The sequence below is a fragment of the Gymnodraco acuticeps genome, unplaced genomic scaffold (genome assembly GCF_902827175.1).
Source record: "Gymnodraco acuticeps unplaced genomic scaffold, fGymAcu1.1, whole genome shotgun sequence".
NCBI lineage: Eukaryota > Metazoa > Chordata > Actinopteri > Perciformes > Bathydraconidae > Gymnodraco > Gymnodraco acuticeps.
Window position 1 is genome coordinate 1 of NW_022990364.1, and position 120,000 is coordinate 120,000.

The window sequence follows — 120,000 nt, forward strand, 5'->3', positions numbered from 1 at the left end:
TCTCCTCTTCCTCTCTCTCTCTCTCTCTCTCTCTCTCTCTCTCTCTCTCTCTCTCTCCTCTCTCTGAGCTGCGGGTGCCTGATAAGCCAACACCCCCCACTTTCATCACTTACAGCGCCCATCGTACGGGGTGAAAAGGGTGTTATCTTTACTTAATTATGAATGTTGTTACATCAAGGCTGAAGATTCATTTTTTTTTGGTATTATATTTGTATTTAATCTTGTGGAAGTGCAGATCCCCTGTCCTCCACTAGGGGTTGCTGCAGCACCCTCAGCACCCCTACTTCCCACGGCCCTGAAAGGGGATATGCAAATGGTTAAGGACGAGGGGGTTTTACGGTTAAATGGTGGGGATGTTTAGATGATGCCTAAGGGAATTTAAGGGTGAGACCAGTTGGCTTTTCTCTCTACTATATAGTGTGACTGTAAGCTGTGTTCGGGGTGCAGAACTTCTCCATAGAGAGGCGAAGTCCCTCACTTTCCGAGGGAGCTCCATGGGACCTTATTTCGGAAAAATCATGTATTGAAGTCAATGGGGAGAGAAAGATTATCTTTTGATCCCGTTTGAATTGTGCCACGAATTACACATATGATGTTTGTCAATTCAAAAGATAATTTTGCAAGTCAAAAAAAATAAAATGTGTCGTAAGACACTGTTTTTGTGTGAAACCGCTCAATGAACTACATCTCCCGTCTCGCACCACACACCAAGACGGCCGTCACGTTGGCACTTTTCACTTCTTTCTGTCAGAATGAGGCGGAGGAAAGTATTAAAAAGAGGTGAAAATCCTCCAAGTCTGGGCATGTTGAGAGCTGTACATACACACAAGGGGAGTTAGTCGGTTCCGTAAGAGCCAGCATGCGGGACTGGGATTCTGGGATTTGTAGTCTTTCTAGTTGCGTATTTTTCATAGTCTTATATTTCTACAGTTTTACGGCAAACTGTGACTTTTTTGACATGGAAATTATTTTTAAGATTGACAAACATCATATGTGTAATTCGTGGCACAATTCAAACGGGATCCAAAGATACGTTTTCTCTCCCCGTTGACTTCAATGCATACTTTTTCCGAAATAAGGTCCCATGGGTCGGAAGTAGATGGGCGGGACTTCGCCTCTCTATCCTCTGAGGATGAAGTAGCTCTGTTCCTAGATTTGGGATCGATTTCGACAGACCTGAAAGAGGCGATGAGGCGGCAGGGGGCGGAGGAGGGGGAGCGCTGTTTCAGGATGTGTGTGAGGAAGGAGGAAGTGTCGCAGAGCAGCGCTGACAGATGTGCAGCGCTGCTCTGATTCTCACTGTGGTTTCCCCCCAGGAAGCCCTCCAGTCTGTCCACGATGATGAGAGAGGGGGGGGTGGGAGACGTGTTCTGGGACTCGTGGAGGCCGGCCACCTGCTGCAGCAGATCCCCCAACGTCCTGGGATAGGAAAACTTGATTTTCTGTTCAAAATAAAAACAGACAGAGAAGCTGAATGAATGACTGTAGCTGCTCAGGAATGTGATTGACAGGAAAATTGTGGAATAATTTGACGTAGCTTATTTTTTACACTTTTGTATTATTCCATAAAAACAGAGAAGAAAACAGAAAGAAACAATACACACAAATTATTAAAAATATTCGCTGATTATATTAGTTACAGATTTGTTGGATTAAAAACAAATCTATGAACTATTATCGATTTTAAAAAGATTTAGGGTTAAGCGATATGGGCCAAATCTTCTATCAAGATATTGATCCAGGGTATATGCAGGAATCCTGAAGTCAAATGTAAGACCTTTCAAGACCTTTTTTAAGACCCTTTTCATAAATTTGAAGACCTCATCTCCACTTCTAGTTTTAACCGGTTACCTTGGCGACACACTTTAACTCACATTGACTATATACAGTATTGATTGTCCTTCCTCCGTATCTTCCAACCATTTGGTCGCAGACTTGCATTTCCCCATAACGATGTTGTTTAACAACCGGCGTAAACGGACCTTCGCACGCTATCAAGCAGTGAGCGTGCGATGTCCTGTTCAGATGACGTCAAACCCAACGGGATGCCATCAATAAACTACACAGAATCACACTACACACCTACGCAATGATTACATTCAGGCAGACTGTAGAATACAACCTCTTTGGACCATTTATATACTTATTGAAAACAAGCTACAAAATGTAATCCCTTGGAAAATGCCCTTTAATACTTTTTAATAGCCTTCATTTCCCTAAATTGATTTATCAACTTTTAATACTTTTTAAGACCCCGCGGACCCCCTGTGATCAATTGTATACATCGATAACGATTAAAATCGAATATAGCATGTTTAGGGTAATTCAATATGAAACAAGACGTTTTTAACATACAAGGATCGTTGGTGCATAACATTTATATATAGTAAAAAAAGAAAAAGGAAATAAAATATAAAAGCAAGTGATACAGAAACAATAAAAAAGAAAAATGTTGTAAAACATTCTATAAAATATCTGAATCAACCTAACCGTTAAGTAGATTTTCATGACTGGGATGGGTTATATTTTGTAATAATTTAAAGTAAAAAATAACTTAAAGGTCACCTATCATGCTATTTTTAGGCAATAGCATGGGTCTCAGATATATCAAAAATATATTAAAAAAGTGTTTTGCTCAAAACACCAAACAGATCACCCATTCTAGCCATGCTCTATCCCTCTATTTCACTTCCTGTTTCAAAAGTGCTGATTTGGGGTATACAGTTGATGCAAACAAAAAAAGGAGGGGTCTGAGCTCATGTGGGACCCGGCAGCTACTGTCTAAACTAAATACTGCCGTGATGAAACGCCATATCATGGATTATCAAGGATTATGTCTGAAACAGTATGGAGCTCAAAGGCTTTCTCTCTTGCCGGTTATACCACAAGGTGAGTTCCTTTTTACTTCCTGCTTCTTCACACACATGCTCTCCAGTACAGGTTAGCTCTGAGTGTTAGCGATGCTAATGTAAACACCGACCATATTACGTCCAAAACAGTCGGGCATTGTTTCTGATAGCAACTTTCTGATAGGGCCGTGGGTCCACATTTCCGATATTACGTCATATCGGACGCAAATCTGGATCAGCTCCGTTGTTTCCCCCGTTTTTAGAGATTTGGGTACGGAGGAAAAGAGGGAGGGTTTTATTTTCTGACGCTGCGCGAGTTCCTTGACACACCGGGGACACAATTTATGTATAAAAGACATCAGAAAGTGCATTTTGCATGATAGGTCCCCTTTAAGCTGTCAAATAAATGTAGTGAGTAAAAAGTACAATATTTGAGTATAAAGAAAGGACTTAAACTCCCACTGTACATTTTACATTTATATTCAATTTAATTGGGAATAATCAATTTCTTGCACAATAATATCCTGCATTATATTTTTTACTGGAAATATGTATTTCCACATGTATATTTTCCACATGCAGTGTTTCCCCTATATACAAATAGTGGCAGCGCGGCGTCGCTGCTGAAATATGCGCGCCGCTGCTGAAATATGCGCGCCGCTGCTAGGGGGCGCCAGCCAGGTACCCAAAAAAATAAAAAATGGTAGTATTTGTGTTACTGTATGTTCAATAAAGGTGTATTTTTGCTAAATCTTGAGACATTGCCACTGTATGTACTAGGCAGGGCCGATTTTTGGCATAGGGTGCCAGACCTGGGGGGGCGCTGCGCTCGTAGCTCTGGGAGGGGAAAAAACATTTTTGACCGTTGGCGCTCATCCTAATTTTCGGCCTTGATGTAACAACATTCATAATTAAGTAAATGTAACACCCTTTTTTATATGCTACCACTGGCTGAAATTATTAAAAAGAGCGATCTAAGCTATCACATCTATGCAGACAACACCCAGATTTATTTTAAAATTACACCGGGAGACTACTCTCCGATTAGAACATTGAGCAAGTCCATTGAGCACATCACTGACTGGATGACTCAGAACTTTCTCCAATTAAACAAACAAAAAACTGAGGTCATTGTTTTTGGAGCAAAGAAGGACCGATTAAAAGTAATCACAGAGCTTATCTTCAGTAGGCTCGACTACTGCAATAGTGTCTTCACAGGTCAGCTTATCTTCAGTAGACTCGACTACTGCAATAGTGTCTTCACAGGTCTCACTAAAAAATCTATCAGAAAGCTGCAGCTGATTCAGAACGCTGCTGCTCGAGTCCTCACTAACACTAGAAAAGTGGATCACATCACTCCGGTTCTGAGATCATTACACTGGCTTCCTGTCTGCCAAAGAATTGATTTTAAAATACTACTGCTAGTTTTTAAATCACTAAATGGCTTAGGACCGAGGAATATAGACGACCTACTCCATCACTATGAAGCATCCAGGAGTCTCAGGTCTTCTGGGTCGGGTCTGCTCTCTGTTCCGAGAATAACCACTAAACATGGAAAAGCAGCTTTTAGTTATTATGCCCCAACAATTTGGAACAAACTGCTTAAATCGCGCACGTCCGCCGAAACACTTCCTATTTTTAAATCCCGACTAAAACGCACCTATTTGCCGCTGCTTTTAATTGAGCTGCCCATACTCACACTACAGGATGCCTTTTCAGTCATGTATTCTGTATCTGCTGTGTTTATTTATTTAATTTATTTCATTACCTTGGCTTATTATGCCTGTTTTGAAATGCCTTTTTAATAATGTATTTGTGCTGTATTTGTTCTTAAATGTCGTTTGCTTTTAATCTGTAAAGCACTTTGAATCGCCACGTGCTGAAAAGTGCTATATAAATAAAATTGCCTTGCCTTGATGTTAAAAACTTCCATTTAGGCCCCGCCCACTCGATCGGATCGGCGATCGGTATCGGCCGATACTGATTCCGGCGATCGGCCCCAAAATTGGCGATCGAAGCATCCCTAACTGAATACATTTGAAGTTATTTTGACGTATATATATTACCTATGTCAATACGTTTCTGTTTTTGTAGTGTATTTGTCTTTTGTAGAGACTTTTCATTTATTCTTTACATATAAAATCTCGCCTAGGGCAGCAAATTGGCTAGAACCGGCCCTGGTACTAGGCCTCAAGAGCCTTTCTTGTGCTGACACATAGAAACAAATTGGCACATAACCCTATTGCACATAGTTGGTTGATTTTGGTTGGTTGGTTATGTACATTGCCTTGTTTTTTATGCTGCTGCAACGCAAAAAACAAACAAATTGGGATCAATAAAGTACCTATCTATCATCTATCTATCTAGGAAGAAAGACAACTAATCAGGTAAAGTACAGGTAGCTCAAAATCGTACCAACTACATCCCCCCACTGTGTGTACCTTGAGACTCTCTGGGCTGGGGACACATTTCTGCAGACACACCGGGAGGCTCTGGATCTGAGTCTGGGTGAAGAACACGACCCTCACCCCCAGCTCAGAGGCCGCCATCACCGCAGACAGCAGCAGCAACGAGCGGCTGATGGAGCTGTCTCCTAGCAACAGCACCGAGCTGCTGACGGAGCTGTCTCCTGGCAACAGCACTGAGCGGATGACGGAGCTGTCTCCTGGCAACAGAGCACTACAAGCTGAATGAGGAACCACCGTTACATCCTTGTTAACGTCAGTTTGAGACATAAAAGTCCTAAAAACACTCGTTAATATGTCCGCCATGATGACTAAGACGGTACCGAGGATGTAGGACAGTTATATATTCCTTCTTCTTCGATCTCTACTTTATTTTAATGTTCTTCTTTTCGTTGGTTTTTAGAGGCGTTGCATTGCCACCTACTACTTGGTTATGAATTCACCAAAACCTGCTCATATAACTTAAGAAACATTATTATAAAAAAAAGATACACTTTTCTTGAAGATGTGTAGCGTTTCCCGCGTCTGTCTTCATGTTGCACACTGGTGTTCACGCTGCTCAGGTCCGTGTGGAAAGGCTTCGTTCACCGTAACGTTCCGCTCCATGTACACAAGTATTTCCCTTGTGTTTAAAGTTAACATCATGCCCCAAATTATAAGCCAATTTACAAAGATAGGTCTTTAATTTACTTTTAAAAATTCCAATTGAGGTTGCTGTTCTAAGATCAAATGGGAGCCGTTTGGGGCCATAAAAACAGAAAGCAGCCTCCCCGGTTTTCTCATGGTAAGGGTTTCCGGTTAAATCTGACAACAACCGGGACACCGTAGAATCATAACATCAGCTGCTGTGGCCAAGATGGCGCGTAATCCAGTGGAGTTGGAGGTTGCTCTGGACTCGGATCCGGCCGGGGATCAGGAGGATAACGAGGTTTTGAGACGATGCAGAGGAAGACCCAGACTCACGGACTCAGACCGGGCTCAGAGGCGCCTGGAGTCCCGGAAGAAGTACGATATCCGGCGGGTTTACCTGGGAGAGTCGCACAAGCTGTGGAGCGAAGTGAGGAGGAGAACCAGCCTGAGTGATGCTGGGCTGGCAGAGTATCTGATCCTGCTCAACAACACTTATGGAGAGAAGTACCAGCAGGAGTACTGCGGGTGAGCAGAGACACTGTTTAAATATGCTAATGTTATTTAACCAGACCATGCATGCCTTCATTCATAAAAAGGTTAGTAGAGGATTGTGAGAATTTGATCAAATATCTGGATCAGACACCTGCAGGTCCGCTGCAACTCTCACTACTTTTAAATCCAGGCTGAAGACTTTTCATTTTGCCGCTGCTTTTAATTGAACTATTCACATCTCACACTGCACTGTAACTTTTATTCATGTCCCTGTGTTATTCATGTTTTATTATCTTTGCTTTTTAATCTTTCTAATGTGTTTTATGCTCTTAATATCTTTCATTTTTGTAAAGCACTTTGAATTGCCTTGTGATGAAAAGTGCTATATAAATAAACTTGCCTTGCCTTCATTAATATGGTCTGCTGTAATATTAGTGACTTTTCCTTATTTTCTGTCAGCCTAATATTCTTTGCTTTTTTGTTTATTCTTCAACTTCATAATGTGTTATCCTGCTTGACCCAACCAGATCATGCAAGTCCTTTTTTTTATAGATTAGATCAAAGTCATTATTGTTTGCCATTATGGTTGTGTATCAACTCTATAAGGAAGAACTCTAACTCTGCTTAATCTGACCAGTCACTGTCCATTTCATTGTATTACAGGAAGAAGATTGCTCCAGAAGTCTCAATAAAACAGAAAAAAGGTAAGTTGACAGATGGTGATATTTTGAATCCGTTTCCGTTTTTGAGGGGGTTTCCCGACATATCGTTGCAGTAAATTAAAGGGTGTTTCATGTTGTCGTTGCTGTGGACCTTCTTAATCTACCTTCTTTGGGGGCCCCCTTCTGGTCCGGGGCCCCAAGCAGTTGCCTGTCCGCATGTGGCCCTGCACATACATACATTACCCCTTTCCATCTAAGTCTTGGCAAATTATACATAAATACAGACATTCATTTAAATTCTCTGACCTCTCCCTGGGTAGTCGGTACAGACAGTTATGCTTACAAATCCGAAACAGGCGCTAGTTACAAATTAAATATAAAAGAAAATAATGCAAACAAATATGTGGGAAAAACTTATAATATTAACAATGATCACTTGTTGTTGTTTCCCAGGCAGGAAGGACCGGGTGTCCAGCCTCCAGAGCCTGGTCAGCTGGTACCAGGATCACTGCCGCTCCTGCCCTCACGAGCCCCAGCTCAGAGCCCTGGAGCCTCAGATCAACTTCTCCACCGCCGCTATCTGGCAGTGCGACTCCAACCACTCCTTTGTGCAATACCTGTTCTCCCCACCGAGGGAGGCCAGTGACTCTGAACCTGAGGAGGAGGGAGTGATGGAAGAGGAGGAGGAGGAAGAGAGGGCGGAAAAAACAGACGTGGTGGTGGCTAAAGAAGCTGTGAGCAGGAAGATAAGAAAAGACGCTCACAAACAGTTTAAAGGTGAAGCATGTTCAGTCGATAACGATTCAAATCCAATATAGCATGTTTTGGGTAATTCAATATGATAGACGTTTTTTACATTACATGTTACTTGTTAGACGCTTTTATCCAAAGCGACTTACATACTCAATACTGTGGGCAATCCCCACAGGAGCAACTTGGGGTGAAGTGTCTCAGGGACACAACGACATGCTGACTGCAGTGGGGTTTGAACCCTGATTCGAACACCAACGCACAACCCACTGCGCCACACTCCTATGTTTTTAACATACAAGAATCGTTGGTGCATAACATTTATATATATATATATATATATATATATATATATATATATATATATATAGTAAAAAAAAAAAAGGAAATAAAATATAAAAGCAAGTGATACTGAAATAATAAAATAGAAAAATGTTGAAAAACATTCTATAAAATATCTGAATCAACCTAACCGTTAAGTAGATTTTCATGACTGGGATGGGTTATATTTTGTGATAACTTAAATAACTTAAGCGTAAAAAGTACAATATTTGAGTATAAGGAAAGGAAGTAAGAAAAATAATCAGGTAAAGTACAAGTAGCTCAAAATCATCAACCAAGAAATTAGTTAGCATTTGAGCACTTTTGGTTCCCTCAAAGTCAATGGTATTTTGAACCTGAGAAATCTCATTGGCTTTTCCTCAAGGGAGCCCTTGCCATCATCACTGTACTACTCTATTATTTTGTTAAACCTTTTCTTAATATCGTGAGAATTTATATTTTCATCAATACTTTAACAGACTGTTAAACACCTGAACTTTTGAAAGAACATCCATAACATTCATCTGTTTGCAGCTTATATACATCAATATTCCAATTACTTGTATATAGACTATTCCTACTATATTTTATTTTTATTTTATTTACTTGCACTATTATCTGTGTTATTGTGTTGCTCTGTTGGAGGAGCCTGTGACCTAAGATTTGCATTGTCACAACTACACTGTAGCTATGTACACATGACAATAAAAGCCTTGAACCTTGGAGTAGCTGGGAAATGCTGAACACGTATTATCATGTATCTGTTTTTCTGTAGATGTGAGAGAAAATGTTTCTGAAGGACAACAGACACCCATGAGCCCGAGAGAAGAGGCTGCATCTGTAGACCAGCAGCCCAGAGAAGAGGCCTGCTGTGGGGATGTTCCACTAACAGGACAGCCTGTGTGGGAGATGGAGATGGAGCAACATCCAGGCTCCCCTGCTGAAGAGTTTCCATCGGACGAGGAGGCCGAGGATCTGATGCAAGACGGAGAAGAAGAAGAAGACATTAGGACGGTGCCTCACGGATACGAGTGTGTAGAAGTGACGCAGTCTTTAATGGATAAACTGGAAAAGACGAGAGAAGACTCGTTGCTGTCTCAGAGCGGTTCAGTTGGATCGGAGCTTTCTGTCCCGTCGAACATCCCGGAGCAGAGCGAGATGTTCGACCCTCACTCTCTGCAGACGGTGGTGAGCAGCTGTGAGATCCCCGACCAGACGAACACTTTGGGAGGACCGCAGGTTGGTGAATGAGAACTGTGAAGAGATTTTTAAAGAGCTCTATTATGCCCTTTCCTGTAGTTTCTTATATCGGTTATTGTGCATGTAATAGTTTGCAAAGGCTTTAATTCCCTGTGTTCCCTTGCCTGATACGCCTGCTTTGGACTCCTTTGTTTACTTCCATAACATACTGACATCACTATATAACGCTCGCTCTTCTATTGGCTAGCGCTCCAACACATTGTACGTGATAGGCTAAGGGGCGGGACATCTCTAAGTGGTTGACCAATCACAACAGAGCCGGCCAGCTAACCAATCAGAGCAGACTGGACTCTGCTTTCAGACAGAGGAGACTCTTTAAAATAGAGACACTAAATACTGATATACATCTGAACATCAGCAGGAGAGGACTCTTTAAAGTAGAGACACTACATACTGATATATACCTGAACATCAGCAGGAGAGGACTCTTTAAAGTAGAGACACTACATACTGATATACACCTGAACATCAGCAGGAGAGGACTCTTTAAAGTAGAGACACTACATACTGATATTCACCTGAACATCAGCAGGAGAGGACTCTTTAAAGTAGAGACAACTACATACTGATATACACCTGAACATCAGCAGGAGAGGACTCTTTAAAGTAGAGACACTACATACTGATATTCACCTGAACATCAGCAGGAGAGGACTCTTTAAAGTAGAGACACTTCATACTGATATACACCTGAACATCAGCAGGAGAGGACTCTTTAAAGTAGAGACACTACATACTGATATACACCTGAACATCAGCAGGAGAGGACTCTTTAAAGTAGAGACACAACATACTGATATACACCTGGACATCAGCAGGAGAGGACTCTTTAAAGTAGAGACACTACATACTGACATACACCTGAACATCAGCAGGAGAGGACTCTTTAAAGTAGAGACACTACAGACTGATATACACCTGAACATCAGCAGGAGAGGACTCTTTAAAGTAGAGACACTACATACTGATATACACCTGAACATCAGCAGGAGAGGACTCTTTAAAGTAGAGACACTACATACTGATATACACCTGAACATCAGCAGGAGAGGACTCTTTAAAGTAGAGACACTACATACTGATATACACCTGAACATCAGCAGGAGAGGACTCTTTAAAGTAGAGACACTACATACTGATATACACCTGAACATCAGCAGGAGAGGACTCTTTAAAGTAGAGACACTACATACTGATATACACCTGAACATCAGCAGGAGAGGACTCTTTAAAGTAGAGACACTACATACTGATATACACCTGAACATCAGCAGGAGAGGACTCTTTAAAGTAGAGACACTACATACTGATATACACCTGAACATCAGCAGGAGAGGACTCTTTAAAGTAGAGACACTACATACTGATATACACCTGAACATCAGCAGAATTGACACAACAAGCTGATTATCAGACATCATTTAAAGGAGACCTATCATGCAAAATGCACTTTTTTGTATGTCTTTTATACATGAATATGTGTCCCCGGTGTGTCAGAAAACACAACCTTCTCTCTTTTCCATCCATCCATCCATCCATCTTCTCCCGCTTATCCGTGGTCGGGTCGCGGGGGTAGCAGTTCCAGCAGAGAGCCCCAAACTTTCTTTTCCCTGGCGACATCAACCAGCTCTGACTGGGGGATCCCAAGGCGCTCCCAGGCCAGCAAAGAGATATAATCCCTCCACCTGGTTCTAGGTCTACCCCTTGGTCTCTTCCCAGCTGGACGTGCCTGGAACACCTCCCTAGGGAGGCGCCCAGGTGGCATCCTAACTAGGTGCCCGAACCACCTCAACTGGCTCCTTTCGACGCGAAGGAGGATCGGCTCAACTCTGAGTCCCTCCCGGATGACCAAACTTCTCACCTTATCCCTAAGGGAGACACCAACCACCCTGCGGAGAAAACCCATCTCGGCCGCTTGTATCCGCGATCTCGTTCTTTCGGTCATGACCCATCCTTCATGACCATAGGTGAGGGTAGGAACGAAAATGGCCCGGTAGACAGAGAGCTTTGCCTTCTGGCTCAGCTCCCTTTTCGTCACAACGGTGCGGTAAAGCGGCTGCAGTACCGCTCCCGCTGCTCCGATTCTCCGGCCCATCTCACGCTCCATTGTTCCCTCACTCGAGAACAAGACTCTGTTTTCCTCCATACTAGGGCTGAACGATTAATCGATTTTAAATCGAAATCGCGATTTGAAATGATGTGATTATCAAATCGCAAAGCCTGCGATTTTTTTTTTTAACAATTTTTTTCTTTTTTTTTCTTGTGTGTCAGTCATCCACACCAATCAGAAGTGCTGTGCTCCACATGTACCAGCCATTGTTAATCAATCAGAAGTAGCCCATGATAGAAGGTGATAGACAGATTGATACAATCACCTGCCAAGTGCTTCTGAAAGTGCCTGCCCTTTCCAAATGGCTTCCAATGGAGCTTTAGATGGTTTGGTGAAACAAACCATCTGGGTCAGGTTAGTAATGCTCCATCACATGTTTCTATTACAGGGCTAATCTTAAACTGAAGCTCGACTTTAAAGCAACCCAACGGAAGTTTCATGTAAGTTTAGTTTTTTCACTCGTAGCTCGGGCTGTGGGGGTGCTAGAGACGGGAGCACGTTGATACGACCTTCCTAGCCGGAGTTCTGGCCGCATTTTACAATAAACTTCCGTTGGGTCGCTTAAAAACAAATATCGCAAATCGCAATCGCAATATTTGTCAGAAAAATCGCAATTAGATTTTTTTTTTTCCAAAATCGTGCAGCCCTACTCCATACCCAAATCTCTAAAAACGGGGCTGCAATGGAGCTGATACAGATTTGAATTTCTCTGACGTCAGAAAAGGGGTGCTCCGCCTATATGGGCAACTCTCCACCTGTCAGGGGGATGAGAGGTTTGGCCACGGCCATTGCCCAACCTCTCATTCACATATAGGCTGTCGGAAAGCTAAATCTCCCCCAGTCACATCTGTGTTTTTGCCTGCTCTTGCCAGGATGTCTAAGGGAGTTAAACGTTGTGCTGTTGTTGGCTGCAAGAATCGGGACAAGGGACTGCATGCAATGCCATCCCTGGAAAAAGACAAGAATCTGTGGCAGAAGACTCCGGCAGATTTCTGCTTGTGTGTTCTAAACATTTTACCACGGACATGTTTATGAACTAGATTTTTTTCCGCTGGTCAACATGTCCGTTAAAATTTAAATCTTCCGGACAAAATTAGAAAAGTGCCGGTCAAAGGTCTTCTTGTTATTTATTGAGCTTTAAAACAAATGAATAACAATTCTATATAATAATATAAGAATAATACACGGAGGACGGAGCCTCTCTTTTCCTCCCCTTCTTCTGAGAGCCCAGCAGCTGATCTTTGAGCACGCCCTCCTCTCCTGCAGGGGGGCGTGGTCAGCTGCAGCTCATTTGCACTAAAGCTATGTCACAGAATCAGCCCTTGCAAAAACTGGGCTGGAAAAGAGCAAATAGAGCGAAATGAGGCATGGCTAATCATGATCTGTTTGGTATTTTGAAAAAAAAACTTCACAGACATGTTTTATATAGGTATGGCCCTACAATATATTATTCAAATATAGCATGATAGGTCCACTTTAAGTTAGAAACATTAATGAGTGTCAGCGTTTCCGGGAACATTTGAATGGGTTGTTCTATATCTTTTTTGTCAAAGGCTATCTTTGTTTGTTCCCATCTCTAGTTAATCATCATCACCGGCCCCAGCTACGAGGCCCTGGCTTCAGAGGGCATACAGCTGAATATGGGCGGAGGAAACGTGGAGGAGGTCACCTGCACCGTCATCGGGGGGGTCAGCTACAACCAGGTGTGCTCGTCGGACTCAAATCTCAGGGAGGAGGAGGAGGAAGAGGAGGAGGAGGAAGACTCCATGACAGGTGCGCTGCTTTCAGAACTAACACTGACACTTTAAAAATGTGAACGCAACGACTGAATCCAACTGCTCTTATCGGCAGATGTCGAAAGTAACTCGACTCTTATTCAAGGTACTTCTTTCCCTCTGTTTAAACACACTACCTTTGTGTGTGAATGTAGTTCAGCGATTATCAAAATGCCACCACTTGCAGGGGGCCAAATAAGAATTACATTTTTGTATTTCAAAGCACCTCATTCACACCAACGCAACTCCGGTTCAAGCTCCGTGCTAGAGCTTTTCAGGTTCAGAACCGGTTCTTCGGTTTAGCTCAGGCTCCAGCTTCCTCTGTACTTCTACGGAAGACCAGATTCCCAGTAGGTAGCTGGTCTCTTCAGTGGACCACTGCTGCTTGTTAAGTTTCTCCATCGTTGTGTACAAACTGGATAAAGCGCCGGCTTTTTGTTGTTGTTCAGGAGTTGATCCCGCCCCTGCCCCCGCCTCGACGTAAGTGTGACGTATGCGGTACTTTTGCTCCAGCCGGACAATTTTTGGTGCTTGAAACGAACCGGTGTGAACAGGAAAACCCGGTGCTTTCAAGCTCCGGCCCTGAAACACCGTTGGTGTGAATGAGGTATTAGAGGAGCCTGTGACCTACGTTTTTCATTGACATATCTACAATGTAGTTTATGTACAAATGACAACAAAAGCCTTGAATCTTGAGTCTGAAATATAGCTTTTTAAATGCAAATTCCTTGTTAAGTAAACCCAGTGCTCACTCCCCAACTCCTATATATTTTATTTAAACTACTGGCTCCCACTTCCTCCACAGTGTTGAATAGACAGGTGTTTTTTTTATACTCCATGCAAACATCTTATCATTGTAATCTAAGATTGATAAGACTTATAACAAGTATACAGAGCGTGCATGTGTCTGTATGACTGCACAGTATTGTGTGTGAGCTGCTGGGAATAAAAACAGTTTTGCATATTTTTCTGCAACATTTTGTATTTCTGTATACATCCTGCAGCAGCACATCCTCACTAACATCCTCTATGCATATTTACTATATGGAGTATTATAAAATGGGGTAGAAAATCATTAAAAGAGGGCTTTGATGCAGGTTATATTTTCATGATGCAAAGCTGCTCCACTGTCAAAGATAGTTAGGCCCCATTTACATGGGAACGCAAACGAGCCTCATTCGATATCAAAAAAGTCTTACGTTCACACGGATACGGCTCAATAAACGTGTCCCTTCACACGAGACCGCTCGACCCGCTGGAGACGCTGTAGTACATATGCCGGGCCTGTAAGGGGCGCTGTACTTCCGCCACAAAATACACCAAAAGCAGCGAAGAAGACCCCGAGCATGGTTGCCATGGTTGCCCTTCTGTTTATGCCCCGTGGTGGATTTAGCAACATGTAGTTCTCCATGTCCACTTGTTGCTGATGGTTGTGGTAGAGCAGCTGTATAGTTTGCGCTAACATCTGTAGCATGGTCAGTAGCAGTAGCTACTGACCATGCTACAGCAGTGAGCAGCAGAGGTGTGGAGAGGTGGGGCTATGTCTTCATCGTTATCAGGAAATGATCGTATAGGACGTACACACGGAGCCGTTTGGCCCCCCAGAGCATTCCGTCCGCAGATCTATCCACCTTGGGACCCGTTATGGTTTGCGGGGTCCGTTTCCGCGGTTCCATTACGGCCTCGTGTGAACGAACGGGCTATACGAAAGAGAAAAGTAGCGGATACAACCCGTTTCGTTCCCGTGTAAACAGCACCTTAAATGCTTTATTTATAGCATGCTGTCATATTGTAGGTAATGTAACATGTTTACCCTGTAAAAGGTAGATACAATTATAATAAATATTGTGTCCTATAAGGGAGATACTGTTGTTTTACTGACAATTTCTAAGGGAAAATAATTGATTGGAAGAAAATATATTTTTTTATTGCAAAAATGTGTTTCTAAATTATCGTTTATTGCCAGACAAAAGAAAATGTTTTATCAGAAGTGGATTTATTTATGTTTTGCCTTTCGATTAATAAGTAAAAGATACATTATGAATGTAAAGAATACATCTAAACAAGTCTTCTCAACTGTGAGTAAAACTAATGCAATAAAAACGTTTTAGAAAGGTCTGTTAAAAAGCAGTCGAAGGGTCTTATGGAAACAAAGGAAGGAATCCACGCCAATTCTGTTTGTATAGTCGGTTAATAAAATGTCTCTCTGCAGGTTTGAGTAACAAACAGCTGCTGCAGCCCGCTGAGGACTCTCTGGATCTGAGCGGTGACCGAGAGCTGCAGCGGAGTCTGAGCAGGTCAGTGCTCCACATGCTTTACATGGTGAAACCAGGGCTAATATGGAGTCAGATTTGGGTCAATATTCTAGCGCGCAAAACAAGCTACTCACGAGTGGAAAATGTGCTTTTATACGTGCATGAAATGACCCCCGCGCGCAGATTAAACCCCCAAGAGACAGCCCTCTTGCTCGCTCGCGGGAGTGTCAGCCTCACTTGCTCGCGGAGTCTGTCTACGCGCGCGTGAAAAGTTTCTGACACTTTGGGGCGGAGCCACTAGACTTTGATTGACAGCTGCCAGGAAGCCCGGAGTTGCCAGGTTTGATAAATGCCTGAACTACCAAGAGCCGAGGAGTGACAGCTGCAAGATCAGTTGGACGAGACTGAATGGTAAAGTTGTCCATAAAAAAACTATTATATTCGTAATTTATATTCGTAAAGTGTACAGCTACACAGCTATATATAGCTGTGTATATATATAAATTAATTTGATATAAAAAAAATTACACATTAATTCTAGGAGTGCAATACTTTTACAAACACTATAGTAATAATATGCATTCATTATGACAACATCATACTATTACTATAGGAGTGTTCTATAGTGTGTTCAAAAAAGAACTACAGAAACACTATATATTATACTATAGTTATACTATTTAAAATAATATAGGAATACTACAAAGATCTAGATACATAGTATTACTATTGAAATATTATAGGGCTACTATAGCTAATAAAATGGCACTACATAAAAAACTATAGTAATACAATAGCTGGTGAAAAATACAAACTTACTAAAGGACACTATACAACTCTTATAGTATAATATAGTAATACTATAATTCATTTATAGTTCATTTCGTAAGGGAGGTACAGCAGACAGCAGTTTTCGACAGATACAGCCCACTCAAAAATATATTGTTTTATATAAAATTCATTAAGATATATATATATATATATATATATATATAATAGTTTTTTTTATGGCCAACTTTACCATTCAGTCTCGTCCAACTGATCTTGCTGCTGTCACTCCTCGGCTCTTGGTAGTTCAGGCATTTATCAAACCTGGCAACTCCGGGCTTCCTTGCAGCTGTCAATCAAAGTCCAGTGGCTCCGCCCCAAAGTGCCAGAAACTTTTCACGCGCGTAGACAGACTCCACGAGGCTGACACTCCCGCGAGCGAGCACATAGCCGCTCGCGGGGGTTTAATCTGCGCGCGAGGGTCATTTTATGCGCATGTAAAAGCACATTTTCCGCTCGTGAGTAGCTTGTTTTACGCGCTAGAATATTGACCCAAATCTGACTCCATAGCTAATTTGAATTTTAAAAGACGAGCAGAAATGATAATCCAACTCAAAGTCAACTTTCAGTTTGTGTGTACAGACAGAGAGATCGAAATACCGTTTCCCACAATCCCGAATACAAAAACAAATATATATTAAAAATATGTATGCAAATCTGTATATCATATATATATATATACATACACACAATCAACAGACACATTTATACATATGCACATATTAAGATGTAAATAAAAGCACAACAATCAATATATACAAAATAACAGTCACTTAAACTCCCCTGCACTTCAGTGTTTGCTGGTTTTGTGAATTAAGTCTGCAGTGTGTCTGTTTTCACAGCGTCAGGTCAAAGAGAAACAGGCGAGGCCCGGTCATCGAGGCGGACGGGATGCTGAAGATGTTCCACTGTCCGTACGAAGGCTGCAGTCAAGTCTACGTAGCTATCAGCAGCTTTCAGGTAACAATACAAATCACTGTGAAGGTACAGGAATTTGGGGTCAGGGATATTCAGACTCTGGGAGAAATATTGAGCTTTAAGATTCCCTGTGAGCCCAGGGTTATGTACCTGGGCTTGATTCAGGATAGTATAATTGGAAAGGAGGACTCTTGATACTAGAGGGTAAAAAGGTCACACGGACTGGGTCAATGGCTGGACATTGTTGAAGAAATATTTACTATGGAAAGACTGACCTACTGTCTAAGGACTAAAGCAGAGATCTGTGAACAACGCTGGGAAAAATTGACAGTGTACAAGGAAAAAGAAAGACCGTGAACTTTTTTTTTCTACCTATAGAGTGCCACAGTGACGCGTCCTAAAACCCAGAAGTAAGTTAGCATGTTACCACTTCCGGTTCCTTCGCCAAAAAGCAATGCAATTTCTCCATAGGATTTTGGAAAATAGCTGGAAATAAGGTCTGTGGTTGAGACACATTGAAGAGACGGATCACGTTTTGTTCTACGACATTGAATCCATCAGCAGTGACCCCACTGGTGATTTCTGAAGTTTACGTGTCTGAGAAACGATGGTTGTTACCAAGTGGCTGAATAGGACTACAGAAGTTGTCGAGGCAGTTGTACGTCATTACACCGAACACGTAAACACTCCCGCTAAGTTTGTTTGCCCTGTTCTGCTTGAAAGCAAGTCCCTGCCTCCTGCAAACTGTTCAAACAAACGCTTCAACTTGTACCATTTACAATCTGTATGTTTGAATATGGATCTTAAGTTGGCGTGACGTTGAAGCAGCGATCCTGCTGTAGTTCCTTTATAGCATAACGTTAGCATTTTGCTTCTGGCGATTAGATTTACGATTAGAAAATTATAAAAGTAGGGTAGACATGTGGATAATATCCGGCTGAACAAAACGTGATCCGTCTCTTAAATGTGTCTCAACCACAGACCTTATTTCGAGCTATTTTCCAAAATCCTATGGAGAAATTGCATTGCGTTTTTGTCGAAGGAACCGGAAGGAGTTTACTTCCGGGTTTTAGGATGCGTCACTGTGGCACTCTATGTAGTTGTGTGTGTTATATATTTGTTGAATGAAAAATAAAGAGTTTAATTTAATACATTTCAGTTGTTTGGGCTTTTTAAAATAACCATCTATTTGGTCCACTTCCCTTTTTGTCTGTAGAATCACGTGAACCTAGTCCACAGGAAAGGGAGGACCAAGGTTTGTCCTCATCCAGGCTGCGGGAAAAAGTTTTACCTATCGAATCACCTGCATCGACACATGATTATCCACTCAGGTACATTCACAGAGAAACCCTTGTCATGTAAGAATATCAACTCCATAAACCGTTAACATGTAACTGAATGTTCCTACAGGAGTCAGAGATTTTATCTGCGAGACGTGCGGGAAATCGTTTAAGCGTAAGAATCACCTGGAGGTCCACAGGAGGACTCACACAGGAGAAACACCGCTACAGTAAGTCACTACAGCTGGACCTTTGGACTGCGTTTTAGGGCCATTGTTGGTTAAAATCAATAAGTAAGAACCAACGTAATAACTAAAAAAAAAGATTCAGAATTTCCAAAATAACTTTCGTAATTTAAACCAATAAAAAACAAACTGAAAGCTGAAATGCAAAATAAATCAAACTAAGTAATATAAAACTATTTTTCCTCAAATATCCACTTGAGACTGGCTCAAGTCTCACAGTTACAGTCTGGTACAGAAACTGGTTTTGCTCTCTAAAGCTAATTTCCCTATTCATGGCGGCTGTACCGGGAAATATTTTCATATAACTCACTGGTTTAAATTACATGAAGGCTTAAAGTCATGCATGGTTCAGAGCGTGGCTGCTTGCAAACAAGAAAAATAATTATGTTATTAATTTAAAACTCAAAATCTACCTTATTTAAAAGACTTTAACAGTTTGGTTAATGCTGCTTTTCTGTGTTGAATAAACCCAATGCTCACTCTCTATTCCTGAATTAGACAGGAGTCACCATGCTATAAGGAAGGTTTTTATTTATTGAAACTACTGGCTGCCTCTTTCCCCACTGGGTTGAATAGACAGGTGGATATTTGTATACCATGCAAACATCCTATCATTTCAATCTAAGCTGTGACTCATTATACTGTACTGTGCATGCACGTGTATCATGTATTATATGTCTCATCTTCTTACCTACAATGGCACTATTTGCCTCTGAAGAAAACGGATCTTATTTTAATCCAGTTCTGTAGTGAGCAGGTTTGAATGAAAGACACGTTTGTGACACTAATATTGACCTACAAATCTGGAACCAGGATCATCCAATCACTTTTCTTCTTTCTTACCTGTTCCTTCTTGTCTTCTCACCCACGTCATACGTTAGATGTGAAATCTGTGGGTACCAGTGTCGTCAGCGAGCGTCTCTGAACTGGCACATGAAGAAGCACACTTCAGAGGCTCACTACAACTTCACCTGCGAGTTCTGCGAGAAGAGGTTCGAGAAACTGGACAGTGTTAAATTTCACAAACTAAAGAGCCACCCAGACAAACTGGCAACGTGAAGTGTTCAGAAACCTGATGATGGGACTTAAAAATGTACAGAACGGCCGTCAAAAACCAAAGGAAGACTTCCAGGAAAGAGACTTTGCTTTGCTGGGTTTGTCTGGCCTCTCATGTTCAGGATAATATGAGTATCCACTGTAAAACACACAAGAAGTGGATAAAGTGGGCCTAACAGCTGTGCAGGACACAAGCTAATTCAGAGTAGGCCTATAGGGCCAAAACAGGGGTTCTGAACATGTTTCGTACATTAACAGCTCAATCATACTTTTAAAATCATTTTATAAACCATTACAAGACAAAAATCAAGAGTACAAATGTAATAAATGGCTGATACAGGGTGTTTGAGGGCTCAGACATCAGCTTCCAACTTTAGCATGGTCAGCTAACTAGCTTACTACCTGAAATAGTAATCCATTGTTACTTCTAATAGCAGCTGTATCTACTATTATTGTAAGTTGTTGTTAAAAAAAAAATAGCCTGTTCACAGCTAGCACATCCACAGTGCAGTATTTCCCCACTGTGTGGGAGTCAGTCCAAGATGCTACTGTAGCTAGACTAACGTTAGCTCCTTGACCTTGGTTCTTCTTGGTAGCTAACTTGTTATGCCTGAAAGAGTTTTGTTAACTAAATACATTGGCTACTTCTCATCCTAAAAGCCTTTTATTTCAATGGTCAAAGTAAAATTTAAGAAATATTAGCTTAGCAGCTAACGCTTAATAATCAATGTTCAACAATAATTAAAATACTAGGACTTAAGAATAGAAAAATGCTGTTTCTTTATTTTCTATGTAATATTGCTAAATATTATACTTTAACTGGTTTCTTATTTTCATAACGAGTCAGTTTAAAACATGAAATAGTCGATTGAAGATGGTGTTTCTTTATCTAGCGGATGTCGCTAACGTTAGCCTGATTAGCTAACTAGCTAGCTAGCTATATCTGATCAAATCTTTCAGTGACAGCAATAATTTCCGCCGGTTTAATTTTCTGTTGATGGCTAGAAGTGGCTAGAAGTGGGAATCATCCTTTCTTTTACCTCTGAACGAAATATAGGCCTACAGGCCATTGTTTTGAAAAATGACAATGAGTTGGGATTTGGATATCATTTTATATTTATTAATAAAAAAATTGAAATATTTTTTGAAAGTGCTCTGATTTGAAGATTAATACCTCCAAGAAAGATTATTGATAACATTTCAGTTGAATGGATTTTTTTTTTTAATATTCTTGAAATTAAGGCTGTGAAATTAAATTAATGAGGTTTGAGTGTTGCACTAGCTACTCGTACTGACATGTGTAGGATCTTCCATTTTGGTCAAAAATGTTGTTTTGTGAGCTAAAGGCAAATACTTTGCCTTACATTTTCCCTCTCAATCTGTTTTCATTGTCCCATTGACAGTTCCTCAGGAAAACTCACCTCAGTCCTCTTTTGTCCTGCCTGTACTTTAGTTTCCAAAGCACTTTTTGTTAACTGATGAATCACTAAAATGTGCCAATATGACCCATTTGTGACGTATTTCTTTGGAACATATTTGTTTGACACATGGTTAATAATATGCAGCGTGTTGTTGCCTCTTGCATTACGCTTTCAAGGGTGGGTGTTTGTGTGTGCCAAGTGTGGGTGTGCATAAATATTCAGAAAAGGCATGAAAATCACAAGTGACATGACTTTAGCATGGAGGAACAAGTTGCATGTAACGCCAGAAGAGAACAAACATGAGTCAGGACTAAGAAAGATATATTTATTAATATAAAATGCATTTCAAATAGACATTTTAATATGTGAGGATGCATTTCTATTTATTAATGTACCTTTTATATAGGCCCTTTCCCAAGCTATTCTTCTCAAAACTGTCATGTCTCCTTTTAAAATGCAGTGACTAATCGTCAGTATTCTTCTGCTGTAAATCATCTATCCTCCATTATTTTGCAGTTGAGTTAGTAATTCCCACCTGTCACTCTCTCCATGCTCTTTTATCTCTGCTTATAATGATTATGATGTTCAGATAAAGGAATATGTCAGACTGCACAATGTTTGAAATGTGAGGCCACAGTCTGAGGAGCACTCATGAGGAAAAACCCAGAGCTCGAGAAAATTACATTTTCATTTCATTTAATCGTTTATTTGAACAGGGACAATGCACATTGATAAACACTTTAAAGGTCCCATGTGATGACCATTTCTACTGATCATATTTCCATTGTTGAGGTCTAGAATATATTTAAATGGTGCAATTTCCCAAAATCACATTGGTTTCTCATCCAGCATCTCTGCATAGTATGTGTATTCACCAGGTATTCACTCTCTGTCCTAAACGGCTTGTTGGAGCTCCTGCCCCCACCCCCCTCCCTGTGAGCCCAGTGTGCTCTGATTGGTCGGGACATTGGGAGGCTCGTTGCTGCGAGGAGCGGACAGGTTTCCGATACAGCGAGAACAAGCTAAACTCATCCTGAGCACACACAAACACTCACAGCCGAAGTAAAAAGTGTGGCTTGATATTGAGAAAGAAAAAGGTTTATAACGCTGTGAGAATGGGTCTGCGGAGAACATTTCTCCACCTTCCCAACTCGTCTATTACCAGCGTTCAGGGAGCTCTATGCAAGACAATGGGACTCCCTGTTAGTTAGCCAAGGGGTCCTGGTGTGTGAGGTGCTCCGCGGATTGGTCCATTCCGGTCATTTGTTGTAGATTTGGGTTTTCACACGTCACAGAACCCAGGAAGCAAACAATGGAAAAAGATAAATGTCCAACGAGGCGTTCTGGGGCAGCACAGACAGGTCTTTTCTGTGTTAGAGTTTTACTCCCTACAGGGTGTACTTTGAGGGTTTGAGACTCTGCAGACCGTTCACATGCAGAAAAACCTTCATAACACAAGGAGACGGGTAAGAACCGGAAAAGCATGACATGAGACCTTTAAATTATTAAAATGTGTTTAATTGAGAAAAAAAATCACTGTTAATCCGAAAGCTAATTGTTTACTTTGATTAGTACAACTTTACCTCTCTCTATCCCCTCCCTCTCTCGTGAGACCAGCCTTTCACTCCATGGTGATGTGTGTGTTATTACTCAGCTGCTTTAGTCACACCCACCTGCTCTCCCCCCCCCCCCCCTCCCTTTTTAGTACTTATAACCAGCAGACAGCCTTCCAACAAAAAGCAGAAAAAGTCACTCAGAGGCTGTTTCTTATCTAGCGGAGTCACAGGAAGTAGGGGACACAGAGAGTACACTGTGGGTCATTTTCCTTTTTTTCAGAGGACAGTCGAATAATACACTCCTCAGTTTACTCCCATCAACAGCCTCCATCACCAGAGTGAACGTCCTACGAGTTCTCCTGTGAAAGGTAAGAGAAACTTAACTCAATTTAAAGTTATCTGGTTAATTCTCTGTTGTTTTTCCAATTGCCGTACCAAACGTAGATAGAAATCCATCCAACAAAGATCCTTTGTCTCCTGAGACCTGCCTGCAATTATTCTGCTCAATGGCGTCCTTTGAGATTTGCCTGTCTGTTTTTTTGTTGTTTTTTATATAGTGAGTCAGAGACGAGAGGTTTTGTTGATCTAAGACTGGCAAATACATCTCAAGCACCCATTTCATATGTCACCTGCAAACAAGAGCCTCCACTCCTGTGTTACCAGGTGTTGCAAGCGCACATCCTTTTTTTCCAGAGATTTGCATGTGACTCGAGCTTGTTAATGCATCACCAGTGTCAGAGTGCAATGGCTGACCACGAGGAAGTGAAGCTCAAAAGGTGATGGAGGAAGTTTTAGGGAGTCAAGGCAACCATTCGTTACATTTTGAAGGCATCCTAACCTTCGAATGTATGATTAACTTGATGACAACCAGCTTACTGTAACTTAAAAACCTGACAAGCCACTTCCTTTTGCATCGCCTGGTTGTTTATTTACGAAAAGGGTTCAGAATAACTGTAAAGAGTGAAGTACATATGTTATAAGTGAAAAGAGGCCTTTAGGGATATCCCAATTCCTAGAAAAGCAGCCTGTTGCTATCAACAATAGGGTTCTGCTCTGTCATTGTCATCGGGGATTACAATTTCTCTGTGTTGTCCCCCCAAACAAAGGGCACTGTTTCACACCAACACACACACACCGATTTTTTTAATGTCTCTAGAACAGTAGGGCTTGTAAAAGGGTGTTGTAGGAGATAGGATGTGTGTTTATGGGGTCAGATATATGTTGTATCTCTTGCAAACACACTTGTAAAACACACCAAAGAGAATTTTGTTTTGTGTGTGTCAACAGATAAAGAGCTGTTGTTTTGTACCGCAAATGGCCATTGGTTATAGCCCCATAAAGTCTGATGGGTGCAATGGATCACTAAGTTTTCTATGCAAATACACACACTGGAGTCTCTGTTTATTTAACAAGAAATAGCATTTGTGTGCATTTTACATCCTATAGGCAGGTGGAATTAACTTAGTGCATTTACTCAAATACTGTACTTTAGTATAATTCTGAAGTACTTTATACTTCTACTCCACTTCAGAAGGGAAATAATGCAATTTTACTCCACTTCATTTATTTTACAGCTGTAGCTACTTTTAATACAATGCATCTTTAAAAAATTCAACTAGTAGACTTTTTCTCTGAGTCACAAACGAGTCAAATTACTTAAATATTTTACAAAACGTCAATCAGAACGGTGTTTGTCTACAACAGTAAATACTTGATGCAACATTATTGTCTATAAATGTCACATAAATACAATTATATACACACATAAAGGCAGTTTTTCTGCACAATAATTACTTTTTATACTTTAATTATATGTTGCTGATATAAAGTAGAATTTTGAAATCAGGACTTTTACTTGAAGTGAAGTATTTTAAGACCATAGTATTTATAGTTTTCTTAAAGGTAGGGTAGGTAAGAATGGAGAAACCAGCTCGAGTGCGCTTGCAGCCGGAACAAATCTGCCCCTTCCTTCAGACTTCCTCACAGAGCCCCTCCTCCAACACACACGAACGTGCACATGACCAATGAGGGCACGAGATAAGTTTGTGCACAGATGGAAGGCTGACAGGCAGGTAGGCCATCCAGTTACTTTAGCCGGGCCGGCTCAGATGATTGGTCGTGCTTTTTACAGTACTACGGCTTCCACAGATGAAATGTTTTAAGTATTTATTGTCAAAGAATTTAATGTATTCATTGCTATCGGGATGTTAAGAGCATTCCATGGAATATAACAAAGTGTTTCTGAAGTGAATTACCTACCTCACCTTAGATGCATAAGTGGGTCTTTTTTGATCCGGTGAGGTGGTTTTCTTAGAGTATCTTTGTAATTACATTTTTTTATCATTTCATATTCCAGCTATTCCTCAAAAAACATGTTTTGGATATTATGCCATTCACATTTTAAATTTACATTTGATACATTTTAAGAAATTGTAGTTTTTGTATTACTAGCCCAAGCTTCCTTAAGTGGGTCAAAAATGAGCCGCATGCATTTTCTATGGAATTTCGTATTTTTTTCAAAATGTAAAAACAATTTCTAAAATTATAAATAGTAAAAATTAAATATAAAATATGTCTAGTGTGAACCAAAATATAATACTAAATATTAAGTGATTTTTCTCAACCAAAATGACACAAATTGCATAAAAACACATATTATTCTAATACGGGTCCTTTTTGTCCAGTCACTCGGGCATCTAAGGGTTGAGTAAAGGGTCTGAGCACTTCCTCCAACACGTCTATATTTATATGATTTTGTAGTTTTATACCAAAATGGTCTAAATTTGGACAATAAAGTAGGAAAAGCTAATCATTTCCATATACAGTATGTTGTAGTTTGCATATCACTGGCTTAATGAAAGGTATTTTTGTATTTACTTCCTCAATCGTAACTTCTCTACACCCATTAACTCTAAACTAAACAAAGCCCTCACCCAAGTTCCCTGTGAGGTCATATATGTACTTGAAATGTCCTTAAGAGTGGACGTGAAAGGTGTTTGAGTGTTTGACAAAGATAAGTTATTTAGCTTACAAAGGGCAACAAGGTGACAGGTGGCAGGTGTTTTCCCACTCCCCTGCTCTCTCCAGGAAACCACACAATATATCTGTTAATTTGTCACCTAATTGGCGGTGCATAATGACTTTTTGACACTCGGGACAACATGTCCGAAACTCATGGAGATGACTAACAGCAGCAAACAAATGAGGTGATGTGATTCAAAGTCTGGTTAAAATGGTATTATAATGACTGAATAATAAACAACTTTAAATTGTTGCATACAAATCAGGAGACTTGCTGTTTGACTGTTTTGAGTAAAAATGCATTGATTTTCTTATTTCTTTTCTCCTTATAGGTAGAAAAATCAGCTGCTAAAATGGGATGCTTTGGATTCCTCAAAGCCATGATGGTGGTTTTCAATGGCATTATCTTCGTAAGTTTTTTAAATACTTCAAAAATATGATTTCCTTATCCAAAGTAAACACTGGCGCCATTTCATTTCACTTGCAGGTTGTTGGTTGCAGTGCAACAGATGTAGGAAAATATGCAAATAGAGAGAGAACATTGTATCTTTGTGATACAAATTGAATCAATGGGGCATTTCACCACCTGATTTGGTTTGTAGTATGAACATGATTTGAAACGTCCTCTGTTTAATGCACCTCTCCAAATGTTATTCACTTTTTACTGCAAAATACGTCAGTAGAAGAACATTTTAAACAATTCAGTATACAGTAGAGTGGTGTAAGAAATCCTAAAACAGGAAATTAGTTATTTCCCTTATCTCGAGGGTTAATAACTTAATGGGTTGCCAACTCTCACGCATCTCACGCCAAAACAAGAATACCGAAGACTAGAAACGGTTTTGAAAACTGTTGTCACGTAGTGATCGTCTTCTCAATAGAACATCTTTGATAATGTCTTCTGGCCAATCAGAATCAAGATAACGGCGTGGTGTTCTTGCAGGAAGTCCCGACGGAGAATACTTTTGCTGTAGTACATCTCTATATACATCGATACAATATTACGTGTTGATAGAAATCAACGCGTAATGAAATAAGACCCCACGGTTTGATGATTGATAGGTGTGTGGGCTGTCTTTCATTTTGACACACAGAACAATGGGGGCTATCCACCCTTATCCACAATGTAAAGTAATTCACACAGCCTCTTCCCTCTTCTCTCTGTGAGGAGCAGCAGGCTCAGCTTTCAGAACAAAGTAACAAAAAACTAAAATGGCATTCATTTTTTTTAAATATGTCGTGTAGTAATAGATGTATTTATTTTTCTTCTCAAGAGAGTACCAGAATGTGTATTTTATGTTAGTATTTCAAAAAATCTCCTGGGGGAGAATCCCCCCAGACTCCCCTGCAGGGGTTGGGTTTTCAGCATGTCAACTCTTTTACCTGTGGGGAAATTGCAGGATTAGCTCCAGGTCGCCCTTTTTATTTACTACAAGACAAATGTGCCTTTTTATTTCATACAGTTCAATTTGGATTGAGACGGAAATAATCTAAACCTCACGCGTAGCGTTTCACTGTCAAGGGGAGCGTGTATGTAATTACATTGCACTGATTTGAGCCCCACCACCAGACCCGGCGCCAGAACAAATCTAAAGGGAGGGCATATGATTTTCATGGGAGGGCACACAAAACCGTCACGTGCTGCGGGCCTGCGGCACAATATATATCAAACAGCAAGGCCAACAGGATTGCGTAAAGACGCACACTTATCATAAACATACACAAATAAAGGGCAACATAGAAACCACTTTTGAAACATTGTGTGCGTGGCAGCACAAACACTGGTAAATCACGAGCAAGGCACACTGGTTACGGATGGCAGCTTCCTCATCGCTGCACTCGGAGAGAAATAGTAGAGACGGAGACGATGAACTGTTTAGCCCGCCTTGGGCATGGTTTATGTTCCGATGCACTGCACTCGGACATGCTGTGGAGTGCATCGAGTCACCTCTGATGCGGCTTTCACACCAGCGCTTTTCCCTTTCTAGCTCCGAGCGGGAGCTTTTCTGGTTCAGCTCCGGTTTCCCTTTTCTGCTCCCGCTCTGTTCACACCGCCCAGCACCCGACTGGTGCTGCCGCTGCTGCGTCATGACGTCACCGTTTACATCGCTGATTTGCTCCCCAACGGCATTACGGCGCTCACAACAACGGGGAACTGCGTCGGGTCGATGATCGTGTTGCTTTTAATCACACGAAGCCAGATTAAATTAAATAACGACTTCTCCAACCTTATGCTTTTCTCCAGAGTGCCGTGGTTCATTGTTTATTAATGTGTTTCTGCAGCATTTACCGACCGCTGCAGTGCTGGCTGCTCATCCACGGGAGTTTCTTCTCCCGGTAGCTCCCGGTTAGCTCACACTGCAGCGGCCGCTCTAAAGTATTCACTGTCCAACTCACACAAGCAGCTGATACATATCCCCAGTTCCCCTGAATGTGTGTCAGTCTGAATTGACGCTGTTTGGCATCACAACGCTGTTATGAAAGTTTCTCTGGTATAAAATGGGTGATGTTAGCATAGCAACCGAAGCTAAACTGACTACTTGCTATTGCTATCCTATTGTGGCATAAACCGTTTTCTACAGGCACATTTTACCGGCGTATTTTTATTATGATTCTACTTGTGATAGTCGGACACGACAACCTGTGCAGCCCATGTATTGATTCCATCCGATAGCTGCTATAATACAAAACAAAACGTCTGCCTCTCTCCACAATGATCAATAACAGTGAACGGATGGTCAAAGTAAGATACAAATAAACAGAATCACATGAAGCCTGGTTAGTGTTGCCTGACTTTATAAAGTGTGTTTATAAGCACTACTGCTAGTAGGCAGGCATGACAGTCGACCCATGTTCAGGGGAGGTGGGTTTAGTTTCCTGCACGCCTCGACGTAAGAGAGACGTAAGCGACGCCACCTCTTAGCTCCGAAGCTCTTGCCTCTAGACCGACAATTTTTTGGAGCTGGAAGTGAACCGGATTCCGGAGCTAAGAGCCGGCGCCGCTGCGGTGTGAACAGGAAAACCGGCGCTTTTCAGGCTCCAGCTCCGAGCCGGAGCTGAAAAAGCGCTGGTGTGAAAGGGGCATGAGAGGGAGTAGCTAAAAAATCTATAATATCAACGACAGCTGACACGTAATAACGGCTCCGTGCCAGCTGATCTGCACCAAAGTACTAATTTCCTTATTTGTTTCCTCACGTATCTCTCTCTCTCTCTCCACGAGCTCTCACATGAAATGTGTTCTTTTGATGCGGCATGTCTTAGCAGTCCTTTATCAGTCTGTAATGCGTGTTTCCAGTCGCAAAAACCTTTGACAGTAAAAGCCGCATCAGATGAAGACGTGTTTACTTTAAACTGTCTACAGGGGAAACAAAAGGCTGCGTCTGCTTCTAACGAATATTCAAGCCATGGTCTGTTGTTGTACCATGCAGCAGCAAAAGTGCGCTTCTTTCCTGAAAACAATCTCCCTGGATAACGATCCAGCTTCACCTGCTTGGGTTCATTAACCCCAAGATCATCGCTAACTCAGCCCCGGGGTTTGCCGAGGTCAAGCTTGTGACATTAAGGCGTGCTGCTGCAACGGCAGGTGCAGGGTCGCCAGCTGCACCATCGGCTGCAGTTCTTTCATCGCTATTTCGTTTTAATAAATCCTTAGACCTTTTAAGCCAATTTTTTATGTCCATTTTGTAATTCAAACAGAAATGGGAGTCTACAGAATGCACAATAAACAAATCCAGAATAGGCGGCAGAGTGTGACGCTGTGATTGGTATAAATGGGGACGAATCACAAATCACAACAGACACATGCATTTATTTGACGTAGCCTGCGATTTTTTTTTTGTTCTGACATCACATACATCGTACCATAAAAGTTCACAGTTTATTTATAATTAAAAAAATAAAATATATATATTTTTTTATTTTTATAAATAATAAAAAACGTGTTTATTGGGGGAGGGCAGGAATGTCAAATGGGAGGGCCTGGCCCTCCCTGGCCCTCCCACGGCGCCGGGCATGCCCACCACCACTGTATGGGTTAGCCGGCCCTGCCATAGATTACCCAACACAAATACTCCGTGGCCGCCACTGCCGCCCCGTATTGCGCATGCGCAGATCTAAGATCCAGTAGAAATGAATAGGCCAAAATAGAGTCAGAGTATGAGAGTGAGAGTGTGTTAATTAATATATTTGGCAGTTTGGAGTAAATCTGTAGATTTGTTTGTGTGCGTGTGTTTCATGTATAGCTCTCACGATAATTAATTTTGTTGGATACATTTTCCCGGAAATTATTGCGATAAACGATAATATTGTCGGCACCGTTGTATGACCATTTTAGACCACTGACATAATGATAATATATAATAATAATTAAAGTACATCCTTTCAAACTGCTAGTCACATCCTCATGTAAATGGGAATTTATCGAGTTCATTTTTATTTATCGTACGATAAGTCAATTCATTGCTTATCGCGACAGGCACACAATAAAACAGTGGAAACAAACATGTGTTTGACTTTCATTAGTGAATGAAACTGTGTGCCCTTTATAGTCTGTGTCCAATATTGTGTATTTGTATATATATATCCTATATATATGCTAAGGTCCCGCTACTGACACGATAGCAGTCATTTCGTGCGCATATGTGTAATCAAACCCATGATATCAAAATCTCACTCCAGCCAGGTACCCAAAGTTGGCAACCCTGCTTAATGTGTTTTTGAAAGTATCTTTTGGTTAAATGCCTGAAATAAGGTCTGTGGTTAACATATAAAATATGTCAGTAAATACCCCACTGGTGAATATCTGAAGCTTTTATGTGTCATAAAAATTGAGGTTGCTAACAAGTGGCTAATTACTGAACGTCATATGTGAGCATAATGTACCTTCTTTAGAGCCTAATGCAGGGGTCTGCAACCTTTTTGAGAGCCATTTTGCCCCCCTTTCCACCATTGTTTTTTGTCTGGAGCCGCAAAACATATTTGATAGCTTATAAAGTTGTATACTGTTATATCATAGACACAAACTATAGTTTTTTGGCATTTATTATTTATTACATTATAGAAAACTGTTTGCCTCATTTGACCATTTACCTTAATAAGAAACAAAGAACTCTTATAAGGAGAATTAAAAAAAATACACAGGCCTACTTTAAATTAAATCAACACAGCACTTGGGGAGTCCTCTGCACATTTGAAGAAAATGAATATAATTAAAATGGGCCCACTTATAAATATATAAAACCTATAGCTGCACCCTAAAAAGAGTTAACTGATTGAATTATGACTGAAGGTCGTCAGCTGTCTTCCTCTTCCGTGTTGTTCCTCGATACGTAAAGGCTGCAGCACCTTTGACAACTTCTCTCCACATATCAAATATACCGGTTAGCATAGCCAGCATCGTTTGCTGTGAAAGCAGATAACTCTAACCGCGCAGAATTAAACCCTCTGTGTTCCTCCGGTACTTTTCTTTTCTTTGATTTATCCATAGTTCGCTCATCGAGCCGGGGGTCAGGTTATTCGCCTGCAAGAAAAGGCGCTGGCGGGGGACCGTGACGCATATTTTAGTTGACCTAATTAAAACCGTTTTGATTTGTATTTGCGTCACAGTATCACATCAAAATACAAGATACGAAACATTTTCAACCGTGCAACAAAATATTTTAATTTGATTTCCTTCTTATTTTTGTCTAAGCTCAAGGGAGCCAGAGCGGAGGGCTTAAAGAGCCGCATGCGGCTCGAGAGCCGCGGGTTGCCGACCCCTGGCCTAATGTTAGCTTTTTACTTGGAGATTGCACTTTTGCTTTAAAATCATAAAGTGGTGATGTGGAGATTATCCTGCTGAACCAAACATGTAAGTATCATACACATGTGTTTGCCACAGAACTTATGTTCTGCAATATTCCAAAATGGAAAAATCCCATTGCTTCTTGTCAAGGGATCCGTTGCAATGCTAACATCTGAGTCTTTCTATAAAAATACATCTTCCTTCACTGCTCTTTTCACCTGCATTACATTCTTGGACTTGAGAGAGACTCGTAAAAAGAAAAATGGTCGCAGAGACTTGGCCTCGTCGCTTATACGGGTCAAACTCCAGGATGTGCTTTGTTAAGCAAGTAGGCTAGTGGTGGTCTAATGGATTGTGATGTGGGCTCAAGATCGGAAGGTTGTGAGTTCAAAATCCCGCCAGGGAGAATGTCCCTGTAATCGGTAAATGTATGTCGCTTTGGATAAAAGCGTCAGCTAAATGAAATGTCATATTAATGTCAACATCTGAGCAGTTCATCAAATCTCTCTTTTACAGAACATTTTAAATAGTTTGAATCCTCATTGAATCCCCATTTCTCTGCTCCTGTCTCTTCCTATCCCTTACAAACTCCCTTAGTTGGCGGGTGCTGCCATCCTCGGCGTTGGGATCTGGGTGAAGGTGGACAGCGGCTCCATCCTCAGCTTTCTGGGTCAGATAGAAAATGCACCTGTAGAGCTCAGTCAGTTGCTGAATGTGGGCTACCTGCTGATAGCAATAGGAGCTCTGCTGCTCGTCATCGGCTTCCTGGGCTGCTGTGGAGCCGTCAAAGAGAGCAAGTGCATGCTGCTGCTGGTAGGTTGATATGCTGTTTAAAGATGTTTAGAGAAATATATTGACATTTTGGGAATAAACACTTTTTTGCTGAGCTTGATGAGCTGATTGAAACCTCTTTCACATATGAGATAGTATAAATAGAGCTAGTGTTAGCATTCAGTGAGTTATAAGGACACTTCAGTATTTGTTCAGATTAAACTAATTATAGGTTTTGTGTTAGTTAAGGAAATTCAAAGGTGCTGGTAGGCTGAATGTTTTCCTTTTCAGACAGAACAAGGCTAGCTGTTTTCCTCTTTTTCAAGTCTCTGTGCTATGCTAAGCTAACTAGCTGCCGTTAGCATGTTCTCACTTCTGATAAGAAAGCGAATAAACATACTTTAAAATTCTTCGTAATAAGCACAATTCCTTTGTTACCATCGAAATGTGGGAGAAATGAGAAAACACACTTAAAGTATAGATTAATGATGAATGTATACAATATTTCCCCACTTATCCCAACAAAATATGTAATATTCTGTTATTTTTCCTAGTTTTTCGTCATAGTCTTGGTGGTCTTCATAGCGGAGGTTGCGGGAGCGGTGGTGATCTTGGTATTCAGACCCTTGGTAAGTTAACGGAGGAACCTTTTCACTCATCAAACAACTAGATTGTCATAAAAAGTACTTCCTTCTGGTCCTTGGATGCAACACTATCCGTATGTCCAACAACCCAGTCTCACGGCATTTCGTGTTATAGTCACGTAATGAATTTAATCTATTGATACGTGTTCACCAACACGATTTTCGCATTTTTTTCGTGTCACACAGAACGATTTTAAAAGCAATGTATTTCTCTTGGTAGTGTGTTTCGTGCCTGCACCACGTCTTTTTGTCCGGTCGGGTCTTGGAATACCAGAAGCTGTGTGGTTCATAAAAACGTACTCAATATCTTACCCTAAGCCTAACCCTTTTATTTTAAATTGTATAATGTCGGAGTTTTTTTGCCATCCACGAGGAAAAGAAATGGCTCAGAGCCTCAGAATACTGAAATCTGTATTTTTTTAAATCTTCTTTTCCTTCTAATTTGTTATTATTTGGTGCAGGCACGAAACATACTACCAATAGAAATACATTGCTTCTAAAATCGTTCTGTGTCAGAATACTGAAATCTGTATTTCTTTCAAATCTGTTTTTCCTTCTAATTTGTTATTATTTACATTGCTTTTAAAATCGTTCTGTGTGACCCGAAAAAAATGGCGAAATCGTGTTGGTGAACACTAATCAATAGATTAATTTCGTGACTATAACACGAAATGCCATGAGACTGTGTTGCTATGTCTGTAAATGAAAGTCCTGAGTTCAATATTGTACTTAAGTAAATGTACAAAAGGATTAGCATCAAAATGTACTTCAAGTACAAAAAGTTGGAGTACGTATTCCGCAAAATAAACCATTTCTGAATAATACAAAGTACTAGCATGAATATTATGAACTTAAAGCATCAAATGTAAAAGTACTCTCTCTTTTCAGAGTCATATATTATAAGATTTTTAAAGATATTATATATATTATATAAGATATTTACATTTGTTTTTAGTAACAAATACAATACATGTCATATCATTTTAATGTCGTAGTTTGTCAATGTGAAGACACTTGATAAGCATTAAAGTACCGTATCATGTGTTTTTATATGAAAAGTAACTAACTGTGTATATTACCTGTAGTGGAGTAAAAAGTACTTAATTTGCCTTAATGTAGTGGAGTAGAAGTATGAAGCACCAAAAGTACAGGTCTGTTAACAATAATACTTAAGTACAGTACTTGAGCAAATGTACTTGGTTACTTTACCCCACTCGATTTTAGGCAGACGAGTTGTTCACCAAGTTTGGCGAAGCTGCAGTTAAGAACATCCGTAAAGACTACGGGAAAGATTCTGACGTCACAGGACTGTGGAACTCTACCATGAACACGGTATGAGTAATTCTGCTGAACGAACTGTCTTTTCACGCCATGTCTCCGATGCTTTATGTAACGTATACTCTCTTTGTGCTCACATCAGTTGCAATGCTGTGGATTCTACAACTCCTCAGACTTCGTGGGCTCTCCGTATTATGACAAGTATGGCCAGCTATTCCCACCGCAGTGTTGTCCAGGCCTTGTTGGTCCGTGTAACCAAACGGTAGCAGACAGTGACACGGTATGTGCTCTAGGGCAGTGCTTCTCATATGTTTTCAGTAATGTACCCCCTTTGAAACATTTTCTCAGCCAAGTACCCCCTGACCGACCCCGACATTTTTGATAGAAAAAGCCTATTTAAATAATTACAATATAGTGATTTTCCCTCAGTGTGTGATTGATTAACTCCGTCATGCATGAATTACATCAAACTAAGGATATGTTCATCGAACATAACAACAGATTTTTCCAAGGAGTTTTTCAATTGAAGTAATATATGTTTAACAAACCAATGAACAAAATGATATATTATGCAAAAACTTTAAAATACAATACACACATTTGACATGTTTATATGAGAACCCCCTTGATGGTTCTGTGAATATTTTATATAAAGTTGTGTTTTCTATTTAATTTATTGTACTAAGATTACTATTTTTGTAATCATGCATGGTATTCTTTTTATCACACATACCCCCTGCAGTACCCCAACGTACCCCTAGGGCTCCGTGTACCCCCACTTGAGAATCACTGCTTTAGAAGAACAAGGGTGTCCAAACTATACGGTGTGGCCCATTTTGAAACGGCCCTCAGCTAATTCCAAAAGTATAATGAAATATGGGCCACAAATGAAACTTGTGCTTGTGATATGTCAGCTGATTGCTGATATTGTACTTCAAAAATGTATATGTAAAAGTATATTAGGCAAGGCAAGTTTATTTATATAGCCCCTTTCAACACAAGGCAATTCAAAGTGCTTTACAAAAATGAAAGACATTAATAAAATGGCATTTAAAAACTGTTTATTTTTTCAAGATAATAAAGTAAACAGTTATTAGACAGTATGCATGTGTTAATAAGCCCACTTTTCAAATACATTTAGCAAATTAAAGTTGGAAACATTTTCAAACAAATCATAGTTTAAAAAAAAAAAAAGCCCAATAACTTAATTACATAACAAGCTTGAAATCTATCCTTCATATTTCCTCTTTTTATAAGCAATCTGAAGCTTCTGTTTTAAGGAATGAGCTGCTAACGTAATAAATGAAACCCTATGGAGAGCTGGGGTGTAGGCTCTGTAAAGCATTTTCAAGTATCAAACATAATTTACATTTGATTGACTTTTCTAACTTATAACTGAACTTATGAGGCGATATACCTCTAGTGAGTGGCCCACCCCTTCGTATATTTGTCTGTATGTGGCCCACAGTGAAAAAAGTTTGGACACCCCTGCTTTATAAGAACAACGAAAACATCTATGTGCATGATCCAAAACTGTTTTGTAATTTATAACGTTTTATCCCACCCTTTTTTTTACCTACACTATTAATTTTCCTCAGACGATCACGGGCTGCTTTCCAAAGATCAAGCAGCTGATTGACGAAAACACATCGGTTATTGTCGGAGTCGCCCTGGGAATCGCAGCTCTGGAGGTATGACCGTTTTTGCTTTTAAGTTAGACTGAGATGCACAAGAGAGCCATACATTAGTCATATTCTTGTTAATTATACTTACTTGCATGTCTAGTATCTATGAGGGCGTATGAGGGCCATTGTAGGTAAAGAATAAAACTTCAAAAGAAGAAAGCCTTGGCTTTTCTTTGAGATGAAAGCGGCTCATTTATATAAGAAAACAACTTGAATATTGTCTGTGATTATATCATAAAGTCATACTTTTGCAAGAAATGTTTCAGAAATTCTTTGTCAAATTTTACAAGGAAACAAATATAGGGACAATTGAGTCTTTTTGTTGTTAATAACTCAAATCGCGAAAGGAAAGCTACACACGTTTGTAGGGAGATGCGACAGAATGGAAATGTGCAGATGTGCATCTTTCCATTGTGTTATAGTTCCTGATGAAACTTCAAATATCACCTAAACCAAATTAGCATTATGTTTTCTTTTGAAAAAATAAGAATTCCAGCCGAGATGCTTATGGCAATTCTGAGACTGTGTTTCCCCACTGATTGCAACGTTTAATTTGATTACATCATCCACTGCAGGCATTATTTACATCAAGGTGATGTACTTTGCAAAGTGAGACAATGAAGTTCTTTGAAAAACAAACAAAACATTTGTTTTCCAATAATTCTTGTTCAGAGTTTTAAAAAAAATATATTCTTGACAATGTAGCCCCTCTCCTGCTCCAATATTATTAATATTTCAAACTTACAATGACCTTAATACGCCGTCTAATGATCAGATATTACAAACACATTTCTTATAGCTTAGCTTATAGCTTGAAAAACAAGCTATACAACATAATTTATTCCACATTTCCTTTCTTTTAACTTTTATGTGCGTGTTTAACTAATATATGTATTCTCCGCAGATATGTGCCATGGCTGTTGCTATGATCCTTTACTGCAGAATAAAATCCAGGGAGGACTAACTGCAAATGGAAAAGGATCGGTCTAATCACTGGAGCATTTCTACTTCCTTTACTGCGAGGAATGAAGGGCTATGCTTTTATTTTGCTAAAAATGCCTCGTTATTAAAGATATCAGCTATTGTGAAATCAGAACGACTGAATTACATAACAAATCTATTTTTACTACATTTAAATCTATCTAATAGATGCCGCACCTGAATGATCTATTTCCTAAGATCACTCAACTTTGTAAAAAAATAAAAAGCTTCACATGCTGCCTACTTTATCAAAAAATATTTTAAATATCATCAGTCACTACTGTACCTGTATCACATGGCCAGGTGATGAGGAATCACATGATACTGTGATAATGAAACAACGGCTGGCATGTAGGACACAGGAAACACTCTTGTAATGTTGTTGCCATGATGCAGCTTGTAAAATAGCAACAGGAGTTATGCATTATTTCTATGTATGTTGTGTGGTGATCAATTTTAAAATAAAGTACAAGGTATTTCTACGTCACGGTGAGTTTTGAGGTAGTTCTGTTCTTGTGTAATTACATTTTCTGTCCACAACGTGTCAGACTCTGTCTATAATGGACTGCATTGTGCAAACAGTATACTGCTGCAAGGAAGAAAAGTGTACCAGATGTCTGTAGGGTTCATTTATTTTATTTTTGCACTTGCGTTTTAAAGTTTTAAAGTGCAAACCTGCAATATATTCCACTACACAACTAGCTTTACACAGTATTTCCTATTTCTGGAGCACAGTTTCAGCAGTAGACGGCACCATTTTCTACTGAATAAGCTTTTATAAAGGGTTTGTAACTAATGGTTAATGCGTCATTAATAAATAAATGATTGATCCATTATTAAATATCTAAAATTCAGTCAGAGCAAAAACACGTTACACTTTTCTAGACAAAACACGTATTACACAGACACACAGATCTGTATTCCTACGCACAACACAAGTCCACAGACAGCGCCATGGATAGAACAAAGTCAGACCAGAGCATCAAGGAGACATCCGACAGCCAGGACGATGAGAGTCTCCTGCAGTTTGACGCAGAGACCGTTAAACTGCTGGTGATGAGAGGAGATGAACTCCTTGAGTGTGTGACAGTCTGGGAGGAGGAGATGGAAACTAAAGAGGCTCGACACAAGCAGCAGCTGCAGGAGAACCTGGTGACCATACACCTGCTGAAGAGAAGAGAGGAAGAACTCCTTCAGAGCCAGGACAAGTCCACCAAGGACCTGGCCGAGAAACAACAGGGCTGGGAGAGTGAGAAACAAGGCATGAAGTATGTAGTGGACGAGAAAAACTACCAGGCCGCTAGAAACCACACCTTGGAGAGTGAAAAACAAAAGATGGAGATGAAACTGAAACAGGTGATGAAGCACAACACTTACCAGACCTGTAAGATCAAAGCCATGGAGAAGGAAGTCCACAAGCTGGTGCTCCAGTTGGAAAAGTAGGGAGGAAAGATCTCTGAAGACCAACAACCGATGGAGACCAAACTAAAAGAAGTGTCTCAGGAAGAGCACGACCTGGCTAAGAAGAACCTGAGCTGCGTGACTGAGCTCAAACAGGTGAAGGCCAAATTGAAACAGGTGGAGGAGGAGAACGATAATCTGGCAAAGATCAACAAAAGCTGGGAGACGGATGTCAAGCAGCTGAAAGACCAGATGAGAGAGAAGGAGGACAAGTTCTCCAAAGATCTGGCCGAAGAACACTTGAGCTGCGAAACCACGGTTCATCTGATGGAGATCATATTACAAGAGGAAGAGAAGAAAAGTGACAACCTGGTTCACAAACACCTGATCGGGGAGAATGAATTGAAAGTGGTTCAGGCACAATTAGAACAGGCCAAGGAATCCATGAGGAACCTGAGTAAGGAAAACCAGAGCAATGTCAAACAGAAGGACATGAGAGTCCAGCAGCTGGAGAACGTCCTGGAGGAGCAGGAGGAACAGTTCTCTGAAAAACACCTGAGCTGGGAGACTCAGTTAAAACAGGTGGAGGATAAATGCAAACGGGTGCAGAAGCAGAAGAACCATTTGGCCAAGATCAAAAAAAGCTGGGAGACGGATGTCAAGCAGCTGAAAGACCAGATGAGAGAGAAGGAGGACAAGTTCTCCAAAGACCTGGCCGAAAAACAACTGAGCTGGGAGACAAGAGTCCAGCAGCTTGAGGAGGAGATGAAGGAGCAGAAGGAGAAGTGCTCCAAAGACCTGACCCAGAAACACCAGCGCTGGGAGACCACGGTTCATCTGATGGAGACTCAACTGAAGGAGGCGAAGGAGGAGAAGGACGACCTCGCTCAGACGCAACTGAAGGAGGCGAAGGAGGAGAAGGACGACCTCGCTCAGACGCGACTGAGCTGGGAGGCTAAAGAGAAGAAGATGGAGGACGAGAAGGCACTTCTGGAGGACCTGTGTCTTCACATGAAGAGTAAGAGCAGAGGATTCTTCGCTCGCAAGAGGGCGACTGAGGAAAGGGATGCCATTTTGCAGAAGATGCTGCGCAAGATGCAAGAGAAGGAGATGAGAAAGGAAGCAAAGGGGGAGAAAGAGGAGAAGGAGGAGGCTGGACGTCAGTAGCTGTCTTTTCCTCTCCTCTTTCCCTCCTCCCTTTCCCCTCACCTCCTTCCTCCTACCTCACCCCTTACTGCCTTCCCCTTTTCATACTCAGGGTTTTCTCCTGGAGCTCAGGTTTTCCCACAATCTGTATAATAGATGTAAAAAAACTCACTATTAAGTCCCTCCCCCTTTTACTGTACTTCCTGCTACCTCACCCTCTCTCCCCTTACTCCATCCTTTGTTTACTTTACCTCCCTCCTCCATTTCCCTCACCTCTTTCTTCCTCACCCTCTCCCTCATTTCCCTTTTTCATATTTAGTGTTTTTTAGTTGTGTTTAGACTTGATTTTATAATAAAATGTTAATTAAATGTATGATGTGTGTGCCTCACTGTGTAAACGTATACAGTATATATTCATTACTGTATGACATGTTGGTTACTAAAGTACCGGTATCTGTTCTATTTGTGATTTAAACAACTTTGAATTTAATAAATACAACAACAATAGAAGATGTTTGTGCAGATTGTTCTTGGTGTTTCTACTTTTGGGTTCAATTACATTGTTTTGTTTTTGTTGTTTTTCAAAAATGTGGTGATTTCATAAGAGCTGTTCAAGTATTCAAATGTGTTTATCAGGGTTTATTTAAAGTATATATAAATTAAATCTTGTTGGGTTGAATCACTGTGTAAACATATACAGTATATATTCATTACTGTATGACATTTCTTAAATAAAATAACCCATGGTATGAAATAGAAGATGTATGTATTTATACTTCTCAGTGTTTTTATATTTGTCTCATTGTACACGTTCAATTCCATTATTGTTGTTTTTATCAAATGTGTTTATTTCATACAAGCTGGTCAAATATTATTGGACTACTCCTCAAAACATTAAGCTTAAAAGATGGACATGTAATTGTATCAACAGAAACATAGTTCAAAATAGAGACAAATAACAAGAGTGACTCGAGAAACGACATATGTGATGTGATCTTAATTGAACAACAAAATCATTTAAAGGTTCCCTATTATGCAAAATGCACTTTTAACGTCTTTAATACATACCCCATGTGTGTTAAGAGCCTCAGAAAGTTTCAGCAAAAAAGGCTTTTTCTCTTTCCCTCCCAATCCAAGTATTTGAAAGCCTTTCAAATATGTGTTTTGGGTTCACAGTTGACCTAGGCAAACATAGGCAATTATTATCCGCAAAACTTGGACTACCAAAGTTAAAATCCTGCGATGCAAGAGCATACAGATGTATAGGATGTAAATACTATGGAAGTGCTTTGATTTTATACATAGGTCACATATAGGTCACTAGGCCCTAGATGTCTATGCTTTACATTAAATCATTGTGTGTATGTTTGTTGGTTCAATGGGCAAATTAAGGCTCTGAGTGTCTGTTTTCGTTTATTTGTATTTACTATAGAAATATTATAGGAGCTGAGGTCCATTTCCAACATTTTGGAGACCTTATTGTTGCTTCATTATTGCTGCATGAGTTATTTGGGGGACATGCCTAGCTTGAACCTCATTCTGATTGACACCCAATGCTAAGACTTGGACAAAGATTTGACTGTCAGCAGGTTATTGTTGTCTTTACTTGGCAAATACAAGAAGTCCTTCACTGTGAGATAATCCAACAACAACACTATAGCGTTTGCATCATCACTGAGAGTGCTTTACTTGTCCAAAAACAACAGGGAGGAGTTGAAAAATCTTTATATAGAAACCAAGTTACAACAAACAAGTACCTTCTACAACTATTAATAGAGCAGTAAGATTGGACCAGAGCCCTAGAGAGATTATCTCCCTAGGGCTCTGGATTGGACCAATGAACGGCCCCACAAACAAACTGAATGAACTTGAAATGGGTTTTTACCGTAAAATAGGCTACGCTTCCTTGTTCCTAGAAGAAATGTAAAACAGGTCTGAGGCAACATTCAAAATAAAGGTGCGCCCAAGATTAAAGTGTTTGCAGATGTTACAGTTAGAGTTACATCTTAGGGAAGCATTAGGAATAACAAAATACTTTACTGACAACCATTCATGTTAAATTGCTCTGCTTTGTCAGTCTTTGGGCTACTCCTGGTAAAAGCAGCTTATATATGGATATATACATACCTATATGTATGTAAACAACAACAATGCAATTCTAAAAATCTGAAACAATCTGAAAAAAAATGTATTAACTTATAATAAATAAGATAATTAAAGGGAGGAAATGCTCATGACACGCATTTTTAAATAATCATCATCCGATAAAACAGACCAGTCTCTGCTAGTCTTTTTTTTTTTTTTTTTTAATCCGATGAGGTTATCATTTTAAACTGATTAATTACCGAAATTACATCAACCCTGTGGGCGGCGCCATTTTGACGAGTCACATGACTTATTTTACCGGAAGTGACGTGAACTATGCGTTTGGTGTCGAGGACAAATTGACGTATGTGCTTTGTTCATGTTGTTTACTCTAGTTACTCTCACAATTCTATTGAAATATGCCTCATTGTATCGCGAAACATTGCCCACAATTCGGATAGGAACAATCCACGGAATGCTCGGTTCCATCTATTGCCAACGGGTAAGCGTAGGAAGTACGTTCGGAGGCAGTGGCTAGCGAAATGTGCTCGGCCCGAACCGAAAGATCCACAGGCGCATGTATGCAGCGAACATTTCAAGTTTCCGGACGACTACTCCGAGAGTATGATGAAACATAAAATGGGATTTATTAATCAACCATTACTTAATGGGGATGCAGTGCACTGCCAATGCCAGCCAGCCAGCGTAAGCACATTACGCAGCAGACTTTACTTATTGTTTACTACGTAAGGAATTGCAGGACCCAGAGCGCACGGAGCACAGAGCGGACAGCAGATAACGGAATTGCAGTTTTATTGCTTATAGATTATCAGAACATTTCAAAGGGGACACAGCCCCATTGGATATTAATCTATGGATTAACTACATCATCGTTTTTATCGTTGTAATGCCATTGAAGACCAGTTTAGACCAGGCAAAGACGAAGGTAAGCCATGTTAGCCTAGCGCATGTTAGTACCTAGCGCCACTTGTTTTGATGTACGTTTTTGTTGATAACGTCGCGAGTTTGTATCTTTCAGTGTTGAGGTGGGCACCGTTAGATTCTGTGTCTTTACGGTCATAAACGATGTGTTGGATGTGCAGCTAGGATAAGTAATAAGGGAGCTAGGAGTGATTTTCGGTGCAGTAATAGGTTAGCATTTTTCGCTCGGGGCTAATTCAGAGGCTCACTGTTAGCATTGTGTGTTTTTTTTGAAGAAAAAAATGAAAAAGATCAGTTAAATTAGTTTTTTTCCCCGTTATATGGATATAAAATATTCATAGTTTATTAAATATTAAGGTTCCTTAGACGTTGTTTCCTGCAAATGACGCGATTTCGGCCCCGGAACCGGGTCCGTGGGGCCTAAGAGGATAACAGAGTATGTTTTTTATTTTTTTTACAGTTGTATTTGGATGGAATGAATACCTATAGTGATAATTCAAAGTAAGTCCGCCTGGACTTTATTTTTCTAAACTTCTTCCTCGGCTGACGAGTCCGAACTCAAATACTCCACCATGTTTTCGTCGAATGAGCTGTTTGGGAGGCGTGTGGTGCAGTGGGTTGTGAGTTGGTATTCGGATCAGGAGGTCACAGGTTCAAACCCCACTGCAGTCAGCATGTCGTTGTGTCACTGGGCAAGACACTTCACCCCAAATGCTCCTGTGGGGATTGCCCACAGTATTGAGTATGTAAGTCGCTTTGGATAAAAGCGTCTAACAAGTGACATGTAATGTAATGTTCGTTTGTTTACAAAGTGAACGCATAGATGACGTCACGACCTAGTTTTTCGGATCATGTGACTACTGAAAATGGCAGCTGCCTGACGGAATATACAGGTTTTGATTAAAAAAAAAAGAGCTATAAAATCATTATTTACCGGGGAATATCGCTGATTTCTTCAGGGTATGGTTTAAACATAATGTTTCACTAAATACTGAAGTTTTTATTAACTATCTAATGACTGGAGCCTTCCTTTAAAAATGTCAGCTTCATGTAGTGAAATAAAGAGTTCATTATCTGTAAATAGACATTATGAAATGTAATAATCACATTAATACATTTTTATTATATAAATGAACCAAAAGTTAAAGAAATTATTAACATTTTATTTTATAATTCAATTTCAATAATAACTGGATTTATTTAAAAAAACATTTTATTGAATTTTTTGCAAAATGCTATATTTCCAAGTTCTGTTTTTCTTTTCATTATGGTATAGGCCTATGTCAACTTCTATTTTATATTGCCATATTTAATTTAATAACTTTTTAAGACTGTGTTTTAAACAGACGTCACCTTTTCAACTTTTCCCAAAACAAGCTCAACAAATCCTAAAAGATTTTGCCTGTTAGCTTCTGTTAGCTAGAGAAACAACATATGCTAACATTGATCTGAATTAACTAGCTGAAAGGCTGCTTCTATAAATAAAACCAGACACAAAACGAAGTAACTAAACGTAAACTAAATAACTAAAGTATTTAGAAACTAAACAACGTATCTAACAAGCCATATAGATAATAGCTACTAATGCTACATGCATAGCTGTGAGCTTATCACTTAGCAACAAAGAGAATAGTCTGTTAGCATCGTTTGCTATCGCCTGTTAGCTTAAGCAACAACAGATATGAGTTTCTATGTTTTTGTACTGTGTTTATGCAGTAGCATAGGCAGGTAGATATTTGATTCAGGATTACTTTGACATTACAGATGCTTAACTGTACTGTAGCTAACATTAGCTTACTGGCTAGTTGCGACAGCAGTTATTGAGCATGGTAGTTTAAGATGTAGGGAAAGTGATTGTAGGTGGCACAACTGTCACAAGTAGGGAAATAATGAACATATCAAATACAAAATAATTAATGTGTCATGAAATTTAAAAAAACTGACTTTTGAGAACTAACATATTTTACTCCTACCATACTTCTGTTTTTATATAAATAAGAAGGATGAAATAACAGTTTATGATAATGAGTTAAGTTTAATTAAGTCTTAAATTATTTCACAAGTTGTAGTTTCATGTATTTTCCTTATGTATTGTTGTGATTATAGGTTTCATATCTCTATATGTATTTGATTTCACATTGGAGCTTTATGAAAATATTCCAAAAATGTAAACATTTAAATTTCATTTAAACTGAGGAAATTCAAAATAAGGTGTTTCAGAACCATGACAACAAAAAGTATATTGATGCATCTAACATGACTCTTAATAATAAAACAATAACAGACATCCTTGACATACAGTATATTGTAAGTGCTTTATTGTTTTTTGGATCATTTCAGCAGGTGTGCAAAACATTTTTCATAAGTAAACAGTAAATCAACACATATTTCACATTCTCTTGTATATACAGTACATATATGATAATGACACTCAGAGAGACTATACAGTACGTTTTGCATGAATCACACTACACTAATGAATGCAATAAGATTATGCACAACAAAAACCCGAAATCTTGCCAGGTATATTTGTCTAATATCTAGTCAGAATATAGATAGATAAGACTTTATTTATCCCGAAGGAAATTGTTGTGCCAAAGTTACAAAATACAATAAACACAGCAGCATAATAGTAAAACTGTCCACTAACAGTGCAGTAAAAAGAGCAATTAAATATCTACAGGAAACATAGACGGTCACATAATTATTGTAAATATTTCCAGTAATTAATGTGAATTACCAGAATATGTCTTTACACCTGATATAAGACATAATAACTTCAGAAGTAACACTGCAGTGAGAAGTCGGGTCTTGTTTTTAGACAATGCATCATCTTGTTAAGTCAAAACAATCTTATTTTGAGTTGTATCTCAGATGAAACGCATATTTAGAAAATCACTAACTAACATCAGAAAACAGACTTTTTAGCATTTGCGGCTCATATTGTAACACAAAATGTCCTGATTCTGGTCAAATATAATTCAAAATGAGTTCTCCCAACTGATTACAAGATCTGATTTATCTAAATATCCCTTCTTATTTCAAGAAATCTTACACCAAGCAAATGTTCACTTGTTCTATTGGCAGATTTGTTTACTTATTTCAAGTGAAAACGGCTTGTTTTCATTATTGTTTAACTTGTTTTTGGAGCAGCATTTTTTCCAGTGTGCATACAACGACATCAATTCTCTTTGTAACAATGTTCTCAATTGACTTCAAATCCGTTTTCCATGGCATTCAACGCAGATGCATCGGTCGTGGTGCAACATAGGTGTCACTACCTCCCCAGTTTCCATTCTGGTAGTCTAGCCAGCTGCTGGAAACCTGATTCTGCATTGTCTTTCCTCCTTCCTCTTCACTGCATGCTCCCTCATCATCCTCCTCTGTACTTCTCTTTCTAGTGATGTCTCCTCTCAGTCGAGACATCTCCTCCTTCTTCTTGTGGCAGAGACAGCAGACCCTCAACCTCTTTGTGGGGTGAATGTGATCTATCACTGCTCGCTGCTTGGAGCATGCATTGCAGACCAAAAAGCCACATTTCCGGCAGTGATGTCGGCGTTTGATGAGACTGAAAATGTTGAAGCAGCGCATGCATTTGTAGGCGGCCTTGTCTGGGATCCAGGTTACAGCAAACGTGGATCCGGGTCGGCTGCCACACCGCTGCAGAAGGTTTAACCGGCTGTTTCCAATGTGCTCCATCCAGGTCTGCTTCTCTTCGAGCGAATCGGCGGACACAAAAAACGACTTGCATGGTGTACGGACCAGCCATTCGTAACTCAATCCCTCCTTGTCTTCCATGTCCTCTAGCATGATGTCCTCTGAAATGACAGGGAAGATATTGTTAACAGTGCAAAAAACACATGGATACTATGGTGTGGTCAACACGCTTGTACAGAAAGACTTGAGGTGGATATTTGTCATTTTAGTTGAGTTGATTGCTGTCAAATAAATATATTTTCTGACCTTACCCATGCAGTATTCAGCTGTACTGATAATTTAATTGTAAAGGCTTTGGGTTAACAACTTTTGAAACTTCTTCAGGTGCATCAATACAACAGGTGTTGTGAGGTGTTTCAAACATTACAAAAGTACATTGACCAAACTCAACTCTAATTGGTATTTCCATCATGTGTTTTAAAAGAAAGGGTTGTTTTAACCACACTTGTTTAACCTGATCGTAAATGAAGACATGGGGCTGTTCCAGTATTTTTTTTGGAAACATTTAGAACTACATTGACCAAACTCAAATGTAATTGGTATGTCCAAAATTGGCGAAGTGCACTTTACTCAGTTGAGTAGTTAAGGTAGCATGCTGATATGTTGTCATTGTTTTGTGCAGCATACTTTAAATTCCATGCACCTCCATTGAATTGCTGTTGCAGATATCTTATGCACGTGAATACAAAGTCACAAGAGAGCCAAACTAAAACAAATACTTGATCACTAAAGCTTCTACAGAGGTATAGATACCATCAGATCATCGTTATGCAGGTATAGACTTTTTGCACTACTTTGTATTTTATTAGATATGTTGCATTGTTGGAGGAGCTCAGGTCAGAAGAATTTCATTGCCATTTCTACACTGTAGCTTTGTGCACATGACAATAAAACATTTGAATTGAATCTGTCGGACTATCTAGTGTTCTGCTTACCTAGAGGGATGACTTTCTGTTTTTTGTGCCAGCGGCCTTTCAGGATGATGCTGCCGTACACCAGCATGTCGTTGAACAGAAAGAAAACTTTAGGCTCAGGTTTCCTCCGTCCCTGTTTCATGAGACGACCCTGACCCACCAGAACTCTCCCTGGCTGGCATAGATGCCTCCCTGCCGGGCCGAATGAACTCTCAACGGCTTGGATACGCTTACGGTTCTCCTTCTCAAACGTTACCAGATCCATCATGGTGAAATCATATGTGTAGCACTGAAATCACAGAAGAGCCATCTGTCCCTTGTTTTATACAGGCAGGTGTCGCAATGGGAGTTTCCAAGATTTGATTGAGGACAAAGACGTCACGCAAGGAAAAAACAAAAGAAGAGGGCGGAGTGTGAGTCAGAAAGATTAACCTCCTTTAAAGATTCATATGTTTTTTAAGTTACTTTAACGCGATACATTTTAACCTGTCACCTGATTGTGTGTTGAATTTGCAATATCCTCCTTTTAATGCACAATTTAATCGTTGTACCTTTAATCCAAATGTATTTTTTACATGTCTACTCCATGCTATTTTTAGCATGCACTCACATCTGCACACTTATGTAAATATATTTAACATGTTCATTCAAAAGCTCAAGGTTTTACTGTGATATCTTGTTTCAACAGTTACTTTGTCACTTTTTTAATTATTATTTCAATTTTGATTCTATTTGATCTTTATTTTTACCTTGTGTGAACCCTGTTTTTCATATAAGTATGAATATAAGACACCATGTGTAATTAAATAATAATGACTACACAAGACTTTGTTATTCAACCCCTGAGGCAGATTGGACTTGTAAGACTGGTTCAGTCGATCAATCAGCAGCTAGAGTGAATAATAAACAAACTTTTCTGGTAACTCACTTACTGTACTTGTTAGTCACTTATGCAATCTGAGCCAAAACTACGCACATCATCGCATGAGACACTTCTCACGGACACTCCGTAATGAAGCAACGTCCGTCAATACTATATTTTCGGTATTTACAAAGGCGTGGCAAAATAAAAAGGGGATCTCCAACGCATTGAGATAATAGGTTTGGAAATGAACAATGAGGAAATACATGTATTCTTCTTCCAATTTAAATGAATGAATTTGCATTTACGTATTTTTGTAATGACATGTGATATTTTAAAAGCTGAAGTACATCCCAATGCAAACAAAGGCTACATACTTAAGTAATGGAGGTTGTGCGACCAAAGCAATATAGAAATAGAAGAAGCTCATGTGTTTTTTTCACTATTTAATACCAATATATCGGTGTTGAAAATAATCTACTGTACATTTATTGTGTCAGTGAAGCAATCTGTAGTGATTTGCTACAGCTATCGCTAACGTTGATAGCCAGTCATTACTTGAGGCAACAGCTGCTGTGTGCAATTTGAGAAAACTCTACACAGTCGAAATTCACACACTGAGCAAGTGTTAACAAACCTGCAGTGTACTCAGCGAACGGTCCTCCTTTTTAAGACGCAGTATAGGGTTGCCAACTTCCAGAAATGGAGAAACGGGACATGTGTCCCCCGCGCGCGAGCGCGCGAAGATTTTCGGGTTTCTGGCGGATTTAGTTACTTTTTTTTGTTACTTTATTTCGGTTTTATGGTTAGGGTTATGTTATTTAATTATTTTGGGGGAGCCAGCCCCTAGGGTTCGAAAATGTTTTTGGGGGTCAAACCCCCCAAAACCGTCAAAATGCATAGACAACTATGCATACCTATAACACAATACAAACACAATGGTCTTACACCTGCATTAGGCTACTACATCACATTCAGGGTTGGGTTGTAACGGAATACATGTAACGGCGTTACGTAATCAGAATACAAAAATCAAGTAGCTAACTCAGAGCCGTATAATGGCTCTGAGCTAACTGTATTCAGCTCGCGTTACATTTGAAAAACGAGTAATCTGATTACAGTTACTTTCGTAAACCTGAAGTGAATACATTTTGGATTACTTATTGGAATTATTGGTGGAAAGATTTCCTCACAACATTTAAAATTCATTACTAAAGCCGAATCATCACAGCGCACAAAACCTATTACCGCCGCAGATGGACCAAAAAAGCGTTTGAAAAAAAATCGCGGTTCCGCTCAGTGAAACAATAACAACGAAACATGGAGGAACAAAAGTCTGCGTTTAAATCGTGTGTGTGTGTGTGTGTGTGTGTGTGTGGTGTGTGTGTATGTGTGTGTGTGTGTGTGTGTGTGTGTGTGTGTGTGTGTGTGTGTGTGTGTGTGTGTGTGTGTGTGTGTGTGGTTAAAACACATCAGCCTGCCGTCGCTCTTTCTTTAGCCTTACTAATGATTATTTCTGAAGGTAAACACAGTGAAGGCGGTGCGTGAAAGGCACGGCGCGGCGCGCTCGTCTTCTCAGAGGCTGAGTTAACCCTCCCGCTGCCTCCTGGTGCTGCAGAGATTTCATGAAGTGAAGGAGGTTTTCCTTCTATAAAACAGCTGCGGGCAGCAGATACTGTGAGAGTCACGGACATGAATTCATAGATCAAGGCAGACTGGTGCACACACTCTCCTGTTTTGCCAATCTGGTGGTTAAACAAATATAGCTCTACACCCCTGGCCGAAATGTCCTTAAAATGAAGTCCGAGTTTGACATTGTAATTCATGTCCTGCCAACACTGGCAGGACAGAAGGCGACACGCCCGTTCTAAGCCGTGTCCCTCACTCCTCACATCCCAAGCTGCATCCCCAAAAAGTTTATTATGTTGTTACATCGTTTCAGATGTTATGTTTCAGTTGTGCTCTTGATAAGCCATTAAAACAGTAAAAACACATTCAGTGTCCTTTTGCTTTTTGTGTCTCCTGTACACCAAAACATACTCATCTGTGATGGAAAAAGAAAGTAATCCAAAAGTAATCTAAAAGTAATCTGATTACGTTACTTTTTTAAGACACGTAACTGTAACTGTATTCGGATTACTTTCAGAGCCATGTAATCAGTAATCAGTAACTGATTACATTTACAAAGTAACCCTCCCAACCCTGATCACATTGTACATCAGCATGTTCAAATCGGATAGGTGGGCACTAGGGACATCTGGGCACCTCGATGTACAATTGGCTATTTTGTCCAAAATATTCAAAAATAAAATATTTGAAAAATTGTATTAAAGGGATAGTGGAAATGGAACCTCAAATAGTTTCGTTTTAACTTATATACAAGCATAATTACGTACCAAAACAATCACACCTGATTAAAAAAATATAATAATTGCCTTACGCATGTTAGAAGCACTTTATTGCAGCTTCCCCGAAGTTTTTTAGAAACGAAATGTTCGACTCAGCCAAACCGGAAGTGACGAAAACTCAGGAAGACGATACGATAACAAACCATGGCGTCTATGCAAAATGAACGTGGAAGGGCAAATATACCAGACAAGGAAGAAGGATTGTACGAGGTATCCAGTGATGATAGCGAGTCAGAAACATCCTCTCGGCTTTCCTACGAAAATGTCGTTTTAGGAACTGAATCTGAATCCGGTTCAGTAAGCGACGATGGTGACAATATTGAGCCAGACGATGGACCATTACGTCCTTATTTGTTCGAGCCCGAGCCCGAGGTGATGGTTCACGGCATGGGCAATGGCGAGGATGACCAGGACCAGGCGCCAGATGATGCACCCCTACGCACAAATAATCTTGACTGGTAGGTCCCTAAGCATAGCTCACGCATCTTAAGATCACCTGTAGCCTTTACAAATATTAATCATTGTTAACCAGTTAAGCCCGAAGGTCCCCACAGTTTTTTTTCTCTCACATGTCTCAGGGCTTCTTAACATTTATGAAACTATTAATGTTTCATACCCTTTTAAAGGTAAGAAACTCCGCTAACTGAAAATAAGAACAATTGTTAGCTAGAAAAAACGCGAGTAATACCAAGCCTTTGAATTAGCATTGAGCGAAACAATGCTAACTAATGCTAACGCTTTTTTACACACAACACACGGTAGAAATGCCCTTATTACTATCTTAACTGCACAAACAAGATATACGATTTAAAGCTGAGACTCCACAGATGTAATGTCATCACTGTAAGACCTCGAATTCCTGGAGCTATCAGCCACAAAAGAGAATGTAAACAACATCCGGTTCCAAAAATATTACAATAATTACGTCTTACCTTTTTTGATTTGTGATCAAAAGTTGTGTTCAACGGAATAAAAACGCATCTCAAGGTTAATCCAATGTCGTTGTGTCACGTAGAATTTTTTACTGATAATCAATCATCATATTTATGGCAATATACTCGGTATAAAGTATTGACACATCTATTCACCATAATAAAGGTCGGCTATTCACATGCAAATGCTATTGAATGTCCGCCATTGTTTGTGCCCGTCTTCCTATGCTCTCGTCATCACCCGAAGATTCCCGACGATTCCCGAAGTATTTCGTTTCATTGAGAGGGCGCAGTAAAATTGAAAATAAAATGAAACTAGGCGCATGAAATTAAAATGTTTTGTTTATTATGCTTATTTTTAATAAAAATACATAAGTTAAACCCAAAATTCGCGGATTTCCACTATCCCTTTAAGTAATGCAAAGTATACATGATGCGAACATGCACGGTAGGCCTACATCATTATTAGACTTAATGGTATCCTTCAACCAACCATTTTCCCAGCATTACCCCATCAATCAGCTGACTGACTCTCTCACACACACACACACACACACACACACACACACACACACACACACACACACACACACACACACACACACACACACACACACACACACACACACACACACACACACACACACACACATACGTGCGAGCATTGTGCCTGCCCTGTCAACTGAGCGGTCCTATCGCCCTTCTCATACAGCACGCAGCCACACTGCATTGCGCGCAAACAGAAACATATTTTTTATTTTTCCCTTTACACGGGAGTCCGGGACAAACAAAGTCCCGTACGGGACACGCCCCTTTTGTCTCAAATACGGGGCGTCCCGGCTAATACGGGACGGTTGGCAACCCTAGTAGTGTACCATGCTAGGAGCTGTGTGAGGCCAGAGGCCATGCATTATGCTATCGTTGCAATGCTAACATGCTCACAACAACAAGGCTAGTATTCTGATGTTTGGCCGATATAATTGTTGTTATAGAGACTAGCATGTTAGCTCACAAAGATGTTGTGATTGTGTGTTCCGTAATGAAGCAAAGTAATTTACTGTAGGGAACATTTTGACCTAAACAGAACCCTAAGCGAAACATTTGACAAGTAAAACTAAAAAACTAAAATCAAAGTGGAAGAGAAAATGTCAAAAAATTAAACTATCATCTATCATCTCTTATTTAGCCATTTTTTAAGATAGGATTTTTTACAAAGTAATGATGAATAGGCCTACATAAGTGTCTGTGTTTGGAAGACTGGTTTAGTTAATCAATCAGCAGCTGGAGTAAACAATAAAACACTTTTGGGTGAACTTTTTCTCACGTCATCTCTGCCACAATAGCAAACAGCGTGTTTTAAGCATGGTTTTAAGACATCACATTACAGACACTTCCCCCATAATGTAGATAATATATTCAAAGCAGGCTTGGTTGATGTTTGGGGATCTCCAAATGTTGGGGAAATATGTTTGGGAAATACCTGTGGGGAAATACCTGTAAGGACTAAGGAAATACATTTGATCTACTAATTCACCCGTACTTCATTTGCATTACAAAACACTTCATTTGGACAAAATAAAACTTTTGTTTATTTGAAAACATTACTTATTCGATAGGAATTCACTTTGCTTGGCTTTATGTATAATAATTCATAATATAACATATTAACATTCTCTGTTATCTCTGTCTCGTCCTTTTGCACAAGTATAAAGAAAACAGAAAAGGAGTTACGGGAATATTTGACCGCAAAGGTTTTTAAGTGAGAGACTTGTCTGACTACATTACGCTGCCAACAGATCAGAGCCAGGATGTCACAGCGTCTTCCTGCAACAACACACATATACATTTCAGAAGACAGAGTTTCAGGCAAGAAAATCTTCCCCAAGTTTCCACAAAATGTGCTGCAGATGTTTGTTGTTGGGCAGCATGATGCATGTAATGTTCAAAGGAATCCAAGTGGTATTTCAACTGTGATGAAATCAATTGCTGTGTGATGCAAGATAAATGAGCAAGATAAATGAGCAGTTTTGCTGGAATGATAAGATGCTTTCCCGCAACGCTTTATGACAGTAAAACATGTCCTGCCTTACAGTACCTTGGAAAGGATTACATTCTCAGTCAGAGGGCATGAAAAGAATAATGTTTAAAGAATCTAAAACATGGGGACATTTTAAACATACTTTGTAACCAGAGGTGGGAAAAAACTAAGTCAATTTACTCAAATACTGTACTTAAGAATGTACTTTACTTGAGTATTTCCATGTAATGCACCTTTGTACTTTTCCTCCACTACATGTATTTAATACCTTCAGTTACTTCACAGATGTGGATGAATGATGTGAAATATAATCAAGTGTTAAATCAGACTTTAGTTCCACCTGGAGTAAATCCACAAGCTACCCTGCAGTATACAAAGTCATTCAAACTAGCTGCTCCTTTACCAGCTTTGAGAACACTTTAATGATCAATCATTATAAAACATATAATATATATTATTCTGAAATGGACCAATCTGCACGATGACTACTTTCACTGTCGCTACTTTCACTATATTTTGATGAGAATACTTTTCTACTTTTACTCGAGTAACATTTTGAATGCAGGACTTTTACTGTAACAGAGTATTCCTACACTCTGGTACTTCTACTTTTACTCAAGTACAAGATCTGAGTACTTCTACTTTTACTCAAGTACAAGATCTGAGTACTTCTACTTTTACTCAAGTACAAGATCTGAGTACTTCTACTTTTACTCAAGTACAAGATCTGAGTACTTCTACTTTTACTCAAGTACAAGATCTGAGTACTTCTTCTTTTACTCAAGTACAAGATCTGAGTACTTCTTCTTTTACTCAAGTACAAGATCTGAATACTTCTACTTTTACTCAAGTACAAGATCTGAGTACTTCTTCTTTTACTCAATTAAGATCAGAGTACTTCTACTTTTACTCAAGTACAAGATCTGAGTACTTCTACTTTTACTCAAGCACAAGATCTGAGTACTTCTTCTTTTACTCAAGTACAATATCTGAGTACTTCTTCTTTTACTCAAGTACAAGATCTGAATACTTCTACTTTTACTCAAGTACAAGATCTGAGTACTTCTTCTTTTACTCAATTAAGATCAGAGTACTTCTTCTTTTACTCAAGCACAAGATCTGAGTACTTCTTCTTTTACTCGAGTACAAGATCTGAGTACTTCTACTTTTACTCAAGTACAAGATCTGAATACTTCTACTTTTACTCAAGTACAAGATCTGAGTACTTCTTCTTTTACTCAAGTAAGATCAGAGTACTTCTACTTTTACTCTAGTACAAGATCTGAGTACTTCTACTTTTACTCAAGTACAAGATCTGAGTACTTATTCTTTTACTCAAGTAAGATCATCTGAGTACTTCTCCCACCTCTGTTTCTAATACCCTAACCACAGCATTACATGTATTCTAACTTACTAACCCCTGACATTGAAAATAATTCACTTAAATTCAGTCACTTAAATGACAGCAAACACTGTTTGTATGACACATAGAAGCTTCAGACATTCACCAGTGGGGTATTTACTGACGTATTTTATGTCCTAAAACAAAACATGTCAATCTCAGACCTTACAATGTTTTTACCGCAGACTTCTTCCTTCTCCTAACAGGCTGATAGTGATCAACACCTACTTCTCTGTGAAGGAACTGTGCTTTGTTTCTGTCCATTGTTCCTGTTTGCATGTCAAGGTAAATCAAAAGTGGTTTGTATTCATTCAGACGAACATCACTGCGGTGTTTGTCTAGACGCACCTGGCGGGGATCTCCACTCTACTGAGATTACCTTTATTGTAATACAAAGGATGTCTGAGAAAGAAAAATAAGCTTGTTTTTATTGTTTGAAACCATCTTGTAAAGGACTGACAGTATGTGCATCAAACACATATTTGGCCCTGATTCACATGTTGTATCTACTTTATCTAGAATCCAAAGACCTTTAGATGCACATTTAAGACGGTTTTTCTTTCTCCAGTTGTGAGATTCATAAATATTCTGGAGGATAACAAACTTAATGTGGCATTCACAACCAGCTAGTATTGTAAAAACTACAAGGAGAGCATATCTGGCTTTTGTTAAAACAGAAAGGGACACTCCTATTGTCCAATAATGTCTTCTTTAATAGCTTTCCTTTCTTTTTATGTGTCCTTCTCTTGTACAACAGGGACATCTAGTGGCCTAAACAGTTCTGTTATTAAGTCCTATGATAAGATATGATAAGATAAGAACTACTTTATTGATCCCAATTTGGTAAATGTTTGTATTGCAGCAGCATAAAGACATAGCATTGTACAATAACAATTAAAAAGACTAGAAATAAACAAGAAAGTAGAAAATATACATGTTGAATTTACAAATTAACAAAAACAAAATATAAAGTAAGTATAACTGGGTGTTTGCAGTTTATTTATTTATTTGGTTTAATGTTTTTTCTTTCATTGAATATAATTTACCTCTGTTATGTATTTGTTAGTTTATTTGTTTGTTTATTTATCTGTTGTTTTATTTGTTGTTTTGTTTGTTTGAAAAAAAGAAAAAAAGAAATATATATATGTTAATAATTTAGTTTTTGGGAGAAGGGGTGGGATTAAATAAGTGTAAACTTCTTCCCACCTCTTTTCGAATGTGTAATTAAGTAGAGTAAAAGTTGTATAACTTGCTTCACACACAATTTGAGACTATCACAGCAACAACACTTAGAAATTGATTGTGATAAAAAAGGGGGAATTTATCTGACTAATTAATACAAATAATTCGATATTTTACCAGTTTTTTTAGCACAGGAAAGAAAAGACAACAATGTGCTTGCCATTTCTTAATTTTCAAGGATTTAAGGAAATAATAACCCAGCAAATGCATGTTTCCATTAGTTTTGAAGTCATAAACACAAGAGATAAACAACTAAGACAATTAATTACCAAAATATTGTTATTCTTTTTGGCCTTTCAGGGCTTCCGTAGGTAACTCATAGCCACCGTCTTTCTATTAAATAACGTCTTTTTTACGTACTTTATCGGCTGCTAATAAATCAGACTGTCATTGAATCATTGCTTGGATGTGCTTCATCTGAAAATGGAAGGTCTAAGGCAGTGATTCTCAAACTTTGTTCAATCATGTACCCCCTTTGAAAAAAAAATGCAGCCAAGTACCCCCTGATCAGCGCAAAAACTATTTGTTAGGGACAAAAAGCCTATATAAAGAGGTACAGTACAGCGATGCACCATCAGTGTCTGATTTATTAAAACAACAACATTGTAACTGAGAAACACTTAAATGCTACATTTCAAATGTTTACAATCCATCACTAAATTCATGGCAAACCAATTTTAACATCATGCAATAACACTAAGATGACATTAGTTGCATTGAACTGATATTTTTAATAAGTTGTATTTACAATGTAGTGAGAAACATGGGCTTGTGCTTCACTGAGGATCTTTGTCATTCTGAGTAACAGGAAGGCAAACTGCAGTTATTACACTTCGTGTTTTGAAATATGTGTAACTGTTAATATAAAACCCACACTGCTCAAACTTTGTTTCTTTTCCTAAAATTGGTATATATATTTTTTTCATTAACATAAAATAAATCTCACATACCCCCTGCAGTACTCCAACGTACCCCTAGGGGTCCGCGTACCCCCATTTGAGAACCACTGGTCTAAGGTATGAAGTTGATACAAAAACAAGTAAAAAAAAACAATAAGAAATGCATAAAACACTAAAAAGTGACGCAGAATGATGTAGAATCACCAGACTTCTTCCAGCATGCGATAAAAACCTTGAATGAAATGTGAGGAATGCAGTGCAGCTGTGATCCTGCAGAGGTCAGAGTTTCACATTCAGGTCACTAAGTGCAGAGGAAAGCATGTGAACTAAAGAGGGGAAAAACCACCTTCCCACATTATGTAACATGATTTTCAAACTCCAGGCTTTTCTCTTTTATTACAAACCACTGCGAATTCCTACAGAAATAAAGCGACATTGAAAAACAGCGTGTTTGAACATTTATGGAAAGGGTCATTTGAAATGAGGGAAGATATTTTTACCAAGAACAAGAGGGTGGGTTGCCAATAAAGTGTCAGAAAGGTTTACACAGTGGAAGCAGAACATGTTAATTAAAACAGAACTAGAGCTGTGTCTTTGTAATCTTTGCCCTTTTTTTAATAACATCTCATCATGTTGCATGTTAGTAGTTAATTAGAGAATGGATGCTATTATTAATGCTCATTGCAGTCTAATGTCTAAGAGTTTTTTTGTTTCACCCTTTGCTCACAGAACTTCTTAAATAGCCTAATTTTACAACACAAATCCAAACAAAATGTATATATTTTTTGATCTTAACAAACCTAGAAGTAAACTAGATAAATGCAATAAATATGAGGTTTATTGCCATGTAGGTTAACACAAAAAAGGACTTTCATTGGTGTATATGGTGAAAACATCAAGGCGATTTAGCTTATGAAAAAAGAACAAATATAGATCTATTTTAACAGCTATTTTTAAAACAGTTATTACATTTAAAAAATATTAAGAGAAATACAAATGTTATAGTACATCATGCAAGAACTGTCAGGATTCTCATGTTATGTCACGTTTGTAGTTGTGTATGTCTGGTTATGGGTATTTTCCTCCTTGTATATTGTCTGGTCCTTCTTCCTGTGTTTTTCCTCCCTGTCGTTAGTTTCCCTGGTGTGTCTAATTGTCTGATTGTGTTCACCTGTGGCCCTTGTGTTTCTCCTCCCCTGCCCGGCTGTTTCTCGTCTTGTGATTACCCCTCCCTGTATTTAGTCTTGTCTCTTCCTGTGTTCAGTGTTGGTTCGTCTTTTGTTTGTGACTGAGTTCACCGGTGAGTGTTCTGTTTTGTCCAAGTTATTATTTTATCCTTGAAATAAAGGCAATATCAGTGTAATCTGCATTTGGGTCCTGCTTGCTTCACCCACCGTAACAGTACGAACCAACCAGATATGGGCCCAGCAGATCCTTTTGAGCAGGAATAATTGGATTTTTCCTTTTTTTTGGCTAACTGCTCTCATCGATGGAGGGGAGCGTCCGGGGTTCAGCAGCGAGAGGCTGCTCTGGCAGAGGCGTGCCAGATGACTATGGAGAAGCCAGGCTTGGTGAAGTTCTTACCTGGCTGGATTTTGGATTTCCTCTCGGTGTGTTATCCTCTGCCTGCTAGCTCCAGGCATGCTGGCTCCCTGCCTCCCAATTCCCGTTATGACACCACACGCATCGGTGTGTTCCGTTTGGAGTCAAACCTTGCTTCTGCCCCAGTTCCTGCTCCTGTCCAGGAGTCGTTCTCTGGAACTCGTCTGGCATTTGGAGGTCCACGGAGCCTCCAAACGGCTCCTAAAAGAAGGAGTCGCAAGTCCAGGCTAGCAGCCCGAGCCCCAAGAGCCATGGTTCCAGACCCAGTTCTGGCCCCAGCAGCCATGGTTCCAGCCCCAGTTCTGGCCCCAACAGCCATGGTTCTGGCACCAGTTCCGGCCCCAGTGGCCATGGTTCCGGCCCTGGTTCCGGCCCCAGCAGCCATGGTTCCAGCCCCAGTTCTGGCCCCAGCAGCCATGGTTCCGGCCCCAGTTCCGGCCCCAGCGGCCATGTTTCCGGACCCGGTTCCGGCCCCAGCACCAATGGTTTCAGACCCAGTTCTGGCCCCAACAGCCATGGTTCCGGCCCCAGCGGCCATGTTTCTAGTCCCATCTCTAGTCCCTCTCGAGTCCCCTCTCCAGTTTCTTCTCCAGTTCCCTCTCGAGTCACCTCTCCAGTTCCCTCTCGAGTCACCTCTCCAGTTCCCTCTCGAGTCACCTCTCCAGTTCCCTCTCGAGTTCCCTTGTCTAGTCCCTCCTCGAGTCCCCTCTTGAGTCCCCTCTGTAGGTCCCCCTTGGTTCCCCTCTCGAGTCACGTCTCAAGTCCCCTCTCGAGTCACGTCTCAAGTCCCTACCCAATGTCCTGGTCCGTTGGAGGTTCCGCTGGGGCTCCTGCCAACTCCATGTCCTGTCCTGTTGGAGGCTCCGCCGACTACTCTCTGCCGGGGGTCCTGCCAACCCTATGTCCTGTGCCGTTGGAGGTCCCGCCGACTACTCTTCTGCAGGAGGTCCTGCCAATCCTATGTCCGTGCCGTTTGGAGGTTCCGCTGGAGGTCCTGCCAACTCCATGTCCTGTCCTGTCCCGTTGGAGGTCCCGCCGACTACTCTCCTGCCGGGGGTCCTGCCAACCCTATGTCCTGTGCTGTTGGAGGTTCCGCTGGGGGCCCTGCCAGCTCCATATCCAGTCCCGTTGGAGGTCCCGCCGACTACTTTCCTGCCGGAGGTCCTGCCAATCCCATGTCCTGTCCCGTTGGGGGTCCCGCCGACTACTCTTCTGCCGGGGGTCCTGCCAACACTATGTCCTGTGCCGTTGGAGGTTCCGCTGGGGGTCCTGCCAGCTCCATGTCCAGTCCCGTTGGAGGTCCCGCCGACTACTCTCCTGCCGGGGGTCCTGCCAATCCTATGTCCTGTTCCTCTGGGGTCACGCCGACAACTCTTCTGCCGGGGGTCCTGCCAACTCCTGGTCCTCTTCCGTGGGGGATCCTGCCGAAGCCTGTCCCACCGGCTCCGGTTCCTGTTCGGCCGACACCGGGTCCTGCCCGGCCTCCGGAGCTGTCTGGTCTTCGCCCTCGAGCCCGGTCCCCTGAGAGCCGCGGTCTTCGCCCTCGAGCCCGGCCCCCTGAGAGCCCGGCCCCCTGAGAGCCGTGGTCTTCGCCCTCGAGCCCGGCCCCCTGAGTTCGCCCGCTGTGGCCTTCGCCCCACCATGGACTCTGCCTTGCCCCCGGGCCGTCCGCCCGAGACCCCCACCTTGGACTCTGCCTTGCCCCCAGGCCGTCCGCCCGAGTCTCCCACCTTGGACTCTGCCTTGCCCCTGGGCCGTCCACCCGAGTCCCCCTTCTCGGCTTCTGCCTTGCCCCCGGGCCGTCCGCCCGAGATCCCTTCCGGGTCCTCCGCTGTGCTCCTGGGCTGTCAGCCCAAAACCCGTCCTCCAGACCCCCTCCACCCACCCTGGTGGCCCTAGTTTTGTGAAAAAATTGAAATAATAATTAAAAGTGACAAAGTAACTGTTGAAACAAGATATCACAGTAAAACCTTGAGCTGTTGAATGAACATGTTAAATATATTTACATAAGTGTGCAGATGTGAGTGCATGCTAAAAATAGCATGGAGTAGACATGTAAAAAATACATTTGGATTAAAGGTAGAACGATTAAATTTTGCATTAAAAGGAGGATAGTGCAAATTCAACACACAATCAGGTGACAGGTTAAAATGTATCGCGTTAAAGTAACTTAAAAAACATATGAATCTTTAAAGGAGGTTAATCTTTCTGCCTCACACTCCGCCCTCTTTTTTTGTTTTTTTCTTGCGTGACGTCTTTGTCCTCAATCAAATCTTGGAAACTCCCATTGCGACACCTGCCTGTATAAAACAAGGGACAGATGGCTCTTCTGTGATTTCAGTGCTACACATATGATTTCACCATGATGGATCTGGTAACGTTTGAGAAGGAGAACCGTAAGCGTATCCAAGCCGTTGAGAGTTCATTCGGCCCGGCAGGGAGGCATCTATGCCAGCCAGGGAGAGTTCTGGTGGGTCAGGGTTGTCTCATGAAACAGGGACGGAGGAAACCAGAGCCTAAAGTTTTCTTTCTGTTCAACGACATGCTGGTGTACGGCAGCATCATCCTGAACGGCCGCTGGCACAAAAAACAGAAAGTCATCCCTCTAGGTAAGCAGAACACTAGATCTTGTCTGACAGATTCAATTCAAATGTTTTATTGTCATGTGCACAAAGCTACAGTGTAGAAATGGCAATGAAATTCTTCTGACCTGAGCTCCTCCAACAATGCAACATATCTAATAAAATACAAAGTAGTGCAAAAAGTCCATACCTGCATAACGATGATCTGATGGTATCTATACCTCTGTAGAAGCTTTAGTGATCAAGTATTTGTTTTAGTTTGGCTCTCTTGTGACTTTGTATTCACGTGCATAAGATATCTGAAACAGCAATTCAATGGAGGTGCATGGAATTTAAAGTATGCTGCACAAAACAATGACAACATATCAGCATGCTACCTTAACTACTCAACTGAGCAAAGTGCACTTCGCCAATTTTGGACATACCAATTACATTTGAGTTTGGTCAATGTAGTTCTAAATGTTTCCAAAAAAAATACTGGAACAGCCCCATGTCTTCATTTACGATCAGGTTAAAACAACCCTTTCTTTTAAAACACATGATGGAAATACCAATTAGAGTTGAGTTTGGTCAATGTACTTTTGTAATGTTTGAAACACCTCACAACACCTGTTGTATTGATGCACCTGAAGAAGTTTCAAAAGTTGTTATCCCAAAGCCTTTACAATTAAATTATCAGTACAGCTGAATACTGCATGGGTAAGGTCAGAAAATATATTTATTTGACAGCAATCAACTCAAGTCTTTCTGTACAAGCGTGTTGACCACACCATAGTATCCATGTGTTTTTTGCACTGTTAACAATATCTTCCCTGTCATTTCAGAGGACATCATGCTAGAGGACATGGAAGACAAGGAGGGATTGAGTTACGAATGGCTGGTCCGTACACCATGCAAGTCGTTTTTTGTGTCCGCCGATTCGCTCGAAGAGAAGCAGACCTGGATGGAGCACATTGGAAACAGCCGGTTAAACCTTCTGCAGCGGCGTGGCAGCCGACCCGGATCCACGTTTGCTGGAGGGGGGAGGGGGTTGCTGATTGGCTAATGGCTAATGGTTACACAAGCCAAAACATCGTTATGACATAAAGTGGCCAAAATCTGATCAGCTCATTTTCAGACAGGTTTTTATATAAATGGATCAGGACAAAAAGAGAGAGAATCTTTGTTCCTGAAACTTTCAGAGTCTCTTTCCACAGAGGGGACACATGTTGATGTAGAAGAGACATGAAGAAGAGGGACACATGTGATGAAGAAGAGACATGAAGAAGAGGGGACACATGTTGATGTAGAAGAGACATGAAGAAGAGGGGACACATGTTGATGTAGAAGAGACATGAAGAAGAGGGGACACATGTTGATGTAGAAGAGACATGAAGAAGAGGGGACACATGTTGATGTAGAAGAGACATGAAGAAGAGGGGACACATGTTGATGTAGAAGAGACATGAAGAAGAGGGGACACGTGTTGATGTAGAAGAGACAGGAAGAAGAGGGGACACATGTTGATGTAGAAGAGACATGAAGAAGAGGGGACACATGTTGATGTAGAAGAGACATGAAGAAGTGGATTTTACATAATAGGTGACCTTTAACTTTTATCAACACTATTCTAGGTCCACCCTTTAACACACATCAAGTTTGGAAAATAGCTAATTTCATCTGAAATGTCACAGTAATTGGACCAAATGTGTTCACTCTCTCGTGTGGCAAATAAATCACTTTAACAAGATTAATTAAATTAGATATTTGTTTATTTCAAAGCAATGGAGATACTCACTGACAGCAGTGCTGGATAAATAAGGATAATGTGAGAAACAGTTAGTGCACAGCGAGCGACACACTTCCTCCGTGTGCTTCCCATAAAGCTCTTAAATGCTGTGAAGGTGTGATAATAGTGGATACAAACTATCCTGAGATTACACAAAGGATTTCTACACGTGTGGAATGATGGGATATTTAGAAGAGGCCACAAAAACAACCACATCAATTACATAAAAGTTGTGATTCGTGGATCGAAGGCACGCCGTTCTTCCTCAGACTGTTTGATGGTGATTCTGCAGGATTTCTGTTCAGTATCTCGGCGCCCTGGGTGCTGTCTGAGGCACGTTTCGGGGTGCAAAGTACCTAAAATAATAATAATAAAGCTTTATTTATATAGAACTTTTCATACAACACATGCAGCTCAAAGTGCTTTACAAAATGACACATCACAAGTTAATAATAAACAAGAAATTCCCCTCAGGTTAATAGACACAAGGAGGTCAAAATTAAATAAATAATGGTTTCTCTCTGACAGATAAGACACAAGACAACTGAGTCGATGCAACAACATAAAACCCCATAAAACAAAGTGAACATATAGGTACAACAGAAAAAGAAAAAAAAGACAATAGTAATGAAAAAGCCATAATTCTAATAAAAGATTAAAATGTAAAAAAATCACACAGATTAATACAATTAAAAATAAACAGAGGTGGGAAGTAGTGGAGTACAACTACTTTGTTACTGTACCTAAGTACATGTTTCTGGTATCAGTACTTTACTCCACTACTTATTTTTCTGACCACTTTTTACTTTCTACTTCTTACATGTTGAACCCAAATACCTGTACTTTCTACTTCTTACATGTTGAACCCAAATACCTGTACTTTCTACTTCTTACATGTTGAACCCAAATACCTGTACTTTCTACTTCTTACATGTTGAACCCAAATACCTGTACTTTCTACTTCTTACATGTTGAACCCAAATACCTGTACTTTCTACTTCTTACATGTTGAACACAAATACCTGTACTTTCTACTTCTCACATGTTGAACCCAAATACCTGTACTTTCTACTTCTTACATGTTGAACCCAAATACCTGTACTTTCTACTTCTTACATGTTGAACCCAAATACCTGTACTTTCTACTTCTTACATGTTGAACACTAATACCTGTACTTTCTACTTCTTACATGTTGAACCCAAATACCTGTACTTTCTACTTCTTACATGTTGAACACAAATACCTGTACTTTCTACTTCTTACATGTTGAACACAAATACCTGTACTTTCTACTTCTTACATGTTGAACCCAAATACCTGTACTTTCTACTTCTTACATGTTGAACTCAAATACCTGTACTTTCTACTTCTTACATGTTGAACCCAAATACCTGTACTTTCTACTTCTTACATGTTGAACACAAATACCTGTACTTTCTACTTCTTACATGTTGAACCCAAATACCTGTACTTTCTACTTCTTACATGTTGAACCCAAATACCTGTACTTTCTACTTCTTACATGTTGAACACAAATACCTGTACTTTCTACTTCTTACATGTTGAACACAAATACCTGTACTTTCTACTTCTTACATGTTGAACCCAAATACCTGTACTTCCTACTTCTTACATGTTGAACACAAATACCTGTACTTTCTACTTCTTACATGTTGAACACAAATACCTGTACTTTCTACTTCTTACATGTTGAACACAAATACCTGTACTTTCTACTTCTTACATGTTGAACTCAAATACCTGTACTTTCTACTTCTTACATGTTGAACACAAATACCTGTACTTCCTACTTCTTACATGTTGAACACAAATACCTGTACTTTCTACTTCTCACATGTTGAACACAAATACCTGTACTTTCTACTTCTTACATGTTGAACACAAATACCTGTACTTCCTACTTCTTACATGTTGAACACAAATACCTGTACTTTCTACTTCTTACATGTTGAACACAAATACCTGTACTTTCTACTTCTCACATGTTGAACACAAATACCTGTACTTTCTACTTCTTACATGTTGAACACAAATACCTGTACTTCCTACTTCTTACATGTTGAACACAAATACCTGTACTTCCTACTTCTTACATGTTGAACACAAATACCTGTACTTTCTACTTCATACATGTTGAACACAAATACCTGTACTTCCTACTTCTTACATGTTGAACACAAATACCTGTACTTTCTACTTCTCACATTTTCTAAACAGCTGGTTCCTTTAGTCTGAATGTGTGTTTGGTGCGTGGTCATTATTATTTAGAGTCATTGCGTGCCTATTGATTTGAACACGATCCGTGTATCCATCATTTCCTGGTCTTCTCTAAAGAAGAGGGACCAATGGAAACGTTGTCATGTTGCCGTTGTTCAGCATGGAAACATTCATTAGCTAACAATGACATTATTGTTCTATTAATATAAAGGGAGGTCAGGTACTCTTTAAAACAGCTGCTAGTTATGGGTACTTTTTACTGAAGTACATTTCAAAGCCTCTTTACTTTTACTTGAGTAAAGAAGTTTAGTCAGTACTTCTACTTTTACCAGAGTATTTTTAAACACGAGTATCTGTACTTCTACTTGAGTAAAGGATGTGTGGACTTTTGCCTTCTCTGAAAATCAAAGATAACAATACAATGATATGCAGTTAAGTAACTTCAAAATAAGAAATGAACCTCTGGTAGGCCTGCGGGAAGCCGTGTGTGTAGGCGTAGTAACGGCACGGAGAATAATCCTCGCAGGTCTCTGCACGCCTCTCTGCCAGAGTCTTTACCTTCCTGAGAGGGGGGGGGGGAAACACTCAGAGATCAGTGAGAGGAGCAACAATACAGTGTACAAATACTCAATTACAAGTTAAAGTAAAACAAAATAATTAATCAAGCTTGCTTCTTCTCGTTAAACTCGTCTTACCGCTTTCCGTTCTATACTTTATGATATTTCTTTAAATGTATTTCTGTATGTATGTTTGTTGTTTTTTTAGGGGTGTCGTTGAGTTCTTAGAAAAGCACTTTCATTTATTAAATGTATAATTATTATTACCATTAATATTATCATCATAATATATATTTTGTCTAATTAACATAATTCTGTAGCAATTAACATAAAGTAGCAGTACTTAAAAAGTACAATATATGTCAACGAAATGTACTTGGAAAAGTGTAAACTAGGATAATGCAGGAAATACTCAACTGAAGTACAAGTACCTAATTTCTTTGCCTATATAGAGTACTTGGAAAGGCAGACAGAGGGTGTTTCTCAATCTCAAGGAAGGCTGCTCCAGAGCCACTATTTCAAGCATACTACGTCATCGAGTGCCGCCGAAGGACTGATCCAATGTCCAGCATACTTGGAATTCTACCGAGCCCGGCATACTTCATAGCGAGACATTTCGAGGCTGCACATGTGTAGACTCCGCGGTCTTAAAATCCCCACAATGCTTTGCGCACAGACCAATTTCCCCAAATCTGTGGCGGAAAATGTAAGGCGGGGCCTCTCATATGACGCACACCTGCACACTTGCTCGCCTTTTCCACTCTTCGTTTTCCAAATGCCAGGAAGGATTCTCCCTCGCTTCTGAAGCAAGTCACTCGGAAGACATGTGCTACCAAGCAAGTGTACTCAAGATTGAGAAACACCCAGAGTACTTGGAAAGGCAGACAGAGGGTGTTTCTCAATGTCGAGGATGCTTGCTTGGTAGCACATGTCTTCCGAGTCACTTGCTTCAGAAGCGCGAGGCAAGAATCCTTCCTAGCCTCGGAAAACAAAGAATGGTGGAACAGGCTAACAGGTGTGCGTCATATGAGAGGCTGCGGCTTAAATGGAGCGCTATTTCCGCCAAAGATTTGGAGATTGGTCCGTGCGCAAAGCATTGTGGGGATTTTAAGACCGCGGAGGATACACATGTGCAGCCTCGAAATTTCTCGCTACGAAGTACGCCGGCCTCGGTATAATTCCAAGTAGCCTATGCTGGACATTGGAACAGTCCTTCGGCGGCACGCGATGACGTAGCATGCTTGAAATAGTGGCTCTGGAGCATCCTTCCTCGACATTGAGAAACACCCAGAGACAGTTAAAGGGAAGAATGGTGTGAAAAAGGAAGGGTTATAATCTGAAACAGCTTCATTCTTGTTGCCTTTCTTCTCCAAGTCGTGCATTCTCACACATGGAGAAGTTTAATAGTCTAATTAGGTTTTCCCTTAATGGCCGACCATAATGTGTGCCTGTCTCTGCGGGTGTGTGGTTTTACACAAGTTCAATCTGAAGGCTGGTGTGCTGTGGTTGTGTCTTCTACCTCACGAAGTTGTAATGGGTGTTCCCTCTCGGTGGGTTGTATGCGTTCCCCTGCTGCGGCGCGATGAACGAGTTGGCTTGGTTCGGAGGCACAAACACATCTGGAACCACAAATGTTTACTCGACAAAACATCCTCATTTTAATCAGGTAAGGCATGCCCGTCGTGCAACTGATGTTAGTGAGGAGAGACACTACAGGTGGATGTTAAATATTAAAGAGGTCATATTCTGCTTATTTTCAGGTTCATATCATATGTAGTGTCTCTACTGGGACATGTCTCCATGCTTTAATGTTCAAAAAGCTCTTTATTTTTCTCATACTGCCTGTGCTGCAGCACCTCTTTTCACCCTCTGTCTGAAACCAGAGCCCAGTCTGCTCTGATTGGTTAGCTGGCCGGCTCTGTTGTGATTGGTCAACCGCTTAGAGATGTCCCGCCCCTTAGCCTATCACGTACATTGTGTACAACAGATGTGCAAGTGTTACATAGTGTCACTATGTGCTGGAAGTAAACACAGGAGTCCAGCAGAGGCGTTTCAGGCAGGGCCCCTTTAAACTAATAGAGTTTAATGCGTTTTAGATTAGCTGCCCGAAATAAGGTCTGTGGTTAACACAAGCGGAGGAGATTTTCAGGTTTTGTTCTACGACATAAAATCATCAGTACATTTCCCACTGGTAAACTTTCTAAGCTTTTACGTGTTTAAAAAAACAGCGGTTGCTAACAAGTGTTTTAATGAGACGACTTAACGTCATCACGCCCAACATTAGCCGCCTTTAGCTTAGCGGTGGTGACGTGAAGTCATGTGACCGTGCTGTAGTTCCTTTATAGCACAACATTAGCCGCCTTTAGCTTAGCGGTGGTGACGTGAAGTCATGTGACCGTGCTGTAGTTCCTTTATAGCACAAACATTAGCCACCTTTAGCTTAGCGGTGGTGACGTGAGGTCATGTGACCGTGCTGTAGTTCCTTTATAGCACAACATTAGCCGCCTTTAGCTTAGCGGTGGTGACGTGAAGTCATGTGACCGTGCTGTAGTTCCTTTATAGCACAACATTAGCCACCTTTAGCTTAGCGGTGGTGACGTGAGGTCATGTGACCGTGCTGTAGTTCCTTTATAGCACAACATTAGCCACCTTTAGCTTAGCGGTGGTGACGTGAGGTCATGTGACCGTGCTGTAGTTCCTTTATAGCACAACATTAGCCACCTTTAGCTTAGCGGTGGTGACGTGAGGTCATGTGACCGTGCTGTAGTTCCTTTATAGCCCAACATTAGCCACCTTTAGCTTAGCGGTGGTGACGTGAAGTCATGTGACCGTGCTGTAGTTCCTTTATAGCACAACATTAGCCGCCTTTATCTTAGCGGTGGTGATTTTGTAATAAGAGCTTTCTGAATTGACAATAATAACGATGATAATATAAACAAATTAGGCATAATCTCATGCTACTTTGTGTTGAATTTAAAACAAAAGTTAGTCACATAAAAACATAAACGTCTAATCTTCGGGTGTTTTCTGGAAATGCATGTCATGCAAGCTTAATACTCTCAAAATTCATTAGTGGTTGAAACAAACCTGTTGTGTCTCACCTGAAAAACTAAGATATACAGTAGAGCAGGCGGTGAAGTATTTTTTGCATGCATGTTTTTCCATGAACAGACAGACAACATTTAATCACCTTCTTCTGATTCTGTGCTCTCATGAGAGTCTACGGGAAAAACATGGAATGAGGTTAAGCATAAATGATGATAAATGGGATTTTTAATATGTTATGAATGATGGAAAAATGAAGATATTTGGGGGGGGGGGGGGGGAGCTGTACCATAGCAGACGCAGAAAGAAACTGCAGCAAAAACTGCCAGAAACTGGAGAAGGCTCTTCATCTTGAGACCTGCTGGAAACGAGAACAAAGAGGTGTTTCAGTGAGACGTCGTTAGATAGGAAAAGAAGGAGAAATAACACAGAGAAAGTGGCTCAGATTTTTTTTTAAATGTGGGTAAACGGTGAAGAACCACAGATGTGTGAAAGTGGCAACGTTTCTAAATCTGTATTTGAGGTTTTGTGCATACGACCGGCACGCTGGCAATTTGATGCAGACTTCACATGGCAAACACCAGAGTTATATATATGTATAATAACAGATGTGCATGGATATGGAGAAGGGCTTTACAGAGCACCAATGCACACACTCCTGGAGCTTGGGTTGTAGGCTACTGCCGAATAAATGTTAGCTTAAATTATACTACTCATTATGTAACTCCTATATGCTTTTTCATTGGTCGATGTTATGTAACACAGGTTTTAAGGTTATTTTATACAGCAAATGTAGAACACAAAGGTGATTCAAAGTGCGTACATAAGCGTTAACATACAAACAACAAAATATTAAATATGAATGCATATAAAAAGTACAATAATAATACAAATTAAAATGTTAAAATTAAATAGAAATAAAAGCATTAACACACAATAAGATAAGTGACATTGTGATGTCGAGTGCAAAAAATCCCAAAAGTAGGTTTCTGCATTTAGTTAAAAAAATAAAATACAATTAAATGTGTTACAAATATATAAAAATGGTATTAAAATAAAAGCATTAACACACAAAAAAATGAATAAAAATGGAAATACAATGAATAAAAGAGAAAGAAGGTAGTTTAAAATCAGCACTGTAAATTCAGATGAGTGCTAAATTGAGTTTAAAGTAAATTTTTAGGAGCTCCAAATGTAATTTCTACATCGCAAAATGTGTTCTTCTCCGGTTTCTGGGCTTAAGAGAGAGCAGCTGATGTTTACAAATATTAATTAAACTCTCCAATAACATATTGCAATTGTTCATTTATGAAGGATTGGCTGTTGTGCAACAACGTCATTATTTTATACGAGGCAGGTTTTCTACACATCTGCACTCTATCACATGCAAAACTGACAGTAAGGTGTTTGACATCTGTACAAACAGATATAACAGATGTGTTTAGTAGACCAACACACACACACACACACACACACACACACACACACACACACACGGGTATTCGCATGTCTGCATAGCAAAAAGAGCTTTCATACCAATCTTCTGTTTGTGGGATTTGGAAGGGATTCTGTTTCAGCAGCAGCCCTCCTTTTTGCCATCAATAGCAGCTTTCATTATATATATAAACACTTGCCAACACACACCAACAGACACACACACACACATACACGCACACAACAACAGACACACACGCACACACACACGCACCTACGCAGGCATATCTTGGCTTACAGACTCACAGTGGGCACAGAAACAGAGACACAGAGTTCACAGAGACTGGCAGAAAACATCTAGACTAGTGTGTGTGTGTGCATGTGTATGTGTATGTGTATGTGTGTGTGTGTGTGTGTGTGTGCGTGTGTGTCTGTTGTTGTGTGTGTGTGTGTGTGTGTGTGTGTGTGTGTGTGTGTGTGTGTGTGTGTGTGTGTGTGTGTGTGTGTGTGTGTGTGTGTGTGTGTGTGTGTGTGTGTGTGTGTGTGTGTGTAGTGCTGACCTAAGTGTCTGCAGAGCTTTTATGCCTGTCTGAGTCTTAGCAGGGGTCCTGGTGGGGTTTGATTCCCTGCAGGCAGAATGTGCCCACCTCAATGGAAAAAGCCACAGGCATGATGCTGGCACGCAGAACACCCTGAGGCTGCATATTTAAATACTTATTGTTTTTATGAGTTGTACATTGCACATTTTTACTTTAACTCTTTAGTTTTATAGAAATATGTTGTTCTTTAATCTTTAATTGTATCTTCTTATGTTCATATAATAATTTTAATTTAATTTTGTATTGCTCATCTTTACTTTATGTTGATGAAAGTATTTTCTTTTTTATTTCAACTTGTACTTTAACTTCTTAAATATATGCAAATATGTTTATTTTATACATTTCTCATTGCACACTTTACTTTAAACGTATCTTATATGTTTCTCTATCTGAATTTGATTCAGATTTTAGAACTTTTTACAAATTCAAATTAGTACTTTAGGCATGTTTTAGTTTGAGGATTGCATGTTGCAGCAATAAATAAGAAAACATGAATTAAACGAATCAGGTAATTCATCAAATGAGTCGTGAACAACCTCTACCTTTCCCCTGCGTTAAGAATACTGGCTTTAATGTACTCACCGTTAAAGATAATTATGTCGTCTTGGAAAAATCTCCCTCTGTGTATTTTCTCCCCAGGAATATGTCCTAATTCTTCACAGCAACTCTTTTTATACTCACCTCTCTTCTTTTCATTTCTCCCCACCTCCCCCTTTAGCCCTCGCCCTTTTCCCTGCTCTCTCATACTATCAGTCTTCTTTTCCAGCATTCAATCAGAGTATTAGCTCACTCTCTCCCCGACTGCCACGCCTTCAAAGGGGGAGGCAGAGGGGGGTAAACAGGGAGACAGAGTTGAGGGTGAGGGGAGGTTTTATAACAGGTACCTGAAGATATTCACTGCTGTTTGCCATGATATGAAAGACCCTCCACACTGAACCCACTCTCTGGCCCACAGGTGTGACTCTGACAACGATGCATACATGAGTTAGTAGATGTTCACAAAGCAGAGTGAACACAAGTTGAAGAGACAGTTCATCATAAAAGTTCAAATACATATTTATCTCTTACCAGTAAGGGAGAACGAGACGAAAGCGACGCAGGTAGAAAGCAACAAGGCGTTTTGTGCTCACACAACCTTGATATGTTTAAAACATCAGCATTTACAGCAGATCAGAACCCGGAAATATCGCATGCTTATGTCATACGTTTGAGAAGTTATTCATAAGCAGAGATGGCAAAAGTACACATATCCTTTACTCAAGTAGAAGTACAGATACTCGTGTTTAGAAATACTGACTAAACTTCTTTACTCAAGTCAAAGTAAAGAGGCTTTGAAGTGTCCTTCAGTAAAAAGTACCCATAACTAGCAGCTGTTTTAAAGAGTACCTGACCTCCCTTTATGTTAATAGAACAATAATGTCATTGTTAGCTAATGAATGTTTCCATGCTGAACAACGGCAACATGACAACGTTTCCATTGGTCCCTCTTCTTTAGAGAAGAGCAGGAAATGATGGATACACGGATCGTGTTCAAATCAATAGGCACTCTAAATAATAATGATCACGCATCAAACACACATTCAGACTAAAGGAACCAGCTGTTTGGAAAATGAGAGAAGTAGAAAGTACAGGTATTTGTGTTCAACATGTAAGAAGTAGAAAGTTCAGGTATTTGTGTTCAACATGTAAGAAGTAGAAAGTACAGGTATTTGTGTTCAACATGTAAGAAGTAGAAAGTACAGGTATTTGTGTTCAACATGTAAGAAGTAGAAAGTACAGGTATTTGTGTTCAACATGTGAGAAGTAGAAAGTACAGGTATTTGTGTTCAACATGTGAGAAGTAGAAAGTACAGGTATTTGAGTTCAACATGTAAGAAGTAGAAAGTACAGGTATTTGGGTTCAACATGTAAGAAGTAGAAAGTACAGGTATTTGTGTTCAACATGTAAGAAGTAGAAAGTACAGGTATTTGGGTTCAACATGTAAGAAGTAGAAAGTACAGGTATTTGGGTTCAACATGTAAGAAGTAGAAAGTACAGGTATTTGAGTTCAACATGTGAGAAGTAGAAAGTACAGGTATTTGGGTTCAACATGTAAGAAGTAGAAAGTACAGGTATTTGTGTTCAACATGTGAGAAGTAGAAAGTACAGGTATTTGAGTTCAACATGTAAGAAGTAGAAAGTACAGGTATTTGTGTTCAACATGTAAGAAGTAGAAAGTACAGGTATTTGAGTTCAACATGTGAGAAGTAGAAAGTACAGGTATTTGGGTTCAACATGTAAGAAGTAGAAAGTACAGGTATTTGAGTTCAACATGTAAGAAGTAGAAAGTACAGGTATTTGGGTTCAACATGTAAGAAGTAGAAAGTACAGGTATTTGAGTTCAACATGTGAGAAGTAGAAAGTACAGGTATTTGTGTTCAACATGTAAGAAGTAGAAAGTACAGGTATTTGTGTTCAACATGTGAGAAGTAGAAAGTACAGGTATTTGGGTTCAACATGTAAGAAGTAGAAAGTACAGGTATTTGGGTTCAACATGTAAGAAGTAGAAAGTACAGGTATTTGGGTTCAACATGTAAGAAGTAGAAAGTACAGGTATTTGGGTTCAACATGTAAGAAGTAGAAAGTACAGGTATTTGGGTTCAACATGTAAGAAGTAGAAAGTACAGGTATTTGTGTTCAACATGTAAGAAGTAAAAAGTGGTCAAAAAAATAAGTAGTGGAGTAAAGTACTGATACCAGAAACATGCACTTAAGTACAGGAATAAAGTATTTGTACTCCACTACTTCCCACCTCTGTACATACAAGGCTATTTTTGATCAGGGGAAGTCGATTCACTAACGAAAAGTGCTTTTTTTTCATGTAAAGTTTGTTATTTCATATGTAGGGTCACTTGACAGACTAATTAGGACTTTAATTCATCTAGATACTTTGCCATGTCAAAGTTTAACTGGACGATTGTAAAAGTTATTTATTTCCCGTCGCATGCGGGCACAAGTTATAAGGTTTTATACAACATGTATGTCATGTTATACCGACAGAATGTACTAAGAAAGAGGGTAAGAATGGCTACAAACCGTATGACCACACAGAGGATGATAAGAGGCTTGTGATTTAAACATTAATGACGTCCTTCGCGGCTAAGCTTGAACATTAGCTAGCTGAGCAGACTCACGCAGTTTGCAAACCTTGTCCCAGCTCATAAGAAAACATACATCTATTCATTGATGAGAAGTTTTTGATTGCCCAAGATAAAAACATAAATGCTGTCCTCCTGAGCAGTTACTAAAGAAGTAGATGAACGCTTCATTCTTTGCACTAATACGATAGGTGGGTGTAGTTCGGTTAAAGAATGTACTTCCTGTATGAAACCTGTAGATTATCTCAAATACCTGGGTCATGATTTCTTGAAACTTAAATTGATTTGAAGTGTTTTTTTGGCCTTTTTAAACTAGAGAGAATTTCTGAACTCTGCACGCCAAAACAATCCAGATCAAGTTAGAAGTTTTTAGTACACATCAAATGACACTGCTTAGCAAACCTCATGGTGTATATCTGAGACTTACATAACAACACCACATCACATTTGGCTCAGGTGGAGTTTCTGTGAATAGCTGTGTGGAAGCAGACCCTAGCCAACAGTAAACAAACCGGGATAAGGTCGTGGGATATGCCAGGAATCAGCAGACAGACGGATAAACATCGAGACATGAAGATCAGATAAACCCCGGCCGACAGATAAGACTGAGAGGGGGGAATTCAGGATTTCAGAAAGAGAGAAAGCACATGTTGTGGCGGCAGTGATGTGGTGTTATTAGGCTGTAAAGTGAAAAACCACTGAGCAGCGGTTTGGTCCTCTGGTGCAGATATTAAATGTCTAATTTCCTCGAGCAGATACCAACACAAAGGAGGGAAAGCAAAAGGGTCTGTTTTTTGTTTAGATTTTTAAAGACTTTTCTTAAGCTTGTTTCTAAACGTAGACACAGGCAAGAGGAAAAGGGTGAATGAGAAAAAGGTGGAGTGGGTGATTGCATGGAAAGACAGAGTCGAGTAGATATTATTCACCCGTCTCCTCCCAATTTCCTCACTTGTTTATGAACTCTCTTAAGTCGTTTTTCTGCTGTTGTCCTCTCTTGACCTCCTTTCCAGTTTGCCTCTGATGCAGTAAACACTTCTGCTTCACTAACTTCGCTTTTAAACGTTTGGCTCATTTTGGCTATTATTGGTGCATGCATATTGGCATTTTGGCAAGGGGGTAGAGTCTCAAATGTTGTCGGTTGAACCTCCCATATTGAGTCTATAATAAAACGGTTAGCCCAAATACTTAAATCCTTAAGGCGAATTCCTCATTTAAACCCATTGCAACCAGGGGCGCCACCAGGGATTTCGGGCCCCATGAAAAGATATCACATTGGTTATTTAAAAATGTTTTTCTTAATGTTCTAAAATAGTTTGGGCCCCTGTCAGTCACGGCCCCTTAGAATCGTCCTAACTTTTCACCCCCTTACGGCGCCCCTGATTGCACCCACTTTGACACTGCCGTCATCACAGCATAACATCAAGGCTTCTGTTATATAAGACATTAAAATTGTATATTCATTTTTCCACCAGATCGGGACACTTTCCTGTTGATTCATCTAAAACAACGGTGAAATAAATGGATAGAAGGTACTGATGATTAGGACTGATGAACATGGAAAATAAGTTCTTAGTTTTGCACTTTTAGAAAGGGAACATCATCATCATCAAGGTCAAATCTAAATTAAACATTAATTAATAAAAAAACGTATTTGACACACAAAAATCCTGGACTGTTAAAAATAGAAAAAACACCATATAATGTGAAAACAAAATCACTTTTAAAAGGATGAAGTTAGGAAAATAGGTGGTATATTTTTTCGATCTGAGTGGCACAAAAATGCATACAAATCTCAGACTGAAACAAAACGTGAATACATATATAGAAAACGCATTTTTGTTGTGTTCCTTTCATAAAAACAGTGGCATCATGTCAACAAACAGGCACGGAAAGGGTTAAACGAATGAACGATGAATGAATATTTGGCAGCTATGTTCAGAAATGTGACTCAGTGAAAGCGGATCATAATATTTATATAATAACTTTATGGCTGTTATTTCACCCAGACACTTTTATCCTCACATGACCTTCTTCAGAAGTGAGGCACAGGGGTTAGGGTCCGGCTCTGACCGGTTAGTTTCGGTGCAACAAAACTCTTGAGAAATGTTATGAACGCATGGAAGAGCGCCAAAATCTTGTTTATTTTATGAGCACAGAAGAGCGCCAGAAGCCCAGATAACTGATAAATGAAAAACCGGGGTAAGAGGAGTTAAGTTTAGAAACTGAAGCAGGTGTTGATCAATATCGGCTCGTTAAGAGAAGGAAGAAGTCAGCAGTACAAAACTTTAAAATAGAGAGGTGCAGGAGTGAGTCCGGAAACCGGCTAACGAGATAGCATTTTAGCACTTCCCTTTACCTCATCTGGAAGTCAATGGTCTTTTGAATGTGTTTTTGGTTAGATGCTTTAAATAAGGTATGTGGTTAACACAAGCTTTTTAACGTTTTGAATGGCTGAAGCTTCTTTGAGTCTTAGAGAGAGGTAAAGCTGAAGCAGGTGTTGATCAATATCGGCGGTGGTTGTTAACATGTGACTAAACATCATCACGGCTGTCACTACCCGATCTGCACCCCTGCCCGATCTGCAGTGCGCATGTGCGAGATGGTCCGCCATATTGGACATTTCCATACGGCCTCTAATAGGACATTTGACGTCTAGACGGCTGCCCGATTTGCCTCGTGCATGCGCGAGTCATAAACGTCTCAAATATCTATACAAAAATCTTTTGTTATTTTATTTGAAATAAAATGAAGGAAATTCACAGTTAATGTAATTAGATATAAATTATGAATGCCATACATATTGCATACATTCACAGTCAATATTTCTTCAGTATGTATGATAGCTGTCAGAAGTTAAATCCATTTCTCACTTATTCTGACAATGTACTTAACCCAATAAAAGGACCCAATAAAAGGAGTTGTTAAATAATAGTGAAGTCACGTTGTAATAACAATAACTCATCTCTCTCGTTCAGATTAATATTGTCTGGTTTTTTGAGTGTTGTTTTTCTGCTTTGCCAAACGCCACTGTGTCAAGTGTCCTATTAGAGTTGCCGTATGTAGTTGTCAAATAAGGCCGATTCATCTCGCGCATGCGCAGTGCACATCGGGCAGGGGTGCAGATCGGGTAGTGACAGCGCCAAACATTAGCCGCCTTTAGCTTAGCGGTGGTGACGTAAAGTCATGTGACCGTGCTGTAGTTCCTTCATAGCCCAACATTAGCCTTTTACTTCTGGAAATTGCATTCATGTTTCAACAATTAAAAAAAGTGGTGTTAATATGTGGAGATTATCCTGCTTTTTAAACGGGTGTTTTCTACAGATGTTATTTTCCTGCAATAATCCAAAATCCAATGGAAAAGTCCCATTGACCCGGTGCAATACCAACTTCAGGGTGGGTCAACAAAATGACATCATCAATGCACCACTCTATTACGCCTACAAATCATCATAGCAAGAGTCTGTAAAATTAGTGCTGGATATGGAAGGAAATATTGAGCCTTTGGCGCGAGAATGAAAATGAGTGTTGGAAAGTACCAGCCTTTCATAAAGAGGCCATGACCACCAACGTGTAAACTATCTGAATAATGTCTGCAATAACATATTTTCTAACCTGTGTGGGGGGCTGCTGTATCCGTCAGTGGTGGAGCAGGTGTACCTGAACCAGGACAAACATTACATAACAACAACAACTTTCACTTTACTGTGATTCACTTTTTAGGAACTCTACTGTACTGTCAGACAGAAAACACCATGTGAGTGAGGTGATTTTGGTCACACATTACTCAGAAGTGTCCTCCTTCTCTCAGCCTCTGATGGCCCTGTTGTCCTGCGGCTGTGAATTTTACCATATGAATGTCAACATGTCATCCTGCTGATTGATTGAAAACGCTGGCATCCTGCAGGACAAATGGACTGTTTTCTTTCTTCGCTTGGTATTGAGTGATTTTATCCAAATGTGTGTGATTTGCACGTGAACATGGAGAAAATTAAGTCGTGTTTTCTGGTGTGTTTTTTTGTTTGCTTGTCAACAAGATCATGGAAAAACTGATGGCCCAGTATTCATTAAATGTGGTGCAAGGGTGCAACCCCAACCAAAGCAGAACCAATTCATTTTTGGAGCACATCCGAATCACGATGTAGACTTGTTTTTCATCTAATGCAAACCGCCTTGGCAAGATTTACGATCTCCGTGTTTCCTTCTAGCTATGTTTCCTTTTCTGGAGTAATTTGAAGCTAAAATCATTTAGTTTTTTGTGGGATATTTGCCCTTCAATTCTGTTTTCCTTCATATAATATCCCTCACCTCTCGATCAACCCTTAGCCTTTCCTCCATGCATGCTCTGTTCTACAGAAATTATACAGGACAAAAACGTTAGTGATGAAACATTTACATTATATTATATGCCTGTTTTTTATTTTTAATTATTACGTTTATTCTGGTTTGTTTTGTATCTTTTATTTTAAAGGTATTTATTTTATGTTTTGTGAGCTTATCTCTCTGTACAGCACTTTGGTCTGAAGGTTTTAAAGTGCTATATAAATAAAGTTGGATTGGATTGGATTTCCAACAGGCTGTGACCTGAACTTTGTTTTAGGACGGTTACATTCGAGTGGAAGGTTGTAAACCAGAGGCAAGAACAAGAGTGCTTATCTGAAAAACACAAGGCAACAGTGGAAAAAGCAAAGACATACAAAACTTATGCTCTGAACCCAAAGCTGGCCTTGTAAAACTCATATTTGCAGGATTGCATTTATTGCCAAAGGAATAATATAACATTTTATAAGACATACTTTGGTGCTTTCTTGCCTGAAGTTCAAAGGTCAATACCACTCTAATGTGGCTTGACCAAGGAGCTAACTAACCATGCAAATGCTAACCAGACCTCTGCAGTATTTGTAACAGAGCCAGTTTGCAGTCTTTATGCTAAGCTAACTGTCAGTAGTTCCATCTCTACCGTGCTGCACCAAAACTCTCTGCAGGAAAAAACAAGACAAAATGTTGCTAATATCTTTGCTCCTTTGTGTGGCCTTTGATCGGAGCGAGGCTAGGTGTTTCCTTTAGTTTGCAGTCCTCATGCTAGGCTAAACTCACTGATAGATAGCAACTAGCTGTACTGTACTAAGTCTCCTGGCAACTTAACCATATTGAACGTAAGAATGCATGCTAGCTAGACCTCTGAAGTTTTTACAACAGAGCCAGGTTCAAGGTTCAAGGTTCAAGGTTCTTTATTGTCAAAATAGCTACAGTGTAATTATGTCGTTGAAAATCTTAGGTCACAGGCTTCTCCAACAATGCAACACAATAATACAGATAAGCAGACAATATTAAAGTATATTAAAAGTAATACAAAAATGAAAAATAGTTTTAAAAAAAGTGAGAGAAAAAAAGGTGGAATAGTGTAATACGAGTCTATACTGTATACAAGTTACTGGAATGATATATTAGATAATAGATAAATAATTACTAAGTAGCAGATGAATGTTATGAAATTGTTTCAGCAGTTCCTTTATTTATTATTATTTTAGTCTTATGGCCTGTGAGATGAAACTGTCTCTGAATCTGGTTGTTTTTGTCCGGATGCTGCGGTAACGCCTGCCAGACGGCAGCAGACAGAACAGTTTGTGGCTGGGGTGATGGGGGTCTTTTATAATCCTGAGGGATTTCTTCCTGAGCCGCTGGGAGTAAAGGTCCTCCATGGATGGCAGCTCCGTCCTGGTGATGTTCTCTGTTAAAATACATTTCTGACCTCCTGCTGAATTATCTAAATTATGAACCATCCAGATCTCTCAGGTCTTCAGGGACTGGTCAGCTTTCTGTCCCCAGAGTCAGAACTAAACATGGAGAAGCAGCGTTCAGTTATAATGCTCCAAATATCTGGAACAAACTCCCAGAAACCTGCAGGTCCGCTGCAACTCTTCCTACTTTTAAATCCAGGCTGAAGACTTTTCTTTTTGTCGCTGCTTTTAATTGAAACTGAGCCGTTGTGTTCATCAGTAAAGTGGAACTTCTGTGTGAACTATTCATATCTTAAACTGCACTGTAACTTTTTATTCATGTATTTTTTCTTTTAATGTTTCTTTTATTATCTTTTACTGTTTTTAAATGCCTTTGTCTGAATGTCTTTCATTTTTGTAAAGCACCTTGAATTGCCTTGTGTTGTAAGGTGCTATATAAATAAACTTGCCTTGCCTTGTTAGGTATCTCCATCTGTTTTCAGCCTGTATGCTAGGCTAAGCTAAGCTAACTATCATTCGTTTTATATTTACCATGCTGTATCAAAACTCTCTTTTACTAAACTATGGCTTTTAATGTGTTTGTTTTTTAGTCATTCATATTTCCAATTTACCCATCATCCCACAAATGAACAACATGTTCCACTGCTCCTAAAATATAACCACAGCTAGTTTTAAATGTTAACGTCGCTAATGATAAAGAACAGCTGTTCAACACTGGAGACCACTTAATTAAAGCAATTCCTGCTGTTACATGACTGAGTTGAATTATATCTGGTTTGCTAATTCCTCTGGCAGCACTGATGTTTGAGTTGGATTTTGGCTCTTGAGGCACAAATGACTCATCATATTTAAACACCCCTCGTCCAGAGTCTCTGCAAACAAATCAAGCGAGCTAGCTGCCAAGAATAAACCCTGCATAGTGTCTCACCTCCTTCCCTCCATTTCATTTAATCTCTCGCTCCTGCAGCCAACCTGTTATTACAGAGCGATCACATAAGTACACTATAATTCCAATTAGGAAAGAGTTTGCTTCCCGAGGAGGAACGTATGGCATCAGGTGGAGTCCTGCATAATTTACAGTTTAATCCTCAAGAGATTTCACAAGATTGTTCTACTTGAAGCAGAGTTTTGATAAATCTGTAAACCTGCAATCAGTGGTGAAATGTAATTTACATTGTACATTTAAATATATATTGCTGAGTATTTCCATTTAATTGTACTTTAAAGTGCTCCTATCATGCTATTTTAAGGCATATATTATGGGTCTCAGATATATACAAATATATAAAAACATGTCTATGATGTGTTTTGCTCAAAATACAAACAGATCATGCATTTTAGAAATCCCTCATACCCCTCTTTTGCAGCCCTGTTAGAAAAACGCGGATCTTGGGTCCTTAGAATACCATTTTTTTTTTAAAGGAGGCGGAGCTAATGCCTGATCAGAATTCTACCGGAGATAAAGTTACATTTTGCTGTGATAAAACCCCATCCTGTTTAAACCACATCAAAGATTATTTCTGAAACAGTATGGAGCTCAAATGCTTTTTCTCTTGCGGGTTTATCACAAGGTGAGTTCCTTTTTTTATTTCCTGCTTTTTAAAAACACATGTGCTCTCCAGTACAGGTTATAGCTCTGAGTGTTAGCGAGGCTTGCTAATGTAAACAAAGACGAGATTACGTCCACAACACGTCAGGCATTGTTTCTGATAGCAACTCTCTGTGGGTCCACCATCCGAAATTACGTCATATCGGCAGCAAATCTGTATCCGCTCGTTGTACCCGTTTTAAAAGATTTGGGTACGGAGGAAAAGAGAGAGGGTTTTATTTTCTGACGCTGCATGAGTTCCCTGACGCACCGGGGACACGTGACGTATTTATGTATAAAATACATCAAAAAGTGCATTTTTCCCTTTAAGCTTTTACTCCACTACATTATGGAAGTACTTTAATACTTGACTAGTTTAATTTGACAGTTTAAGTTACTTTTCAGATTCAGATTATTAGTTTATACAAAATATAAATCATCAATAAATAATCATTAATATATAATTATATGTTCCAATATATACGAAAACATTTTCCATTAGCATCCAAGCTAAGCTAACAAGCTAACAGACAGCTAATAGCTTAATTTCCCTCTAAAATCAACTAATACATTTACATATATATTTACAGGTGAAAATAACATGATGCAGTATGCAAAGTAATTCAAATAAGAATGAATCACTATCCTGTTATTAAATATGATTCAGAAATAGACCATAAAGCACAAGTAGTCCTTTTACTTTTTGTACTTTAATTTAAGGCCAAAACCTTTACTACTTTACTTAGTCGTAAAATATCTTATGTAACCTCATCTTTTGGAGTAAAAACTGCTCCACACTGGAGGATACACATATTTCTTTTAACACTAGAACCGCCAACGGGTACATTTTACCTGCAGCTGTTTTTTGATTGTATGTAACTTTTTTTCAATACAATATTCAATTCTCCCAGTCCGTGAATTTTCCTGAAAGTATGTTATGTTATGTAGCACCTCTGTTGTTAAAAATTGTCAATATGAAGTCAGATTGAAAAAATGGCCCAAGAAATTGCCATTTACACCCATCAGCGCCAGCGGGTAATATTTACCTTATAGATAATGCAGTGATCTTCGCACTATTGATCTTGTGCGAAAACATAAACATGACGTGTTGCTATAGCAACGCCTGTTGTTCACTGCGGTTCCTTATAGATAGAGAGATAGATAGATAGAGGGATAGAGAGAGATAGATAGTTATAGATAGATCGATAGTTACAAATAGATAGATAGAGAGATAGAGAGACACTTTGCACATAACTCAGTCTTTTATACTTCATGCAATCGGCATGATGTATAAACATATGAAAAGCTGAGAGTCCACAGATTCTATTGTTATAAGTTTCATCACTGTGCGATCAAAACTCACTCTTAACCCTTTGTTCTAGTATGATAAATAAAAGAACATTGTACCTTGAAAATCAATGCATTCTAATAGCAGGTACATTTTACCCATTGGCGGTTTTAGGTATACAGCAACCCCTGGCGGTTCTAGTGTTAAATAAACTGTGTGAACACATTGTCCTGCTAGCAGTTAACCTGAGCTAACAAGCTAACGAGTTTGTATAGATACATATTCCTCTGAAATATAATTTGTTGCCAAAAACTTTTCTATTTTCGTCAAAGATCTCAGTTCTTCTTCCACCACTTCCTGCAACAACCAACATTTTTAAGTGCTTGGCTTCAAGGCTCGAGCAGTTAAATCTTTAACCTCCACTAATTAATTAGGTCTTAAATGTGTTAATAATTGGGGTCAAATCAGGAGATGTAGCACATGTGTTTCTGTGTGTTTCTGTTCAATCTTCCACTATTTCTCATAAGAGCACTATCCAACTATTTTCGTTGTATGTGCAGTTTACTTTGGTGCCCCACTGCTCTCCTGCTGTGCCAAATCTAACAAACTGACCTGCATGGCATGAACCCAGCACCCACCTACTCCTGTCAGGAATCTCTCACACACACACACACACACACACACACACACACACACACACACACACACACACACACACACACACACACACACTTTGACACACACACTTTGACACACACACAGAGAGAGAGACACACACACACTGCATCTGGTAGCTCTCGCAGCACAAACAAGCAATCAGTGGCAGCGGCGGCTTCTTTATGAGGGCAGACGAGTGCAGCGATATGAAAGCACAATAAAATGCTGTCGGCTGTGGAGGAATTTCCTCCATCAAAGTTCCCAAAACGATTGCTGTTCTCGCCCACAAACACACTAACTGCATCAATCTGTTCATCTGTAAACAAGAATCAACCCGTGCACAGTGACTGACTTTCTATCTTTGGTCTACAAAAAATACATCTTTGCCAATCTCTTTCTTTCTGCATCGTTTGCTTTTGGCTATGTATTCCTGCTGATTATACAACGCCAGAGTCAAAGATCTTAGACTCAACGTGGGTTCATTTGGGATTTCTAAACTTAAACGTCAAAGCAGGGGCTTGAGCTGACTGTGCAGAGTCAGACTCAGTGTTTAAATGTGATATTTGGTTCAACTGGGGTGAACTCCAACATGCAAATCTGCCCCTTTGACCTCCTGCAGGCTGTCTTGACAGTGCTGGTGGGTCAAAAATGAAGAAAGATATCCTAGCTAATTAGCTGTTTCGCACTTTTTCCATCTTTATGAAACATCTTCTGTTGGAGTATAAACTGCTTTATGGACGGGGATGGTTTATGGACGTCAAACCACACACTTTTCCCGTTAGCGATCAAGCGTACAAATTAGATAGCTTTCCATTTTTGTAGAATACATATAAATCTTTAGATGTCTATAACTATTGCATTTATAGTAACTGTAGAAATTGAGAGGACACTTACACAGTAACAGTAACTAACAGCCAACAAAGGTAGCTTACTCGCTAATCACAAGAGAAATCCCCAAAAACCTTATTCATCTTAGTTTCTCAATTTCAGATAAGTTAAAATATCAATACCTACAACAGACATTAAACACGAACATGACGTTATTCTATTTAGAACTTTTTCCAACATTACGCACACACACACACACACACACACACACACACACACACACACACACACACACACACACACACACACACACACACACACACACACACACACACACACACACACACACACACACACACACACACACACATACCATGTATACATCACTTCAGGGGACATTACATTGACTTACATGCATATCCTGGAGACTTATCCTAACCTTAACCATAACCAACACATGCCTAACCCTAACCAAGTCTTCACCCTCAAATGAATGATTCCCCTCATGGGGACCTCCATTTTGTCCCCATAAGGGAGGCGAGTCCCCACACGTGACTGTAAACAGATTTAGGTCCCCACAAGTATAGTAATGCTAGGCCACACATATACACACACACACACACACACACACACACACACACACACACACACACACACACACACTTATTCATCTTAACTAACCTTATTGATTAAACCTCATCTGATATCAAGTGTGCCTTACAGACACTAGCATTTTGTTGATCACTTCTTTCCAGTCCTTGTGTCTTATTATTATTTTGTTGAACCATAGTTGTAATCAATGTTCAACAGCTATGCATTAACATTAAGTTTGAGCCATTACTAGTAAGATTAGCACCCAACAACATAGCAAGACTACATTGTCATTGTGTGACTTTCTTTTGTATTCCCTAGCTAACACCGTACCGTTACCATGACGTTTCCACTCAAAGGGTGTCTATGGTGCCATACTTGAAAACTATTACAGCATTTGTCAAAAAAACATTCCTGATTTTGCTCTTAGTCAAAATACTTCTGATGAAATCTCTGCTTGTTATCTACATATGATAGAATCTCATCTCTCTCTTTGTGTTTTTTTCTCCATCTCTCTCTTAGATATATTCCCTGTATACTTGCACCCTGTGTAGTGATCCTCTCACCTTTCCTATATCTTCTTCTCCTTAACTATTTACTTCTTCCCTTTCCTATCTCCTGTCCTCTCCTTCTCTTTTACTATTTCATCTTTTTCCATCTCATTTCCTTTTCTCCATTACTGCTCACATCTCATATCCTTTAATCTCCTCTTCCCTCCTCTCCTCTTTTCTAGTTACTTCTACTCATCTCGGTCTCCTCTTCTCTTGTTTTGTCTCCCCTTCCCTTGTCTCCTCATCTTTGTTTTGTCTTCTCTTGTGTCTTAGTCAAAATACTTCTACTGAAATCTCCGCTTGTTATCTACATACGATAGCTTCTCATCTCTTTGTGTGTTTTTCTCCATCTCTCTCTGACCCCAGCCTTCTATCTTTTCCATCTCTTTGTGGTTGTCAGTAGCGGTCAGTGTAATCACATGTTTTGCAGCCAGTAACACAAGCAGAGAAACCGACACATCGTCTGAAAGCGAGCAGTGACACGCAGGCAGTCGTTGGTTCGGAGTGACATGCACCCCACGACCTTTTCAGCTTCTCTCAAACTCACATCCTCTCAGCTGTCATCTTATTTTAGCCTGTCTTGGAGAGAGAATCGTACAAGAGCTGTATCCTTGAATGACCAAGACAGGATGTGTAACGACAGAGATGGCAAAGGTACACACATCCTTTAATCAAGCAGAAGTACAGATACTCGTGTTTGAAAATACTCTGGTGAAAGTAGAAGTACTGACTAAACTTCTTTGAAATGTACTTCAGTAAAAAGTACCCATAACTAGCAGCTGTTTTAAAGAGTACCTGACCTCCCTTTATATTAATAGAACAATAATGTCATTGTTAGCTAATGAATGTTTCCATGCTGAACAACGGCAACATGACAACGTTTTCATTGGTCCCTCTTCTTTAGAGAAGACCAGGAAATGATGGATACACGGATCGTGTTCAAATCAATAGGCACGCAATGACTCTAAATAATAATGATCACGCCACCAAACATACATTCAGACTAAAGGAACCAGCTGTTTGGGAAATGAGAGAAGTAGAAAGTACAGGTATTTGAGTTCAACATGTAAGAAGTAGAAAGTACAGGTATTTGGGTTCAACATGTAAGAAGTAGAAAGTACAGGTATTTGGGTTCAACATGTAAGAAGTAGAAAGTACAGGTATTTGGGTTCAAAATGTAAGAAGTAGAAAGTACAGGTATTTGTGTTCAACATGTGAGAAGTAGAAAGTACAGGTATTTGGGTTCAACATGTAAGAAGTAGAAAGTACAGGTATTTGTGTTCAACATGTAAGAAGTAGAAAGTACAGGTATTTGTGTTCAACATGTAAGAAGTAGAAAGTACAGGTATTTGTGTTCAACATGTAAGAAGTAGAAAGTACAGGTATTTGTGTTCAACATGTAAGAAGTAGAAAGTACAGGTATTAGTGTTCAACATGTAAGAAGTAGAAAGTACAGGTATTTGGGTTCAACATGTAAGAAGTAGAAAGTACAGGTATTTGGGTTCAAAATGTAAGAAGTAGAAAGTACAGGTATTTGTGTTCAACATGTGAGAAGTAGAAAATACAGGTATTTGTGTTCAACATGTGAGAAGTAGAAAGTACAGGTATTTGGGTTCAACATGTAAGAAGTCAAAGTAAAAAGTCGTCAGAAAAATAAGTAAAGTACTGATACCAGAAAAATGTACTTAAGTACAGTAACAAAGTATTTGTACTCCACTACTTCCCACCTCAGTGTAATGATAAGGTTTTTTAATATCCTAATTGCTGAGTAGCTCGTTCCTTATCATTGAGTTGGAGATGAGATCTGGAACCAGAACAAGTTTAGTTAACTTCAAGGAAAGACCTCAGACACATTTCAGAACGTATAGAAATGTGTTTTCAGAGTTAAAGTATTGAAAGTGACTTGAAATGTACTTATAATAGCTCCCAAATGTTCTAAAGGAATACAGTTATTGTGCAAGTAGACCTCTCCAAATGCACTGTTTGAGTTCAATCCCTCTGTGGGGTCCTATTAGGTTTTTTGTGGTTTTCCCTCTCCCGTAGTGTGTCTTATCCCAACGTTTTCTCCAGAAAATGAGCATATTAGGGCCACTTTAAGTATTAACCTAACTCACGGGGGTTCCCTATGAGAGCAATGCAAACCATGTTTTTTCCCAAACCCCTTGTAAAGTTTCTGAGAAAATGTCAGCATGGAAAATTTTGTTTTGGCTAACCAAAGCATAATTCTCTGGATCGCAAAAATGAAGCCTTGTGGTTCGTTTGGTATGGTGTCTTAATTGGCGCCAATTGATTAAATGGTAAACACTTTCTGTATCGTAAGTGAGTGTGGCCTAATGTCTTCATATTTTATTTCGCTAACAACTACATATTTTCAACTAAAAGCCTTATTAGTGGTTATGAAAATGAGTTAGCAAAAACGTTTTCATACCAAGGACCACTTAACCAATAAAAAACACACGGACCATCTAACTCCCCAAATATCCAAAAACAAAAGGCCTGCTTACCACTCCAACAGTTTATAACAAATGACAGCCTAATAATGACAGCTTAACTTCTCTATATTGCCTCGTTCACACAATACATCAACAATAAAAATACAACTACAGATTCTAAAAGCATTTTGTTCATATGCGATTTTAAATGATCATAGGTTTTACACCTCATATGAAATGTAGACTACATTTATTACGGAGTTTATGTCCAACAGACTCACAGATCGTTGGCTACTGATGCTCCTTTCACACCAACGCGGTTCCCGTTCTAGCTCCGAAGATTTTCTGGTTCTGAACCGTTTTTTCTTTTCAGCCCCCGCTTTGTTCACACCGCCCAGAGCCCAAGTGGTGCTGCGTCATTGCGTCATTGTTTGCGATTGTATTGAAGCGCTACTCGTTTTCGTTTTGCTCCGATTGCCTTGTGTACAAACTGGATAAAACACGTTTTTTTTGTTGTTGTTCAGGAGGTTGATCCCGCCCCTGCCCCCCCCCTCCGAAGTAAGAGTGACGTATGCGGTTCTTGCTTCTAGACCGACAATGTTTTGGTGCTTGAAAAGCACTGGTTTTCGGAGCTGAGAGGCGGCTCCGCTGCGGTGTGAACAGGAAAAACCAGTGTTTTTCAGGCTCTAGCTCCGAACCGGCCCTGGAACCGCGTTGGTGTGAAAAGGGCATTAGAGATATGCAAAATGCACCGCATTTAGTACGACACAAACCTCCACTGTTGATTTTCAAAATAAAATACAGTAAAAATATGGTTGCAGGCCCAAGTTTAACATGAATTCAACATTAAACACAAGTTAATTATTTACACTGTTCCATTTATTTAGCATTGTTATTATTTTACCAATATACTGACGGACCACTAGGGGTCACTAGGGGTCACTCATGGACCACCAGTGTCAAATGTCATTTACTTAGGGCAGTGTTTCACTTTGAGAAACATTAGGGCATTACTTAATGCCCTAAGTAAATGACATTTTCAGTGACAATATAAGACAAAATAATCTAGGCTCATCTTCAATTCTCCCACCGTAGTGAATAGATTCAAGACCGAAGCTAGCTAGTCTCCTAAAGGGGAGTTCAACTTTTATCAGGCATAGAGATCTGACATGTTTAGGTCATGAAAGGAAACATAAATAATGCTGGCCTTACATTATGAAGGTACTTATCTCAACACACAAAAACTTGATAGCACAACATTGTCAATCATTGGTTTGTTGTTGTTTTTGTCCTAAGAGGCGTCTGCCCCCTTGTGGTCGGGGATAGAAACTCATTCTGTTGACCAGAAGAAAAACCCAGATTGTATTTAATTAACCCAATTAGAGGTTAGCGTGGTGGAATATAACATGTCATAGTCTATACCACATGTGTCAAACTCAAGGCCCGAGGGCCAAATCAGGCCCTTGGTGGATTTAATTTCACTCCATCCTGAGGGTCTCCTCAGCTCAGAGCCTGAGCCCAAACATTGATGACCTTGCACCCAAGATGAGATGCCAAGTATCTGCTTGAACTAGCATCACAGAGCAGCACACTGAGTTTACATGGATGTTTCCTTCTGCACTTTCTCTCACGACAACAGGGCATGTTTGGTTTGCTCTTTGAGGGAAATAGTTTTGTTGAAGCTGTTGTTGGCCTGTGGAAAATGTAATCATAAGAAATGACTCTGGAAAAGCTGCAGATAGAGCCATAAGAAATTAATGCAACTGATTATTTAATGTTTAATGTTGTTTTTATAGGCAATCATTTAAGCTTTGTTAGTTCCAGGTTTAATATGTGCAATAAGTTCATTTCAATAAGTTCTGCAATAAACATTGAAACAGTCCGGCCCTCGACTAGTACCCATTTTTTAATTTTGGTCCACTGTGTATTTGAGTTTGAAACCCCTGCTCTATACCTATTATCTAAACTCAGGTCTTATCAGTGTTTCGATGCCACTAGAGCCCACATACTGTGGAGCAGAAGATTTGAGGTGAAACACAGAGAGCCACAACAACCACAGAATTTATTCATGCATGAAGTGTGTCCGACCTTTCCTATATCTACTTCTTTCCTATCTCCTCTCAAGTCTCCTCTCTTCTTCTCCTTTACTATTTTGTCTTTCTCCATCCAATTTCCTATTCTCCATCTCGTTTCCTTTCATCTCCTCTTCAATCCTCTCCTCTTTTCTAGTTACTTTTTTGTCTCCTATTCCCTTGTCTCCTCATCTTTGTCTCTTCTTCTCTTGTTTTGTCTCCTTTTCACTCGTCTCCTCTTCTCCTGTCTCAATCCTCTTATCTACTCATCTAATTCTCCTCGTCTCCTATCTTGTCTTTTTTATCACCTCTTATTTCATCTTCTCTTTTGTGTCTCCTTTTCTCTTGTATCCTCATCTTTGTCTCTTCTTCTCTTCCAGCTCTTGTCCTATTCTCTTATCTCCTTTTATCCTGTCTCCTCTTGTCTCCTCTTCTCTCACCTCCTTGTTCTCTCAAGTCCACAACCGCAGACTTTATTAATAGCTGAGTCTAGCATACATGAAGTGTGTCTGACCTTTCCTATATCTTTGTCTCCTTAACTATCTACTTATTTCCGTTCCTATCACCTCTCGTGTCTCCTCTCTTCTTCTCCTTTACTATTTCGTCTTTCTCCGTCCAATTTCCTATTCTCCATCTCGTTTCCTTTCCTCTCCTCTTCAATCCTCTCCTTTTTTCTAGTTACTTTTTTGTCTCCTCTTCCCTTGTCTCCTCATCTGTGTCTCTTCTTCTCTTGTCTCCTTTTCACTCGTCTCCTCTTCTCCTGTCTCCTCTTCTCTTGTCTCTCCTCATCTCTTGTCTCCTCCTTGAACCTTGAAGCTGAATCTGAGGTCGTATCTGCAGAATGAGACTCATCTGCCCCCTGCAGGAGGAAAACAGTCATTACCACAAATGCATCGTGGAAGATGAATGCCTCAACACTATTGTCTGCCCTATGGACTTATACAAAGACGTGAAAAAGTGGATGTTGCATAATAGGTGAGCTTTAACTAAGCTTCTCCCCTTACGTGTGTCTCTTCGTATTCATTTCTTATGTTACTTTGCAGTGATATTGTGTCTCGTTTTTGTCATTATGTGTCCTTTTTCTTGTTGTTTTGTGTCTCTATGTCTGTTTGTAGTATTTATTTGAACATTGCAGTCTCTCATGTGTTTGTGGGTATATTTGATGTATCTTGTTGTGTGTATAAGTTGTTTAGAGTCTTGTTGTGTAACACTCGTATTCACACAAGTGTTACGTATACTCTTCAGTTCCCACTATTCTCTGAACTCTCCTCCTAAAGACTCCTCGGAGCCAGACTGTTAATCTGAGAGTCTCTGGAGCTTTCTGACCTCCCTCTGACTGCAGAGAGCCGCCAGCTAAGACTGGTAATGAGATATTAGTCCTGACAGCAGTAACAGGGGAGCCGTGCAACGTGCTACTCCCTTATCTCCCCCTCTGTTCTCCTCCTCTTTTCTCCTCTCTCTCCAGCACCGCCTGAAGAGTTACCTCCTCTCACTTTCTGCAGGAAACCGTAGCATGTCTTCTTTATTGCCTCCTTCTCTTTTAACTAAAACTATTATTTAGAAACCAAACTCTGAATGGTTATGAGCAGGCCCTGTGAACCCATTGGACGTCTGTCTCACACCATCTTTCTTTGCTGCGATGCACTTTTTAAAGGTGGGGTAGGTAATTTTGGAGAAACCAGCTCGAGTGCGCTAGAATTTGAAAATACACAACCGGAAAAAATCTGGCACTTCCTTACAGAGCCCCTCCTCCAACACACACGAACGCGCACATGACCAATGAGGGCACGAGATAAGTTTGTGCACAGATGGAAGGCTGACAGGCAGGTAGGCCGTCCAGTTATTTTAGCCGGGCCGGCTCAGATGATTGGTCGTGCTTTTTACAGCGCTACGGCTTCCACAGATGACATTTTTTAATGGATTTTTTGTCAAAGCACTTTAGATATTCATTGCTATCGGAATGTTAAGAGCATTCCATGGAATATAACAACAAGTGTATCTCGAGCCGGTTTCTCAAACGTACCTACCCCACCTTTAAAAGTGAGAGGGAGTGAAGTGAAACGTCCACCTGGGCTCCACATGACAGAGTGTGTAGGAGACTCAATGTACTGTAGCAGAGTCTGAGCCTACTGCACACCTAATGAATACAAGTCTCCATAAACACCTTGATCTAGAAGTTAGAAAGCCAGATGGTAAAGGTTCTGGCATTTTATAATTCTTTACAGCACGTTTTTGGACGTCATTTTTTCCAGTTAGTGTGTTTTGTATTCCTTCTGGTCATTCTGTATCTTTGTCTGGCTCTTTTGCACCCCTTTGTTTTCTGTCAGTCTTTGGTCATTTCGTGTCACTTTGAAGACATTTAAGGTCATTTTGTAGTCTTTCGTATATACTGTGTATTTCTTGTCAATTTGTATCCGTCATGCCTTGAATATCTCTCTGTCTGCTTTGCAATGGAACTCCATTTGGAGGTCAGCTATGTTCTCTTCTAGGATTCAGGATCATACAGTTCAAAATTCTCAATAGAGCTTACATCACCCCTGTTACAAAATCCAAGATGGACAATAAACACAGAGACTTATGCTGGCATGAATGTGGCAAGCGAGGTACATTGTTGCACCTACTCTGGGAATGCCCAGCGGTAAAAAAAACTTTGGTCAGAAGTAATATCCTTAATGTCTGAATCTTTAAAAGTTAATTTCCCTACATGTCCCATTGCATGTCTATTGGGTCTCAAGCCAGATGGCAATGTTGCAAGGACTGCCGATCGGCTCTGGACATTGGGCTGTTTAGCCACAAAAAGACTCATCCTACTAAACTGGAAGGAACGCAAACCAGCCTGCTTTATAGGGACTCATGGCTGAGGGAGTATCTGGACCTACTGAACATGGAGCGTGCAGCTTCTCTGCTGGGGGATTTTGAGGAGAGACAGGAGGATTGTGGTTCACTGTCCGCAGCTCTCCTATCTGACCCTGTCAATATGGCATCTCCTGTGTAATGTATAATGTATTGTGTATGTAATGTCCCGTGTATGTCACAATCAGCTGTCTTAGGAAGTCATCCTTGCATCCCCCCCCCCCACCCATTACGTTTTGTTTAGTTGTTTGTTGTTACATGTGTTGTTGTATGTTCTGTTATCTGGAGCAATGTCTGTTTATTTTATAACTGAAAAAAAAAAAAAAAACATTTTTTTGTATCTGTAATTTTTTAAGCTGTTGTGTCTCTTTGTAGTTTTTACGTGTATCCTTGTTGCCATTTTGTATATATGTGTTGTTGTGTGTAGCCATTTTGTGTCTATTTGTAGTCATTTTTCCTTTATATCTTTGAACAAGTTGCCATGTGTCTCTTCATGTCTCTGCAGTGATATTGTGTCTCTTTTTTGTCGTGTCCTTTTTGTTGTTGTTCTGTGTCTCTGAGGATATGTTGTGTCTCAGCCGATTGAGTTATATTATGGCTGCGTGTATTCATTTAGTGTCACTTTTCAGTTGTTTTAGATCTCTTAAAACTCATATTCCATCTGTTTGTTGGTATATGTTATGTATCTTGTTGTGTGTATGTTGTTTAGTGTCTCTTTGTGTTATTCTGTGTCTGTTTATGGTCACTTTGCATCTCTTTCACTGACATTTTGCAGATGAAGCAGAACTCTTGAAAAAAGAGGTTGCAGGTATTCTGCTGTTCTAATTTAAATCAATACTCGTTTTATTATATGAAACATAGCTTTAATGTATTGTGCAGCTGGAACATGAAGAAAATCATAACAAAAAACAAATATGGGATGGATTTGGTTAGCAGAGACTCATCATAAGCAGAGATGGCAAAAGTACACACATCCTTCCACCCAAGTAGAAGTACAGATGCTCTTGTTTAAAAATACTCTGGTGAAAGTAGAAGTACTGACTAAACTTCTTTACTCAAGTCAAAGTAAAGAGGCTTTGAAATGTACTTCAGTAAAAAGTACCCATAGCTAGCAGCTGTTTTAAAGAGTACCTGACCTCCCTTTATATTAATAGAACAATAATGTCATTGTTAGCTAATGAATGTTTCCATGCTGAACAACGGCAACATGACAACGTTTCCATTGGTCCCTCTTCTTTAGAGAAGAGCAGGAAATTATGGATACACGGATCGTGTTCAAATCAATAGGCACGCAATGACTCTAAATAATAATGATCACGCCACCAAACACACATTCAAACTAAAGGAACCAGCTGTTTGGAAAATGAGAGAAGTAGAAAGTACAGGTATTTGTGTTCAACATGTAAGAAGTAGAAAGTACAGGTATTTGGGTTCAACATGGAAGAAGTAGAAAGTACAGGTATTTGTGTTCAAAATGTAAGAAGTAGAAAGTACAGGTATTTGTGTTCAACATGTAAGAAGTAGAAAGTACAGGTATTTGTGTTCAACATGTAAGAAGTAGAAAGTACAGGTATTTGGGTTCAACATGTAAGAAGTAGAAAGTACAGGTATTTGGGTTCAACATGTAAGAAGTAGAAAGTACAGGTATTTGTGTTCAACATGTAAGAAGTAGAAAGTACAGGTATTTGGGTTCAACATGTAAAAAGTAGAAAGTACAGGTATTTGAGTTCAACATGTAAGAAGTAGAAAGTACAGGTATTTGTGTTCAACATGTAAGAAGTCAAAGTAAAAAGTCGTTAGAAAAATAAGAAGTGGAGTAAAGTACTGATACCAGAGAAATGTACTTAAGTACAGTAACAAAGTATTTGTACTACACTACTTCCCCCCTCTGATTATAATAATACTCTCGGACTATTCAGATCATATTTTCTGGTTTCTACGAGGCTTAATGTAGAGTTAGACATTAACGTACCATCAGACACTAAATGAGCTCTGCAGGTTCACAGGGTTTGTTTTCAGATTTGAAAGCTCCTCATGATGTTGATTTGATTATCTAACAGCCTTTCACAACATATAGGATCTATAACAATGCATATCCTTCCACTTCCTTTGTTTTAATGACTGCCTAAGAGCAGCAATCACTGCCATCGCATTGTTATATAGTCTCTGTAAAGTATTAATGAGTACATCACTGCACTGTGGCCTGGAAATGGGATGTTTAGCTAGCCTAGGGCTGTTTCCTGCTTTATATACACATGGGACTGAATAATGAAGCAGAACAGATGCGGACAAAGACACAAACATATAAATAAGCAATCATCTCGTTAACTAGCAGTATATTAAGGTGTGTGAAAGGCAGAAAAACAGGATTAAAAGTGTATTAAACCGTGTTTGGTTGCACTAAAACAGGGGTGTCAAACTCAAATACACAGTGGGCCAAAATAAAATAAATGGGTACTAGTTGAGGGCCGGACTGGTTCAATGTTTATTGCAGAACTTATTGAAATGAACTTATTGCACATATTAAACCTGGAACTAACCAAGCTTAAATGATTGCCTATAAAAACAACATGAAACATTAAATAATCAGTTGCATTCATTTCTTATGGCTCTATCTGCAGCTTCATTTCTTATGATTACATTTTTCCACAGGCCAACAACAGCTTCAACAAAACTATTTCCCTCAAAGAACAAACCAAACATGCCCTGTTGTCGTGAGAGAAAGTGCAGAAGGAAACATCCATGTAAACTCAGTGTGCTGCTCTGTGAAGCTAGTTCAGATACTTGGCATCTCATCTTGGGGGCAAGGTCATCAATGTTTGGGCTCAGGCTCTGAGCGGAGGAGACCCTCAGGATGGAGTGAAGGTGTGCGTGCAATATACCGGCGGGCCAGATCTAATAGGAATTATAAATTATCCTGCGGGCCGAAATTAAATCCACCAAGGGCCGGATTTGGCCCCCGGTCCTTGAGTTTGACACATGTGCACTAAAATGTGTTTTTGGCAAATATGTTGATCACTTCTTCAAGCAGATGTCTCCGTTAAAAGCTCTCAGGATGTTTACAGCAGTAAAATTAGTTAATTAACGCTTTTATTGTCAAGGCTGAAGCTATATAAGGCATTGACAGATCAGTGATGAAACACACCAGCTTACTCACTCCTTTTCATTCCCATCCAGAAATGAATGCAGCATTTATTAGGTCTGCAGGCAGGGAACATGCACAACATGAATTTAAAGAGTGAAATATAACCTTGTGAAACCACAGAATTTAAAACCACATCACATTAACTCACAGGATTAATTCCCCCCTGAGGAAACTTCTGCACTGAACTCACGTTTTCTTTCTCCTCAATTCCACCTTTTAATCTTTTATCTGCTTCCAATCCATCCTCTATCTGTTCTGCCCTTTTGTTCGCACCTTTTTTTATTTTCTTTCCTCCTGGTTGCCTCACAGCTCTTGCAGCAGAGTAAGTCAACTGATTTTCTGAGGCAGTGGAGGAATTTAATTACAGCAAAGCATTCGTTCTCCAGACGTGTTGCTCATGCCAAACCTCAGAGACGTATCAATCCCTGAGCATGTTACTCCTATTATTCACTCTGTAGTGGGTTAACAGCAGAAAATACATTGGTATGTTTACAAAACATACTGTGCTTAGGTACTATCTGTCAAACGCATTTCCATTTTATGTTATGCTACATTTTAAGGGAACATGTTGTACTGTTTACTCCACTACATGTATTCGACATGCACAGTCAATACCTCTACATATAAAAAACGGTTTTATTATAATGTATTACAAAGCTTGGGTGAATACTCGATTCTGATTGGTCAATTTGGACATTCCAGAATGTTGTTAACACTCGATCATAGACCGTTGCTAAGGAGAACTGACTGTTGCTAAGGAGAGTCCGCAGAAAGAAGTCTGGTCTATTTAACGTCAGCTGTGGAGTTTGATATCCATCAGAAAAAAAACTTGAAATAGCTTTTGAATATTCATTTTATATTTTTGGAGAGCTCAAAAACTTGTGTTCACTTTTACATTATGTCTATTCAGATCATTTACTTAAATAATACTCTATAAGAAATACATTTTTCAATTAAAACCTCAGCATTATTTTCTTTTTTTTAAAAGTTAGAATATTGGCAATAATACTTAACTAAAAACGTAAAAGTAGCTCCTAATATGCCCAGTATTTGAAGTACCTAAAGTTGGCTCAACATGATTTAAATGTTGTTATATGTATATTTGTAATTGTGAAACAGAATAATATAATATTAAATGACCATATAAAGAGCGATGGTGCATAACGGGTTCTCTTTTGATACTTCAAGTACATTTTTCTGTCATTCTACTTAATTTAAATTTAAATTTGTCCGATTAAAGTATTGCTCCTTGAAGCAGCACTTAGTAAGAGTTACGTTTTATTTGAGATTGTTCTGTATCTTTTTAATGGTTTTAAATGTATTTATGTGTCATTTTATAAAGTGTTTCTGTTACATTGTGTATTTATGCATTTAATATTCTTTGTAAAGCACTTTAAATTCCCTTGAAATGTTGAAACGTGCTGCATAAATACTTCTTCCACCTCTCTACATGAGTGTGTGTGTGTGTGTGTGTGTGTGTGTGTGTGTGTGTGTGTATGTGTGTGTGTGTGTGTGTATGTTACTCCATAAAGTGCATGCATGTCCGTATGTGTACATGTGTGTTTGCAAAAGAGTTCATGTGTGTGTGTGCGCGTGTGTGTGTGTGCGTGCGTGATGAGTGTGTGTTTCTGCTCCCTGGTTTGCCTCCACCTCTATTCATTGCTTCTAATGCCGTTTCCATTGCTCTCAGCCAGCGAGTGTCATCCTCTATCCTCCGTCCTGACTCCTGCGTCATGACAACGTCAGACTTTCTGAATTGGTGACATCCAATTAGTCTCTGCATCCGAGGAGAAAACGCTCACCGCTCCAATCTAATACAGTAAGTGTCCCTTAATACCAAGGGAAGCCTTAAAGCCCAGATTACAGCCTAACCCTTTCTTTTTAAATCCACTATACCTCACTTTCGCTGTTTTGCCTCTGAACCTCTTTCCACACACACCGTTACTCGACTACTATTTGCACAAGTGTGAAAGAGTTTTCCAGAAACGCTTCTCCTTGTCAGGTCAAATTTATTCCAAGCAATTGCCTCTCTTCTCTTTGAGCACACATTGGCCCTTTTAGCTTCTAAAACCTCATGCGTGCGTATGAGTCAAATGTTCCTCAGCATTATGTCAAAACTGTTGCTGCTTTACAGTCCCTCAGGGAGAGATCAGTTCAAATGTAAGTCATGTGGAATATCATTAATTTCTTACAGGGTTATAGTCGTGAAAAATGCATGAGATACCCGTGAGCTTTTGAGGAAAACAAATGAAACAACCTTTACTCAATTAATGAGATATTTTAAGCCTGTATAAGAAATACATCCATTCTTACAACCATCTGTCTCCCTGCTTGATCATTGATTTAATCTTAAAATGCACTTTTTTATGTCTTTTATACATAAATGTGTGTGTGTGTGTGTGTGTGTGTGTGTGTGTGTGTGTGTGTGTGGTGTGTGTGTGTGTGTGTGTGTGTGTGTGTGTGTGTGTGTGTGTGTGTGTGCAGGGTTGCCAACTTTGGGCACCTGGCTGGAGTGAGATTTTGATATCATGGGTTTAATTACACATATGCGCACAAAATGACTGCTATCGTGTCAGCAGCGAGACCTTAGCATATATATAAGATATATATACAATATATACAAATACACAATATTGGACACAGACTATAAAGGGCACACAGTTTCCTTGACTAATGAAAGTCAAACACATGTTTGTTTCCACTGTTTTATTGTGTGCCTGTCGCGATAAGCAATTAATTGACTTATCGTACGATAAATAAAAATGAACTCGATAAATTGCCATTTACATGAGGATGTGACTAACAGTTTGAAAGGATGTACTTGAATTATTATTATATATTATCATTATGTCAGTGGTCTAAATGGTCATACAACGGTGCCGACAATAATTTCCGGGAAAATGTATCCAACAAAATTAATTATCGTGAGAGGCCTATACATGAAACACACACACACAAACAAATCTACAGACTTACTCCAAACTGCCAAATATATTAATTAACACACTCTCACTCTCATATACTCTTTGACTCTATTTTGGCCTAGAACAATAAGCAGCAGACTTTTACTTTTTTATAATTTCTACTGGATCTTAGATCTGCGCATGCGCAATACGGGTCGGCAGTTGCGGCTCCAGAGTATTTTTGTTGGGTAAGCTATGGTAGGGCTAACCCAGGGGTCGGCAACCCGCGGCCCACGTGCCTCATGCCGCCCTTTAAGCCCTCTGCTCTGGCTCCCTTGAGCCCTAGACAAAAATAAGAAGGGAATAAAATAAAAGTATTTGTAGGACTATTTATATTTTGTTTCATGGTTGAAAATGTTTCGTATCTTGTATTTTGAGGTGATACTGTGACACATAAATAAAAAACAAAACGGTTTTAATTAGGTCAACTAAAATATAAGTCACATCCTGCTACGGTCCCGCGCGAGCGCCTTTTCTTGGAGGCGAATAACCTGACCCCCGGCTCATTGAGCGAACTATGGATAAATCAAAGAAAAGTACCGGAGGAACACAGGATTTAATTCTGTGTGGACAGAGTTATATGCTTTCACAGCAAACGATGCTGGTTTACCGGTATGTTTGATATGTAGAGAGAAGTTGTCAATGGTGGTGCAGCCTTTACGTATCGAGGAACAACAAGGGAGAGGAAGACAGCTGACGATCTTCAGTCATAATTCAATGGGGTATGTAATTTATTTCAGAAAACACTTTTTGTTATATTCCATGGAATGCTCTTAACGTCCCGATAGCAATGAATATATTACATGCTTTGACAATAAATACATACCAAAATTAATCTCTGGAAGCCGTAGCGCTGTAAAAAGCACGACCAATCATCTGAGCCGGCCCGGCTGAAATAACTGGAAGGCCTACCTGCCTGTCAGCCTTCCGTGTGTGTTGGAGGAGGGACTCTGTAAGAAAGTCTGAAGGAAGAGGCATATTTTTTCCGGTTGTGTACTTTCAAATTCTAGCGCACTCGAGCTGGTTTCTCCATTCTTACCTACCCTACCTTTAACTATTTTTAGGGTGCAGCTAGATGTTTTATTTATTTCAAAGTGGGCCCATTTTAATAATATTTTTTTTTCCTTCAAACGTGCAGAGGACTCCCCAAGTGCTGTGTTTAATTTATTTTAAAGTAGGCCTGTGTATTATTTGTAATTCTCCTTATAAGAGTTCTTTGTTTCTTATTAGAGGTTAACAGTTTTATATCATGTAATAAATAGCCTAATAAATGCAAAAAACTGTAGTTTTTGTCTGATATAACAATAAAAAACTATGAAATATGTTTTGCGGCTCCAGACAAAAAAATGTTTTGGAAAAAGGAGCAAAATGGCTCTTTTGGTCAAAAAGGTTGCAGACCCCTGGGCTAACCCATACAGTGGTGGGGCTCAAGTCAGTATTTGCAATGTAATTACACGCTCCCCTTGACAGTGAAACTTCACGCGTGAGGTTTAGATTATTTCCCTGTCTCAATCCAAATGGAACTGTATGAAATAAAAAGGCACATTTGTCTTGTAGTAAATAAAAAGGGCGACCTGGAGCCAATCCTGCTATTTCCCCACAGGTAAAAGAGTTGACATGCTGAAAACCCAACTCCTGCAGGGGGGTCTGCATGGGGGGGATTCTCCCCCAGGAGATTTTTTGAAATACTAACATAAAATACACATTCTGGTACTCTCTTGAGAAGAAAAATAAATAAATCTATTAGCCTACTACACGACATATTTAAAAAAATGAATGTCATTTTAGTTTTTTGTTACTTTGTTCTGAAAGCTGAACCTGCTGCTCCTCACTGAGAGAAGAGGCTGTGTGAATTACTTTACATTGTGGATAAGGGTGGATAGTCCCCATTGTTCTGTGTGTCAAAATGAAAGACAGCCCACACACCTATCAATCATCAAACCGTGGGGTCTTATTTCATTACGCGTTGATTTCTATCAACACGTAATGTTGTATCGATGTATATAGAGATGTACTACAGCAAAAGTATTCTCCGTCGGGACTTCCTGCAAGAACACCACGCCGTTATCTTGATTCTGATTGGCCAGAAGACATTATCAAAGATGTTCTATTGAGAAGACGATCACTACGTGACAAAAGTTTTCAAAACCGTTTCTAGTCTTCGGTGTGTGTGTGTGGTGTGGTGTGTGTGTGGTGTGTGTGTGTGTTGTGTGTGTGTGTGGTGTGTGTGGTGTGTGTGTGTGTGTGTGTGTGTGTGTGTGTGTGTGTGTGTGTGTGTGTGTGTGTGTGTGTGTGTGTGTGTGTGTGTGTGTGTGTGTGTGTGTGTGTGTGTGTGTGTGTGTGTGTGTGTGTGTGTGTGTGTGTGTGTGTGTGTGTGTGTGTGTGTGTGTGTGTGTGTGTGTGTGTCGTCGTCCCCCGTGTGTCGGGGAACTCATGCCGCGTCAAAAAATAAAACCCTCAACCCTCTTTTAAAAATGGGGGTACAACGAGCGGATACAGATTTGCTGCCGATATTACGTAATTTCAGATGGCGGACCCACAGAGAGTTGCTATCAGAAACAATGCCTGACGTGTTTTGGACGTAATCTCGTTTTGTTTACATTAGCAAGCCTCGCTCAGAGCTAACCTGCTGGAGAGCACATGTGTTTAAAAAGCAGGAAATAAAAAAAGGAACTCACCTTGTGATAAACCCGCAAGAGAAAAATTATTTGAGCTCCATACTGTTTCAGAAATAATCTTTGATGTGGTTTAGAACAGGATGGTGTATTATCACAGCAGAATTTAAATCTCCGGTAGAATTCTGGTCAGGCATTAGCTCCGCATCTTCTTCTTTTTTTCAAGCTAAGGACCCAAAATCGTTGTTTCTCTAAACAGGGCTAGAATAGAGGGGTATGAGGGATTTCTAAAATGCATGATCTGTTTGTATTTTGAGCAAAACACATAGGCATGTTTTTGTATATTTCTATAAGCATGATAGGAGCACTTTAAACTAGAAGAAGTTTCATGAAAAGTAGTTTTTCTGTAAGCCGGCTCACAAACAGAGGAACAAACCAAACGGAAAACATAACCTCCTTTGGTCGAGGCAACAAAGGCAAGAGCAGAGTAATCCTCTTTCTGTCTTAGTTTCTCTCTCACTTCATCTTTCTTGTGTCTTCTCTCCCTTGTGCTCAATCCTATGTTTTTATAAGCTGTTGTGTGTGTGTGTGTGTGTGTGTGTGTGTGTGTGTGTGTGTGTGTGTGTGTGTGTGTGTGTGTGTGTGTGTGGTGTGTGTGTGTGTGTGTGTGTGGTGGTGTGTGTGTGTGTGTGTGTGTGTGTGGTGTGTGTGTGTGTGTGTGTGTGTGTGTGTGTGTGTGTGTGTGTGTGTAGAATTAGATTTAAGGCCAAAAGATCTAGAGGAAAATCTGTTTCTCTGCTTATTGTAGGCCGAAACCAGCAATTGAGTCATTAAACATCAAAGTCAAGGTCAAGTCTGCTCCAGTTTCTCTTTCTTTCTTGTATTCTGTGTGAGACTGTGTTCAATCTCCGACAATAACATTCTTTACAATCACCAAGAGAGAAACCAATCATCCGTTTTGTCAAACCTCACATCAGATTGTCCGACGCATTCAGAAAATCCATTACATCTTTTTGCAAACAGTCATTTGTGTGGATGGTTTTGATGCAACAGCACGTTTTTACCATGAAGAAATTCTCCCTTGCTCTCATTCCTGAACATCAAAGCCAAGGTCGGGAGTGAACGAATGGTATTCATCTTTTACTGCGCAGCATGAATCTCAATGTTTATTCTCCTCGTTTATATTCTGAGGTTGCAATAATGGCTGCAGGTAAGATACATTTTCCACTGCCTCAATCCTTTTATTTTGCGCAATGTTTTCACTCCTGCCTCAAATGAAATATGGCGTATTAATAATTACAAACCCTCTGACTTGATGCTGCGCATGAAGCTAGCCTCAGTCTTTGAGGTGAAGAAATAACAGGATTTCACAGCATAGAGGTCATAGCTGTGACTCTTGCTTAAGGTACAATGCACAAGAAGTAAGATTGCTTTTGAGTTTAAGTACTTTTTGGGGTTTTCCCTTTTCCTGTAGTATATGTTTGTGTGCATGTTTGTGTGCAATCAGCGCAGACTGGGCTCTGGTTTCAGACGGAGGGTGAAAAGAGGTGCTGCAGCACAGGCAGTATATGAGAAACATAAAGAGCTTTTTGAACATTAAAGCATGGAGACATGTCACTATAGGTCCTCTTTAATAGATGAAACATTTGACACAACAGCAGCAATTGCAGACTTTCTCACTGAGATAAATAACTGCATTAATGATTTCTATGTGATTTGTACCTGAAGGATACTACTGGACAACAATGTATCTGTAATCTAGCAGGAGTGGCTCAAGCGTTCCCTGAAAAAAGTTTTGAGGAATGCCTCATGACGACAAACGATGTAAGCCTATGAAATGAGATTCAGGTCAACCTGCGCTTCGAATAACTTTTGCCAGCGTCTGATTAGCTCAGCACTTCGGCTTCTTTCAGTCTTACATAACACTGAAACACAAAGGAACTGCACTGCAAAGAACACAGGGAAAGAACCAGATGCAAAAACAATGAAAAAGGAAAACTTGTGGATTTATTCCTGCAGTAAAATGTGTCTTTTTTTGCAAGATATCTGTTAAAAAAAGGCCTTACATTATTGAAAGCAAAGCAATTCAATGTGCTATCGACACTATGACTTCCACAGACACCAGGGTTTTCTGTGAATGCTAAATCAACAGAACGGAAAGAAATTGGAATGTTCTGAAAGGAAATATAAAGCGTGTAAATACCTTTGAATCAAATAGAAAATGAATGTGTTTACTACAGGCAAATGCATACATAAAATAAATGTGCTAGTTTGAGGCTCAAACTGAAGGGTTTGTGCACTTCAAAGCTTAAAGAAACTTGGCAGATAGGAGATGGAAATGCATAATATGTTTGCATGAATGAGTAAAATCATTAGTTGCATTTGAAGTGAATTTCTGTAAGCCATGCCGTGGAATTTCAATCATAAAGGGGGAAGGAGAGGCCTGTGATTGCTGACTGAATTGAAATTAAAATGACTTGTGTAAAATACACAGCAGGGTTGTTAGGATTTTAACATCTTATATTAATGCAACAACATCAACATCTCGTTATGAATGATATATGCAGCACATCTGAAAGCAAGTTACAAAGTGCTTCTTTATCAGGAGATATGCGAAGGCAGATCAAGAAAACTATTCTGTAAAAACAGTAAAAAAATAAACATAATAGATGGAAATATAGAAGGAGCATCAAGGTCGTTATATATTTAATCAGATCTGGCAGATGAGACTAAATAAGAAACTTTATAAATGGCAAATAGGTTTTATTAAGTATTTGAGCAAGTCTTTCTTTCCAACTCAGTCTCACAGCATTTCGTGTTATAGTCACAAAATTAATCTATTGATTCGTGTTCACCAACACGATTTCGCCATTTTTTTCGTTTCACACAGAACGATTTTAAAAGCAAAGTAAATAATAACAAATTCGAAGGAAAAACTGATTTTTAAAAATACAGATTTCAGTATTCTGACACAGAACGATTTTAGAAGCAATGTATTTCTATTGGTAGTATGTTTCGTGCCTGCACCAAATAATAACAAATTAGAAGGAAAAAAAAATACAGGTTTCAGTATTCTGAGGCTCTGAGCCATTTCTTTTCCTCGCGGACGGCAACAAAACTCCGACATTATACAATTTAAAAGAAAAAGAAAAGATATTGAGTAAGAAAATCTTTTTATGAACCACACAGCTTCTGGTCTTCCAAGACCCGACCGGACAAAAAGACGTGCTGCAGGCACGAAACACACTACCAATAGAAATACATTGCTTTTAAAATCGTTCTGTGACACGAAAAAAAAGTGAAAATCGTGCTGGTGAACACGAATCAATAGAGACTATAACATGAAAGGCCATGAGACTGGGTTAAACAATGGAAAATTAGAAATCTCCAACGAGGCGTTTTGGGGCAGCATAGACTGTGTTAGAGTTTTACTCGCTACAGGGTGTACTTTGAGGGTTTTTGACTCTGCAGACCGTTTACATGTCTTACCCCGGCTGATACTTCACTAAATCCACTGTTTTAATTGTTCCCTATATTGCCCCTATGCCCTGTAAGGTGTCCTTGGGTGTTACGAAAGGCGCCCCCCAAAATAAATGTATTATTATTTATTTATTATTACATGCATAAAAACCTTCATAACACACAAGGGGACGGGTAATAACCGGAAAAGCATGACATGGGCCCTTTAACTAACAGAGAAATTCAATAAAATGGCAAAAAGTAATGGCACTTTGAGCTTCACATGCTGTATGAAAAGTACTATATAAATAAAGCTTTATTATTATAATTATAAATGACAACAAAGATATGTATAACATGATAGCTGGTGTTAGAGGAAGGCTCTTTGAAATCCTATGATCAGGCTGGAGAAAGAAAAAGGTTGGGAAGCATGGACTATAAGTGTAGGAGTGTGCAGTACTGAGGTCAACATTGCTTTTATTATCCCGTCAGCATGTTCAAATGGGATTAGAGAGTGTTTTAGGTTGAGGGTGACCTGCTGTACATCGACTCTGTCAACACTCTTACTGTCCAACAACCATCTGATCTGATATTCAGCAGCAAGCCAGACAGTCTGAGCCTCTATTCATACAGGGCAGACATGTTAGGATATGTGTGGTTCATGCATAACACTATTATTAGACCATGTGCTACTGTAGACAGTCTTATATTTTAAAGCTCACCCCATGAAAGCTTGAATGGTGGCTGAAAAAACGATGTAGTTGCTGTCTTGACTGTGTTTTCACGGTAGTAAAAATAGCCAAACAATCAATAAAACCTCTTGAATCCGCAGGGTAACTTCTCTACTGTATTTTCTCCAATATGTCCAAACACATGCAGACAGTTGTTAAGAAAGTACAATATTTCTCCTTTCATTATTGAGTAGGGGTGTCAAGATAAAGCGGTATTAACGATAAGCCTGGCTGTGATCTTTAAACAATGATATTTTTATATTGTGTTGTAAATATTACACGTAATATTGTGTTAATACTGTAGTCAAGCACCTCTTAAAAATGTTGTAGTCAAGCACCTCTTAAAAATGTTGGTATCTTCCACCTTTTATTGTAACGGCCCGTCCACACAGCAGTTTTGAACAAATCTTGAAAATCTTGGAGCTGGGCGTGTCTGACAGCTTGGGGATTTTTTGCGAGCAACACGACCAACAACCAATCACATGAATCTCCCGCCCCCGACATACAAAGCAAAAAAAAACGGGAATTTTATGCGAGCAATATATATATATATATAAACTCCCCAAACAGGCGAAAACCTACCAGTTTCACCCACTGTCTCTGGCACCTCCCTCCATGCCTGGTTCCTCCGGTTTGTATCCTGGTAAATAGTCTGGTCGTAAAGAACCGGGTGATTTGCTACCGTAATTTCTCGTTTGGAATATGAGGAAATGAACTGCGGTCTGGCTCTCCCTGCTTACACGCGGTTTGATTGGCTGACGCTTCCAGCTCAGCTTCAAAAGTTGAACATTGCTCAACTTTTGAATCCTGAACATCCTGGAAATCCTGGAAATCTTCGCTTCGCTCCCCCACAATGCAGTTCGGCGACAAGCGAGGAAAAGTGACGTCATCCCCATTCAAAGTCAATGGGCAGAGAAGCGGTGGAAGCGGTGGAAGAATCGTCTAAAGCTGCTGTGTGGACGGGCCGTAAGTGTAATATGTAGTGTTGGATTCACTCTAGTCTGGTCTTGATTCAGTCTCGCTCTGCCTTGATCTTGGTCTTGACTTCTTAAAGTCTTGGTCTTGTCTTGGTCTTGATCTCTTAAAGTCTTGGTCTTGTCTTGGTCTCTTAAAGTCTTGGTCTTGACCTCTTAAGGTCTTGATCTCTTAAAGTCTTGGTCTTGTCTTGGTCTTGATCTCTTAAAGTATTGGTATTGTCTTGGTCTTGACCTCTTAAAGTCTTGGTCTTGTCTTAGTCTTGACCTCTTAAGGTCTTGTCTTGGTCTTGATGTCTTAAAGTATTAGTCTTGTCTTGGTCTTGACCTCTTAAGGTCTTGCCTTGGTCTCGACCTCTTAAAGTCTTGGTCTTGGTCTTGATCTCTTAAAGTATTGGTCTTGTCTTGGTCTTGACCTCTTAAAGTATTGGTCTTGTCTTAGTCTTTACCTCTTAAGGTCTTGTCTTGGTCTTGATCTCTTAAAGTATTGGTCTTATCTTGGTCTTGATCTCTTAAAGTCTTGGTCTTGTCTTGGTCTTGATCTCTTAAAGTATTGGTCTTGTCTTGGTCTTGATCTCTTAAAGTATTGGTCTTGTCTTGGTCTTGACCTCTTAAAGTATTGGCCTTGTCTTGGTCTTGATCTCTTAAAGTCTTGGTCTTGTCTTGGTCTTGACATCTTAATGTCTTGGTCTTGCCTTAGTCTCGACCTCTTAAAGTCTTGGTCTTGTCTTGGTCTTGACCTCTTAATGTCTTGGTCTTGCCTTGGTCTCGACCTCTTAAAGTCTTGGTCTTGTCTTGGTCTTGACCTCTTAAAGTATTGGTCTTGTCTTGGTCTCTTAAAGTCTTGGTCTTGTCTTGGTCTTGATCTCTTAAAGTCTTGGTCTTGTCTTGGTCTTGACATCTTAAAGTATTGGTCTTGTCTTGGTCTTGACCTCTTAAAGTCTTGGTCTTGTCTTGGTCTTGATCTCTTAAGGTCTTGTCTTGGTCTTGACTTCTTAAAGTATTGGTCTTGTATTGGTCTTGACCTCTTAAAGTCTTGATCTTGCCTTGGTCTTGACCTCTTAACGTCGTGGTCTTGTCTTGGTCTTGATCTCTTAAAGTCTTGGTCTTGTCTTGGTCTTGATCTCTTAAAGTCTTGGTCTTGTCTTGGTCTTGATCTCTTAAAGTATTGGTCTTGTCTTGGTCTTGACCTCTTAAAGTCTTGGTCTTGTCTTGGTCTCTTAAAGTCTTGGGTTGCGGTTGAATAGTCCAAAAATCAGCTCCTATCGTCTATCCCTATCATCTATTCCTTGACCTCTGTGTGAAACGTCACGGGGTTAAGGAATAGTGGAAAGGAGAATTCAAAAGGATTTAGGAGAAGAGACTGCGGTACTTTAGAGAATCCGACTGCACTTTCACTATCCGACATATTTATGATGCGCCTGCGTCTGCTGCTGTGGGGAAACTACAGTTTTCTATACAGCAGACAACATGGATGTATAATAAGAACGACGGACTACTGTAAACTCATATAGAGACTCTGCACCGCGCTCTGATGCTGTTGCTTTATGCTTTATGAACGTGGACAACAGAGAAACATATTCTTCATGACCAAAGTTGGAATTGAAATACAAAAGGAGAGTGAAACTTATGCTTGTCACCCTCTCCCTCCGGTCCACATTAATACGTTGTAAATGTTTCATACAACCATAACATTCCATGGGTCCTTTATAATATACCTTTCTAAGAATGTCCACAATGTCCTCTGTCAAATAAATGTGGAAAAGCTACAAAATACAGCCTATATTCTACCCTTGGTAGCAGTTGCGGGGAATTGCCCAATAAATGTTTTAATGTAAGTGAGTGTTGATGTGTCTGAGGTCTTTTCATTTATATACTTAATTCTATCTTTAAGAGAAAAGTTTGTGTTTTTACAGTTTTGAACTTAAACATATCAATTAGTCTTTGAGTTCAGCGTCCAAAGTGACAGTAGAGACTGTGGTTCAGTCCTGTCTAGACCCTTTTTGATTTAAAAAAAAGGTGCATTCATACACCGAGAATAGTCACTCATGGTCTCTTTGAGCTTTTTGCAGAGTGGGCAGTAAACCTCCATACATCCAGCATAATCATATGTTCTGTATGCCTGCACTGTTTACTGTATGAAAGCTCAGCTGTAAAAAGAGTATGGTTTCCTCTGAACACACACAGGAATGCATGCTTCATGAAAGAACAGATTTGTCAGGTAAAGTCATACTTAGCTGATGTTTGACATGCTGTAAAATGAACACACACACACAACCACATTTACCCTCATTGCTCTGGCCCTGTTCTATTTTACAAGTCCTTAGTTAATTTAATTAGTGGCATACGCATATACGCACAGACTTAAGAAGTGTAAGCTCAAAGATTGACATATTGACCTGCTATAAAGAAGTCATTGATACACGGTAGCTAGGTAAAAATTATAATTAAAACAATTAAAATAGTTAACTCAAAGTAATAGATCAATGGTGACAAAATAAACCAGATTTTTTTTTTTTTAATTGTTAGCTTTTCCCAGTACATAGACTACAGGTCTTTGAAGATCTTAGCTAAAAGGAAAGGATAGATGCTTCAACTATAAGCTAACAATATAAAACCAGGGTTGCCAACTTTGGGTACCTGGCTGGAGGGAGATTTTGATATCATGGGTTTAATTACACATATGCGCACTAAATGGCTGCTATCGTGTCAGTAGCGGGACCTTAGCATATATATAGGATATATATACAAATACACAATATTGGACACAGACTATAAAGGGCACACAGTTTCAGTCACTAATGAAAGTCAAACACATGTTTTTTTCCACTGTTTTATTGTGTGCCTGTCGCGATAAGCAATTAATTGACTTATCGTACGATAAATATAAATGAACTCAATAAATTGACATTTACATGAGGTTGTGACTAGCAGTTTGAAAGGATGTACTTGAACTATTATTATATATTATCATTATGTCAGTGGTCTAAAATGGTCATACAACGGTGCCGACAATATTATCGTTTATCGCAATCATTTCTGGGAAAATGTATCCAACAAAATGAATTATCGTGAGAGGCCTATAGTTAAATGTTTGTATTGTTTAGCACCGTTTCTGGTGGTTTGGGTTATCAATAAACATCATTAGCATGTTAGCATGTTAGCATGGCGTATTTGATTTGTGGTGTGATTACATTTATGAAACCAGTGGTGATCCTAGAGTCGGTGGGGCCCTAGGCAAACATTCACTGGGGACACCTCGAACCAGCTTTTCATCACCACGCTCAGCCGACAGCTCCCCGGAGCTATGCATGGGGCCGCCTTGAGGGGGTTTCCCGACATGTCGTTGCAGTAAATTAAAGGGTGTTTCATGTTGTCGTTGCTGTGGACCTTCTTAATCTACCTTCTTTGGGGGCCTCCTTCTGGTCCGGGGCCCCAAGCAGTTGCCTGCCTTGCCTGTTCGCATGGAGCACCCCTGTATGAAACAGGCTGTTCCTACAGACGGGTAATCCAGGGTGCAAAGACAGCAGCCTGTGTTGTTAACAAGACTACTTTCTATTAAAGAGGCATATCCATTGTACTCCGCTTTAGGAGAAGATGCAAATGGTTACTGAAGTTGACAAATGTGCAGCATATGATCAACAACAACTATAAACCAATGCACAAAACGATTAGAAAATGCTCAGAAATGTAGGGTTTATTTAAGAACGAACTGTCTGTCCTTGTTTTTCTGAAAAACTAAAATACTTCTTATCACCATCAGTGTGAAACTTCCAATTTAACATTATTTGAAGAAAGGATATTATTGGACAAGCTACCGAAAGGATAGATATTTAACTAGAAAGGCACTTGTAAGAGCTCCACAAAGACAAAATAAAGCTGGTAATATGTGACGCTATACCTGTAGAAGTCTGTGTTTGTTTAGTTAATTAAAGCATTCTTTAATGAAATCCCCCAATGATGTTAGTACCAATCAGCTCTCTGTTGTGTTGTGGCGTCAGAACGCTTCCAAACAAGTTAATCCTCGATCCTCCCTTAGATTCACATGTTCCACACGCAGGTGCTACATCATTACAGCGAAACTTTCAGTGTCATTATTTCACCACAGTTTAGATGTTCTGACCAGGCGAGGAACATTTCATATTATCTTAAATGTTAACAACACATCATTATGGCAATTAAATATGGGTTTTTTCAGTCATCTCTTCCAAAAAATATGTATATAGGAAGTTTTAAGGCAACTTGACTTTTCTACTTACATACCTGGTGTTAATCAGATTAATCAAAGTATAAGACTGGTTTTTTTAAGGATAAGAAGGAATTTAGTTGTAAAATAACGTATACTGAAGATAATGGGAAATGTAATGTTTTGGGAAGAAAGACGACACCTACTCTTTTTGGTGTTAAAATACCATAATTTTCACACCCAACGATGTCCTAAAGCCAAAAACCTGATCAAACTAATTATTTTCCTAAACACTTTTACAGTATTGAACCTACAATGTCTTCTAACTCAATCAAAGCTTCAATTTATATACCAGAAAGAAGACGTGGCTTGTATTCATGTTCATGTTGTTTGTTTTCTTGGTCACAGTTAATCCATATATCTATATCTATACCAATAATAATCTAATCCCACACGTGGAAAACAGCTTCTCACATGGACTCACAACAAGCAGATCGTCGCCTCTCAAAGCTGGGGTCAGGCGTGCTGAGGTTTAAGAGGAATTAGCCAGATTAATCTTTGACATTCTCTTCTCAGTAAATTGGGTGATGTGAACAAGGACAAATAGACTCTGGGATGAAGGGGGTTGTGAGAGGTTTTCTAGATTTTTCTGGGGGGGCACATGTGACTGGAAAGAGGAGGATGTTGGGATTAGAGAAGATATAAAAGCACAACACAGGACTGCGCACGTCAATAACTCAAAGAGAATAGAGAAGCTGATCGGCGGTGGCCTCTTGGGATATCTGTGACAACAGGTGAGAGAAAACTAATGCAGGATATTGAGAGTCCAATTAGACATTAGATGAGGATGAATAAGAGTTTAACAAATGGGAAATGGCTAAAACTGTAATAACTTGAATGCAAACTGTAAAGAAGAGAAGAATGACTTAAGACTGTCTTGGCTGGCAATATGGTTTGATGTTGGACTTTAAATGACTTAAGGTGGATTGAAAACTGTTGGTTGGAGTATAGATAAAGTCAAGTTTACATGTGCAATTGAAACAAACAAAGAAAGGCAGTAGTACAAAGTTGAAGTCGGTGACAGGTGTGTTTTTTCTAATACCCTCGCGTAAAGAGGATTAACATTAAGGGGTTTGTTAAGGGCTTTTTTGTTTTCCTTATTGTGTTTCCACGCAGAATCATAGGAAGATAAGACCTCAATCTAGATCTGTTACTGCTAATGCAACCAATGCTTGTGTTTCAACTTAAAGCAGGGTTGGTTTTCCATCACGGACACATTGCTGTAATGGGATTATCAGGGTCGGACGTCAAAGGAAGTTGAAATTGTGGAGCCGCAAAAGATTTGAACGTTTGCTTATGATCAAGTTTCAAGATTCAAGGCTTTTATTTGTTATGTGTACATAGCTACAGTGTAGTTATGACAATGAAAATCTTAGGTCACAGGCTCCTCCAACAGTGCAACACAATAACACAGATAAAATAGTACAAGTAAATAAAATAGAATATAATAGAAACAGAATATGATAGAAACTGTGCAGAATAGTCTAGTAATTGGAATATTGATATATGTGAGTTGCAAACAGATGAATGTTATGTATGTTCTTGTGACTTTATTAGCAAGTGTTATAAGTAACATCATCAGGGTGTCTTATGGCGCATTTCCACTACAGCGCGGAGCTCGCTTTAAGCGTGCCGTGCCCGGCCCGTTTTTGGTTGCGTTTCCACTTGGCGTAGTTCCGGCTAGCGGGTACTATTTCACAGTTTTCTGGCCCCATAAAATCGAGGTTCTTTCCAGGCCAACCAGGCTGAGTCGGGCTGAGTATGCTAAACTAGAGAGAGAATCGCTGGCAAGGGGGCTACAACTACAACAAGATGAACATATTTGACCGTGATTTAATTGTAATACACGTTTCAAAATGATGCCGAAGTAACAACATACTGATACCAGTTAGTAAAAACCATGAATTAATGCTTTGACAAGTCTGCAGACAGACGGCAGGCGAAAAACATTTTAAAATGCGTGTTTTCTAAATGGAGATCGGCTAAGCTAACGCAGTATATGCTCCGACCGTCCACACTCACAACAACGGCCTATACAGACATAAATAAAGCAGCGACTATTCGCCATGACACAGACAGTCTGTGGTTTGTACTTGTTTAACTTTTGTCTAGTTTCTGAACAGATATTAGGAGCTGTGAGCTCTGAGTGCTAAGAGCTAACGTTGGTTTTGTGGTTCTCATTGAAGATGACGTCACGGCTCCGCCTACACTGTGTTACTATAGTTACTGCCCCAGCTACTAAACTGTAATGGAAACGCAGCATAAAGTGAGCCAGTCCTAACAAGGCCTAATGAGGCCTAACCATACCGAGCGAGGCCCTATATGCGCCATAAATTGAAAAGGCTGAGGTCCGAAAGCATGTCCGTGATTTCTGAGAAGGGCAATTAGCCGTCTGCGCCATCAGAGCGGGATTAAAACTAATCTGGCTGTAGGAACTAATCTATGTAATCTCCGCTGATTAGCATTGAAAGCTGGGAGGAAACAGGATTAGCAGAGGGCATCAGAGGGGGGGGGTAGATGTAGAGTAAATGTCAGTGTGGTGACCCTTGCCTTCTGTCTTTTCAGAGACCCTCAGCAGAAATGAACAGCGCCCCCCCTGCAGGAAGTGCTCTGACCCCTGGGAGCACAACGGGCCCCACCACGCCCAAAAAGGGACCCCCCAAATTCAAGCAAAGGCAGACGCGTACATTCAAGAGCAAGGCACCAAAGCCAGGCCAGAAAGGGTAAGAGCAACAACTCATATTGAAAGTCAAAGTCAACTTTATTGTCAGTCTTTCAGTTTGTGTGGAGAGATCGAAATGATTGTTTCCCACAATCCCGAATACAAAAACAAATATATGTATGCAAATATGTAGATAGGCTATCTATATATACAAAATGAAAGACACATTTATACATATGCACACATTAAGACCTAAATAAAAGCACAACAATCAGTATAAAATAACAGTCACTTCAATATCTTTGAAAAATGAAAATGAATATCCGCTCGTTGTACACCCATTTCTAAAAGATTTGGGTACAGTAAATGCAACCAAATCAAATCAAGGCAAGTTTATTTCTGTAGCACCATTAAATGCTTTTGTAGTGACCACGATATCCATTTGTTTTAGTCTTTTGTCTGTGATTCACTGGGCTGCGCTTGTTGTTGAGAGAAAAAATAAAATAAATGTCCAGATGCGATTGAAAAGTACAATATGCTTGTGTATTCCAAAAAGGAAGTGGAAAAAAATAAATAAACGTTTTCAAACAAACTTTTTCTCATGCAAACTGATACTTCAAATATTAAAGTCAAAATAAGGAACCAGGCTCCCAAGAAGGTCTAAAAGGATAAATTAATATAAACTAAGGGAATGGCTTTATAAACTAGCAGCAGTATTCTGAAATCTATTAAAGGTCACCTATTATGCAGAATCCACTTGTCTCTTCTACATCAACATGTGTCCCCTCTTCTTCATGTCTCTTCTACATCAACATGTGTCCCCTCTTCTTCATGTCTCTTCTACATCAACATGTGTCCCCTCTTCTTCATGTCTCTTCTACATCAACATGTGTCCCCTCTTCTTCATGTCTCTTCTACATCAACATGTGTCCCCTCTTCTTCATGTCTCTTCTACATCAACATGTGTCCCCTCTTCTTTATGTCTCTTCTACATCAACATGTGTCCCCTCTTCTTCATGTCTCTTCTACATCAACATGTGTCCCCTCTTCTTCATGTCTCTTCTACATCAACATGTGTCCCCTCTGTGGAAAGAGATTCTGAAAGTTTCAGGAAAAAAGATTCTCTCTCTTTTTGTCCTGATCCATTTCTATAAAAACCTGTCTGAAAATGAGCTGATCAGATTTTGGCCACTTTATGATGTTTGTAGCCATTAGCCAATCAGCAACCAAGGTAACCCCCCCCCCCCTTATCACCTGAATGTCCTCCTAGAGCACCATTGTGTTCTTTGTAACCAAATCTCTCTCAGAGGGGCGTGGGGAGGGGCTCCTTATTTTCATCTAAAGTAACAGAATCAGCACTTTGGAAACAGGGCTGAAACAGAGGGGATTATGGGTAATGCTGCAATGATCTGTTTGGTATTTGGAGACAAACACTTCAGAGACATGTTTTGGATATATCTGAGACCTGTGATATATTGATGAAGAACAGTATAATAGGGGAACTTTAAATCACCTTCCTGCTTGTGTTCTGTCCTCCAGATTTGGCGATGATATCCCCGGCATGGAGGGTCTCGGCACAGACATCACGGTGGTTTGCCCCTGGGAAGCCTTCGGCGACATGGAGCTCAGCGACTTGGCCAAATACGGCATCATCTAAACCTGCTGCCTTCCTCTCCTTCCTGCACCTTTCCTCCGCTTAATCCCCTCCTCCCGGCTCGGCACGCCGCGATAAGGCTGCCCGAGAAACCCCCTAATGCCCTCTCATGCTTCGCTCCACTAAGTGGATAGAAAAGCATAAATATGGAGTTATTTCTATTATTACATAATTACTGTTTATATTATATATATATATATATATATATACTTGAAATGAGAAGACGAGAAAAACCACCTCTGTTATTCCCCTCATCCATCTTTGATAGTCCTTTCCTTTCCACCTCTCCCCCTTCGATACTAATCACCCACGGTAATGGACGCAAGCAAAACACTAGTCATTACTAGAGTGTATTTGCTTTTAGCTGTCTATAAAAATGTAAATATTTTGTTCTCAGCATTTTGACCTTGTACTTCCATCCTACCTTTTGTACTTCCTCCTGCTTTTATTTTGCGTTGTATTTTGTACTCCTTGTGAACACCAGGTTACTGTGAACACCAGGGGATGCAAGGAGAGCGTGCAATATTGCTGTAATGGTGAAAACTACAAAGGGTTTTTCACTTGATCATGGAGGATTAACTCCCTTTTATCCCAAGTCTATCTCCTTGCTGCTATCTGAACCCATGTCCCTCTCCTTAGAGCAAACAAAAGCATGTACTGTTTGTTTTGTGCTCCTAGCACAACACCACACATAATGTACTGTGAACGGTCCTGATAGCCGCAATAAAATTAGAATATTTTAATTAATCTTGTTGTTTTATTTCTGGAACACCTCACAATGATGGAAGGTTTTAAACATATCCAACTATCATGACTACAAATGACTAACAAGGGCCTTGGATCAGGAACAAAATGACTCTCATTCCCGGCAGTCTTCTAACTCGAATTGATGACATTTCCTTCTGTGTCTCCTGACCACAATGATGTCTGAGTACATCTAATAATAATTACCGCTCACTTTAAGGCTTCCTGACATCAACCCACTCCGACAAGGCTCTCTGTTGGAAAAGGAAAACAACAAGAAATGATATCAACAGTTCTTTATCATCTCACATAGAACAATAAATGATAGCAAGTGTAAGATCCATCTCACAGATCAAACCCCTGATTGTTGTCATACAGTAAGTTCTGGGACCATCGTATCACAGACATTATTAATCGTATTTTTATATAGACTCATATAATCCTTTTCTACTGAACTTTAACGAGAGTCTCCACCCACACTGACAGCAACAACCGAGCTAAAAGCTAACAACAGTTTTCCAGACACACCCTTTTTGAATGGCAGTGGATATGAGCGTTGTATACATGGTTTAGAGGAGGCCTTATACACCAATGAGTATGATCATAATGCCTTTATCATATATTCACATGGTGGCTCTCCTTTACATATAAGGCAGTGATATCTAGCAGCTGTAGTTTAATGAAGAGGTCCGCTGACGAAACATAGAGATTGATAAATTACGCTTAGGGTTTGTGGGAGAAAGCGGGAAGGAATGATGAATGAGTCAAACTAAATCTTATGTGGCATACTTTAACCCAATCCATGATCTTTTAACTAAAACTAGCCATGTAGATTTGGCTTGTAACTGAAAACTGAAACCTAATGAAACTGCCACCCTGTCATAACGTTCGTAATGCACTTACTTCCCTAGTGGTTGGTTTAGTTTGCCCTTTCTGAAGTCTTAAAGTAGTACTTCTAATGTCCTTTAATAGGGAAATGCATCAAACCTGCAATAACTCCAATGGCCAACTAGTCTGGGAAAGAAATACAGATTATAGAGAAGTTTATGAAGTTGTGTCTTCCTGGTCGAATGTACTTATTGTAAGTCGCTTTGGATAAAAGCGTCAGCTAAATGCAATGTAATGTAATGTAATGTAAAACACTCTTTCACTCGTGATTTATAACCTCAGTTAACATTTCCTGGATGACTTAAAGGTCTATAGCTTCTGTCAACATCCTTCTTACACTTGCTATGTTTCCATTTAGATACTTTTAGTCTAATTTTGAAGTATCCCAGTGGAAGTGTATTCACTCTGAACCAGTTGATTAAGACGTCAATAATCATAGTCAATTTCATAGTAGTCAAAACTACTTCTAATGTCCTTTAATAGGGACATGCATCCAACCTGCAATACTTCCAATGGCCAACAGGGGGTGACACAACTAGTCTGGGAAAGAAATACAGATTGTAGAGAAGTCTATGAAAAAGACACTGGCCGTTTCTCAATCTCGAGGATACTGGCTTCCAAGCCAATATTTCAAGGATGCTACGTCATCGAGTGCCGCCGAAGTACTGTTTCCAATCTCCAGTATACTTGGAATTCCACCGAGGCCGCGTCCTTGGTTTGGGGAAAATTTCGAGGCTGCAGATGGGTAGACTTCGCGTCCTTAAAATCCCCACAATACTTTGCGCACGGACCAATTTCAAAAACCCTTGCGGAGAATGGCTGAACCGACGCAGCACACATTTAAATGTAAGTATGTAGTGGCGTAGAACATGTGTTGGTAAATATGTTACTTTGTTACCAAAAATGTGTTCCGTGAATGTAAAGCAAATTCATAATTAGATAGACATCGTGAGGTATTTATTTTCGGTACAGTTTATGTTGAAACCGTTAGAAAGAGTGGCACACTTGTTAGCCTGTTCCATTCTTCTTCGTTTTCCGAAGCCGTGGCTTGGAAGCATACTTGCTTCGTTTCTGAAGGAAGTGACTTGGAAGCACGCGACTACCAAGCCAGCATCCTCGAGATTGAGAAACGGCCACTGGGTGTTTCTCAATGTCGAGGAAGGCTGCTCCAGAGCCACTATTTCAAGCATACTACGTCATCGAGCCCCGCCGAAAGACTGTTCCAATGTCCAGCATACTTGGAATTCTACCGAGGCCGACGTACTTCGTAGCGAGACATTTCGAAGGCTAAACATGTGTAGACTCCGCAGTCTTAAATCCCCACAATGCTTTGCGCACGGACCAATTTCCAAATCTTTGGCGGAAATAGCGCTCCATTTAAGGCGGGGCCTCGCATATGACGCACACCTGTTAGCCTGTTCCACCATTCTTTGTTTTCCGAGGCTAGGAAGGATTCTTGCCTCGCTTCTGAAGCAAGTGACTCGGAGGACATGTGCTACCAAGCAAGCGTCCTCGACATTGAGAAACACCCTCTTTCTCCTGATTTATAACCTCAGTTAACATTTCCTGGATAACTTTATGGTCTTAATTTTTTAACACTGCTTCTGTCAACATCCTTTTTAGCTTCTGTCAGTATCCCAGTAAAAGTTTATTCACACTGAACCAAGGGCGCCGGAAGCGGGGGGGCCATTGGCCCCCCCACTTTACGGCCCTGCCCCACATTTTCGCAGCAGCGGATGCCGCGGAGCACTGTACACATCCCGTTTCAATAATTCCCCTCTACTCTAAAGTCGCATCTAAAAAGAACGCCATCTGATCTAGCTGTGTATATTTTGTTATTTTTTATTGTTATATTCAATCTCATTAGCTACGGGCATTTTTTAAGCTTGTAAAGGGAAGAACACAGCTCGCCTCTCCCTCGCCACTCTGCTCTTCCACAGCGCCGCTTCCCCTCCCTCCGCTGACATTATGAATGTAAGGCATATAGTAATCATAGATAACACCGCAGGGTCCGTTACAGTTTGTTTTCATCTGATTTCAATTAAACAAAGTCTTAGCTTTCAGAATATTAAACTTGTTTCGGCAAATTCAGATGATAAATACAGCTTTGAAGATTCGGCATAATTACAAGCGGAGAACGGAGTAACTTGACGTCACAGCAAGCATAACAACAGCCGGTGTTTCTCCTGAGAGTTTTCCCCGGGAAACAAACGCAAAAATACACAAACACACACGTATACACACACACACACACTCACGAGCTTCCCCCAGACCAGTAATCCAAACGAAAATATCTTCCCTTCGGACTACTTTGATCATTTGCTCCGCTAATAATCAATCAGATCGATCCAGAGAAGAGGAAATTAACTTTAAAGGCCTTTTTCTCAAAATGATGACTCGGTGACAGTCATTATATAATGTGACATATTTTGCTTAATATTTGGAGTACAAAAACAATCCTGATATCATTAGAAAGCTAGGAATCTCCTCTTTCCAACAGTGTACAACTCAAAATGTGTCTTCGGATCAATGCGACTGATTTCGATGGAGCAGGTCACTTTGCATTAGGTAAAATACAGCAGGCAGACATATCAGGAATAATATGTACATTTTAATCCAATCAAATAGGACATTGTCACACCATTCAAATGTATCCATGTACATTACAACCAATAACAAAGCTTAGATGTGTTTATTTGTTACGTTGTTTACGTTATGTGTTACGTTGTTCAGTGTGTGTCAGCCGTTAACCTATAGATAAACTTGCAAACATGTCAGAAGAACCGGCGCATAACAAAACAAAATACAGTCAAACTAAGCTGAAATTCAACAACTTGAATGTCACATCCCTGACATCCACAGCTCCGGAGCCTGGTCCTTCAACCATAGAACCAGCTCCGGAGCCTGGTCCTTCAACCATAGAACCAGCTCCGGAGCCTGGTCCTTCAACCATAGAACCAGCTCCGGAGCCTGGTCCTTCAACCATAGAACCAGCGCAGCCTCCAGATGAACCCCAGCAGCAGCTCTGCGGGCGCAGAGGCTGTCAAAACCGCCGCCGCCGCATCGTTGAACCGAAACAGGCTGGTTCCGACTGCATGGAAGTTTGTTGTTGGGACATTGTGACGGGCCAATAAAAGCTTATTTGGGCAAAGAGAAAGGTACTTCAATGCAGAATGGTACAAAAACAGAGAGTGGTTAATTATTTGCAAAACCACTAAACGAGCCTTCTGTGAAATATGCAGATGTGATGCTGTCAAACGGCGTGTAACTTTCTCCAAATGTGCAGATGACAGCTTTGTAAATACCGAGTACTGGAACTTTTCACAGAGCTTAC

At 39.8% G+C, this 120,000-nt stretch overlaps 8 protein-coding genes across 10 annotated transcripts; 5 read left to right on the forward strand and 3 right to left on the reverse strand.

The window, feature by feature from the left end:
• Positions 1-1,172: 1,172 nt before the first annotated feature.
• On the reverse strand, positions 1,173-5,893 carry swsap1 (SWIM-type zinc finger 7 associated protein 1; the record flags this gene model as incomplete). The annotated part of the gene is given in 2 exon segments (XM_034224228.1): positions 1,173-1,442; positions 5,291-5,893. Coding segments are annotated over 2 exon segments (600 nt in total), but the record flags the coding sequence as incomplete, so codon positions are not given.
• A 77-nt stretch (positions 5,894-5,970) lies between these two features.
• On the forward strand, positions 5,971-21,401 carry znf653 (zinc finger protein 653). Its single transcript, XM_034224227.1, has 10 exons — positions 5,971-6,469; positions 7,100-7,140; positions 7,552-7,875; positions 8,945-9,408; positions 13,120-13,312; positions 15,527-15,611; positions 17,240-17,357; positions 18,532-18,646; positions 18,726-18,825; positions 19,722-21,401. Exons 1-10 carry the CDS (start codon positions 6,171-6,173, stop codon positions 19,897-19,899), a joined length of 1,917 nt encoding a protein of 638 aa, XP_034080118.1. The 5' UTR covers positions 5,971-6,170; the 3' UTR covers positions 19,900-21,401.
• A 1,622-nt stretch (positions 21,402-23,023) lies between these two features.
• Positions 23,024-37,528, forward strand: tspan35 (tetraspanin 35). Its single transcript, XM_034224233.1, has 8 exons — positions 23,024-23,241; positions 26,227-26,304; positions 32,274-32,489; positions 33,002-33,076; positions 34,316-34,423; positions 34,512-34,649; positions 35,968-36,060; positions 36,959-37,528. The coding sequence occupies exons 2-8, from the start codon at positions 26,248-26,250 to the stop codon at positions 37,016-37,018; spliced, it is 747 nt and encodes a 248-aa protein (XP_034080124.1). The 5' UTR covers positions 23,024-23,241; positions 26,227-26,247; the 3' UTR covers positions 37,019-37,528.
• A 980-nt stretch (positions 37,529-38,508) lies between these two features.
• On the forward strand, positions 38,509-39,799 carry LOC117551371 (DNA ligase 1-like). The gene has a single exon (XM_034224232.1). It carries the CDS (start codon positions 38,509-38,511, stop codon positions 39,601-39,603), a length of 1,095 nt encoding a protein of 364 aa, XP_034080123.1. The 3' UTR covers positions 39,604-39,799.
• A 5,131-nt stretch (positions 39,800-44,930) lies between these two features.
• LOC117551374 (pleckstrin homology domain-containing family F member 2-like) lies at positions 44,931-47,588 on the reverse strand. The gene is made up of 2 exons (XM_034224236.1): positions 47,262-47,588; positions 44,931-46,427 (listed from the first exon to the last, which is right to left on the reverse strand). The coding sequence occupies exons 1-2, from the start codon at positions 47,506-47,508 to the stop codon at positions 45,847-45,849; spliced, it is 828 nt and encodes a 275-aa protein (XP_034080127.1). The 5' UTR covers positions 47,509-47,588; the 3' UTR covers positions 44,931-45,846.
• Positions 47,589-50,891: 3,303 nt separating this feature from the next.
• Positions 50,892-62,382, forward strand: LOC117551373 (pleckstrin homology domain-containing family F member 2-like). 2 transcript variants are annotated; one of them, XM_034224234.1, is made up of 5 exons: positions 50,892-50,968; positions 53,239-53,308; positions 55,089-55,167; positions 60,967-61,234; positions 62,032-62,382. In XM_034224234.1, exons 1-5 carry the CDS (start codon positions 50,905-50,907, stop codon positions 62,250-62,252), a joined length of 702 nt encoding a protein of 233 aa, XP_034080125.1. In that variant the 5' UTR covers positions 50,892-50,904; the 3' UTR covers positions 62,253-62,382. The 2 variants fall into 2 exon arrangements, with proteins under 2 accessions (XP_034080125.1, XP_034080126.1); XM_034224235.1 differs by lacking the exon at positions 53,239-53,308 and having other exon boundaries at positions 50,950-50,968.
• Positions 62,383-62,940: 558 nt separating this feature from the next.
• On the reverse strand, positions 62,941-71,609 carry mgp (matrix Gla protein). Of its 2 annotated transcripts, none has more exons than XM_034224230.1 (6): positions 71,432-71,609; positions 69,106-69,177; positions 68,962-68,991; positions 67,291-67,390; positions 65,675-65,776; positions 62,941-63,331 (listed from the first exon to the last, which is right to left on the reverse strand). In XM_034224230.1, the coding sequence occupies exons 1-6, from the start codon at positions 71,592-71,594 to the stop codon at positions 63,277-63,279; spliced, it is 522 nt and encodes a 173-aa protein (XP_034080121.1). In that variant the 5' UTR covers positions 71,595-71,609; the 3' UTR covers positions 62,941-63,276. The 2 variants fall into 2 exon arrangements, with proteins under 2 accessions (XP_034080121.1, XP_034080122.1); XM_034224231.1 differs by having other exon boundaries at positions 69,106-69,174; positions 71,432-71,510.
• Positions 71,610-99,379: 27,770 nt separating this feature from the next.
• Positions 99,380-115,771, forward strand: LOC117551375 (retinal cone rhodopsin-sensitive cGMP 3',5'-cyclic phosphodiesterase subunit gamma-like). Its single transcript, XM_034224237.1, has 3 exons — positions 99,380-99,415; positions 113,284-113,441; positions 114,920-115,771. Exons 2-3 carry the CDS (start codon positions 113,299-113,301, stop codon positions 115,035-115,037), a joined length of 261 nt encoding a protein of 86 aa, XP_034080128.1. The 5' UTR covers positions 99,380-99,415; positions 113,284-113,298; the 3' UTR covers positions 115,038-115,771.
• Positions 115,772-120,000: the final 4,229 nt, after the last annotated feature.

Excerpts from the sequence above, each read along its gene's own strand:
- znf653 (XM_034224227.1), top strand. The coding sequence starts at position 6,171 with ATGGCGCGTAATCCAGTGGAGTTGGAGGTTGCTCTGGACTCGGATCCG. Across the intron at positions 13,313-15,526 it reads GGAGGAAGACTCCATGACAG|GTTTGAGTAACAAACAGCTG; the intron begins GTGCGCTGCTTT and ends GTCTCTCTGCAG. Across the intron at positions 18,826-19,721 it reads ACAGGAGAAACACCGCTACA|ATGTGAAATCTGTGGGTACC; the intron begins GTAAGTCACTAC and ends GTCATACGTTAG.
- tspan35 (XM_034224233.1), top strand. The coding sequence starts at position 26,248 with ATGGGATGCTTTGGATTCCTCAAAGCCATGATGGTGGTTTTCAATGGC. Across the intron at positions 32,490-33,001 it reads GCAAGTGCATGCTGCTGCTG|TTTTTCGTCATAGTCTTGGT; the intron begins GTAGGTTGATAT and ends TATTTTTCCTAG. Across the intron at positions 36,061-36,958 it reads TGGGAATCGCAGCTCTGGAG|ATATGTGCCATGGCTGTTGC; the intron begins GTATGACCGTTT and ends TATTCTCCGCAG.
- LOC117551371 (XM_034224232.1), top strand. The coding sequence starts at position 38,509 with ATGGAGACCAAACTAAAAGAAGTGTCTCAGGAAGAGCACGACCTGGCT.
- LOC117551374 (XM_034224236.1), bottom strand. The coding sequence starts at position 47,508 with ATGATGGATCTGGTAACGTTTGAGAAGGAGAACCGTAAGCGTATCCAA. Across the intron at positions 46,428-47,261 it reads ACAGAAAGTCATCCCTCTAG|AGGACATCATGCTAGAGGAC; the intron begins GTAAGCAGAACA and ends CTGTCATTTCAG.
- LOC117551373 (XM_034224234.1), top strand. The coding sequence starts at position 50,905 with ATGGCGAGGATGACCAGGACCAGGCGCCAGATGATGCACCCCTACGCA. Across the intron at positions 50,969-53,238 it reads CGCACAAATAATCTTGACTG|ATCAGAGCCAGGATGTCACA; the intron begins GTAGGTCCCTAA and ends CGCTGCCAACAG. Across the intron at positions 61,235-62,031 it reads ACAGAAAGTCATCCCTCTAG|AGGACATCATGCTAGAGGAC; the intron begins GTAAGCAGAACA and ends CTGTCATTTCAG.
- mgp (XM_034224230.1), bottom strand. The coding sequence starts at position 71,594 with ATGAGAGAGCAGGGAAAAGGGCGAGGGCTAAAGGGGGAGGTGGGGAGA. Across the intron at positions 67,391-68,961 it reads GAGCACAGAATCAGAAGAAG|ATGTGTTTGTGCCTCCGAAC; the intron begins GTGATTAAATGT and ends TTGTGGTTCCAG. Across the intron at positions 63,332-65,674 it reads TTCCCGCAGGCCTACCAGAG|GTACTTTGCACCCCGAAACG; the intron begins GTTCATTTCTTA and ends TTATTATTTTAG.
- LOC117551375 (XM_034224237.1), top strand. The coding sequence starts at position 113,299 with ATGAACAGCGCCCCCCCTGCAGGAAGTGCTCTGACCCCTGGGAGCACA. Across the intron at positions 113,442-114,919 it reads CCAAAGCCAGGCCAGAAAGG|ATTTGGCGATGATATCCCCG; the intron begins GTAAGAGCAACA and ends TCTGTCCTCCAG.